Here is a 116,628-nt window from a genome sequence, read left to right as displayed (position 1 = left end):
TTCTATTAAAAATGAGCCATTTTGTGTGTTTTTTTTTCAATTTTCAGCACCACCCCTTATAAAATTGGTGATTAAAGGGTTAAAATCCTGGGGGAAAATGATTTTTTCACTACTGTTGATTAGAACTGAAGTTAATTAAAAGGGCTATGCAAAAAATTTCAAAAAAATATTTATCTAATATATTTTTAAAACCGTTAAAGTTAGGGGACGTTTTTGTCCCCGAACAACACATTAGGGGGTAAAATTTGCCCACAGTGTACCGTTGACCTATGAAAAATTTTAAAATCATATTAACAAAATTTATGTAAAATTAAGCTTATTGAGGAAAAATGATTCAATTTGTCCACATATTGACAAAGTTATGCATTTTTGCAGTGTTGGGTTGCACTATATTTTACGTGAGTACAAATGAATGTATATAAAATGGGCCATTCTTCATGTGGATTTTAAAATTCCTTTCAAATTTTTAAGGTAAAGATTCATTCATTTTGATTTCATGCAATACATTGAAACCATTAAAAACACTGTGAGGCTTTGTTACCGTCCCTTACCCTTATCTCTCATGCTTGCTTCCTCTTTCTGAAAAGTGGAATTACAGCATCTGTAAAAAAAAAAAAAAAACAAAAAAACAGGAAATATCAGCAACTTCCTTTCTTATTCATAGCATAGACTGAACCCTTCTCCATAAGGTGGAGGCTCTAAAGGTATGTGGAAACGGTACACACCTCATAGTTTGAAGCCACTCAACAAATGACAGAGGAAAGCACAGCTAAGAGGCTTATGGAAATAATGGAAATAGTGTAGCTCCGGCAGTGATATGGTTGCTGTAACAGAGAGGAGAGGAGACTGGTATTTACCAAGATATCTGCTGGAGTTGTGTTCAGCAGAGCTGTCTGTCCTGAGCCAGGCTGGAGGGGAGGGGAGCAGAGATGCTGTCACAAAAGCAAGCTCTGATAATCTCCTACAGGGTGAAGACAGAAAGGCATCAAGTGAGCATATTCTTTTAGCCTTCTGATGCTCCTCCTGTGCCACTGAATTTTGATTGTGTGGTGGATTAATTAGAGGGAGACAAAGCAGATTGTAACAAGTCACATGCACATGTGATCTTTCTTCAACTCTTCAGAGGATCAGATTGAATTTGATGAATTTTTTTGTCAAACAAGTGATATGGATTCAAGGGAAAGGAGACGAAACTCAAAACCCCAGTGCTGCACTCTTGTATCTTATCCTCAAGCTTGACTGTGAATTTATGCCAATCATCATCCGTGTGGAGTTGATCAAAAACCCTGCAGAAGCACCTAACTGCAGTACTGGAAACATCCACAAGAGATCAGCATAATGCTGCTTTTTAGCTTATACACATTCTCAGTTAAACAGTTCAAAATTGTAACTATATGTCTGTAACATACCATGGATACAGGAGAGCTAAGCATGCTAGCTATCAACTTAGCAGCAAAAGCCTTTAAATCCACAACAAAAAGTGAGGGCTCGTCCGGGATTTGAACCCGGGACCTCTCGCACCCAAAGCGAGAATCATACCCCTAGACCAACGAGCCACATACATAAATCGCTTCCACTTGTATTTATAAAAACACATCTATCTGAGCTCTTAATAAAATTGAAATGAGCTCTCTTTTTCTAAAGAAAAAAAGATACTACCGTTCTTGTGATTTTTTACCCGTTTATACCAATTATCAATATGATAATCACTAACTACATTATGTTCTACCACAAACTAACATAATCTACCTTTGGTCGATGTCAATGGTCAACTAGCATATAGAGGGAGGTCAGAGGTTATTTACAGTCATCATGCATATTCAAAATCTTTGCAACATGTCAGTCAGTAAAAAATATTTCGATTCAAGATGTAAAAATGCTTTATAAGGAGACTAATGTCACCCTCTGTTGGCCAGCTACCATCTCTGCAAGTTCAGTTTTCTGGACACCAGAAGTGTGTTGATAATGACAAACAAGTGAAGATGTGATTTCATTGTAGTGGTATAGCCACAGAAAATCAATATTGACACAAGTCCTTGTGGTGGGTTGCGAGCTAACTGAGGTTTAAGCATCTATTTAAAATAACTTTGGTGGCGGACTACAGCAGGGATAAGCCCCTGCTCTCCCCAGTCTGTATCAGTGGGAAAGATGTGGACATCTCATCTTACAAGTTCCTGGGGGTCCAACTGGACAATAAACTGGAGTTGTCCACAAACACTGAGGCTGTGTACAAGAAGGGCATGAGCAGAGTGTACATCCTGAGGAGACTCAGGTCCTTCAATGTCTGCAGCAGGATGCTCCACATGTTCTACCAGTCTGTCATGGCGAGCACCATCTTCTTTGCTGTGGTGTGCTGGGGATCAGGCATTAAAGCAAGGGACGCCAACAGACTGGACAAACTCATCAAAAAGGCGGGGTCTGTTGTTGGCTTTACACTTGCCAACCTGGAGGAGGTGGTGAGGGAAAGAGTGCCGGCTAAACTGCTGTCAATCATGAACAATCCCTCCCACCCTCTCCACAACACTGTGGACAGACTGAGCAGCAGCTTCAGCAGCAGACTCCTGCTGCCCCGCTGCTCTAAGGAACGGTACAGGAAGTCATTCCATCAGACTGAGAGTTTGGAATAAAGTTGACAATGATGTAAACATGATGATAAAAAGTAATTTCTTCAAACCACTTAGTCTATCAGGGTCATGGTAGCACCAGGAGGACCAGAGATGGATGCTAAGGCCTCCTCTGCCTCCCTGATTTAGGGAGGCGCCCAGGTGCTCTCTTTACAGCTTCAAACTGTTAGTAACAAAATTAGCTCAACTTAATCCTGCCCCAAAGCCCATTTTGTAACTGCACTGGAGTGGATTTAATTCAACAGATTAGGATGAAAATGTGCAATATTCTACAATGTATTTGTCATGTTTATTTACTCTGATTGTGTGAAAGGGAGGGAATGATGCTCCATTTTAAGTTGTTGAACACTATAGGGTAGTTTATCAATAAATTACATTCGTGCCTTTGTTAAGACCACCAGCCCACTTCCACAATCTTAGTGACAGAAAAGTGTAATAATATCTGGTGTTGTCCATGGTTATCTCTGAGCAGTGCTGGCTGTGCTGGGAGCTCAGCCCTGCTGCTGCTGCTGCTGCTGCTCTCGCCCAGTGCATTGTGGTCTGTGTGCTAAAGGAAGCTGCTGCACCGGAATCTGAAGAATTTGAGGTGTCCGCCAAGTCTACTGTTCATCGGCAGCTAGTCTCTCTGTACCTCCATCTACACTGAACTCTCTGCGGGCAGACTGTAAGGTAACGTTGCGCTTTTCATTAGCTCCTCACTTATTTATCACGAAGTGTCTCGATGATCTGCTAATCGCGGTAACACCGTTAAACCGACGACGCTAACATTAGCTCTTCAAGTTAACATCCTGCATGAGAAGCTACTCGGCTAGTTAATTGTCCCTAACGCGATGCTAACCTCACTTTACTGAGATGTTAGCATCGTTTGTTAGCTTAGACATTTGTGCGTTGCTGTTATAAATATAGTCGTAGCTAATCAACCAGCTAATATCATTTCTATTGGTGGTACGTTAGAAACTTAGCTAGCTAGTAGTGGCTGTAGTTAACGTGTTTCTGAGCTCAGTCCTGCTTATTACCACTCCATATATGGGCTCAAACTAGCTTCTAAACGAAGTTCTACACATATTTGATTCAATATATGGACAAAATGAACACGTTTATAAGGCTGTGTGCTACACAGAGAGACGTAGGCTCGTTTTTCGTTGCTGTGGGTGTGTTTTTTTGTCAGTTTCACTTCATTTAGGGTTTTTGAAATGAAGACAGCAGCCCATACAACAACAACAGGCAGGAAGACATAATGTAATCCAAGTTATAGAGACGAGCATTAGGCGTAATCAGCTTACTTTCTATCCTCAAATCATAGTGTTGTAGTGGGATGCAGCTGCAGGGTAGCCACCTAAGCAGGAAGGAGTTTTTCTGTGGTGAGATACAGCACTCTCACAAACCCCTCTGAGCACAAAGCAGACTTCCTGTCTCTCACACTGTGACTAGACTAACCTCCATATCAGAAGAGCTTAAAAGTGCAGGGAAATGAATTAACAGTGCGGGTTGTTGATACAGTCTTATCTTTTTCAGGTTTAATAAGGAGAAAACATGTCTCAGGCCGACAAAATGAAGGTAAGCCGTTTTAAAAAGTAAGGTATGCGGTAATACTAGATTACAGCACTGGCTCCAGTGAAGGGCTGTAGACACTGTGTCTGTAGTGACTAAAAACATAGAACCTTGCTATTCTGGATTTGATAAAAATGTAGAATAGATTATCACACAATATAATTATGACTTTGTCGTTGTTAATGTGCTTTGCACATTCTCAGCATGCTGTTCACCATCCTCGTGACTGATGCAGCTTTGTTCGACTTGAAAGTGCCAAAGGCACAATCAAGTTTATCAGTGTTGACCTCTGTTGAATAGAAAGGGAATGGAGGATTTATACAACAACACAGTAAAAAGCAAACTAAGTAAAGAATGTGCACCTTTATATTTCATTTGAACCTTTATATTTTCTGCTGTCAAGCATAGTCACAGAGCAGTTGGGCTGTAAACAGTGGATTAATAGAGTGGTGGAGGGTTTTTGGCAAACAGACTGCAGAGATGCTACCCCTGCTCTCCTTAAATACCCTGTTTGTTCATGAACAGATGTGACAGCCTCCCACTCACAAACGGGTCATTTTTAAACCAGCTGCTCAAACCATGCTTGTTCCAAACATTTTTGTAACAATATGACTTCTGTACAAAGCCAATGTTACGTAGTTTTTATTTCTTTAAAGGTCACAACTCTGTCTTCTCTTTTTACAGCAGGGCCAGTTCACCAACCCTGAGACCCCAGGGTATGTTGGATTTGCCAATCTGCCAAATCAGGTTCATCGCAAGTCTGTAAAAAAAGGTTTTGAGTTCACCCTAATGGTTGTAGGTGAGTGTTTTATCATATTTCCACACTATTTTCTTCTTGCTATAATTTAATGCTGGTTTTGCATAGTTTGGAAAATGGGAGGGAAATAGTGTAATTCTAGCTACACCGCTACAGTAAACATGGATTATTGAGGAATGCCTCTTGCTGTCTGGCTCATATTATTGGGACACATTCATGGTGGGATATTGGCCATTTGGCTGAACCACATCCAGTTATTCATGTCTTTTTTTATTTTATTCAGCTGTTTTACAACTCCATTACTCGTGTAGCTCAGTTTGTATATGTGTGGGGAATGAGCATGCTGTCTTCTGTAATTCATAGGTGTAGAGAAATCACATCAGTGTAGCTGCTCAGCTGGCGTCAGCAGCAGCGTGAACCCTTGGTGTGACTGCTGTGGCCTGTTGGGAAGGGGGGGGAGGGTAGAAGCTCCCCTGAACTGTGCTCATCCTTCTGCTTTAAAATAAACCAGAGAGGAATGTAACTTGTGTGCCTCGAGGGACTGATTCACACAGTGGACAGCGAGGCTTGCCTGACTTTGTACTGCAAGAATACTCATCCAGTGCTTATTTAACCCTCTGTGTGACCCCGATTCAGAAATAAATCAGCGTTTTCCTGTATGACTAGAAAGCTCAGTGCAAATGTTTTGTCACCGACTTGATGGGAGCAGCATCGTCCCTGTGTAAATCTATGTGTCTATGTAGTTTTATTCTGTAGTGTTAAGGCTTTTCCAGGTGGACAACAGACGTAGAGCTGGACTGAATATTGGTTAAAGACAATAGTTTGGTCGCAGTTAAATCAAAGTACGGTATGTTTTAATGTGCTTGTTCAAACTTATACTGCAATGTTTTTTTTATCTCAAAGCACCTAAATACTGTAGAATACATGCAAAATTGTCCTGAAGTAACATCTACCGGTAGTCTGCGTCGCAGGCCTCATTTCCTGCAGCACAACATCTTTGTTCCATTTTGTTGAAACCCAGTTCTGCTACATTTCTGCAGCAACCAGCTCATGAAGCTTTATGTAATGATTATCTCCATTTCCTTTCAGTTTGATGTTGTCTGCTTATAGTTGCATAATGATTGTATTACTTTCTTCTTTTTTTCTCAAGGTGAGTCTGGACTTGGAAAATCCACCTTGATAAACAGCCTCTTCCTCACTGACCTTTATCCAGAGAGGGTCATCCCAGGAGCAGCAGGTAAAACACACTATTATCCATGTTTGAAGTGTTTTTTTAAAGTGACTTACACACCCTGTCAGAGACCTACAGTTAAAATCATGCACCAAGTGGTTCCTCACATTTTGTTTTTGGTCTTTTCTTCTAATAGAGAAGATAGAAAGGACTGTTCAGATCGAGGCATCGACAGTAGAAATTGAGGAACGAGGTGTGAAACTTCGTCTCACTGTGGTGGACACGCCAGGATACGGAGATGCCATCAACAGCCAAGACTGGTATGACACTGTAGGGTGTAGGCAGATGAGTTATTTTTTAAAACTTATTGCTTCAATCTGAGCATTTAGTCGGTGTTTTGATGTAGTATACTGTATGTTTTAACGTAATTTTCCTCTATCCAGTTTTAGCACCATTATCAGCTATATTGATGACCAGTTTGAGCGCTACCTCCATGACGAGAGCGGTCTCAACCGTAGACACATTGTGGACAACAGAGTTCACTGTTGCTTCTATTTCATCTCTCCACTCGGCCATGGGTGTGTACTGCTATACACACATGCACCGTTGTTTACCATTTTACATGCCCTCATTTCACATGTTCTCACTTAAATTTTTTTTCTGTTTCCTTTCCATGCCAGGCTCAAGCCTCTTGATGTCCAGTTCATGAAGGCTATTCACAATAAGGTCAACGTGGTTCCTGTCATTGCTAAGGCTGACACTCTCACCCTTAGGGAGAGGGAGCGGCTCAAGCGCAGGGTGAGGATGACAGTTACCCATTGTTTCGGCGAGTTTCTAAACTCCTGACGTGAACAGCAGTTACAGTGTCACGTGGTCGCTGCTTCAACTGCAACTGCAGTGTACTTGTAGTAAACTGGACGTGATAATGAAGTGATTGTTTGTATGATTTTGATGATTGGATTCTTTTTGTCACCTTGATATTGTTAAGATTCTGGATGAGATCGACGAGCATGGTATCAAGATCTATCACCTTCCTGATGCTGAGTCGGATGAAGATGAAGACTTCAAAGAGCAGACCAGGATCCTCAAGGTAACCTCACCATTCTCTATCAAGCGTTTATTCCCAGAATAAATATTTGACACAAGGACACTTTTATGTCTTTCTGATCTAATTCTTTTCATTTGAAGCCATTATCAGAGGTCTTTTACAGTACAGGATTTCAATGTAGCAGCTAGGCTTTGATGAGAAGACTGTATTTGTATAAAAAATCTCCAGAGAAGTCTTGAAAATGTGAAGGTTAGGGTTGTTTATGTTCAGTGGTTGATCCGTGACAACAAAAATATGAACTCCTCTTGTCCAGGCAAGCATCCCTTTTGCAGTGGTAGGTTCCAACCAGCAGATCGAGGCCAAAGGAAAGAAGGTCAGGGGCCGCCTGTACCCTTGGGGAGTGGTGGAGGTGGAGAACCCAGAACACAATGACTTCCTCAAGCTGCGCACCATGCTGATGTGAGTTCTTTAAAATGTTTAGGATAAGGGAAAATCCTTACAGGGAGAATATATTAGCCCTAACGTTCTTGGAAACCTTTTGCAATTGTATTTATTGTTTTCAACTTTTTTCCCCGCAGTACCCACATGCAGGATCTGCAGGAAGTAACCCAGGACCTGCACTATGAGAACTTCCGCTCGGAACGCCTCAAACGGGGTGGCAGGTTGTCCTCCCATGGTTACATTCTGCCTCTGTCTCCTGCGTACGTACTTGTCTGTCAGCTTGCTTTTCGGCACCTCCCCCACCTCAAACAGCAAAACCTTTTAATGAAGATATATCAAGAAATGTTAGTGCACAGATAAGCCTTTGTTTAACACATACACACATGACACATGGCTGAAACTGGAAACCAGCTACAACAACCAGAGCTGTGTATATGGAGTTGTTCCTGTTTGATGGACCTTCCGTCATTCATTTCCTTTTATTGTCAATTCGTGGTGTTGTTGTTGAACTAGTGTCAGTTCTGTATTACAGTAGCTCTAACTCAGTGGTTTGCATGTAAAGTCAACCAGTAGCAGTAGGTAGAATTAAATGCAGTGCTGTGGGTAGTAGTTTTATATGGTTCGCTCATGAATAAATAGCATGTGTAGTTTGTACAGTTAGGAAACCGATTTACTGTGTGTGTCATTTAACATAGTGTGACTATATCATCATTTAACCTTAAATGTAGACCTGGAAGTCTTTCTTAGACTTTCTTCTAAAGCCAGCCCAGTGTAAGGGAGTGGTTTTACTGTCTTCTCATTGCGTCGCCATCTGACCAGTGATGGCTGTCTGGTCTTGATTTGTCCAATCTCATAAGTGGACTGTTGGAGGTACAGTTTTTTTTTATCTATATATATATATATATATATATATTTGGGGGAGGTAACGCTGTTCCCGACTTTCACCTCTCACTTGAACCTTCCTGCTTTTATCTCTTTGTAGTAATTTGTTCTAGATGCCTGCTTTTCCCTCTGAGCACTCTCTGCAAAGACAAACTAACCCACTGACCCCTCTTTCACTTTCTCAGTGTGGCTTTAGTCGTGTTTGCCTAATGCTGCCTAAACCAGCACAACATGCACTCTGTGATTCATAGACATACACATTGTTATTTTGCTTTATAAATCACCACACAGAGTGATTGCACTTTTATAACCTCTCTGACTGTGGTTACCATAATAATTTAATTGGCATACATTCTCAATAATATCAAAGTTACAGTTTCCTGAAGAGTAAATGTAGTAACTGTAAGTTGTGTCACTATAGCAGGAAGGGGCCGGAGCCAGAGGAAATGGACAAGGATATGATCCTACAGGAGAAGGAGGCTGAGGTGGGATATTTCAACATGGTCATATAGTCACTACAGATGTGTATGACAGTTTTGGAGAGTCGGAGAAGATGGATTTATAAATCATTACCGGACTGGATGTTATTAGAAGAATTTCACTGTCTTACATGTTGGTGTTCTGTCATACAGTTGAGGCGAATGCAGGAGATGATTGCCAAGATGCAGGCCCAGATGCAGAAGCAAGGAGATGGAGAGGGAGACATGTGAAAAGTCTAAGGTGAGGTACACTTAACACCCACTCGTTTGCAGACACACTTCATGTTACTGTATCCACTTAGGCCCCGTTCACACTGGGGAAAAAATGTGGCTTAAGCAGGATTTGGCCGCATCCAGATCAATCCAGATGTGTTTTTTTCCGAGTGTGAACACCTCCAATCCGGCTGAATCCAGTTTGATTTCAAGCCGGCTAGATCCACCCTCGAGAGGTGGAAACGCGCTGGATGAAGCCGGATTGAGTGCGGACACAACTGTGTGCTAGCCAGATATGAAAATAGGTCTGAACGCATCCAGCTTAAAGGCTGTCTGGGCTCAATCCTACTCTAGCTGGAATGACTTTCTCCAGTGTGAACAGGGCCTTATTTACTCAGATATCCTGATAAGACTTTAATGTCTAAATGTTTTTGGTATTCATAAACATTTTTTTTACTTTAAATCTGAAGTTAATTTAGTTTCAAATATTAAAATAAAAGATATTTTTGGTCTTTGCAGGTTTTTTGAGCCACTGCTTGAGTTTGGCCAGAGAGCTGGAGAAGGTGTAAAAGCTGTCAGGTTATTGACTCCTGCTTGCCACTATCTTTATTTCAGCTCCCCTTGGGGCCTGGGAGCATTTTTATACATACAGTGAAGTATATTCAAACAGTGTTACATTTATGTATCTACACACAGCTCTATTTCTGTTTTTGTTTATTATATGTTACACAAATGATGTCATGTGACCCATCTGTTAAAATGGTGGCATATTTCTATTGGGATGTCCTGTTACTCTTTTTTTTTTCTTCCCTACTTCTTGTGCTATTCAGAAAACCAAAGAATAGCTGCTTTTGTTCAATAGTTTCAGTCCTGAAACATCTCAAGAGCACTTGCCATTTGCTCTGTGAAAGAGCTTCTTTGGGAGAGCCGACTGTGCTAAACACCAGAAATAGCTTTTTATATTCCACTGTTACACACTTTAGCCAATGTTTCTTGTCAAAGGTAAACATGATTTCAGATATTGTGACCATACAAGCTAACCATATAATAGGGTCAGTGTTGTTCTGATGCCCCTGCATGTAACCTTCCATCGTGTCCAGTGAAAAAGAAAAAAGAAAAGAAAAATCAGGTGAATTTTTAGCAGCATTCAGGTTCTCCCTTTCTGTGTCTCATCCATTAGTGCTGGTCTGACGTCAGTGTCACCATGTACAACTGCCTTTAAGTGTGATAAAGCTCCCTAAGAGTTTGATGAAAATAAACTGTGACCCATAACCTCTGTACAGTCTTCCTGTACATCTGACAAACGAAGGACAGACAAGCAAGGCTTGATGCCTGTTTGGTGCTTTTAAATTGCATTCGCTCTGTGCATCCTCTCTTCTTTTCTTTGATGTGAAGTCACGTGACAGGAGCAGTGACTGTTTAGTATTTCGGTGATGCAGTGAGGTTTAAGGGTTATGAACTTCTTCCTGTCCCACCTGCTGAGTACTTGTGGTTTCTCTGACCACAGAAATGAAAAGTGACTCAATGAGGTCAATGTAGCCAACGTTCCCCTCACCAGCCAAGATGTGAGATCTTGACATTCCTCTTTGTGCTGTTTTTACCCAACATTTAATTACCAAATATATTGTAATAAAAATGTTTTATTAAACTTTAATCTCTTCTCTTTTCGCTTCGTACAATTTTTTTGTATTTTATGAAGCTATGCACCTAATCAAACATCATTCTGTGCATTGTTCACTCAGATCCCTCACACACATATCAGCTGATGTGACAATGTATGACAACTACATGTTCATTATTAACTATGTATATGTTTTTTATACACTAATGCAACATCATTAAATAGGACATTTTACCAATAATACATGCTAAATAAAATACGAGCATGAACATGAGTCAGACAGTATTCTTATAAGTCAACAACAAAAGACACTGAAGACAAATGATCATTTTCCATAGACTTTATTATAGTTGTTTTGTTCTCACTCTAACAGGTATACACAACGCTCTAACTGTCATGGCTTTTTTTGTCTTAAATACTCTCCGCTCTTAAAGAAAAACTGTAAAAATATTTAATTATAACTAATTAAAAGATCTCTTTAGGGATAGGACTGGGAAGGTTGCAAAGGTCTGAGGAGTACAGGGGGGTTCATCTGTGGTCCTTATCTGAGAAGCTGGGTGGGTCTGGGAGACAAAGGAAAAGTGGGCGGGGGGGCCGGGTTAAGTTACATCCAGCTGGAGTTTCACCGTGAAGACGGGGTGGTGTTACCGTTTAAAGAAAACCTAAAAGCACAGCATGGAGACGTAGGTTAGGATCAATGAAATGTAAGTTATTTAGTTCAGTGGTTCCCAACCTTTTTTCCTTATAGCCCCCATTGCCTGTGTCCAAGACAAGCCAGGTCCCCCCCCCCCAACCCCTACTCACAACCAAACAGAATAGGTCTACCTCATTACAACAGATTTCAGAGGTCATGTAATTGGGCCTTAAAAGTTAGGTCGCCCCAACAGAACTCGACCTGAATTTTGATTGACAGCTTTTAAAAACCTGAACCTGTTCAGCCCGACATTATTCAAATGTTCATACGTAAGCCTGAGCCCAAGCCCTTGTAATATGATAGAAATTAAGCCTCAACTGTCAGGTCCCGTTGGGTTCAAGTGAAGATCTTCAGCTCTAGTCAGAGGTAATAAATAGCATAATGAATTTAGGTGTCATCCTAAAAAATATGTTTTAATTTGGATGATACAGTTTTGTATCATGTGCACAAATATAATTTTGGTGACCTTACAACCCTAGCGCAGACAAAATTTTGTGCACTGACCCCAGTTTGGGAACCACTGAGCTAGTTACCACCCTGCCGGCTGGTGTATGATTACCTGCACACTCGCTCCATCATGTGTGTGACAAGACGGTCAGAGATACCCGGACAGGACTCCTCTGCAAGGTTGAAGGCATTCTCCAGTTCCTCAATAGCACCGACTCCACCACCACTCGCCCGCCTCTTCTCCTTCAACTGGTGAAAAAGCAAATTAGAAAAAAAGTGTTCAGTACCTTGACAAAAGTTGTGATTCCATCTTACATCTTCTACCCTGATGCCTCAGGTAGGGCACAGATTCAGATAAAATGTATGTTATGAGGACATGGTCTTGAAACTATGCTGTGACAAGTAATCCCTCGTGATAGAATTTAGCCATAATTGTCTAAATTTACAATCTTGACATGCAAACCTGCTTCCACAAAGTCTGTACCATTGACATTAAAGATTAGTGCTTGAATGAACAGATCAGAAGGAAGAATGTTTGGATGTAGCCCAAATCAAAAGTTCCTACCTCTCTGAAGATGGGTGTTACCAAAGCCGACAAGCACTGAGACTTGGGCTGCCTTTTCACAGAATCTCCTGACTGCAAACAGGAAAAATTCTGTTAGGGGGGAATTAAGAGACCCGACTCTGTTTCAGTCTGTGTGTGATTTACCTCTGAATCTGTGTGTGTGTAGCCCTTCTGTAACTTGTTCATGGAGTTGGGTCGAACTGTGGGGAAGGTCCACATGGGACACTGGTCCACATCACCATCAGCATCCCTGAAGTATGAACAAAGAGAGGGTGGAGAAAATAAATACTCTTTTGCCGAACAAATACAAAGACACATGACAAACAAGGCAATATCATGACACTTTGGTTAATAGTGTAAATGTGTCTTTTTGGGACTAACATATCTGAGTCGTCAGAGCTGGATTCCTCCCCGTGTCCCTCTGATTTCCAACGTCGGTAGCGGTCAATTAGTTCAGTCAGATAGGCAGTCTTCTTGGTGTAACGTGTGATGAATTTGTGCTTCAGCAGCTCTTTGGCGGTTGGCCTCTGCCCAGACAGAATAAAGACAGAAGCAGCATAGAAATGAACGTTCAAAAACAAGATCATAGTCAGGAGCTACAGAGTAACCAGTTCCAATTAATAAGTAGACATGCTAATCCATTCACCAAATATTTGGTAGGATAAAGGACTTATTATTGTTGTTAATCAGATCAGCAGCGTCAGTCTGGGATGTCTGATCCCATTTTAGTTCTGGATGCAGGTGTACTCACAAAGCGAGGGTCTTTATTTAGACAGGCCTCGACAAACTCTTTAAATGGTTTGCTATAAGGGCCTTCCAGTGTGGGTGGAGTGTTTTTGGGGATGAGGAAGAGGACCCTCATTGGGTGTAGATCAGAGTTGGGAGGTTCCCCTTTGGCCAGCTCAATTGCAGTGATTCCCAAGGACCAGATATCAGCCTGAGAGAAAAAAGAAAAAGTATTAGAATTCATTCAAAGCAGCTACACGAGTTGTTGTCTCACAGACTAACGTACACACAGACTTCGGGCCTCACCTTAAAGTCATACGCTGACTGCTTGATGACTTCTGGAGCCATCCAGAAAGGCGTGCCGACAAATGTGTTCCTCTTTATCTGAGTGTCTGTCAGCTGTCCTGCCACCCCGAAATCTGCCAGCTTCACATCGCCCTGTTCTGACAAGAGCACGTTGGCAGCTACAGAGAGGGAACACTTTGTGTTTAACATGCAAAAATATGGCACAAATACACATTTAGCTAGCATGTATGATGGAGATGACAAAGTGCTGTTGTACAAAATTTAGGTCAAACTTTTGAAAAAGTGAAATAAATTATTAATCATTTTTTTTTGCAAAAAGAGAAAAAAAAAAGATCAGCAGATGGAGAAACAGATGGACTATGGGCACGTGACTGTGCTTTCTCCAGTTTCATTGTGACATGCGACAGTACAGACTCTACAGAATCCACCAAAGACAAAAACAACCTGGATTTCTTTTGTTACATTGATTTAAGGGGCTATGATCACCTACACGGAGCAGTAAAACTAAGCTACACATATAAATGAGTGTAGTGTATAAATTTAACACCTACACTATGCTGTGAGATTTCAAGCTCACAGATGGTGTAAATAAATGTGTATAGCTTGTTAGCATATTTCAGTGTGTGGACTTATTCTGCTCAGCATCTGGATGAGCACATGTTACACTGCAGCTCATCACTGCACACAAGATCAGTGGTTATCAGTGCATAAAGAGACTACCTATTACCTTTGATATCTCTGTGAATCTTCCTCTCAGAGTGCAGATACTCCAGCCCCTTAAGTATTTCCCTCAGTATGGTAGCAATGTACGTCTCTTCAAGAGGCCCTGGGCGAAGCTAGGGTGATAAAACATACAACAAATATATCAGGAAATGTTCTGCTTCTCAAGTATATGAAAGTAGTGGTCTTCTTACTAGATCCAGAGCAGATCCTCCACCTAAATACTCCATAATAATCCACAGCTTGGTCCCCTGTGAAGAAAAAAAAAAAGTCGATTAAATGTAAAACCGCTTCACTGCTATGTGTCTGCTGCATGTGGAAAAACGTCTTATCTCACCTTCAGGTATGATCCATAATACTTTGTAACAAAAGGACTGTCACACTGACTCAGCACCGTGATCTCCTGTTGAATATCTTCTATTTCATCCTCCGCCTCCTCCAGGTCTATGATTTTAATGGCCACCACCTCTTTGGTGCGGTTATTGATGCCTTTATAGACCTCTCCAAAGGAGCCCTTCCCGATCCTCTCCTGCTTTGTGAAGTATTCCTCAGGGTCCAATCGGGTATTCTGTTTGAAGGACAGCAATGGATCTACATTACTATTCAGTACGTCAGGATTATAATGATTGGAATGTGTGTCTTTTGCCCTATCACATAAACAACACAGACAATATTCTCCTTATTCTCCATGTCTGATTAACATGACAGTACCTGTTACATTCACTGCTCAGATGAAAAAAATGTGTTAAAATTTAAACTTTTCTTTTCTATTCTGCTCATGTAATAACCAAGATTCTAGACTGATTTTTGAGCCAGGATGTGCATGAAGTAGCATGACACTTGAAAGTTCAGTGGTTTTTTTCTTCACTCCATAACAGCAGGAAATGAGTGATGATTTCACAAGAAGGAAGAGGCGCTCAGAGAAGCTAAAATAAACAGAATGATGTTTTATCCACTATACGTGACAACCACAATTCTGAAACAATTGATACAAATATTGATACATATAGATTCTAATTATATCATATCAATGGCTTCATTAGTGTTGAACCTGGTGTAGCCAACAGAAAGAACAGGAAACAAAAATGACTCATACAGTATGTTTTATCATTAGACTCCCACCCAGGCTGCTCATGGAAACCCTGACAGACAGTCATGGGGGTTCGGCTCGTCTTGGACAAGAAGAAGAAGAGATGTGACAGTTGGTGAAGAGAGGTTTTCTTTACCTGGTTTTGCATGTCTCGAAGGTGTGCCATCCTTTCTGCAGGTTAGACGGGACAAGAACAGCCACAGTCCCTTCTCTCCAAAGTTATCGAATTGTCCTTTCGGGGTTTTTCCTCCCCTCGTAGCTGTCTAGGAAGCTAGCTAGGTGGCTAGCCAACAAGATAAACACCCAATCTGCTGGCTTTAACGGGGCTGTCACTCCGCGCACTGTTTTCGGCCTCCAAGTCCAACAGAGGACCGAACAGCCCGGTAAGACAACGAGCTCTTACCCGAGAGACTCCATGTATGTCGGCGATGATGAAACGGAGGGGGGAAATGCTCTTTCCGTGAATTAATATTTAATTCATTTCAAGAAGCGCTTAGCCTGTTGTTCATTTGAAGCTTGAGGAGGACAAAATAATGGCCCAGACCGACAACGCATGCGCAATATTGTCAAGTCCAGGCGAATTGTGGGAAATGTATTTCCTAACTCCAAACTGTCGCTGACGAATAGGGAACAGCGAATAGGGAGACTGACAAAAACACGAGTAAGAAAATAAATGCCTCAAATTAAATAATTAATTAATAATTAATACATTTATTTATTTAATATTTGGTATACTTTTTTCTATCAAAATTTACTTTTCTATTTGTGCTTCTCTTAAATTCCAAGTATTTATGTATTGATTAAGGCATTAATTCCTGTTTCCTGCATTTTCCCAAATTCAAATTAATTGAAATGGGAATACTGTAGCTAGGTAACCGCAGTTTATCATTTAAGTAATCTTTAATGTTTTATATCTTTTGTTTTATAAATACCATTACAGCTAAAGCAAAAAAAAAAAAACTCCTTCTCTGTCTTCGTGACAACAAAGCTTTGCGTGTTTGGGTAATTACATCCTACTTACGTAAACATTACTTAAACAGCTAATTTGAGGTAAGTAATTGTGTACGCTCGTTTTTTTATCTAGTTCCCCCCGCTAGGCGGCTCGGGGGGGACGGGTTCTGTATTCCATAAGGTCCGCCACAGCGGTGACACGATGCATTTATTTACAGCTACACACACTGTAGCTTGAAGCGCTGTCGGTGGGTCTTTCGGTTTCAGTCGTTGCTCGTCCCGGTTGATGCTGTTTATATCACAGAACGAGCAGCGTTCTGACAAATGACATTTTAAACCCCGGTGCCAAAACCAAAACGGTAAGTATAGCTAAGTAGCTAAAGCTAAGCAGCTAACGCTGTGGTTACCTCGCATGTTAGCCCTTGTTATTGTAGTGTTTAGTTAGCAACCGTGCTGTTATTAAGATATCAGCCACTAATACACGGCAGACTTGTTTAGCATACTGTTCACATTAGCTAGGTACTTGTAGCTAACACGCAGGCTAGACAGACATGGCGTCTTACATGGGTTTTCATTCAGTGACATTGAAACCCTATGTCAGCAACAGCCTCACTGCATGTCAGTGTTCTGTAATTTTATGCAACTCAACCTAAAATGCCACGGTATTTCTTATACGTTAGTTATTAGCCTTCGCTGCTAACACCACACACACACACACCCACACCTTCCACCCTGTGTGCCAGAGATTCCTTTACAGGACGTGCCATCTTACATGAGCTCTTTTAGTTAGTGCTATTTACCACTGACGACGACGGCTAAAACCCACGTGTCAGTTTTAATTCGGTTTAATGTCAATGCTTCCTGCTATTATCAGAGAGGCAGACAGAATGTAAGCGATGGCAAACATTTCTCACACATGCACCTGCCTCTATGTGAGTGCCATCAAACATCAAAGTGGAGCAGCAGCTGGTGTAGTGGACAGTCCAACTGTGTTAGCATCTGCATATTGTGCTCATTTTTAAAATCATTTTATGTCTGCAGGCTGGATGAGTGGCCCTACTTACACCTCCCCCTCTGCAAACGTTGCCGAGATGAACCGGATCCACTTTGAGTTGGAGTACACAGAGGGCATCAGCCAGAGAATGAGGATCCCTGAGACCCTAAAAGTGGCTGAAGAGAGCCAAACGGGGCCCATACCACTTCAGCAACCCCTGCCCACTCACACAGCTCTGATGCAGGTTCCTGAAAGGATTGTTGTTGCAGGTGAGGACAATAGATACTAGTATGGTAAAGGTTTGCATGGTCAGGTGGTTGCCGTGCCACTGATGGGGTATGGTGGTTGCATTAGCCCACCATGAAACCTCCCAGTCTTAAACTTTTGCAGGATAGAACAAAAGTAGACACCGGGGAAACAACTGTACTAACACTATGACCCATGGACAGCTGAAACCAAGTGTACTGTGATCAACCTGCTGTGTGTTTAAACTTTTATGATCCCTCTCCTGCTCACTTTGTCTGCAGGTGATGAAGAGGACCCTCGATTTGCCCGTCCCAGAGACTTGGATCTGATTCAGTCTGTGCCTCCTGTAGACCTTCTGAGCATGAAGGCTCCACCACGTGTTCTCACTCTTTCAGAGCAGCCTCTGGACTCTTTGGAAACAGATCCAGCTGCCAACTCGCAGAGCAATACAAGCCAGGTGGTGAGTGAAATTAAGAGCTCCATTTTGTCTCCTTGTTCTTCTCATCCCAGCAGCTGGTGTCATGCACAAAAAAGGATGAAAAAAGCAGCGTAGACAAGTGTGTAATGTATCAGGTGAAAATTAAAAACCAATCTGGAAATCTGATTACAGAATAAATTGATCCATCAAAAAATATTGCAGCTGTACTGAATGTTCAGGGATACATGCATTGTTCATATGAATTCCTGGCATGTAATATTATGTTGACAATATTTCAAACCTCTGTATTAACAACAGGCCAACCTCCACGCTCGATCTCGACGAGAACGCAGTGCAAGTGCGAACATATCTGTCCGACACAGCAGCCAGATGAGCAGAGGAGATTTAAGGTAAGGACGTTTAAATGTGTCCTTTGGTTTTACTGCCTTTCCATTCTGAAATGTTGATTTCACCGATGTTTTTAAAAACAACTGTTTCTCTTCTCTCTGCCAGTGTAACCCCTTCCCCTTCTGCACCCCCAGTCCGCTTGTGCCCTCCCCTCTGTTCCCCTGAGGATGCGAACATCAACCTGTTTACAGCTGCAGGGTTCCTCTCTTACGTCCAGTCAACAACACGCCGGGCTTACCAGCAGGTCCTTGACATGCTGGATGATAGCCACCGCAGGTGATGTCTTTTCTTGTACTCGACTTTTCCAGAAAACACTTCATTCAGGAAGTTCTGAGAATCAAATGCTGATTCTTGTGATGATATAAGAACATAAAATTAAGGCTCACTCGTAGATAGCTGGGATAGGCTCCAAGACCCTGCACTGCAGAACAAAGTGGGTTCGGATGATGGATGGATAAAATTAAGGCATATTCTACACTCTATATGTTCACTTTACAGGACACATCTGGACCTGGCTTTGGATGTAAACCCTGATGAATCTGGTTTAGTGGATGCCTCCTCACTGCGGCGACAGGTAATATGTCACATGCTGAAATGATCACTAGTAAGGGATAAAATAAATAAGCTTCCTGATTCGCTCCTGTGGTTACATGTAGGCTATTGTTAGCATGTCTGTGGCTGTGTTTAGCCTGATTAGCAGCGCAGCAGCTCAATTATTTATATTTTAAATAGCAAGCATTTGATTTTTATGTTTGTGTTGTGTGCTTCAAAACTAAAATCAAATAGCCCCAATTAACAAAAACGTATTTTTCTTAATTTCAGATCGTGAAGCTGAACCGGCGTCTACAGCTGCTGGAGGAGGAAAACAAGGAGCGCTCCAAGCGAGAGGTGATCCTGTACTCTGCCACAGTGGCATTCTGGCTTATTAACACCTGGATCTGGTTCCGTCGCTAAAGTGGGATCAGACTGAGTCTCCCAAAACACTGGAAGCCAAAGAAATTCCTTGTTAAAGGTGTGATCATTGAAATACTTCACTAACATATAAAGGCAACCATGGAAATACTGTGAATAGTCCTTACCTACAAACCACCATGGGGGTTTTCCACTAAATTCTATATTAGGATTTGACTAATAGATTTGAATATTTAAGGCAGAAAAATGTAATATTGTTTAGTATGTAACGGGTAGTTTACACTGGCGACTGCAGGCCTAACTACAAAGTAAATTTTAGTGAGCTTCCGCCACAGGAATTCATCTGGAAGTAAAACTACTGTTAGCCATTAAACCATCGTCTAGGGTCTCTAAAGGACCATAGGCTTCAGTCGCTAACCTGATGGTGTACCTTTCAAATACTGCATTTGTTTTCACTTGCAATAAAAAGCAACTCAACATGAATCTCATACAGAATACTGTTTAAAGGAACAAAAATGTGTGTGGGAACAATCAGCCCCAACATAATTTATATATCGTGAGTGTTGTACCTAAATATCTGTTTACATTGTTACTGGTTGCCCCTTCACGCTTGGGGGCATTACTTGCACCACATTAACAGATGTTACAGTAGTGCTTATCACTATTTATCTTTTTGATGGGAAACAAAATGACACAAAAATCTTATTCGATGGTAAACAAGGATTTACTTAAGTGAAAAATGTTTTGGGAACTCAGTCCAAAGCTGTAGTTACAGGACCAAACCTCAGACCTGACGTGTCTTGTCTGTTGGAAGGTTCAACAGTTTGATCATAAGCTACCATTTTTTTAAAGTGTCAAAAACACATGAATAAATCTAGAGATGCCATAATATTTATCCCAAATGCCCTCTGAGTCCTTCATTACCCAAAATATTTGTGTACCCTACTTGAATAAACTAAATGTTTTGTCTGTAATGGGTTTTTTGTTTTTACCGATTCGGGTATCAACAGTCCTGACATTTATTTTATGTTCTTGATGAAGTGGTAACAAAAAAGCTAAAGAGGGGGCACTAAGGATATTTTGTGTGAAATGAATGTACTCCATGCTGTTCCTTCAGCCTGAGCTGGTTTTTCCAGAGAATCTGACCTTCCTGTTTTTCCACCAGGATTTAAAGCATGGATTCTGTGGTTTTGTACATTATACAGTGTGTTTTACATCTCCTAGGAAATGTGTGTATGAATATGTATTAATGGCTGGTTACATAAATGAGAATATGAATATTGAATCATCATGCAGGTTTATTGTCACATGAAATTGTTGCCGTGACCATTTTTTTTTCTGTTAAGCACTACCCACAGGTGTCACTTTAAAGTTTATTTTAAGTTCTTTGTAAAATATGAACACAGTCGTTTGTAAATATTTTTGCTGTAATAAATGATGTATGATCATGCATCCGTTCAGAGCCTGTGTGCTGCATGTAGCAGCAGTGCTGACCCATGCTGGCTGCATCTGGTGCCGTCAACACCAGGAAGCTCCGATTGTGTCTTTAAGTAAAGATTATTGTATAGTGTACATCGTGTAAATCCTCTGCCAAGAGTTCATACGAAACAACAGATTAACCATTTCATTTCTGCTATTCACCCGGAAGTGCAAACAGTAAGGAGTGGAGCTGAGCAATGGGAATAACCAAATTAGCAGATTTAGTTCGATTCGATGCTCCCGATGCTATTTCATATAAAGACATCAGCGAATACACAGGTGAGGAGGGCTCGATTCATGTTTTTTGTGTAACATTAATTAATGTTCGCCACGTTAATCATCAAATCATCAGAGCTAGCAGCTGTTAGCATCCAGTCACCTAGCTACAAGCTAAGTAAACAAAAGCTTTGATGCCACCCGAAGTAACAAAACCTCTTTAAATGTGTTACTAAATATGTTGATGTTATTTAAGATTTAACAGCAACATGTTGCCACTACAGTAATATTTAGTAAATCAGTAACTAGAGTGTTTTCATTTGCTGTTTCAATACACTTTTAAAGAGAATGTGATCATGAGCTCTCCAGTATCAAAGTGCATATTATTGTCACTTCTTTGAGTTATGCTGCTGCTTCTGCTACACCTAATTCTTCTAGGGGATTAATAAAGTAAATCTCTGATTTCAAGACAACTGATTAATACTTATGGAAATGTTTAGGAAGAGCTCTTAGAATTGATGCAGTTTGCACAGCCTTTAATAAACTGCTGCACAGCAGATGTGTAGATTTTGTTGTATATTTATGGACAAGTAAACATAAACATGTACTTTTTGAAGTTGGAAGAAAGACTGTTGACATGCACCAGAATTAATATAGTCAATATTATTATTATTTAATTTGACCTTTGGGTAAGAGTGGATTTGACAGGAGTGCATTTTTCCACAGGTAAAGTAATCGCACTGGATACATCTATTGTTGTTAACCAATTTCGTGCCGTCACGCCGTCGCTGAGGTGAGCTTATTTGTGTCCGATCATTCAGTCTGCCTCCCTAACAAAGTTTTTACATGCTTGTAAAGTTTGTACATTCTTTCTTTGCACAAATCTATGGACACTCTTCATTTTGTGACATTTATTTCTCTCCAGCCCACTGATAGGTCTCTTCTTTCGCACACTCACCTTCCTGGAACATGACATAAAGCCAGTCTATGTCTTTGATGGAAAGCCACCTGTGGAAAAGACAGCTGTTGTAAGAGCCACTCTATGTCACCTTTACACCTTTATACTAAACGTTTTTTATACTAAACCAATGTTTTTGGTTAGACTAGAACAAATACTTCCCTTGTATGCCTATATAATGGTGGAACTGGTGTCTTTACATCTGTCTCTAATTCACTCTTGTGCAGCTTGAGAAGCGAGCTGAGGCAGCTGGTTGGAATTCGTCTAGACGGACAGGATCAGGTATCCACACAGAGAACATTAAAAACACTGATATTTCAATACACACTGCTCAAAAATATAAAGGGAACACCTCCTCGATCTCAATGAATGAAATATTCCAGTTGAAAATCTTCATTCATTACATGGCGGAACATGGTGGAACATGGAGAACAAAATAACATAAAAATGATCAATGTAAATCAAAATTATTAACCCATGGAGGTCTGGATTTGGAACCAGACTCAAAGTGGAAATACAGGCCGATCCAACTTGAGTGGCAGTTCCTCAAGACAAGTCAAAATGAGGCTCAGTAGTGTGTGTGGCCTCCACGTGCCTGTGTGACCTCCCTACAATGCGGGGGCATGTTCCTGAGGAGGTGGCGGCGGATGTTCTCTAGATGGATGTGGGAGACGTGGCAATGGTGCATGAATCCAGTCCCAGATGTGCTGGATTGGATTCAGGTCTAGGGAACGGGCAGGCCAATCCATAGCATCAACGCCTTCATCATGCAGGAACTGCTGACTGGGCTGTGTGACCCTCCAAAGAAATGCCTCCGCACACCATTACTGACCCTCCGTGGTTATGCTGGAGGATGTTACAGGCAGCAGAACATTCTCCACAGCACCTCCAAACTAGTCCATTTCCACCTGTTGTCTGTTCCATTTGCACAACAGCAGCTGAAATTGATTCACAAAAAATGGACAGACTGATTTCACAGAAGTGTGATTGACCTACTACAGAATCAGAATTATATATTATATATTATTATATAAAATACTTCAATAATCCCAGGGGTAAAAAAACTCAAACAAATGACCCCGATGTGATTTGAACACACAACCTTCTGATCTGGAGTCAGACGCGCTACCATTGCGCCACGAGGTCTATCACATTGTGTTTTTAAGGTATTCCCTTCATGTTTTTGAGCATTTGTGTATTTCCATCAATTGTACAATACTATTTTATTGTTCCTAACGGAACCTCTGGGTGTCCTGTGTTCACTGCAGCATCGTCGCTGACCAAAGACTGTGCTCAGCTCCTGGCTCATCTGGGCGTGCCTGTTATCCAGGTTCAACCTGCAAAACACTGAATACACTGTGTTCATCAATTTTTCTCCTTTTCCTTCATTTACTACATGTGTTCATTTTTTTTATCTGGCAGGCTCCAGGGGATGCTGAGGCACTATGTGCCCAGCTAGTGAGAAATGGGACTGTGTATGCTGTGGCATCAGAGGACATGGACACACTGCCGTTTGGAGCCAATGTTGTTATTCGCCAGCTGAATGCCAAGACAGACAGGTAGGAAGGTGTGCAGCTCTTGTGTAGCTCAGAGGATGGTACAGAGGGATTATTTATATGAATGCTAGCTAATATTTTATTGCTTGCAGAAATTCATGTCACATGAATATGTCCTAGAGAGAGACGTTTGTGTACAGACATTTGGCGTGGTTAAAAGGGGTTTTCAAGAAAGCATCCTTAATAACTGCATTGTCAGTTACATTGTGTAATTTCCGATCTTAAATTGAAATTGAAGAGGATCAGTGAAGAAAATGGTTAGCAGATAGTTTATCAGTAATATGTTATGTAGAGGCAGCTTGACATGCATACAGGCTCCCCTGTGGCTGCTCAGGTGTAAGTACAAGGGTACAAATGGCTGACTTATCTCTTATGTGAGGACTTAATTTAATTCCTACTTTATTAATAGAAGTCTTATGTATGATTCTTTGAAGAAGGTTCCTGCTTTGATCTAATGTTGATTCTGCTCTTCTTGTTTTTCTTTTCTTTGTTTTTTTTTACAGTGAAATCACTGAGTATTCTTTACCCAAACTGTTAGAGAAACTCCAAATTAGTCATGAGGAGGTATGATTTAAAGATTCATTCAAAATACTCTTCAAATGCATATATTATATACAGTAAATATATTTAGTCATATTCTCTTTTTTGTATGTTTCTGCCAGCTTGTTGACCTGTGTATTTTACTTGGTTGTGACTACTGTGACAAGATCCCTGGTTTGGGCCCTAAGAGAGCTCTGACACTCATCCAGAAGCACCGCACTATTGAGAATGTGGTTTTGCATATCAACAGAAAGGTATCAGTCTGACAACCAGTGGTTTTGTTTTGTTGTCTTTATTCTATATAACATGATGTATATATTCCTCTCAATCTGTTGCCTTTCAGACCCATCCTGTGCCTCAATTCTGGAAGTACAGAGAAGCAAGAAAGGTATTCTTGGAAGCACCACAAACATCAGCTCCTGAACTCATCTGGACTGAGCCTGATGAAGAGGCCCTGGTTGGGTTTCTCTGTGGTGTCACACATGTTAAGTACGTACTCTAAATGGATGTGTTTTACTTCAAGCCCATCTGCCTCTTTAAAGACATTCAAACTCATCTGTGTGTTTTTAGGGAGGAGAGGGTTCGCCGGCGATTGGAGAGGTTCCATGAGACGCAGGCGAATAAGCGAGAGAACAGGGAAAAGGAAAAGGCAGCGGGATGCAGCAAGCAGACTCGGATAGTGGACTTCTTTAAAGTTACCAGAAAGAGAGAGCAGGTGAGCACTAAACCTTCAATAAACATTCATGATCATAATGCAGAGAAAACGGCATGTTTGTTTATGACATGAATAAAGATCTGCTGTTCTTGTTTTTTTATGAATATTTCCTCTCTCTCTTCTCCTTCAGCCCATGGAAGGTGCTGATACTTTAAACAGCAAGAGAAAGAAACCAAAGTCAAAATAAGGCTGCCACGGCTGTCGCCTCTTGTGACAAATGAGAGGAGTTGATTTCATCTGACTTGATCTCAAAAACACTTCCATTCCAGCCTGACAGGCAGGTTTTCTCTCCGGCCTGTGACCCCATTCTATTTTTGTGCTTTTATATTTATGTTGACATTTTTTATTAATCTTTTAAATGTTATCTTTGATCATGTCCGCATTCTCAGGGACAGCGTTTCTTTTCACCATTTAGAAGATGCCTTGCGTCAGTGTCGCGGCAAAAATAAGGAAAGGATTTTGAAATGATCGTTGAAAAGTTATATTTTATTACAAGCAATTGCATGGAGAGAAACACATGAACAGGTGGTTACATCTTACATCTTATATAACATTTGTACACATCACAAAACAAACAAGAGTTTAGCCCTGTACTCATGTGCCTTGAAACGTTGTTTCCTTTAAATTGTCATTAAACCTTCAGCTGTTCTTCTTTATCTGCCACATGCATTTTCAGTCATTTTAGCTCAAATAAGGCTCTACAAGGACAAGTGAAATGATTCAGTATTTTTCCATTACACCGGACACCGACTTGGAGTCCACTTCTGACAGTACAATAATTTCATCTCGTCTAAAAACAGCGGGATGGCATGCACAACAATGCTTTTCACTGAGCAGTTCTTCGGCGCATCCTGCAAAGCCACCAAGAAAAGCAGAGCAGGAGGTGGACAGCTATGAAAGAGAACAGTGTGATCACTGTCAGGAAGGCTTTTCCTCAAGCCAAAACTGGAGACAGGGGACGTCTCATCTCTGGATATTCAATGAGCACCTGTGGTGTAAAGGGTGCCAAGGCAGAGGCTAAAGACTTGAATTTTAAAATAGCGGTATAATGTCTAAAAGAGACATTGGGGTGTTTACATATGTCCACACTGCAATATGCAGAAAATGTTAATTTGTTTTGAAAAAAAACTTTGTATACAGTTTACACATTTTAAAAATATTTTAATTAGTGCAGTTTTTGTTTTAAATTAAAAACACGTTTGAGTGTAGTTCTTTGTGTGGTATTTATAAATTGATGTGCCTTTTGTTTTAAATGGTATTTCGAAGCGTCATTCCTAGCCAACAGGTGGCGCCCGTGCTGGTGAAGCTAATGGTGTTTTCATTTTTTCGGTGTAGAAGAAGAAGTTTGTCAGTCGCCCAGTCTCCGCGCTAGACCTCTCAGCAAGGTGTCTCCCTTGGCTACCGCCGTTGTACGCGGCAAGTCTGCCCTGAAGACACCCGCCCTGCCCCGGGTCTCTGGACCAAACTTTAGTTTTCCTGGTGATAGCAGCTGCTCTTTTCTGCCATGGCGACGAGTGCGAAGCGAAAGCAGGAGGAGACTCATCTAAAGATGCTCCGGGAAATGACTAGCCTACCCGCGAATAGGAAATGCTTCGACTGCGACCAACGCGGCCCGACCTATGTCAACATGACAGTGGGCTCTTTCGTCTGTACCACCTGCTCCGGGATCTTGTGAGTTGCCTTTTGGGTCAAAGTATTATATTTGTCGTTTACAGCGCCCACCGGGCGGCGACTGGGCGCCGCTGTCGGTCATGGATCTGTGTGGTCCAGCAGCTGCCTCGGCGGTACCGTTAGCTCGTTAGCTAGTGTTGAAGTCAGGACAGGTAACGTTGACGTTGCTTTTGGTTCAGTCCCAGGGCGCTGGGCTGGGCTGGGCTGGGCTGGGCTGGCGGATTGGTTTGTTTACAGCGTCTCTACAGTGTGATAAGATGTGGTGTGTTAGGTACTTGTTGGCTGACTCTTGGAGCTTCTCTTTGTGGCTCATTGTCTGTGTGGTCAAGGTTAGCAACGTTTGGTTCACAAGCTACGACAGTCAAATATTTGTGTTTAGAAACAGCACGTCACAAGGGAACCTGCTCTAGTTGAACTTTAGCTGGACCTCTGACACACACAGAGACACACAGAGACAGACACACACCTCTAGATAACAGGGGCAGGGTGGGTCTCTCCACTTGGCAAGTAGTTAAAAGATGAACTGGGCCAGTGGGTCGTCCATAGCTGCTGTGTGATGAAATCACTTCTTCCTCAGGAAGTCAAACTATTATGAAGTCACTACCAGGGTTTAGAAGTGAACTCCATCTACGCAACAAGCTGCCTGCCCACGCCCTTTTAGTTAGTTGGCAAACATGTTTGGCCCTATGTTAAATGTGTTTTCCTAAGGCACAGTATTGTGTATGTGGTTACACTGTTAGTGTTGACACATTGGATTGTATTCTGTATTAATATGCATACACATATGCACATACATATGCACACACTTTTTTGGGTTACATTTCATTAAAGTCTGTCCATATCATGAATAAACTGTACAATTTAAAGACACAGAAGATTTTGTGACATCACTGGAGGTCAAATGTTTTCAATAATGACAAATCTGGATCCAGTTTAGCAGCCACAGTGTAGTCTGGCAATGTCTTAGCCAGATCTTTGTTGAAAAGGAGATTGCTGGATGGCAGCATGATTTGTAAGTTATTCATATCATGTATCCTCTAACCTCACCATAATGGATGGTTAGTTTTGATGAGAAAAGAAAACTAATATTTTTGACTAATAATATCTATTTCTCTTCAATTGAATGCATCCATGTAGCTTTTTTCATAATAATAGGAATAACGTTTGCTGACCTGGTCTACATTGTGTAGCAGGTTTTGAAATTAATTGCCAACTTGATGCATATTTACAAGCATTTTATCATTATTTTATAGTTAACTTTACTCTCCTTTTATCTCCTTTAGGATGATATTATCAGTAATATTTTGATTGAAAACTCACGCCTTTCAGTTTGTGTATTTAACCAGCCACTTGTCACACTTTGTTTACTCACAGTTGAATTGAAAGTATGTCATTAATCACTTCTTTTGAACCTTAATCTACCACACTTTCCATTATCAATTATTACAAATCATCAAAGTGTTGTTGGACAAATATTTAAATTAACTACATTCGAACTACATTCTCCTTATCTGCTAAATATCCTTATTAACAGTCTTGGCCATTTCTCATCAATGCTGTGATCACAGATGTTCTTTATTAGCTTGAGCCTCTAGTTTAATGCACAGTTTATGTCGTTTAAAATGAAGAAGTAAAAATGACTTTTTAGATGTGAGACCTGAGGCAGGGCATGGCTTATTTTTTTTCTGTGTGCCTGTGTGGTGTTACATGAACAGCATTGGGTTGCACCCTGCTCCTCTTGTTCTTTAGCTAACGTATACCTTCTCCACCCGCAGGCGAGGACTGAATCCCCCTCACAGAGTAAAGTCCATCTCTATGACCACATTCACACAGCAGGAAATTGAGTTCCTACAGAAACACAGCAATGAGGTATCATGCACACTTCACAACAAAGGGCTTAGCACTGTATTTCACATTGTTAGGTTTTCATAGTCATGCCTGTGGCTTGATTTACAAGTAGCATCTGGGTGTCTTTTGAGCTCTGCTTAGTCAACTTATTGGCATTCCTTTCTCCTGTTTCTCGCCATCCCTTCCCTTCCCTTCCTCCCTCCCTTTCCCTTTACTTTCTCTCACCTCTCTCCCGGCTGTGCCACTACCCCCACTCCAATCCTCTCCTTACCTCCCACTCTCCTCATTCCTGTGCCCCCTGTAGGTCTGTAAACACATCTGGTTGGGCCTCTATGACGACAGGACATCAGTTGTTCCAGATTTCCGAGAACCACAGAAAGTAAAAGAGTTCCTTCAGGAAAAATACGAAAAGAAAAGATGGTAATATGTTCTGTGAATTACTTTGATAAGATTGAAATGAGTAAAGCCCAGTGTCAAGTGAATTGTATAGCTACATTGTGTGTAGACCTTGTATAAACTAATTATCCTTGTACATTTGCTTTGTACTCTCTTCTGAATGCTTAGGTATGTTCCTCCAGACCAGGCAAGGGCAGTAGCAAGTGTCCAGGCCTCTGTGTCTGGCTCCTCAGCCAGCAGCACTGGCAGCACCCCAGAAGTCCAACCGCTCAAAACCCTCCAGCTCAACAAGACCCCACTGCGCCAAGTAAGAGAAAATCTCTCCGAGGCTCACATAAAACATTACCTTTGACTTTTTGGTTGGGATTTATGTGGTAAAAGTTTAGGAGCTTTTTCTTTTTGCTTCCACCCCCAGTCTCCGGGGCTCAGCCGTTCACAGGCTCACAGTGCTGCTCAGGAGAAGAAGTTTGACTTGCTCTCAGACCTGGGAGGAGACATCTTTGCTGCGCCGCCCACTCAAACTGCCAGCTCTGCCAACTTTGCCAACTTTGCACATTTTCCAAGCCAGTCAGGTAAAACAGATAAAAATGTATTCCTCTTTGTCCCACACATTTCCCCTGCCATTGTTTTTACTTTCACATTCATCATCTGTGTTCATTTGTGCTTGTGTATGGCTGCAGCACCTCAGGGTAATACAAACACCAACTTTGCCAACTTTGAGGCATTTGGAAACACTGCAATTCCATCCCATGTGAGCACGTCACCTCCCTCAAACTCCTTTTCATCAGGTACCACCTGCCACTACCATCATTGTCTTCATCCTCTCCACACATACTAACCCTTCCCTGGGTATGTCTCTTAATTATTTCTTACCCTCTGTGTCCACTGGGCACCCCCTTGTGTGTCAAGTAATGATCCAGGTATGGTATGAGCTTAGTTATAGCTATAGATATAGCTAGCCTTGTGTCCTGATGTCCCATTACAAATATAATGGCAGCTGTTCTGTCCCTCTCCTGACGATTCTCTTCCACCTCCAGCTTGTCCACACTTGGATTTGTCCACACTGCAATTCGAGCATAGGTGATGTGCACGTTCATGAAACGTGTGCTTGCAGCTGAGCCTCAGACCTCACCTGGCAACAAGGAATTCTATTTTTTGATTGGTCGATAGGTCGCTAATTCCAGACAGCTATGAGCGCACAGTAGTCTGCCTTTGACTCATTTACAGGATGTTTATAGGAGTTTCTGTGCAGTGAAGCGAATCATTTCTCCGTGTGAGGACTTGTTGAAATGCTTTTGTCTCACGCTCAATGCCCTGCAGCCACTTAAGTTAAGAGGAATTCAGGAGGCAACGTTACGCTAAAAACATAGTGATTTACGCTGGCCCGCTGGTGCGCCTTATAGTGCGGTGCGACCTATAGTCCGGAAAATAGGGTATATTTCTCTTTGATTATCATCATTATGACAGTTTTCTTCACTGGGTCATCTGTCTACTCTAAGCATTACACTAGGCATTTAATACAGTCAAACATGAATGTCTCCCATAATAGGTCCCCTTTACTTTCAACAAGACAGCTGAGGAGGTATATTAAGGGGGGGCACCCAGTGGACATTTTCCTCTAAAACATCTGAATTATTTGAGTGTGCCCATGTATACATTTAGCATTTGATTTCAAATGTTTTTCAAAAGGGGGAGGAGTGCCAATTCCTTCAATGTCTAGCGCTGTTGCTGCCCATTCCCAGTCAGGAAGCTGCACACAGGACCGCTACGCTGCTCTGGCTGAGCTGGACAATGAGCTGAGCTCCTCCATAGGCAGCAATGTACAGGGGTGAGACACTGCTGGATTCTCTCATTCTCTCTCTCACACAAACACACTTACACACACAGGTTTACCAGAACCAGCTAATTTCCTACAAACTGAATTGCGTTACTTCAGTAATGTTCTCATAGTGTAGCTGATAAGCACATGATAGTGTTACTGGCACTGCATGTTGGACAGCTCAAGTCATTTTATCTTTACAGAAACCTATTTGGACCAGTGCTTGGTTCATCACCAGCCCAGAATCCACCCGTGTTACCCAGCATGCAGCCTGGCTTTGGAGGTGGACTTAGTGATTTCTACAATGATGCAATCAGTATAAAAAAAAAAACATGTCTACATAACTTGCATGTAGCTCACAGACTGGTTTTCTGCCCATTCCTCTAGCCGTCCCTTCTACAAATCCTTTTGTTGCATCAGCCATTCCTCCAGAGATGGCCACCAATCCTTTCCAGACGAACGGCAGAGCTCCGGCTGCAGGTGTGTGGTCAATTAAAGTTTTATGTACTTGAATATTACACGTCTTTAGTGATTTTTGTTAATTTGATGTAACCCAGTTACATTGCCTAGTAGTAGGTTTGTGATTTGGCAAATTGTTTAGAATTTACTCCTCCTTGTATGTGTGTTGTGGGTATGTGTGTGCACTCACTGTACACACATGCTGTGTGTGTGTCTCGTAGCCACGTTTGGTACAGGCTCTATGAGCATGCCCGCCGGCTTTGGGAATGCGTCTTCCTTCTGCCTCCCGACCAGTTTCAGCGGAAACTTCCAGCAGCAATTCCCTGGCCAGGCCCCCATCCCTTACTCTCAACCTGGGGCCTATCACCCTCAGTCTAATGGTCAGTGGCTCCCACATCCCTCTGTCCTCTCACCCTGTGGCACCTGTGCAGTACCTGCCTGTATTTAAGGACATGTGCTGCCTTTTTTCTGGCATGGATTATTTTATAATTTTTATTATCTTTATAACCGTATGCATTGAGAATTGAGTTGAAGTCTTGCTGCCCCAAATTGGAGTCTGACTTTTCAGTGGCATCTACTGCACAGTGATAAAAGGTTGCATTCAGGGCACATAGCTTTAGAGTTTACACATAAACAGATCCGACAGTAATAAGGCTTTGTTTCTGAATGCAATCTGATATGCTGGGGCTTGGCTCTTTTGTTCCCCCTCTTTGTAGTCTTTAATACTTTTTACAAATCTTTATTGTAAAATGTCTGTTTATGTTTGAAGTTTTCACACCTTCATGACATGTTGATATTAAAGTTGCACTGTAAAAAAACCTCTATAGAGATCAGACTGGACCTGTTGTAAATCCCTTTCCCTCTGTCATCCCCCAGGCCCTGCATTCCCAGTCTACAGTCAGAACAAGCCCTCGATTACGCCCTTTGGGCAGCCCATGGCTGGCCCTGGCATGTCCAATAACCCATTCATGGTGAGCATGCATTGTCTTTTGTTCTCCCAACTTGTTGTTTGAAGATTGGCTGGGTAATGATGAACTGATTGAAATGAGTTAAACTTTTCTGCTTGCAATGTACAATTTTAAGAGTACTTCTCTCATAGCAGTGGATCTTTTTAATTTTAACTCTCTCCTATTCCAGGCAGGAGCACCAGCAGGGCCGTTCCCCTCTGGAGGTTCATCCACAAACCCTTTCCTGTAGCACAGCTCCCGGTCCTCACCAGTAGAGGGCAGCATGCAGCACATTTTCAACGCACCCGTTCCGTCACGCAATTAGTGGCATTGCATTTCTTAAAAAAAAAAAAAAAGACTATTTTTTTCATAAAAACGTTTACAACACTATGAAGGAGTACAAAGGACTATATGAAGACTAAGGGACTGTTATGGGGGGGAATGTACTGTTTGGACTATATACAATACAATATATGCTTTTTATTTTTTGTTTGACTGTAAGCGCTGTGCATATCACCATTTGTAATCACAGTTAAGTACATGTTATGTATAATGAGGACTGAATTAACAAGGGTGAGTATACACACACACCTTGATAAGAAAAACCACTACAAACTATCTATATAGGTAAAGGTGTACGTTTTAAGGTTAGTCGATCCAAATCCATCATCTGTGATCTGCCACAATGATGCAGGTGTTTCATTCTCTAAAGGGACTTTGTTTTGTTATTTTGTCTAGGGCTTACTGCTTGAATACTGGCTCTAAGGTCTTTTCTTCGTTAACATACAGATCCAGAGTGATATTTTAAGAGAGAAAAAAAAGTTGCCTATAACTCAAAGCAACCAAATCTTGAATTCACTTACATCCTAAACAAGTGAATAGGACGCAGTGAATGGGATTCTAGGCTTATTAGTTTCTCATTTAAATATTGCCAATGTCTGCCAGTATGTGAAACTGTGAGATAATAGCTTTTTAAACCAAGTGCAGCTGAATATGAGGCCAGCAGAGACTTCAGATGTTTTTAATGCAGCAGGTTAAGAGACATGTCTGAGCACAAATGCAAGAAAGGCGTTAAGCATTTCATCATCCCATTACTTTACCCAATCTATAAAACGTTTGGTAAAATTGTTTAGTATACTCTAATAACTTCACTTATACTGTTTGATGTCATATGTTTTATGAATGCGGTAAAGACAAAAGGACTGACTGTTAATGAAAGCTTCAGGGGTTGTGGGTGTGATCCAAATTCTTTTACCTCAAAACAAGTTTAAGTAGTTACACATGTGTGTGACACGACCTTTTGACAGGGAATGACAGGTCAACCAGACCCTGCCTCTGTAATAACAAAAAAAAAACACTACGAGGTGTTACTGATGTTGAATTCGCCCTTGAGGTCTGTCCTCTTCTTTGCCTTGTCGTGGAAACATTTTCTAAAGAGATGAACAGGAATATTCAGGCAAAGGAAACAAATCGAGGGATAACTGAATCCACCTGTGACTCTGAATTGTGCCACCCATGACTAACAATGAATTTGACAATGTGTTTATTGTCTTTACAAGAATAGGTAAGTAAATGTGTACATATATAAATATATGTATAAATAAATTAAAAGATTTTTAACTACAGGTCTGGGTTTGTAACTTATTTAGGCACATCTGGAGTTACTTGGGACAACAGCTTTCTACATTATCACTGAGTTTCATGTTTAGTAACTGTCTTCCTGATTGTCATCATCATGTACTGTGTTTACATGAAAACCTAGGAAACGTGATCACCGAACTGGACACGTCAAAACACATTATTTGGGAGCCGTTACCGTGACAACACAGCACAAACAACACAAATATGGCGTCTCTTCTGACAGACCCGTTGTTTGAAATCTCTGGACAAGCTCCTCCACCCAATAAGAACTTTTACTATTACGCTGTCACTAAGGAAGAAGTAAGTAATGATAACATTTTCTATAAAACGTCACACTTTACACTGCAAACTTGCTGCTCTGCCAGGTGGCCTCACAGCAACTTCTCCTAGCTAGCGAGGGTTAGCATTGTTAGCTGGGCAGCTTACAAATGTAACTAGGTTACATGTATGCGCTATAAACCATCTTATTTTGTTCTGTGTACTGTTTGTGTTGCTGTTAACTGAGGCGGAATGTTAAAAAAATACCTGTATTTACTAAAGATTGTAGCCAACTTTAGAGCTACTATAAAACTACAGCTAACTTAGTGGTTATTTATTTATAGCTAGCTAGCTATCAGTTCCCTTTTACTATTTTGTTTCACAGATGCACTCACCGTTGACAGTTTTTTTTATTTCTAGTAAGTGAATAAATAATAAGAAGAGCGCTGTTTTCTCAGCTAGTACCACCTATATTGTGACTGCCCATGTCTGCAGGTGATATGGAGATGGTGGAAGATATCTCCCAGAGCTGTTGACAGGAACGCCAAGCCCGGGGAGCTGAGGGAGTCTCATGAATACTTCTTGGATGACTCCTGGCTCAAAAGTAAGACCTAGAGACATCCAGGCCTGTGTCTAAAACACACCACACATCATCCTAACTCTCAGATGTTTGGTTTTCCATTGGCTTAAAAAAGGTTTTATGAGTATAGAACAGGTCTTTGAGCATCACTACTAAAAAGCTGTTAATAGTGGTGCCTCCTGGATGATTACATTGTGTATCGTTTTAGCTCATGATCCATGATTGTGGTAGAGAAAATAACAGATTTCTTCCTCAGCTGAAGTCAAAATGGTTTTTGGCCAGCGAATCCTGCAGTACACCGAGGATTTATGCAACGGAAATTATGATTATCTGGAACGCCTGTCTGATTCCTTACTGCTGAAGATTTTAAATTATCTAGAGCTGGAGGATGTGGGTCAGCTTGGACAAACATCACACAGGTTCAGGCAGGTGAGATCCAGAGAAAGAGAATTGCAACCAAAAAGAGATTAGAATTAGGTTTTTACAGTTGTCATTGCTGTTTATTTAATGGAAAGCTGTGACATACTTGATCTCTGACCATTCATTACCAATATTCCCCTTTTCCCCCTTTTGTTCTTCAGCTGTGTGGGTCAGAGCAGTTTTGGGAGCAGGCAGTGCGCCGTCGCTGCTACACAGTTTCAGATGAGGAGGCAGAACTTGCGAAGGAGTTGGGCTGGCGCAGCATTTTTTTCACCAGCAAGTTACAGCAGCGGAAGCTGATCAACCGCAGGAGGCTGAGGGGCGAGGGTCAGCAGGAAGGGCACCTGTCTGATCCTGATTCAAATGCAGAGGAATCTCCAGATGACAGCTCAGAGTAAGTCTGAATGGCCTTAGCCTCTGTGCTTACTTGGAACATTGATCTACGCGTGCCGTGTAGTGCAGAAAATAAATTCAGTGTCTATAACGTTTTTGTTGCTTTGTTTCCAAGGGTGCTGACACAAACAAAGTAGCACGGCCAAAGTAACTAAACTGTTAAGGAAAACGAAACTTCTGCAGGTGCGACGATGACGGTAGAAAAACTGTATGCCTTCCTACCAACTAAGACAAGGAAGACCAGAAAAGGTATGACTTAAAAGGTAAAACAAGGGGTGCCATTCACTGGCAGGATAACAAAAACATAGGCCACAAACCATTTAAACCAAACTGTGAAAAACACAAAATTCTTCTTGCCTTTTAAGTTTTGTGTTATGCCATTTAATACACATGTCCTTAGGCCTGGCTGTGTATTATAACCTGAAGTATTTGTTAAATGTTAAACTGTTTTTATTTGTTTGTCTTCAGTTTTTAATATGGAACAGATGGTGCCATAAGCTTTCTTACACACACATTGTAATGTGAAATGTGAAATGTGAAATAAATGTAATAAAAAACATATACAGTTCTGGTGCCTGGCTTATGTTATTCATTTACTGTGTAAAAGCCAAGTATCTACTTGAGATTGAGACACAAACATGGCAGATAATGGTAATAATAGTATATGATGATGCTTGGTAACAAATCAAAACACTTGTTTTCATAGAGCAAGGGAAAGGGCTGTAATGAGTGTTGCATCATTATTTGGCCATTTTGTGGCCGAGTCAGTGTCATTACCAGTGTGGTCAGTGTGCATGTGTGCTGATATCCAAGAAGATAATCAATACATTCTGAGTCGTTAGTGTCCAGCAGTCTTCTCAAATGACACTGTCTCCATTCCGAGGTATTCATTTGTTTAACACTTTATTCCATTGCTGGACTTTCTGTGAGATTACACAGCCAGGAAATGTATTCACCCTGCTCCCACATTAGTCAGATCTCACTGCTGACAGGAAGCACCATGATATCTTTGTCAGGTACTCAAGCATTCATTAAGCATTGTCACATGATAATGATTTAGTTTTTTTTTTTCTCAAGTAAAACTATTTTCTTTAAAAGGTAAAAGACAATAAGTCTAAATCTGTCATATATTTACTTAACTGTAGTCCAAATCAAGTGAATTAAGCATGGTTATCAACATTTTGTATTCCACTCTATATTTAACCTGTGGTTTATTTTTACATCATGATTTGTATTCCTGGAAGACTCAGATAACGTCTGTGAGTTTTGATTGGATTATGTTTGCAGTGCAAACAGAAGTAAGGCCCCTAGGGGGCACAAGCTGCTGATGTGCTGTGGTCAGTTCAGTGTTGCTTACCCCAGGTATGCACTGGGTGTGTGCAAATATGTTAAGTGGATGAGATTTTCTCTCCTGATCTTGATGGGATGGCACATTTCTGCTAGTTTGAAAACAAAGCCAGCATACTGGTATTTCCTGCGCTGGACTGACTATTCAGATGAAACTGTGCCTTTGAGCACGGAGCCATGAATGTGTCAGAATCAGATGGGAACCTGCACTTGTAACTGAAACTGTGATGGTTTTAGGTAGGACACTATGAGCTTGAGACAGCTTGACTAGGGATTAGCCAGAAGTGAGTAGCTGCCACCTGTGCTACTGGCCTGCAATGTGTCTTCTTAAAGGGACAATATGCACCACCCGTTGTATATTATCTATGCTGGTAAATGATGGAGTTCTGTCAGCCTTTCCATGTTCACAGAGGGATTCAGTACAGTCTGAATGCATATGATCTGTATATTATCCTCCATCACTTCATTTTTGAAATTTTCAAAAACATCTGCACTGTTTTGACGTTCATGTCCTCCTTGCTGAGTCTTCTGTGTTCCTGATGCCAATTAAATATGGACATCTGTGACGTTTCTCCTAGAGGAAGCGAAGACTTTCAACCACAGTAAAGGTTTTAAACAAGATCCACAACTGGCACTCATTTTTCGGGCATAAATTCTAGGAACACATGGCAATATCCTTTCTTTACTCCTGCACATTGGACTTTAGATCTGCAGTGTCAGACACTGACCGTTCACTGTCCACACCTCTATCCATGTCCAACTGATGTGAGCACCTGACTTGCCTTTCTCTTTTTGTAGAAAGGTGAAGAGAGGACATAAGAGGATTGAGACAGACCACGTAAAGACCACATAATGGACCATGTGGGAGACAGGATGAGAATGCGCTTCTCATCTTAACCTTTACTACTTCCCCAGGCCAGGCTAATCGTCCCAAGGTTAAAGGAGCAGGCTGTTCAAAGATCAGCTGTAAATCAGTAAAAATCAGACATATAAAACACAATAATTCAAATTTCTCTTATGTACTATATCCATGTGCTGCATATGTTTACCTCTAATTAATGTCTCAATAACTATCTTATACTCACTCTTACCATTTTCCCTCCATGATTGTTAGATGGATCGGCAGAGAGCCTCCATAAGGTGAAAGGGAAACCTCTAGAGAGTGACGTGTAAGCTCTCAGCCTATGTCTCTGCCCCCCCTGACCCTGTAAAAGATGAAACCTTCGGCCCTTTTTTAACCTCTCAGGAGGCTTAAGTGCTTCACTGAATCTATGATCCATTTACAACTTGATTGACATTTGACATGTTTGATATTTATGGTGCCTCTTTTTCCTGGAAAGATGCCTCTTTCTGTGTAAACTGCAGTTTACACAGTTGCGAATGTGATGTAAGATAAATTCAACTTTTACTCCTCTTTGCTTCATTCTCAATGTATGATTTCCTTACAGTTATAAACATTGTGGGAAATTATGATATAATTTAAGTGAATACTGTTGGACAGTGGATGTTTTTCTAGCCATTTGTAAGTCAGAAGTTCTGAGACTGGAGCTCTCTGACGGCAAGCAAAGCCCTTGATCTTCTGCAAGGCCCTGACAGCTTGAGACCATTTGAGGCAGGATTAGCTAATATTATCCAAGGTTTATCATACTGAATTAGCCTACATCATCACAGCTGTGGTGTGGGGTTACTGCCAAAGGCAACAAAGGAAGAAAAATCCATTCTAATTCATCAAATTAAAATGTACAAATAATTAAGATTACAATTAAACTGAATATGTAAATGTTGACTTGATAAATATAGACTATATTTAGCTCAATTAGGATAATGCCAGTCTGTGTGTGTGGCCTTTCTGTAAGGTATCAGGCATATCACAAGCCCTCAGGTTAACTTTAGCCAGTCACGTGATTGAGGTTATACCCCTCAAGCTTTTTTTAAATGAACCAGCAAAAAGAGGCTCTGCTACACTGATCCGATCCTCTTGAGAGCCTGCGTTTGGCTCTGGACTTGGTACAATGCCACACTTGGCATCCGAAAGATGGCAACATTTTTGACATGTGCATGTCTGTGTGAGTGTCTCTGTGTGTGCGTGTGTGTGTGTGTGTTACACACATTTTCAAAACAAGTTCAATCTTTGGAAAAAGAATCTTTTTGCTCAACAACTGACGTGGTGTAAAATGCTTTGCTTTAAATGAGCAAAACAGAGCAAACATCTTCTCATGCTCCATCTCAGTTTACAAAGGTCTAATCCCCATGTCTATTAAACATTCAGCATGAAACTACTTAAATCAGTCAGAGTTAAAATGTACTTTTCACTCACTGTCATCTAAATATAAAAATGTTTGCTTCTACATGCTGACTTTAAGTAAGCCAAACTGCCCCTTGTACTGTTTACTGTCAAAATAGCTCACTGTAGAGTGGTGACCATTGATAAATGAGAGTGAATCAGAGTGAGAGGGCAGAGAAAGAAGCATAGATAGATTAGGAGTAAGCTCTAGTAGCAGCAGCTCTGCTCAAAATGTGATATTCTGTCATACCTTCACTGCTGTAATAAGACTATTTCATCAGTATTCTGCTCAAGGCCTAAAATACTGTGCATAAGTTACAATATCATATGTAAACTCATAACATCTGCGTGAGATTGAGAAGACTTTCTATAAATGAGGGATTACTTTCTCAGTGGGGTCTTCCTCTCCTCATTTTTTCCCACCATGCCTCACTGTTAAATGTATAGCACCCACTGGTCTGCCTTTACCGAACACCATGAACAAATATAGAGGGCTACAAAGCCTCTTAGAACAGAGCCCGCTTACGATTCCCTTTCCGTGCACAGCATCCTTGAATAGACCACACAAAGATCCTTAAGCCAAAATCCCTCCCTGGTATTTAATTCTAAATGAGTAATTACTGGGTGTGTCAGTGTGTCTTAGGTTTGCAGGTAGGCTGGGTGAAGGAGCTCATTTGCACACTGGCTTTGGAGCGAATTGCACTCTCTTACAGGCACCCACATTCTGAAAGTAAGAGGGGCAGCCTCTGAAGAACCCAGTCACTTAGGGGGTACAGGCCACATAAAGCTGCCAAGATGTGTGACATGGGAGGACTGGATAACCTGGTGGCCAACACGGCCTACCTGAAAGCCCAGGGTGGTGATGACAAGGAGATGAAAAAGCGCCGTCGAAGCTTGTCTCTTCCCAAGCCTGATCAATGTAATGCAGTACGAGCATCGGTTGAGAAGGATTTTACATCTCTGTGTGAAAGGCAGCCTATTGGCAAAAAGTTCTTCCGTGACTTCCTGGCAAATAACGCTGAGTTCAAGCTTGCTGCTGATTTCCTGGATGAGCTGTATGACTGGGATCTGGCTGAAGGTGCAACGAAAGACAAGGCACGCCAAAACATCATCAACAAGTACTGCAAGGCCGACTCTAAGAACTTCCTGTCCTTCCTCACCGGGGAAGCTGCTGAAAAATGCAAGTCTGTCACAGATGCCAACTTTGATGAGGTCATGAAAAACAAGGTCCAGGACGGCGTGCGAGAGTTTCTGCAGGGCAAACCATTCACAGACTACCAGGCCAGCCCATTCTTTGATAAATTCCTCCAGTGGAAAGAGTATGAGAGACAGCCCATCAGCGACAAATACTTCTATGAGTTCAGAACTCTGGGAAAAGGAGGCTTTGGAGAGGTGAGCATGTTATATGCTTTTACATGTTGTAGTGTTTCCATCTGCATAAAATGTACATACTGCACACAGAAAGGCTGTAATTATCAACTTATTACAAGAATGATGTGCCTTGATTTCACCAGAAGATTGTTCAAGGTCATGAGGCACAGCGTCATTGGCTCAGGGTGATTATCTTGAGAGATGAGGTCACAGAGATCTGTCACAGTAGCAAGGTTAAGTAGGCAAATGTAATTATATAACTAAATATCATTTTTCCTTTTAAATCAGCATATAGTGGAGGCGGGTTAAGCAATGTCTTTAAACTGCTTATTTACCCATATGTATTAAGTGAATAACATTTACTGAAATAATGAATAATGAACTAAAAGTAAATGTTTAGTTAAAGATGCCCGGGCGGCATTTTGCAAACTGGATGCCAAGACACAGCTGGAAAGGATCATGTTTGGTTGACTTCTTGAACCAATTTTCCTCCTCTAAGTCCGACCAAGTCACCTTAACTCTGAACTTTCAGGAGTAAGAATATTTTATTAAGGCAATATTTTTCTTAGTTACAGCAATCAGTCAGCAGTACTGACTACAGGTCAGACGCTAGAAGGCCATACATTGTTTCTGGGGAATTCAAACGAATTGAAAAAGTACTGTCTTTCCTTCTCCAGGTATGTGCTGTTCAGGTCAAGAACACAGGCCAGATGTATGCCTGCAAGAAGCTGTGTAAAAGGCGGCTGAAGAAGAAGAAAGGTGAGAAGATGGCCCTGTTAGAGAAGCAGATCTTAGAGAAGGTCAACAGCCTGTTTCTGGTCAACTTGGCCTACGCTTATGACAACAAGACCCACCTGTGCCTTGTCATGACCCTGATGAATGGAGGAGACCTCAAGTACCACATTTACAACATAGGCTATGATGGCAAGGGTGTGGATAAGGGCATCGAAATGAAGCGCATCATCCACTACACAGCACAGATCGCCACTGGCATTCTGCATCTGCATGCCATGGATATTGTGTATCGTGATATGAAGCCAGAGAACGTGTTGCTGGACAGCAAAGGCCAGTGCCGACTTTCAGATTTGGGTCTGGCCATCGAGATTGCTGAAGGAAAGACTGTCACCCAGATGGTGAGTGGATGTTTGTACTACAGTGATATTCTGGTTGCAAAGCGAATGATTACTACAGAAATCAGCCATTGATTCTGTTATGTTCAGTCAATTGAAACCGATTTATCATCTCACCACTTGTTGGGTGACACCTCTATCTCCACCCTTTTGAAGACAGAGGTGAGAGCTAAAAACTGATCTCTGATTCTGGGCAGACTGTCAGTTTGGGGGAGATTTTATCCGGACAGGGATTACTAGGTTCCTTAAAGATCCCTGAGACGAGAGTCTTTCAATCCATTATATAACTCATTTGATCCTTTAGCAGTCAGAGAATAGCTCAGCCATTTATAGGCCACCATTTTGTGCAGGGGCTTTGTTGGAGGCCTTAGAGGACCAATACTCAGCAGCAGTCACTAAGACTTTGACTGTAGTTTTTTGTCTTGGTGATCCACATTGTTACAGCATCCATGATGCTAAACCATGCTGGCTGCACTCACCTGATGAACTTGCAGAAGAATCAGTGTTTACAAATAGCATAATTTCCTGTCAGATTAGTACTTATATATAATATAATAGTAACAGTAGGCTTAGTCAGAATCTGACAAAACTATAACCTGATAAAAGTGTCAATGTAAGAATGTTTTACTTCCTGAATCAAAACACCTACAGTACATTCCTCCCCACCTATACTACCTACGGACCTGGAAATACATGAAGAATTTTATAACAGGGTTGCTTCAGGACTTACTTGCAGGAGCAAAGAGTAAGCTCTCGGCTCTATGAAAGTCCAGTAAGCTTATTATCCTGTACTCTGATGCTCCTCAGCCAGCCAAAGTGACTGGACTAACCTCTATAGGCAAGGCTGGCTTTGGTCCCCTAATCCTCTTAGTGGGCATTACACAAGTCTGTCCCTGATTAGATTGACAGATCCAGGTAAAAATGACCCTGCATATGTTTAGTGGTGATAGTTTGCAAACAAGGTATTACTCAATTCTTCACATAAAGTAAAATCAGGTTGATGGTCAGTGTGTAGCCTGAATGATCTAACAGGAAGGAGGTGCCTAGAGGTACATGATAACAGTTTAGTATGCACGAGCGGAGCTGTACTATTACTTTTAAGGAGGATCTAAACACAATAAAAAGATAGTGATTGAAATACACATTAAAACAATTCACCAACAGAATTTCTAAAGCCAATTAATCAGGTAGTTTTGGGCATGCTGCCTGTCAGTCACTAGGGCTGACACGTAACAGGGAACATGCATGTCTTCCGCCTGTGGGTGAAGCATCCGGAGGTAGAGGGAACACATGCCAACTCCACACACTGATACCTTCTTCAGTTCAGGCTTATAGTAAATACGTAGACTAGATGCTAGCATTTTTACTTCACTCGTTTGCTGTTGCAAACCCAGGCCTGCTGTCTTGTTTTATATAGTATGAGTGCATTTGTTGGCATGGCTCTGTGGCATCCACACCTATGACTGTTGGTGGCCATAGAAATGGCCAGCCTTTATGTAGGAGTCGGGACAACTCTGTCAATGTGTTGACACACACAACTCCTGACAGATAGTAGGCTTAGCATTAGGATTAAGCTCCTGGTCTGAGGCTACAGGTGAAGTCATAGAGGGAAAAGGAAGGAGAGAAGGTGGTGGCGGTGGTAGTGGAGCAGGAGATCAGGAGGGAAGTGGAGAAGATGAATGTTAAAGAGAGAACGAATCATTTGTCTATGGGTCATCATGATCACTTGTCCCTCTGCTCTTCTTTGCCCCCTCTTTTTTCATCCAGGCTGGTACTGGAGCATACATGGCCCCTGAGATTCTTACCAAAACCCCATACAGGACATCAGTGGACTGGTGGGCCCTGGGCTGCAGTATCTATGAGATGGTGGCTGGCTACACTCCTTTTAAAGGCCCAGATAGCAAAAAGGAGAAGGTGGAGAAGGAGGAGGTGCAGCGCCGCATTCAGAATGAGGAGCCAAAGTGGGAGCACAAGTGCTTTGATGCATCCACCAAAGACGTCATCCAGCAGTTCCTCAAGAAGAAAATTGAAGAACGCCTGGGCATGAAGTAAGTGGTTCTTCTCTTTGTGATGAACAGTGGATAACTTATGCATTGAATACACTTCTTATCGAGTCACTGCAGTTTTGACACATTTTCCTTCTTTTCCTTTAATTAGGAATAACATGGAGGATCCTAGGAAGCATGAGTGGTTCAAGAAGATCAACTTCCCCCGCCTGGAGGCAGGGCTTGTGGATCCCCCATGGGTCCCCAGCCCCAACGTCGTCTACGCCAAGGACACCGGCGACATTGCTGAGTTCTCTGACGTCAAAGGCATTGAGTTTGACGCCAAAGACGATAAATTCTTTAAGGAGTTCAGCACAGGTGCTGTGCCCATTCAGTGGCAACAGGAGATGATTGAGACTGGACTGTTTGATGAGCTCAATGATCCCAACAGGAAAGAGGGTGGAGGAGGAGGAGATGGCGATGGGAAGTCTGGCACGTGCATATTGCTGTGAGCAGCCCACATGTTTGATATCATGTAACAGTAATAACAATCAATAATCTGTCTTTTCAGTCATCTGCACGATAACACTAATGTACAAAAATGGAATGATGTTTTACAAGAGGCGAGTACGAGCGTCTGTGATGAGAAAGGTAGAGCATCCCTCTCCTGTGAGGATGCTCATGGTTCGGAGATCAGCTGGCCTTGAGGCACAGTTCTGTAAAATATGGAGGATGAGATGATGTGTTTTCATCATCACTTTAGTTTTACAGCTTATCTTGAAGATATGTGTTTCTAATGTTGTAGACTTGCAACCACATTAATGACTGCTAGCAGTAGGTCTGTAGTGTTAGGGGAGTTTGAATCAAAAATACTGTATTATGATATATTTCGGACTTAAGATCATAATTCCAACAAACTGAAAAAAACCTACATGGTAAAAATGGTTGTAATAAAAAATATTAAATTTCTTAGCCCTTTCATGCCACAGTTTCTAAATGAAAAGTGTTTTTTAACCTCACAGCATCCATAATAATAATGATCATAATTTAAAGGGAGTATTTTACTTTGCTCCCACAAATGAAGTGTGGTCATCCACCAACACAACATATTTAGTTCTATGAAAACTCAACTGTTGCAATTGTATATAAAAAATGTATCTGTATCTATGCACAGAGGGAACAGGAAAGATGTCAGTTAACAGGTAGGATTAATGTAAAGAAAATGAACAACACCTCTTCACTGAGTCCCTCTGCTGTCGGTGCTACGAGGCTCGGCTTAGTGAGAAATGGCACCTCTAGCCCTGGGATGTCGGGGGAGAGATAAGAGCAGAGACAGCAGCTCAGTGCTGCACATGAATGAAGAAATATTAGAGGAGTTGGGCAATAAATTCCTGCACCAGGAATGTGCAGGTTACTCTGTCCACTGCCCTAAAAACACTGTGATAATTCAGGGCTCTTTTCATAGTGTGAGATAATGCTGGAGAAGATGAATTTAGAGGCTTGGATTAGGTCAAAGAAAATGCTTGTAATTATTGTTTACTTGTCTCAGGGTAATTATTTGCTTAACGTTTTGAAATTTCCAGGTCTTGGGCAGAGTTGAGTTTTTACAGGTAACGTTAATATAATATAATATAATATAATATAATATAAATATACTTGTGCTTGTAAATATAATGTGAGAGGACTAGAAATCTCAGATGTAAATCAGACATTTCCTTGAATCTCAAATTCTTTGAATAAATTAAAAAATATATGTCTTTTAAAATGTGTGTTTCTGTGATTGTATAGCCACTGAGACAGCTGGGGACTCTGGAGTAAAACCTAAATATATCATCTGCATTAATCCCTTTCCGGACGCTGACTGCAGCAAGGCTGTGCTGTAACCCGCCACAAATTGGCAAGTTCAATTCTTAGCTGATAAGGCGATAACCAGGGTTATCCTCACGCCTTCTTTGCTTAAAGCAGCTTCAGATCCCCTCAGGTTTTAAAGCATGTTAGGGTCAAGTGAATGAGTATTTTGTGTGTCATTGTGACTTTAAATTGGCTGATGGCCTTTCTGCTTAAGTCTTCAAATAATAATGTAATCCCTCTTACACATAAAACACAGGGGCACTCATAGTGTGTTCAGCTTAGACTTTCAGATGTAAGTAATTCCTACATTTTCCACTGCATTTCCCCCACTGTATCTACAGGAAATATATATGGTGAGTAAGTTCTTTCTTTTGTCTCTGACGCCGCTTGTTTACAGTGGTCTAACTCAAGGACGACATAAGCTTAGCAGACATTAGGGTGGATCCTTGCTCCAGCTAAACCCTGACAGATAATCTCACATAAAGCAGGACTCTGGTACAGACTGCTGTTGACAGTGAAGGACAGAGCTGCTGTGGCCTCGGGGCATTGTGGGACAGATGGAGCTGCTGTGAAATGAGAGCAGACAGGTGTGATCAGACCTTTACTACTGACTCATATATTGTCTACCTGCTTCATTCTCCGTTGGCGCAGTTTCAAGTCCAATAAAAAACCCTATCAATGGGCCATAAACACACGGTCATAAAATGATTATAAATAAATATAATAAAGGAGCTAATAGGTATTCCCCTAATACTCTTTTATAGTTATTAGTCTCTTCTCAAGATTTTTTTCTCTGATGTTGAATCATTTGAAAATTCATGTTCATGTTAATTTAAAAAAAACACACACACTCTGCTCAGACTGGCTCCCTCCTGTGGCTGCAGGTTTGAGCTGCAGGGATAATAAACTCAAAACATGCTCAAAACAAGTTTTACATTCAGTTTCATTATACAGCCATATCTTAAAGGTTGTTTTTTTAATTAAATCTGGTGCACGGACACAGCATTCCCTCATAAATAAACAGCTCCATGTACACAAAGACATACACAATAATCCTGAAAAAAACAAGAGACAAAGTCAGGATATAATCTGAATTTAAATACACAACAGATAAAATACAGACAGAGAGGAGAAAATATCTTTTTTTTTTCTTCAAAATCACTTTTATTCCACAATTTGTTTCATCAGGTCTTAAGGCACCCTGAAGAGATGTTACAAGTTGGTCTTTCAAATGCGGGTTCCTTTTAAGACTGTGTAAACATAGCTTTGAATAAGATAATTTCCTGTAAATCTTTGCTTAAATTATTTCTTTACAGTGCACAGACATTGTGTTTTGTGACAAAAATACAGTGTGAATTAAGTAAATATGGTAGATAGTGTATATATATATACATTGAAGAGTAATAGATTGGCAGACAATCAGATCAACAGGCTGAAGAAGAGAGAAAAACTAACAAACAATCTTTGAGACCCAGATAGATATACAGATCACGTAAAGATATACAGTACATAGTTACAGTGAAGTATTTTTTTCTTTTTGCGACACTTTGTCAGCGTCTCTCTCCACCGTAAAAGCATTTTTTTTTACACTGTACCTTCTGCGAGTGTGTGTGTATGTATGTGTGTGTGTGTGTGTGGCATCTGCCACCATCATTACGCAGCGCCCCGCGCGATGGAGCAGAGACCACTTATCTAGTCCTGGAGGGGGCTCACCCACATGTTGGCTATATGGCAGTAGAGGTGAGTAAACAGGAAGACGGGCAGACAGACGGACGGACATGCAGACAGACAGACAGACAGACAGCACAAGACTGGGTTGTGGCTCTCACGCAGACCACAACACAAAAGATCTATCTATAATTCCCTAAATATGGTAAGGACCACAATGTATTTATAGTAGAAAGGGACTTTGTAATTGGCATTTCATATACAGGGATACAGTGGCTATACTTGATTATCAAGGTAACGTTCCTATGAAGTCTCTGTGATGTGCGATGATGAGTAGTACTCTGGAGATGTGTCGGAAATGTTCTACTTTCTCAATTATACTACACAGCAAGATAAAAATCCTCTCCACACCGGTGATAATACTGTCCTTCATACAGCTTTAAAGAGATGAAAAATCTAAAAATAAAACATTAAAAAAAGTCGTATCAGCAATTACACAACAGCTCCAAATGGCTTGGTTGCAATGGCTATAAGTTATCTAATCACATCAATACTAAAAAAAACTGAGTAGAGAATAAACAGTGCAACAGGTGGATGTAGGATGGATGGATGGATGGATGGGGTCAGGAGCAGAGCCTGTGTTTTGTTCTAGGAATCTTTGAGGAGGTCAGCAAGGAATCATGAAGGAAGGAAAGGTCATAGATGTCAGCAGAGCAGCAGCAGCGGCAGCATCTCCTCAGCTGCTGCCGTCTTTGTGACATATGTGACGCTTCCTTCCTTTTAGTTTTTAGCCTTAGCAAACGTGGGCAGCTTCATCTGGTTTTACTCCACCACTTTGACCCTGAAGTTGACGCGACCCAGGAACTTATCCCTCTCATCATTGTTGCGGAGGTTGGAGCCCTCTACCCTGCACTCCACCGAGAGCTCCTTGTTGTAGTCCTCCTTGGTGAGCAGCAGCTTCACGGCCACCAGGGGCTGTGCGTAAGTCGCCTACATCAGGGCAGAGACAGCCATGTTGTTAATAATACAACAAGGTGAGCATGTTAGTGGACATACGCAGATACTTACATGGGCTTTCTTGCCGTAGTAAGGGAAATACATTTTATCAATGCGCCCCCCACTGGGGAAATAGTGCATTTGGATTGGGTGGTCTTTCTGTAAAGAAAAGCGTGTGTGAGTGTAAATCATACATTTGTTTAACATTAAATGAACACAACATGAAACAGGACAGGAAGAAAATGAAAAGCAATGTCACAGTGTCAGTGGGGAGATTTGAATGGAGTGGGGGGTGGGGGAAAAAACTGACATTTCTGGCAAGAAAATTACCCTCATTAGATTAAAATGAGCTTTCAAATGGCGGTAGGATGGGTTTAGTGCAACCTGGTTACATAACAGAGAATGTGTTAACACCCCTACTGGCCTTATCCTGAAAATTTACATATTTATCTTACCCTAAAGCCGTCAGTGACAGCATGCAGAAAGATAATCACACACAAAAACAAAAAAGAAGGAAGAAATGAAAGATCAACGGAAAGAAAACATCATGGTCATCGTCATGTTTGTTTGTCATGAGGGAAATGAAAAGAAAAAAGAACACATACAGGCAAGTAGAACGTGTGGTGAGAAAAAAATAATGTTTACTTTTACTGTGCAGTTGATATAGGGCTCCCCGGGAGGTTTCAGACCGATGATCTATGACAGAAACAGGAAATAGTGTGTAAGGACTGCATACCAAACGTAGACATTAATCATTTATTTTTGGGAGAGGTCAGGAACGAGTGATTAGAAGTTAGAAAAGGCAGGAGAAGCTTCAAAAAGTGAAGCCTCAGTATGAGAGGAAGAGTGTCTATTACCCTGTTCAGCTTTAGCAGCACGCAGGGTTTTCCCTCATGATAACCAAAGTTGGTGTCAGAGAGGCCGGAGCACAGACTCAGGGACGCCCTCTTGAAGCGGCAAGCTTTCTTCATCATGTCGTCCGAATCGTCCTGAAGGAAATACTCTCCGGCTAGGCATTCTTCGTTCCTCTCCTGCTCCGAATCGTTATATCCTGACACAGTAAGTCAATGGAAAAAAGATCAGGGAGAGAGAGGGAGTGGTATCCATTTTATTACAGCTAGCTTTCAATCGCTCATTCGTCTAAAGTATTAGAGTAAAGTGCACTTACTTTGCAGGAAGGTCTCCAGATGCTGGACATACTGTGCGTACTTGGGCGGGTCGGATTTGTTGAATGAGATATCCAATGAATTTGGACGAATCACCAGACCTGGAACAACACAGAAACACGAAAGTGCGCACACACATAAATCATCCCAGCTACAGAAACTAATGCACAGCCGGATGGAAAACATCACCACTGCTGATATCACACAGGAAGAGACTTCAAAACAGGTCGATACAAAGCAGCTGTAATGTAGTGCATTATTGTGACAGCATCTCATTGGTGTGAGTATGAATACTGGATGCACCAAAGAGGTATGCTAGCAGTCCCCTCCCATTCCTGTTGTTTGAGAGACACTAACCTGGGGTGGGGACGCGGTCTCTGTACCTCGGCACATAGTCATCCAGTGTGAGCAGCATCACCCACATGGTCAGGGCGAACATACCGGCCAGGAAACAGTAGAAGACCAAGTAGAAGAGCAGGATGAGGGCTGAAGGAGGTTAATAGGACAGAAAGAGTAATAATGAGGGGAAGGAGACTGAGACAGTTTCATGTATAATTAACATCTTTAGCAGCACACAGGCTTGGACTAAAGCACCCTGATTGAGGCTGAAGAACACTGAGTGAACTACCCCTTTTAGAGAAACCATTTTGAATCAGGGAGGAAATGCTATCCACTGCTAACAAACGTGAGGCCATTTTTCTCTGAGACCCACACTCCTCACATCAGACAACATCCAAAGATTGAACTGCAGTGCTCAGAGCATCTGCTGCCTCCTTTTTGTTCAGCGCAGGAGGGGAGAAGAAACTGCATTTATTGGAAACATCAAAATGGTTTACCAACACAGCATAGACACCCTCTAAGTTGACCAGAAAAAAGGGATGGACCCCTCAGCTTCCTGCTGTACACCCCCCTTTTCTCTCATTCCTCTCCAACAGTATCCCACAATGCACCTGCCTAGTGCGTGAAAGAGAGAGAAAGAGGAGAGAGGGAATCCCATTTGACCTTGACAGGCATGCTAATGTGGGCGGCCATGCAACTGCAATGGAGCATCCCACTGCACAGCAGCACAGGGGCCCAGGCAGCCTGACAGCCTGCGCTAGCCTATAGGAGCTGGCTGCTGGAGGGAGGGTGGTGTGTCACTGCCTCATACCAGGAATAAATGGAGAATCATTACATAAAAATGTATGGCCTGATCAGCTATAGATTGAGCTGTGGAATGTTATAAGCACACTCCTCTGTGCTGATTAGGTAATGAGCAGCTGGGCTCTGCTCTGTGAATGTAAAATCTGTCTGTTAATGCTGATATTAATAATAATACTCTGCTGTGATTAATCAGCATATGCTTGGCTATTTCTGCCTATGCAGCAAAGAGAAAGCAGTGCACACCTTTGATAGCATCATACATCTTGGTGAGGCTCATGGTACAGGCTTCTCCTCTACACCTTCATGTAGGCCTATGATGGCTCCTCAGCTAATTCTCCATCTACACAGCAGTCATTTTAATCCATCCACACAAAGAAATACATCGCAGGCTATATTGTCAAGAGACGCATGCCTATTAATTGGTTGGAAATGAGATGAGGAAGACGCCAGATTAGGTATAAGCCCCGTGAATGTCAAAGCAGAGCCACTAATTGACTGCTGTGTGACGGGGATCCTTACCCCAGCTGCTGGCCGTGCGACCCAGCACCTCCCCGGTCCTCGGGTTGTAGATGGAGTCCTTCCAGCTGGACGTGTTCTCCTTGTTGGCCGCCGGTTTATCCTCGGTGCTCGCCATGGTGATGATTTTTTTTTGTGTGTGTGTGTTTTTTTTAGGTCCAAAATGTGCGGTTTCTCCTCCCTAAAAAAATGCAGAAAAGCGCAGCGGGCGATGTAATGAGGCGAAGAAGCCGGCGAGGCGGCGGTGAGTGGTTGGATCAATGGTTGGGAAGGAGTGGGCGGTGTAGAAAGAGGGAGAGCAGAAGGAGAGAGATGCTCTGGTGGAACACACACACAAAAAGAGAAGGAGAAGGTGAGGAAAGAGGAAGAAAGAAAAAAAAATCAGTGACGTCCACAACAGCCCTGTCGTGGCAGCTGATGCAGTGCGACCAGATGGATGTACATTGGCTAATGACGGAGAGACGCATGGAGACGCTCCGTTACGCGCACATATTATAAATAGAGCGCACACTATTTTTCCCGTTTTATTAAAACGGGACAGAGGAAGAGGACGGGAGATCTGTTTTATAGTGCAGGCTCTGGGATATTTTAGGCAACACATGAAAACATGCGATCCTATGAAGGATTAGATGTCTGTTACCGTGCCTACCAAAATAAGTTATTATAGATTTTATTCTGCATACACATCGTCATAAACGATGAGTCACCAAACCAATAACTGATCACACACGCGTATATATATATCTTTTGTGTGTGTGTGAACATGGATGTCAGTCACCAGCATGTTGGAACGATGCTATTTGAGACCGACTGGTTGAGCATAGATATTTGGGGCATTTGCCAATCCTTGTTGCTATGGCAATTGAGCACTACTGAAACTAGTATGTGTGTGTGTGTGTGTATGAAAAAGAGAGGATGTCTTCCTCCTAGAGTGCATAAACATGTGTAAAAGTTGATACCCTGTTCAACATCAGTAAATTAGTGACACATTTCTCAAGTGTCAGAAGACTCCTCACTCATCCTGAGGATGTGAGTGAGATCAACTGAAGGGAAAGAGGAGTGTGATGTCTCTGCGCAGGAGGGGAAGACAGGAGAAAAATAAAAAGAAAGAAAAAAAAAGCTTAACTTCCAACCCCCTGACACTCCACAGAACAATGACAGTGTGTGACAGAGAGAGAGAGAGAAAGAAAGGAGAAGAGGGAGTTATATAATGACCCTTGTTGCAGGGTTCAGTTCCTATGGGGGAGGGGGACTGGAGTAGTGGTCGCACTGCTTTCACTTCCTGCTGTCAGATTGAATTTGTTGCAAGGCAGCGTCCACCGCAACTCATACAATGCAGCACTAGGCACAATACACACCCATTTTACTGATTAGTGTGAGAGCCACCAGCACTGATTCATGGGCTAGTCCCGTCCGTCTCACACACTCCAGTGCATTTTTCTTCTGGAAGGCACTGCAAGCTGAGTATACACACACACACACACAAAATAAATAAATAAATCTGCCTGCGTTTGAGTGAGAAAGCTTGGTAGATTGACACCAGAGGAAACGTTGAAGCGGGTGCGGGGGTTACACTGAGCAGATACACTGTATGGATCTGTGTGATATACACAAAACTCACTCCTGCTGTTCCCCTGCACACACACAATCCTCCCATTGTTTGGGAAAACCCCCTTTCGTGCACTCAATTAGCGCCCCCTTCACCATACCAGCACCATGAGCAGGAATACACACCCCATTTGTTCTCAGTCACTCCATCAGCAGGCTGCCATAGCAACCCTCACAGCAAGGCTGGTCACATCAATGGGACTCAATCCCTAGACTCATCTAACAGCCAGTGCTTCTGATAATTCCCCAGGCACAAGGAGACAAGCATTTCCCCAGAGTCCATGTGGAGGTGAAACACTCCTAGCAGCGTCTGCCCACACATCATGTCAGTGGCACCTGTACAGCTGTAAGCATGGAACACCCAAATCCCAAACACATCATACAATCAACATACAAAGCACTTCATATTCCCAGGCAGATATATTTGTGTTATTTTTCCAGAAGCTTGGAATGACATTTGACAATTTCAAAAAACTAATGACAGTGTTATGTCATACAGGATGATATCAAATGTTATTTTGATTTAAGGCTCTCATGAATTATATGCATAGTATCACTTTGAACAAAACAAGACAGAGATTCACATTTTACAATAATGTAAGTTCAGACCAAAGTAATCATAACAGCATAATCATCATAGCATCATTGGAGTTCATCAGATCGCACAAAAGACCCAAGTCAAAACCCTATCACATGACATCAACATGGCATTCTCCAAACATGGCAGGAAATCTAAACAATAAATAACTAAACACAACACAAGACAATTAAGTTTCAGTTGTAAGGCCAATCCACCCAGAGCAAAAAGGAATTCTGTTTATACACAAAAGCTTTTTGTGTAATATAACACTTATTCCAGTCTGTTGCCAGTTGAGATGTACATATAACAGTATAAAAGATGCGAGAGGCAACAGTGACGCCTCACTGATGCACAATTAATGGCAAATATTTACTTCAAAATTCATTGTACAGAGAATAACACAATTAGTCTTTGTCACAACAAGTGCATTTAGGTGACTGACAAAACCAAAACCAGATGCTCAGGAACTCCAAAGAGCATCATGTAAGGTCAAAGTAAAAACACTTCAACAAAAAGGATGAAGCAGCAACATAAAAATATAAATGTTAACATAATATACTTCATCTAATAAACCGTGTTTCCTTTGTTGAGCCCTTTGAATTGAACCGTGTCATGAACAGATGAGTATATTGTTTTTTTTCCACAGATGAACATGTGTGAATCTGACATAAATGATTTTTGTCTGAGGCTCCTGATCAACATTTGGCATGTTGTTGCTATGGTGAGCTCAAGAGTTAGCTGTAAAGTCAGCCATCAGCGCCCCCATGTGGAAAAATGTCAAGTATTATTTTAGCTGGAACAAAATACTGAAATTTGAAGAAGCACCATGGAGGTTTGGAATGTGATGAAGGCTGTAACGATGGCTTGTGTCACTTTGGGTTGGATCTGACCTGTAGCTGCTTTAAACTGTGATGTATGTCAGTGCACTTCCTCTGGCTGTTATGTGTTTTAAAGTCTGCCACACCAAGAAATAAGTGGTCTATGATTCAATTTCGATTCACAAAAACATTTGTTCACTTATTTCTTATACTTCTTATAATCAGAATACTACATTCATTCAGAAGGTTAAAGCAAGGCAACTGGACATGTAGAACTGCCTTCACCCTTTGCTGCTCCTTCAAGCAGTGAAAAGTCTTTAAGAAAATTAATTTGCCTTGCTTCAACCTTCTGAATGAAAATGACCTGGATGAGTGAGAATCTTCATTAACTATCGTACTTTCACATCTTTTGTTCCTTTTGGTCAAACCTAGGATCTCCCTGTGTACACCCAGTGTCAAGGCTTGCTGTACCAGTTCATGGAGCGGCGCAGAGCTCTCTCCCAGCACTGGAGGACATGGACGTAGTCCCGGCTCAAGCTTGCAGCACCCTCTTTGGCTGCCCCTCGGGGTAAGAACACCTCATCAGTACTCTGGAGCTTTTTCAGCTCTTCACGGCTCCTCCAGAAGCCTGCAGTCACAGCCAGAGACAGACAGAGAAATTAATTTCAACATAGACAACACGGGCAGTTGTACCAAGGTGTGTTTACACATACAGTATACCATATGTCAAAAAAACTGCTTATTCAGGTATATATACATAGATGTAAATGTCAGTGTGGACAGAAAGCCGTCAGCCATCAGGTAGATCACTGTCTGCCTTCTAAGAACAAATCGTTCCTTTTGTCTGACTAATGTACAACAATCTAATTACATCATGTGAATAATTAAATGCAAAACACGTTACATAACAACAGCAGCTCCTCCTTCTGCTTCTTCTGTCAGCAAGAACAAAAATAGGACTTCTGATCAGAGCCTTTCAAATAAAACTTTGTCATTTGTTGTAATATTTTTAGAGAAAACCTAAAAGTGACTCAAAAATGTGTGAGTCTCATCTCGTTTCCATATTATTCAATTGGTGTTAAGCAGCCGTAGAAGGCATGAAGAACTGCCCCTCTCTAAACACCCTGCCCTCCCGCTTAATGCGGACCTTGATGTCATGTACAAGCATCTGTCTGCATACCCACTCCGAGTCCAGCGACAAAGGCAGCACCTAGACATGACATCTCTTGGTGTTGTGGTCTGGCTATCTTCCTACCAAACAGGTCTGCAGTCAGCTGCATGACAAAGTTGTTAGAGGAAACACCACCGTCCACCCTGAGACAGAAAGGAAGAGAACACTCAATTATAGCTCAATTCACCTTACTGTAACATTATCAGACATATATTATGCAACATCAGTATCTAACTGAACTGCATTAGTCGAGGCGAAGTACACTAGAGTCCAATCTCTTACACCCAGTTTGCTGGCCTAAAGCCAGACTGTAAGATAAGATACCACAGTGAGGAAACGCCTCTCCTGATCAGCTGTGACACATGTGGACGAGCAAACACTGTACCTGATGTTTGTGATAGGAATGCGAGTCTCCCTCAGCATTGTCTCATACAGTTGCCTGTTTCTGGAGAGAGTACAATAAAGGGTATCAGAGAATGAACAAGAAAAATACTGATGTCTCTTTTACGTGACTCACCTGAAGGCAACAGACTCCAGAATGGCACGGACCAGATGGCTTTTGGTGGTGGAAGGTTTGAGGCCCATGAGTGAAGCACAAGCTTTGGGATCATTCAGAGGAGCCTTCAATAAAGCGCACACACACAAAAAAATGTTAAATGTCTGTAAGTAACACACTGACCTGATGAAAATGCTAAAGTTGTGTTTTGGATACATTTCCATCTCAACAGTCTCTGGTCAGTGTGGGTGCAGCTTTACAGTTCTGCATGGTACAGTGTACCATGGTACCTTTTCATGAAATCTGTACATATCAGCTATAAACATTCAGGACAAACACTTACAAGGGCCAGTTCACAATGGAGTGCAGAGAAAAAAAGAGACAACTATGTTACAGAGAGACAAAATCAAGTGGCTAAAAAACATGTGCTACAACAAATACAATGTTTGTGAATACGAGTGTGTAAACACATTATATCTTCATCAACTGTACATAAAAATAAAAGCATTGCGCACTCATCTACCTGCAGGCCACTAAAAGAAGGGACAAAACACACTCCATCTGCATCACTGACACTGTAAGCCATGTCGCTGGTGTCTTGGACATCTGAGAAGAGCTCTGCAACAACACACACACACGACCTTTGAATTTGTCAATGTGTATAGAAGACTATAAAAAATATGAAAAAAGTTGTTAGTCTAAAAAAGTTTAAAAAGCTAAAATAATAAATATAATATAAATATAAATAGCAGCTATGGCACCAAAGAGAAATGTGTTTCAGAGATATTTACTGAGGTTAGCATGCTAACCAGCTAGTCTAGTCTTGAATCCAGACAGAAACTGCACAGACCCCTGACGCACCTTCAAGCATGATGTTAAATGTCAACAACCAGCCACAATGAAGTCAGCGCAGCTTTCACATGCACCTCACCACTCACCTAGCTCCTGTGCCCATTTGATGGCAGTGCCTGTGTCTGCTGCATTGCCCTCTGCCAGGTACACCACCTCTGAGCCGATCTTCCATCCCACAAGAGGATACAGACCTACAGCATATACACATAATATGCCTGTCTGTATGGATACACTTGGATGGGTTTTAAGGTGTGTGTAGCTCATTTACCTGCAACTGATGTATGTGGCTTGTTCCCAGTGTTGATGTCCATAAAGGTCCCTGTTCCCATGGTGATCTTCACATCACCAACATTGAAGCAGCATTCTCCAAACATGGCTGCCTGCTGATCTGCCATCTACAGCAGAATGAACAAGATAGAATAATGTTTACATCTCAAACCATTATACTTAAAATGTCTCAAACTCACAGTGCACACCAGCTAGAAATGTCTACGGTTATAATTTATTTCTTGTTGCCTGCCTTTATTTTGATCAATGGCCTGTTCCAGCTGATTGACACCTTTACAATTGGAAACACATTTCCTGCTGATTAGCTGAATAAAGTCCTTTTTACGACATAATGGTAGCACCACGCTGGCATAAATGAGTCAGAAGGTTGCCATGAATGCTTCCCTTAAATCATAATTACGCATGTAACAGATGGCGTAAAGCAGAGCCGACGACTTACCACTGACATGATGGGAATGGATAATCCGAAGATGGATGGATCTGTGGAACCAAAGTCATGGCTGTCGGAAAATGTGAGAGAAACAAGAGAAAAAATAAAATCATCTCACACACAGTCTCCATACAAAGTACAGTGCTTAGAGGTGCTGCCTGTCTGTATTTCTGCCTGCCACTCTGTTAACCACACTACTCTGTCAGATTATACTTAAAGTCGTTTTATAAGAACACTTCTTGCAGCAATATATAACAATTCAAAGGTAAAAACACATGACATAAAAATTATTACATTGCTGATGTTTTTTAAACAGTAATATAACACTTGAAGTGAATTTGAGCTTTGAATGAATCATGACTCAAGTTTGAAGCAAATGGTTGACTCACCCTGTATTTTCTACTTTGGGAAAAATAGAGAGAGGCAGAGACACAAGAGAGCAGAGAAAGCCACTCCAACACATCTGTGAAACAAGTCACATGACAGAAATATGAAACAAACACACACACACAAACAAACAGAAAAACTCACACCAAACACAGAAACACAGTGACTGACTAGGACATACACCACACCTGATAGGTGTCAAAAATCCCAGTTGAACTGGCATTAGAGTAGTCTGTGGCATGGACGCGTCCTGAAACAGATCAGAAGAGAAATACTTCACTGTCTGCTTTTTTAGAAAAGGCGGGATTTTTTTCTTTGCATGTGCAAAAATCAACTATTAACTGACACTTTTTTGACAAAAAAAGTCCCTCTTGTTTAAGCTCAGATTCAGCTTTCCAACTCCGCCTCTTCCACAGGAGCTGGAACATTCCCGAGAAGTTTCAGCCAATCAGTGATGCAATAGGATTGGAAGGACAAAGAACATTCTGTCTGGATCCTAAAAGCTGTTCATGGCAAAATCATATATTCTGCATTTGCAAAACAGCCACAGTGTGCTCAGAGTGGGGTGACTAATCATCAAACGTACCTTTTGTTAGTCTGAACAGGAGCCAGGTGTCTATTGTACCAAAGCAGCAGTTTCCTTCATCTATTGCTTGACGAACCTAGACGGCAAAAGAAAGGTTATAAGGCTGACATGAAGTGAGTAATACGCTGTCTCATAAAGCAGCCGCACCCTGATGTAATATAATCCTTGTTTTCTTTCTTTTTTGTGTGCGATCATCACACATTTACAATGGATAAATCTCACTGGGTTTTTGTTGACAGAATCAGTATGATGCTTACTTAGGGGGTGGCCTACAAAACAAATTGCTGCTGCAATACCGAATACAATTATTTGTTTTTGGTATTTGTAGTGCACAAACATACAGCCAGACTACTGTGACTTCTGTTTATAAAGTAGCTCTTCAGTGCTCTGTGGTCCTGAATTCACTGAAATCCTATATTTAAACAACAGTACAATGTCCAGTGTACTTTTGGAGGAGGCCCATAACATGCATCACACACCTGCTTGTAATGTTTTAGGGCCCAGACGAGGCGAAAAGTTATGTGTTGGGTGGAGAAGACAATAAGACTTGCTGCAAGGGACCGCTTCTGCCTGGTCAGGAAGTAAACCACCTTCATCACGCCATGGATTGCCTGAGATTGTTGTAAAAACAAGAAGCCACACTGTATAAAAAGACACCCAATCCAGCTCTGGGACCAGCACGTTCACCGGCGCAAAAGTTTTACCAAAGTTACATTTATTCTCATTCAACAAACTTGAATACATGAAGGACAGGACTCTTGCCTTCATGGTGCAGGATCTGTTCCAGGACTTCACAAGCTCTGCAGCCCTCTGATCCTGCCAGCTGATGAAGTTATGGAAGGGAACTGCAGTTCTCCTGTTAAGGAAGAAGAGGGGAAGTGAGGAGAAGGATCCAAGGCAGGAAAGAAGGAGAAATGTAATCATGAGGATTATTTACCTGTCCCATGTTGTGAAGGTGCCTCTTTGAGTCGAGATGCCAAGAGCCTCTATCTGGTGCATTTGTATCCCTGCATCTTTATAATTAAAAATGGAGAGAAAAGAAGATCAACAAAATCAACAGTGAGCACAACACAGACATAATGTTAATAAAAACATTCATATTTTAGTACACTGTAATTCGGTACACAGCATCCAAAATATACATAGAGCAGAGGGCTGTTGTATTGGATTACACTCAGTGTAACATGCACCCAGAGACCCCCGTTTCACTTGCTCTTTGAAAACAAACACCATATACAGGGATGTGCAGAGACCTTTGGATGGGCAGGTGCACAAAGTGAAAAAGGGGCACATGAAGCATGAATTTGAAACACCATACAGAAACACCCCGTACAATGTAACTGGTTGAATCGAACCAACCCGTATTCATAGAGGGGATAAAGGAGGGGTGGAGGTGCAGACTATATCCTGGTGGATATTCTGGTGGATTTCATCACCTATATTACCTACAGAAGTGAAGGCTTAACTCAATAACTATTACTGAGAGAGTCAATAATAACTCCTTATTTATTTTAAGCAATAAGCACTTTGGGCATCAAAGGTAAAGCCCCCCCCCCTTCTGCACGTGCCTGATCATATAGACCATGCATTCTAGCTTATTGCAGTTAGTGGTTATTGCAAATGGAAAATTAATCCCATTCAGTCAGATGTGACAGCAGGGACTGTTGCAGCTGTACCTTGTACAGCTCCCTTGACTACAGTGATAAATCCAGTCCATATAGCATCTGGGTCCATCTCCACATGCCCCTCCTCCGGATACAGGAGAACAACCTGAAGAGACATTAAAACATAATCACACATTAAATGTGTGCAGCATAAAGTGTGTGGCTGTTTATATCACAGGGATAAATCAGAAGGCATGAATACCTTTGTGGTGCATGATCCTCTTATGTTTGCTTCCTTGTCATAAACGTGACATCTGATTGATGATGTACCGATGTCAACCGACAGAATGAAGCGTTCCTTCTTATAACCGTTCCGTTGACTGCCCATCGTAGAAAAGCGTGTGCTGTGCCTCCCCGTCGTCACAGTCAGCTCATATTAGCCCTGTTGCGCTGAAATCTGACCTTTGGAATGCTGTTTGTTTGCAGCCTTGTTCCCGTTCAACCTGTTTATAAAAGCACGGTCTGTTTTTCATACTGGACTAATACTCCCACTTTGTGGGCAGCAATACAAAGTTCGCCTAGTCTGCGAGTCGGAGTGTTTGCCAAATTCAATAAAAAGTCGGTTTCTGTAAACCTTAGCTTGGTCGATAGCTGAAATACAAAGTAAAAGTAGGGGCTGGTCAACTAATGAGTTAGGCTAATGCTAATTGGCTATGTGGCTAGATGTCAGAAAAACAAGTATTAGCTGAAACTAATCATCGAATCATCTATCGAATTAATGACTTCCTATCTAAAAGAACATGATCCAATATTGGCGTAAAAAGTGCGCATAGCAGTAAGTGAGGTAGATGTATATGAGGAAGCCGCAATCTGGCGCGTATGTGGGTAAAAAGCGTAGACCTACTGAACATTTTGCCCTTCTCGGTATCCGTAGTACACAAATCGCATGCGCAGTACGTACTTTAAAAGAGTCGCATGTGGATGTTTTGAGCTCAGCACGCGTGTAAATTACACGGGCTACGAATCCGTACTGCAGTCCGTGTGCTGATTTAACACACATCATGGTAAAGACAGACGTATCGATTATGTTACATTGCGTTTAAAATAGCTAGACTTTAAGACATTTGCATTACGTCAAGCTAACTGTTGTTAGTGGTTATTTGGAGCCAACCAACAAGCTAACAGTTGGTTAGCCGGTGGAAGAGAAAGCAGAATGTATACAGGCGCAATTTAAAGTTATTTACTGTGCAGTCTGCCAGCATGACATAGCATTACATTTAACACGAAGTTCTGGATTACTTTCTAAACTGCTAGTTAACTGACAAGTCGATTGCTGCTTTGATTTACTTACAAAGTCGTAATGTTATACATGTGTCTGTTTTAGGCTACAAGACGTAGTAAAAGACAAAGCAAAGTGGGCAAAGCTGAAGAAGAGGAGGACACTGTTAAAACAAGCAAGTCATGTTCTATGCACAACTACAATTATTTCAGTAAATAATGGCTATAACCCAGCATCATTCAATCAATAATCATTGCAGGAGAAAACACTGAGACCGTCTCTTCAAGGGAACAAACAGTCAACATCACATCCACTAAAAGCGCAGAATTGGAGATGAAACAAGAGGAAGAGGAGGGCTGTGAGGAGCAAGGTACTGAAAGCGCATTACACATGATGAAAATCTGAGCAGTGTAATAATCATGACATCTTTTTAGCTTCTCAGATGAACATAGAAGTAAAGGGAAACACCTGCACGGTGACTGTGTCCTGGGAGAAGAAGAATGAAGAAAGAAACGGTGAGGACACCGAACAGATGACCAGTGCAGGTGAAGCTTTTTACTTCTTGCATGATGTAAATTATTTACTTTATTATACATGTAATTGTAAAGCATGTTTATATGTCACCAGAAAAAGAAGAAAAGACTCTGAAAAGCTCTCCAGCTGATGCAGTTGACTACACTGAAGAAACTCCCAACCAGGCTGCAGACATAGACATGGAAAAAGCTGAAGAAGAAGGTACTGAAACATACAACACCAGATACAACAACACTCAGTGTCTGAGGGAATATCTGACCAGTGCCGCTATGATGTTTTTTTTCTCAGAATGCCAAAAGGACAGTGTCACTAAAGACACTGAAACTGTACCCTGTGAGAAGACTAGGAAAAAGACAAGGGGTAAGCATGTCACAGACAGCTTTAGTACTTTGTAATATCTAACCTCTTCAGTTCCTTGTTTGTTCTTTTTTGGAGAAGTTCTTGTGACTTTTCAGGTCACAAGTCTGACTTGTTGGGGCTTTCCAGTTGAAAACTCCTGCTGTGATATTCTGACCTCTTGGAGTAAACATTGCAGTGTATTAACTGTAATAAGTGATAACTAACTAACTTTTATGTTTCTTGCAGTAACAACTAAAAGGAAGACAGACCCTGCACCAGAGACCTCTCCATCAAAGAAAACAAAGCTTATTAATGATGGTATGAAGTCATAATACAGCCAACAGCGGAATGATTTGTCTTGTAGGATGCCTCATATTCCTGAAAAGGCTTTCCCATCACTCATTTCACACCTTTGTTATGTTGCAGGTCTTTCCCTTTTCGTTGGCAATCTGAACAACTCTAAAACACAAGAGGAAGTCAAAAGTTCGTTACAAAATTACTTCATAGAGCAGGGTGTCCTGTTTCAAGACATCCGTTTAGGCCGGACCAGGCGAGTACTTTGTGTTTGCATAATTTCTGCTGTACAATAACAACAAGACTGAAGTTAATTTATGCTGCTGTAGGAAACACGCTTTGATAGATGTGGTCTCAGAGATGGACATGACCAAAGCCTTGAAGCTGAATGGAGAGGTGATCCTTGAAAAGCCAGTGTTGATCACCAGAGCAAGAGTCAGGAGTACAGACAAAGTAAAAGCAAAGGCTCCTCCACTGGACAAAAAAGGTAGACAATACTGCGCAGTGTTACTTGATCACTCACTTTTCTGTGTTTTATTTCACTTTTGGTGCCATTGCACAAGATGCCATTCATTTGAAAAACATTGCAAAGTCCAAGATGATGATGATGATGATGATGAAGGTGTGACCTGAGGAATGTCTGTTGTTGGCAGTCAAAGATGGCAGATGCTTGTTTCTGAAGAACGTGCCGTACAACGCAACAAAGAAAGACATTCTGAAAGTCTTCCGAAAGGCTGTTGCTGTCAGGTTTCCTGGTGGAACTGAGGGCCCGAGCCAAGGGTGAGAGTTTATAAAATTCTGCATCACTTTCACGCATACGCATAGTTGTGTCGGAAGACAACCATGCACCGCTGGTTTATTTGTTTGTATGATCATGTGTTCAAACATCTTACTTTACACCAGCATTGCCTTTGTGGAGTTCAAAAATAAAATAACTGCTCAGAAAGTCCGGCAGAGAAAACAAGGAGTGAAGATCCAAGGCCGGGTTTTGATCGTGAGCGGTGTAGGAGAAGCAAATATGTCTGCAGTCACCAAATCTAAGGCTGATGACAACAAGGGAAAAGGTAAATCATTGAGTTTTTTTAAAAAGTGAACAAACATTGCTCAATTTAATAATCCCTGTATTGACAAAACTAATCCCTGTATTGACAAAACGTTATTCTCACAGCTGCAGCTCCAAGTAACATCTTATTTGTGAGAAATCTGCCTCATACTGTGAGAGAAAAGGACCTGAAGAATGCCTTTCAGAAAGCAGTCGGTATCAGCATACCTCGAAGCAATGGCAAACGAAGAGGGTATGTACATGTAATCTGGCTTGTCTACTTCTTGTTAAGTTTTTTTAAGTTTTACAGGAAGTATCTGTGTCTCTTGGCAGATTTGCATTTGTGGAGTTTGCCTCCGTGGCAGATGCTGAAAAGGCCCTGCAGGCATCCCAGAATATTAAAGTCTGCCAAAAAGAAGTCAAAGTAGAATTCAGTGAAAATGCAAAGCCAGACAAAGAAAAAGGTAGTGCTGAATGTTTGTTTCATATTATTCATGTGTTCTCTAACTGTGGCACTAAACATTTTCAACTCCCCTCTTCAGTCTCTAAAACACTGATTGTGATGGGCCTCGCCGAGAGGACGACCGCAGACACACTCAAATGTGCCTTCGAAGGAGCCCTCAGTGCACGAGTCGCTGTAGATAGAGAGACAGGAGTTTCAAAGAGGTTGGTAGCATTAGAGAGGCTCGTCAGCAGTAAAGGAGTGAATGTCTTTTTAATGTATTTTCCTGTTAAAACTGTTTCCTGTCGCATTTTTACCAGGTTTGGCTTTGTGGAATTTGAGAATGAGGAAACTTCCAAAGCTGTCAAAGAAGACATGGAGGACTGTGAGATAGACGGCAGCAAAGTGATGGTGGCTTATGCAAAAGCCAAAGGGGAAAAAGGTCAAGGCGCCAAAAGACAATCTGCAGGTCCAACAGCTGGCAGAGGAGGTAACAGTAAAATACAAGGGCACATAAACAGGGATTTAGACCAACTGTTTTTTAGAGTTTGCAAATAAAGTTAATTTGGAAACGTATTGATTGGATCCCAGTAAGAACACGAATGTTACTCTGCTATCATAAGAAATTCAGTTTTTGTCACTGTGGTGAAGCCTAGTTTTATGCAGCTCACTGGTTTCACACGCCAAAACTCTAAAACCCACTATAGCACATCTTCTCAACACCAAATTAGTGACCACACAGTCACTCTCTACTGCAGGGGTCTCAATCTCAACTTACCTGGGGGGCCGCTGGCGGTAGAGTCTGGGTGAGGCTGGGCTGCATCAAGTATTCCACAAAAAAAGGGGTTTCAAAAAAAAGTACAACTGGTCCAATTGTCTCAATCTTTATAACAGGTCAGAACATTAACTGTTCTTCAGAACATAGAACCTCAGAACCTCTTAGTTGATCATGTTCCAACCATGTGACCAAGTTGGCTAACTTGTCAACAAACACCACCAGAAGCTGTCACGTACCTGAGCTATGGTAGCCCATAAGTGATAAAACAATATAAAACGCTCTGGGCAAGCCTCAGCAAATAAGTGTGTGTGAGAAAAATGTGCAGGCCGCACTAACACTAAACCTTGATGTCAAGTGGGGGGGCCACAAAATATCAACAACAAGTTTGAGACCCCTGCTCTTCTGATTTACTAGACAACGGAACAAGGTGATAGTGTAGATGGTGATTTTCAACTCCTTTTACGGGACTTTAGTATCAAGAGAAATGATTCTGTGATTGCATTGGAACTGTGCCCCCAACACATGTGAATCAAATCCTGATAAAAAGTGATAACATGTAATTAGAAAGACGGATGTAATCATGAACCTGTAACCTTGCTGCCACTACATGAGTGTGTGGGATTCATCGCAGATCAATACATATATATGACATTGTATTGTTAGCAAAATTAAGAAAGATCCTAATTTGAGCCTTTAGATTAAAGCTTTGATCAAATCCTGAATTCAGCACTTTTCTGTGTTTTGAGAATATTTCACCTCACCTGGTTTGTGATTAAAATAAATTAATAGATTGCTTATATTTCTTTTAGGAAGACGACTTGGAGCTGTCACACTGCAGGCTGCTGTTAAAGAAGTGAACCGCAAAAACTAACTGGACCTGGGAAAACCTCTTTATGTAACCTGACACATGTATGTGCTGTCATGCACAGCTATTGGTATAAAATGTATTTTCTGCCATCGGTTTCTAAATAATATGAAATTTGTTTTTTGTAAAATGAATGATAGAGTTTTCTGTGTGAACACGCATTTCTTTTTAAAACCAAACCAGATGTGCTGTGGTGTTTCGTTAAAACATCTGGTAAAGCAGCAGAGGGTTAACCCAGAACTGTGTGCAACTTCCGCCAAGTCACAGACTTATTTCTTCTCTGCCACCGACCTGAACTAACTCCAGTTTTACAGCTGAACACGCCACATCCTCCCACCGGCGGGTCGATAATGATTTGATGCGCTATAACTGCGTAAAAAAGAGAGAGAGGCGGCTGCTGAGTGTGCAGTGGCGCAGGCTGAGCGCGCCGCACACACACGCCTCCGCACAGCTACGATTTGTCGCAACTTGAAGAAATTCAGCCCGAACGTGGGTCTCCTCTGATGACCTCACATCCTGTTTTCCCCACTTCCTTCTGAATGGACCGGTTTGGGATGGTCCGGCCGCCGCGCAGCGTGGGTTTCTGTTGTGTCCGCGCGGTAATTCAGACGCGTGCTGTGGGATCGGCGGTGTGAACAGGCTGCAGAGGGCATCCGAGCCAACTTTTACTGCGACCATTTACTTGCACAACTATGCAACGTGTGACTTGTTGATACAGAAGAGAAGAGGCTTCGGTAAGTTATTAACTCGCAGCTTATTTACACGATGATTCTGACGTTTGGGGGAAGTTGGAGTAAATGCGAGCTGTGTGAGTTCATCAGCAGCTTTAAGGACTTTGTATCATGCTGCTAAAAGTGACAGAAAACGGCTCCACGTAAAGTAGTTTGACCCACAGTGAAACATCGGAGTTTCTTTTATACTATTCTAGACATTTTTTCATCATTTTGAACGAGTTACCATCGAACACACGCACACAGTGCAGCAGGGTGTGACTCCTGCACTGTATAGTTTAATAGAGTTATGAGGGGTTAAAGTGGCTGCTCTGTGAGGCACCTTGCACCCTTTGGCTCCGCTCAGCACATCTGGACACTGCTTTCATTCTTACACAGTAGTCCTTAAAGCTCTGTCCTGCTGCACATGGATGCAGCTCGCCTGAATTCCTGCCTCACTTTGCGGCTCAACCCACCTCCGAGAGGTGGATCTAGCCGGATTGGAATCAAACCTGCTTTAACTGGATTTGTGCTGTTCAGATTGAGAAAAAAAATCACTTTGGAGTAGTTTTTTTTTAGTCTCTTCCAGGACCTGTTGCAGAGAAGCATCCTCACAGCACCATGTTCATGGGGACATGATGTGCTTTATCCTCAGTTATGATGTAAACATGTGTCTCTTCTAACCAGAGATGTATGAAGTAGCAGATACTGTACCAAAAAATGACTTCAGTAGAAGTAGAAGTATTCTTTAAGCACCATGCTCAAGTAGAAGTATTAAAGTATTCCATGTTTAAAGATGTACTCAAGTACAAGTATGCAGTTTTAATATGTTATACAGTTAATAAAGAAAGCAGTCTTCTGTTCATATAGTTCTGAGAGGCAGGGCGGAGCAAACTGAACCACATGTTGTGAGACAGCTTGATCGTCCAATGACAAGCCAGCTCCACCGAACCTGCTTGCAGTCAGTTGCAGAGCCATGCTGCTCTGGCAGTGATACTGTCATTGTAATGGAGGCTCTGCTCCAGTGGTCACTGGTGGAGGGTTTGTCACTTGTTCATGTCACACAACCTAAAGCCACAACATGAAAAAGAGGATACAGGGATGGATTCTCAGCCTTTTTACTTAAGGAGCTTAGATGGGAGGGAGTGGTGTTGAATAACAGAACAAACCTAAACAAATTATAATAATAGTAATAATATTATTACTTAATTATCATTTAATAACAACCACCAGGCAAACTCTAATATTTATAAAAGAACAACAAACATTAGTAACAAACTGTTCCCAAGCTGTACTGGAAATACAACCTCACATACAGCACATAGAGCGGAGCAGTCATTCTGATTACTATATTATTAATCTATCTCATATTTATCACTATAGAATAAACATAAATCAACAATATAGCATGAACTGAACTAACACATTATCCAAAGAGTATAGAAGCACACAGGATGAAGAGGAACAATGTCACTGAGGCATCTGTTCCACTGAAAAACAACACAAACCCTGCTGCTTTGGTCAGCAGTGCACTCTGCTGAGAAGCCTCCTCTCGGTCTCTGCCTCCTCTTAGGCAGGTATGTGCTGATCAAGCCTCTGTGATGCTCGGGTGTGTCGGAGTAAAAGTATTCTTATCAAAAATATGTAGTGAAAGTAGAAGTAGGAGAAAAGTACAGTAGTGAAGTAGTGGTACTGACATGTACTCTGTGCTCTTAACGATTTTCTGTGGATAAACAGAGTCAGTGTGATGTGGAGACGGAGGAGTCTGCATGAGTTGCACACATGTTATTGAACATGTGTGCAAGGTTTCTGTGTATCATAACCTATATCCTGCACAGGCTCATTGCTTCACACCATGCATGGTCCCATTTATTGTGAGGAATTGCACAAGCGTGCATCAATAAAGTTGTCAATCAGTAAATCAGATAAGGGTCATATGGAGGGTCAGTCTGGTGTGATGCTCATGTGATTGTGATCAAACCTGCTATTGTGCTTCAAAACATTGACTTCTTTAATGATCAGAATATCAATTCAGTGAGCTTGCGTTCCAGGAAACACATGAAACGCCCAGTGAAGGTAGATGTTTTCCTTCAATGTCATCGTTCTTTTCAGTCATGTTGTTACTTGCTGGAGAGCTTTCATCTTTTCATGCTGTGCAGCTCATTATTCATCATGTAAAGATTTCTGCTGGCTGTACAGGTTACACATTAAGGTTTCTTCTATGTTTGGACTCTTCCTGGTTTGTCTACATGATGACAATGAACTCATATAACAGAAAGGTAAATGAGTGACTGCCATCCTCTTCCCTGTTTGGGCTGATTTCAGTCAAGAAGTCATAAAGTCGAGTCCTTACGAGCCCTTGACCCAGATTGTAACATTTTAGAGCCAAACACTTCCTCCTGTGATCAAACACCTGCTGCACAGGCCTTTATATTTGTAGTAAATAACACGATGTCTTTTTATTGTTCCTTCGAGCTGTGGCACATCTGACAGAATGAAGACGAAAGAAGTAGAAATCATCAACCAGGGCCTGGAGGATGAAATGGTAAATGTTTCCTTATTTTATCTTTTAATCATATAGAACTTTTTATGGTTTGGATTTTATACTACTAATTAGAGGCCGTCAAACACAAGTGTCAAGAACTGTAGTGCTTTGGTCCCTTTAAGCAGACATACTGTGTGTGGTTAATCATCACTCTGGATTTAAATATGAAGCTTGGTGTAGATTTGACTCTTGTGGAAAGTAAGATCTGCTCACAGCTCACCAGTTTGGACTACACAGAGTCCCCTTTAGAGTCACACTAGCTATTTCCAAAATGTAAGCTAAGCTAAGCTCAACTTTGTTGTTAGTGTAGATGTTAGTTAGCTAAACTATTTTCCACATAGAGGGAATTGTCTTATCGGCCCATTACTAATATGGCCATGTGTTTGCTCTCACCTGTGTGTAGGAGGTGTGGGGTTACCAGCCCTGTCTGTGGAAGATGATCCTGGTGTGTGTGGGTGCTGTCTGCTCCGGTGGTCTCTTGCTGCTGCTTCTCTATTGGCTGCCTGAGTGGGCTGTCAAAGGCACCTGCACACACACCTCTCTAAAGAACGCACACACGCTCCTGCTTAGGACCACGGTAGGAACTTTAATTAATTTAAATCTCACTCCTGTGCATTGTTCTTAAGTTTCTCTATTACACTGCAAATGATACATTCAGTGTAACAGGCACAAAAACATGTAGGTCTTCGTATTGTGTCACAGGATGAGTTTAAGCAGTGGTTTCGAGCAAAAGTACACGTGATTTCGGCTCCGGGTAAGAAACCCTTCAATGATTTGGACCTGCAGTCCGAAACTCAGCTGCCAAACAGAGACCACAGTGTCGGTGAGGATCATGGGAAGTGTTGCCAGAGGCAGCCTGCACAGGTTTGAATTTTCTTGTCACAGTGATCAGCTGCTTTTAGATGACTGTCTGTAAAGCTGTGACAGAGCCAATATCTTCTTTGCTCTCTTAGATCCAGTACTTCACCCACCACAGCACTAAATACTACTGGAATGATGTGATACATAACTTTGAGTCATACAAGTAAGAGTCCCCCAGAAACATCAGAGTGTGTTGTGTGTCTCTGCTGCTCTGCACACTAGAAGTGAATGTGTGTGACTTTTCTAGAGGCCTAGAGGATGTGAATGTGAGCTGCGCAAGCATCCACTCTGAGCACAGCTCCGGGCTTTCTAAAGCGCTGCAGGACTACAGGTACATGCTAATAATTTAATAATTTATTCATTAATAAATGGTGGAAGAATATCAATGACATGACAAATGGACAAATTATTGTTGTTGTTTTTGTTGTTGTTTTTGATCAGGAGGTCATTTTTTGGGGAGAATGAGATTGCTGTGAGAGTGCCGTCTCTGTTCAAGCTCCTCATAAAGGAGGTGAGTTTCGAGTGTGGCAGCTCTTCTTTCAGCTAACCCTAAATAATCATCAATATTTCTTCTTCTTGTGCTTTTTTGTCTCTCTCTGGCAGGTCTTGAACCCTTTTTACATCTTCCAGCTCTTCAGTGTGATACTGTGGAGTGTTGAGGACTACTATTATTATGCTTCAGCCATAGTTTTAATGTCTGCCATTTCAATAGCTACCTCATTGTATACCATTAAAAAGGTGAGTCAAAGCAGAGCCTCAGAATACGATTCATTCTTTTGTTCTGGTCTTGACTTTGGTGTTGTTCTTTGATCTGAATCAGCGTTCTGTTTTTTTTTCCAGCAATATGTGATGCTCCATGACATGGTGGCAGCACACAGCGTGGTCCGTGTTTCAGTGTGCAGAGGAAATAAAGGCATGTTTGCTACAGTGATGAGGCTCATAAAATCAGATAACACATTTTGTTATGACGAATTACTATGTTTATGCACTGAACTACCCCTGTTTTATTATTTTGTAAAGTATGAATCACATTATTGCCTCATGAGTGACTGCAGAGAGTGTGTATAATATAGATCTTCTCTCTTAATTCTGATCACAGACATTGAACAGGCCATGTCCACTGAGCTTGTGCCTGGTGATGTCATCATTATTCCACCAAATGGGTTGATAATGCCCTGCGACGCCGTGCTCTTCCATGGAACCTGCATAGTGAACGAAAGCATGCTAACAGGTGGGATACATTTAAAATACATGATCCAGTTTGATCATCGTCATGAATAATTATCCAAAACCTCTTTTGAAAGTTATTATAAGCCATTAATGTCTCATTAATACAATATTAGTAGGATGAAACAAAATAATTTAAACCCATTAAGATGAAGCTGTCATAGAGTGCTAGTGTTTTTACATAATGTTACAGTAGTGGTTCTGTTCATGACTGTTTGTCCTTCCAGGTGAGAGTGTACCAGTCACCAAAACTAGTCTGCCCAGCTCAGGAGAGGAGGCCGCCATGAGCTACAGCCTGGAGGAACATAAGAAGCACACCCTGTTCTGTGGCACCCACGTCATCCAGACCCGCTTCTATGCCGGTGAAATGGTGAAGGCTGTTGTAGTCAGAACAGGTGAGACAATCAGGGGACAACACCATGTAATGATGGAGAGTACACACTGATCAGAACTGAAGGGATTTGGCCTCTAAATGTGACTACAACATCCACAGGTTTTAGTACAGAGAAGGGCCAGCTGGTGCGCTCCATCCTCTACCCTAAACCCACAGATTTCAAGCTGTACCGCGATGCCTACCTGTTCCTGCTGTGTCTGGTGGGGGTGGCAGGCATCGGCTTCATCTACACCATCGTCCTCAGTATCATGAACAAGGTATTGGTGCTGTTTAAGAGGAGACACCTTAAATGTGCTAAGCGTCAGCAGCTGATGGTTGTCTCTTGAACTGACCCAGGTCCCGGCTAAAACCATCATCACCGAGTCGCTGGACATTATCACCATCACCGTGCCACCAGCCTTACCAGCAGCCATGACAGCCGGTATTGTGTACGCACAGCGGCGTCTGAAGCGTGCTGGCATCTTCTGCATCAGCCCCCAGAGGATCAACATGTGTGGGCAGCTGAACGTGGTTTGTTTTGACAAGGTGATCCTCAACTGTCATTGTGTAAAAGGTTCCTCAGATGTTACATCAGAATGAATTCTAGGAACTTTACATGACTCATTCGATGCAGTTAATCTCGCCTTCAGAATGCATGAAGATGATGATTCTAAGCATCAAAACCCACTCGCTGTCCTGATGTCTTGAGGCAGAGCTGTGGTCGTGTAATAATGCTTTTTGTTTCCATCTCATATTATGTTAACACAGCAGTGGATTAATGTAAAAAAGCATCTTCAAGGACATAAATCTGACAAGCAAGAATGTAGATTTGATTACAGACAATCAGCAACAATTTTGCAACAGTTTTACTGCTTCTGGAATTTTATTATTTTGTGATGTGGACCCATTTAGCAACAGGAATTTGACAACTGTGGGCTCTTCAGGCTGATTTCCTGTCCTGAGGTGTGAAGCCTTATATAAGTTATTGCTAACCGTCTGTTTCCATCCCTCAGACTGGCACTCTGACAGAGGACGGTCTGGACCTGTGGGGTATTCAGAGGGCTGAAGATGGCAGGTAGGAGGTGATGTTTTTTTGATGATATGATTTGTTTTTTATCAGGATTGGTTAATAGAATCTTATATTTCCTTGAACATTTTCTGCACATGTAGAATAGGTGCTCCGAAAGCCAAAGGATAGACAGCATATAGAATATGACTTTATGTCCATGATTATGTCTCTGTGTCTGGATTTATTCAGGCATCATATCCAGTCTGGATAAATAGTGAACAGATGGATTTCATTTCCTGCTTATATATTCAGATTGTTAGTGAATTCCAAATGTTGCACAGAAATCATATTACTGTTGTGTTTTCACATGAACTGTTCATAGTACAGCATCAGAAATATTCTGTGGTTTTGTCATTGTCATTGAGTCAAGTGTTCCCTCCTTATTGCAGCTTTTCTGCACCAGAGTCTGAGGCCGCTAAAGAGAGTCTGGTGAACACTCCATTTGTGGCCTGCATGGCAACCTGCCACTCACTCACCAAGATAGAAGGAGAGCTCTCTGGTGACCCTTTAGACCTCAAGATGTTCAACGCCACAGGCTGGGTAGGCAAAGGTTTCCAGACCAGTCTGTTAAAGCTAGACCTCACCATGATGACATTAAGATATTATTCTGTTTCAGATCCTGGAAGAGCCCACAGAGGAAGAGACTGCACTCCACAATCCAATAATGCCCACAGTGGTACGACCTCCAAAGCACACCGGCCCCGAAGCCAATCAGAACAATCTAATGACTCAGAACATGGTACAGTGATCAGCATCTTTGTTTAGCAATAAATGTATGTAAGTCCATGTAAGAAAAGTAACGTTATTAATCCTTTTTTTCTAGGAGCTTTTGGAATTATCAGTAAGTTTTCCTTTTTTCCATTAAAAGATGATTCTTTTAGTAATTAGTAATTAGTTTACATTGTGTTCATGAATATGAATATGATTGTCATTAAAATTGGATTGTGAAAAGTGAAGAAGTTGAAGGTAGTGAAAATGTTTTATTTGTGTCCCTCAGTCCTGTGAGATTGGTATTGTGCGTCAGTTCCCCTTCTCCTCAGCACTGCAGAGAATGAGTGTGGTCGTGAGGAGGCTAGGGGAAAAACACATGGTCACCTTCCTCAAAGGGGCGCCTGAGGTCGTGGCCAGCCTCTGCAAACAGCACACAGGTCAGACACTTGATGTGTTAAAGGTGTAGGATGAATATTTCATTTATCCTTTAGCATCTCAATGCATCTCAGACTCAATGCATCTCAGACTGACTCCGTCCTTTACTTCAGTCCCACAGAGTTTCACAGAGACTCTGGAGACCTACACTAGGCAGGGCTTCAGGGTTATTGCCCTGGCACATCGACAGCTGGAGTCCAAACTCTCCTGGCACAAAGTCCAGAGCCTCAGCAGGTACGTCTCTACCCACAGATAACACCGTCCACAGTGCAGGCGGCTTCACCCACGCTTAAAATACTGCTACCCTGTGTGTGTGTAATGAGTGCGAAAATATGGTGCATTAACAAAACAGTTGAGAATTAATTGATTTAAAAGCTCACGGGAAGACATAATTAAAAAGGACAAATTACTGCTTGTTGTGGATGTTTACCGTCATGTAAATGTAGGAAATCATTAACTAAAGTAAACAGTTTAGAAAACTGAATTGCAGCTCCTGGACTGATGTGGCAGCTTTATGAGGTCTAATAATGACACAAGCAAATGTTGTGTTTGAAGACATGAAATCTATTAAATGTCAGTATTTGGAGCTGTGTGATTTTTGTGCTTTAGAGACCTGATCGAGACCAACATGGAGTTCCTTGGTCTGATCATCATGCAGAACAAAATTAAACAGGAGACAGCTGGTGTTTTGCGTGAATTACGAGAAGCTAACATCCGCACTTTGATGGTCACAGGTAAACCCAGCACAGCGAGTTGTGTCACTTACTTTATGTTGTCATGAATGTCCATGTGAGCACTTTCTCTCCTCTGTCAGGAGACAACATGTTGACGGCGATATCGGTGGCTAGAGACTGTGGGATGGTCCGTCCGTATGAGAAGGTCATTATAGCAGATGCTGTACCTCCCAGAGATTTCCAGCCTGCCAGTATTACCTGGACTTACACTGAAAACCCTGCTCAGACTGTCAACAACCAGGTAAGGTTTACAGTCACAAAGCCAGAAGCAGCTCTGCATAGGTGGTGTTAAGTTAAGCCATTTTGTTATAGCTTTAATATAGCGGCATGTTCAGGCATGTGTGTGTCAGATCAAAAGAACTGAATACCTTAAAACACACTAGTCACTGCCACAGAGCAGAAAGACGTCCACAAATAGAAAGAAAAGGAATATTAAATCTGTGTTTGTCAGTTTTCTGTTTCAGTAATGTGTGACTCATCTTCTTCTCCAGACTGTGGAGATAAACCTGGATGAGGGCATGTATCACTTTGCTGTGAGTGGCAGAGCCTTCGCTGTTATCACTGAGCACTTCCCTCAGCTGGTCCAGAAGGTACAAGCTTTGGACATATAAACACAGTCAGATTCAAGTCACACATACACAAATCTAACTTTTACTGATGTCTTTATGTCACTGTTGGTACTTTCTGTAACCACACGGGGGCGCTGCAGCTTGTGCTGAGAGCCACTGTGTTTGCTCGCATGGCTCCGGACCAGAAGACTCAGCTGGTGGAAGTCCTGCAGAGCATCGAGTGAGTCTCTCTTTTACTTTGAGGCACTGGTTCCACACTGCTGTTCATCTTCGTTTCCATGTGTTAGCAATCATTTATAGCATCCATGTGAATAAACAGCCTTCACACATTTTTCTTCATCTTCCAGTTACACTGTTGGGATGTGTGGTGATGGTGCTAATGACTGTGGAGTAAGTTTATTTTTGTTTTTGTCAAAATGTGTCATCTATTACAGCAGAGATGCTGCTGCTGATGCTGCTTTTATAATCTAGCTTACATGCTTATCTGTCATGGTAAAAGTAGAGGTTATACTTTGTGTTTGTTGGGTTTAAAGTTGTAAATATAATGTTTGACTAAAGGACAGAAAATCTGGATGTGCATTTATAAATGAAAGATTTTTTTGCACTGTGTGTTTTGATGTTTTTGGTGCTTTTTTTGACACAGCAACCACTGACTAAAAAAAAGTGGATTGAATTTCATTAAAAATTGCTCCAACTGAGGTGCCACACGATAAAACTGAACTTTCCACCTCTGGGATTGAGTAAGAGCAAAGTGAGTTATACTAATTAAGTTTTCTCTCTCCCTCAGGCTCTAAAGAGAGCTCACAGTGGGATTTCTCTGTCAGAGCTGGAGGCCTCGGTGGCTTCACCCTTCACATCCTCCACCTCAAACATCTCCTGTGTCCCAAACCTCATCAGGTATACAGTTATTATTCAAAGACAGGACATGTGGACAGGTTACAGCACTGTTTCCCATGTTGACTGCTGTTTTATTGATTATTATTAGAAGTGATGCTGCTAACATGAAACATTAAATTGCTCTGTTTTTGTTGTCCAAAGGGAGGGGCGGGCTGCCCTCATCACATCATTCTGTGTGTTCAAGTTCATGGCTCTCTACAGCATCATCCAGTACCTCAGTGTCACTCTGCTCTACTCTGTAAATACGATGCCCACCCTCACTACTTTACATTGTTTCCAGAAGTGGGTAGATCCAGCCTGATCTGTGACTGATTATCTTCTCTGGTATTTTAGATCCTAAGCAACTTGGGAGACTTTCAGTTTCTCTTCATTGACGTCGCCATCATTCTCATCATTGCCTTTACAAGTGAGCAGACAAGCATCTGAAACATTTGAGTTCACGGTGTCAGGCAAAGTTTTAACCTCGCAACTGTCTGTTTTTGTCCTCAGTGAGTCTGAACCCAGCGTGGAAGGAGCTGGTGTGGCGTCGCCCACCGTCCAGTCTGATCTCCGGTCCACTGCTCTGCTCAGTTCTAACCCAGATCCTCACCTGCCTGGTGTTCCAGGTCCTGGCTTTTCTCTTGGTACGGCAGCAAAGCTGGTACGAGATATGGACGCCTCAGTCAGAGTGAGTAATGTCTGTGTTTTTACGTCATCTAGAGTCTGTGTGAAAATCTGAATAACACAATGGCATGTATGCAAAGCTGCTCTCTGAAGGGGTTGTTAGGATCAAACCTCCTGCTTTCAGAGTTGACCTTCATTCATTTTCTGCATCTTCTCTTCTGCTGCAGTGCCTGTAATGTTTCCAGGTCCAGTGTCTCACACAGCTTCAATGTAACAAGCCCACACGACCATAAAAACATCAGGAACTATGAAAACACCACCCTCTTCTACGTCTCCTCCTTCCAGTATTTGGCTGTCGCCATTGTGTTCTCCAAGGGAAAACCGTTCAGACAGCCAAGCTACAAGAACTGTAAGATCTCACCCATCAAAGACACTGATAGAAAGAAAGAGAGATAATAGACTGATAATTTTGTAACTATATAAAAATATGTACATTTTTCTTCCATGAGGGCCGTTCATGCTGTCCTGCATGGGGCTGTACTCTTTTCTCCTCTTCATCATGTTGTATCCTGTTTCTGCCATCGACAACTTCCTGGAGGTAAACGTCTCATTTTCTCTCACTGCAGCTTGATCTCAACAATAACTAAGGCCCTGCTTTAAGATCAAGAGAAGCCCAGGAGCCCGGTGAGGAAGTGTAAATATGTGTTACATTAACTTGTCCTCTGCCTCCCCTCAGATTGTGTGCGTTCCCCATGACTGGCGTGTTACTCTGGTTGTCATTGTGATAGTGAATGCGGCTGTGTCGTTCTTGTTGGAGGTACACCCACCCTAAATGCTTTCTGTGACTGATCTCCTGCTTTTCTATGGAAAAACGGTGATTTGCATGCATTGATCTCTCTCTCACTGTATCAGTGCTCAGTACACCAAAGAATCAATCAGTCTAATGTATTTTGCTTTCAGTCCGAGTTGTTGTTGTCTTTCCGTGGCTCAGCTGATTCTCAGGTTCCCACTGAAATCTCTTGTAGATGTTGATCCTTGACATCATCTTGTGGAAGCTAGTTTTCAAAGGCAATCAAGGGGCAAAGCGCCCCACTGAGTCATCTTCTGTTGACGCCTCACAGGTTGGGAAGCTTTTGACTACATTTTGTCTGATTTTTATAGTTTCATTGTCACTGAACTCCTGTTTCCTCTGCTTCTCCACGTAGTTTCCTCTGATCTGTTTCATATTTTACATAGTTATACTTTCTTCAGTACACCTCAAAAATCAAACATCTTCCTCTTTAAAATGTCAAACATTTTTTTAAATAAAATTTAAATAATGACGCACTTTGCAGAACTTATTTCCAGTATACTTCTGCACGTGGCTCACTAACTTTTATGCATTTTCTCAGTTGGCCAATGAACGCTTGGGCTCGTCCTTCCTCTCCTGGTTGTTCTGTCGCAGAAACAAGCCCCCGAGGACCCTCTACAGGCTTCTGGCTCTAGAGATGCAGGAAGACGCCACCTGGCCTCCCAAACCCTCCACTGTCACCTACGCCAGTGATCCACAGTCTCACATCTCAGCACCTCCCTGACCCTGACGTGTCTCTCAACCCAAACACACAGACTGCACCTGAATCTCTCAGTTAAGCTGTACGTTGGGTTAGGATGCAACATGGTGTGTTGTACTCCACTGAGCAAAATGTCAAAGAAGAGGCCTCTCACTGTACTGACTGACACTGTGAAGTGATGTAAAGTCCTTTATATTTTGACTCACCTCAACACCCTGCGCTTGGATTTTAGCTGTACTGTGATGCCACACTGCTGAAACTTGAGCCAGAGGATTGGTAAAGGAAACATTCCGTCTTTTAGGAAATTCAGTTATTGGCTTTCTTGCTGGTTTATATATGCATAAGATAGTTGTTCAGTGTAGAAGCAGGAATCGCAGCAGTGGGAACCAGCTCACCAGGTGCAAAGGGAGAAACAAAACTAACATGCACATGTCATTGCCTGGCAGCATAATGAACATTCCAGATTACAGCCATGACTCAAAGTGCATTCCTCTGTCCTCACACTTGCTAATAAGAGAACATAAACAAATGCTGCAATGTGACTTGCACTATGTATGTATGAAATAATTAACACAATATGCAAACATGCACTGAACAAGGCTCACAAAGTGCTTGTAGCTAGCTTTTAATCTACTTTTTCCCCATTTTTACCAGACGGCTCTTAACACAATACAAATCTATAAGGACCAATCCATTGTTTCCAGTTTGGCGGTGCTCTGTCTTGTTGGTTGTCTTTTGGAGGCATAGTGTAAAGACAGGGGTCACCAACACACAGCTCCAATCAAATACACACAGGCACATACACGTCTGTATTAAGGATTGTGCATCATGTACAACATGTAGCTGTTAGCCACATGTTGTCAGTCCTGCAGAAAGTACTGAGTGCTCTACAGCAGGTGTAGCTTCATAAATAAACAATAAACTACAGACATGAGGACGGTATCAATCGTCTCATCTAACTCTCAGCAAGGAATCAGAAAAGTTGTTTTCTTATAATGTCTTCAACAAAATGCAACTACTACACCAGGCACTGTACGATGGTCTTTCCATTGTTTAAAGTTTTGATCATGTCTGTTTTGAATATTTGAATTGAGTGAGGCGCTTTCTGATTCGTTTCACAGACTTGCCAGCTATCAGTCAGACATTAGCTGCTGCTATATGTAAAACAAACAGGTTGTATGAATTCGAGGAAACACGTTCATAAAATGTTCCACTTCTGCTTCAGCTGAAATTCTTCCTGTGGAAGAGAGAAGCAGGGAATACTGTCCCTTTCCTTTTAAAATGATCAGAGCCACCATCCTCTCTCTCTCTCTCTCTGTGTGTGTGTGTGTGATTTTACATTCATTCATTTGATGATTCCATTCAGAAATAAATTTCTGCTCCAGTTCCCTACATACGACTATGAAATAAAACGTGTAAATGTTTGCATTGATTACATCATTAACAACACAAAGGTACTGTACATTACTGACGTTTTGATTAATTAATTAAGACATGTTAAATTAATCAAGATGAATCATTGACACTTGCTGCTGTGACGATTTTATATAACCGCTGAGGGGATGTTTATGTAACTTTGTTATTTTTCTAGTTCGTTTGACAAAGTTAAATCTATGTAAATATGAAAATGTTTATTGTTGCAAAATAGAGCAATATTTTTAACATTGTAATACAATGTACTTATTTTTTTATCTCTACAATAATAATAATAATGTTCCAGTGTATCCACAGATATGCCAGTGTTTGCTCTGCAGAGCTTCTATCACATTTCCCAATAAATCTGTATATCGAGCCACTCTTGCGTGCTTCGTGGGGGGCTGACCTTGGTCACACTTTTTCAGCCAAGACTTACTGATCAATTATGGGCTTTCCCAGCCTCCTCGCTGCCTGGCATATGGGCGCTTAAAGGCGCGAGAGTGGAGGAGAAAGAAGGGTATCATTTCATGTGGAGATCAGGGCCTATAGGCAGTGAATGGGTGGATTTAGGGGGGACTGTGAATAAGGGACGGGGGTCCTCTCTTGTACCAAAAAGAAAAGAATCTCCCACAGATCAGGGGAAGAGCCTTTTTGGGAATATTCATGATGAGGATGAGGAGGCATCATGAATTCATGTGTGTCTCTGTGACTTGCACGGATCATCTTTTCGGTAAACACCGCTGTGTGCAGAGCCAGGATGTCTTGCTTTGCAGTGGTGTTTGCCATGTAGTTTTGTGGATAGTGTTGCCTCTCCACAAAGCAATATGGGTTTTTGTGTACTCTGCTGTATTCCCTTTGTATCAGTAGAGCAACAGATGGGGAGTGGTAGAAAGACATAAAGAAGCTAAAACACACAGTCTTTCTTCCTCACAGCTAGCTACTCGCTCCAAAAGGTTTTCTCAAGCTTGTGCTCAGACGTGTGTGTTTTCAAGCATTTTAGACTTTTTCTCCTTTCTCTGCGACACATACGTTTTTTTGTCTGAGTTGTGTACTTTCAAGATTTGGGGCCGTGCACACAGTCTGTTTACTGCTTACAGACGGGTCTGCTCAGAATAATTAGCCTTGTAACAGAGACTTTGAGCGGTTCTTTTGGACACACTCATTTTCAAATGTCCTTAGTCTGCAGGAGACAGAAGTCGGCCTGCTGCAGTTCCAACAAAGCTCGTTGGACACTCATAAGGCCCTTGTCTTGATTAATAGTCCGGACACAAGGCCAACCTGATGCTCACTTATGGCTGGTCTCATTTTACAGATGACACAAAGGCATCCACATCTTTTAAAAGGTCTGTGACCCACCAGACAGTCACAAAGCCCTTCTCCTCCCTCCTGTCCCCTAAGCATGGGCTTCTTCCCTCGGTCTTCATGGCGTCCCTGTCCCCCTTCCTTTATCAGTCCTTCCAGGCCTGAATGGGCTCTGTGGTTGGTCAATAAATTCAGTGATTCAGGGGGTGGACAGTTGCAGCCGTGTTAACGTTTGTTCACAGGCTTGTCGGAGGGACGGGCCCCGCCCCGCGGCTCTTTGTCTCCTGTGGTCTCTCATCAGGTTAGAAGTCAATGGAGGGCCTTGTGCGGAGGTGGCAGGGGCATGGATGGAGCCGCCTCTCACATGGCGTTCACACAGGGGGAGGACTGGTTCGGATCACTGTGACACTTGTTAGTGTGGGGCCACACAACATAGCCGGCTTCTATCGCTCTCCCCTGAGGGCCCTGTGATATTCAGCGCTTTAAACAAACTAATGGTCGAGGCTGCAGGGTTGCATCGGTGTAAGATGATCTGCACTCAGAAGCCTGCGGTTAACACAGCAAAAAGAAGTGCACAAGAGTATCTTAAAATCTCACCTTACAGATCAGACTCACAATTAAATGAGGTCAGGCCTTTATTTGCACTGATGGTGAATCCAGTCTTTAGGTTTGGACCAGAATAGAACCTATGCACTTTTGTGGACCCTGTAGATGCCATGTAGATGTTATGACCGCTTTCTCAGGCTCAGCTGAGCTAAAGCATGGGAACAGCCAAAATGGGAGAAAGGAGAGGCAGAGAGCTATAGATGGGACAACACGCAAACAGTGGACGGCTTTAGGAGATAGAAAACAGTGGACAGAAAAAGACGCACTGTGACTGAAGAGGGACTTAGAGCCATGACTGAAGCCTAACTGTCATGAGAAGATGAGAGTTGCCATGGCCACCCAGGAGCCACCCAGCAAGCATGTGTGGTGGGGAGGCACGGGGGCCAGGGTCCCGGGCCCGGGCTGGTGGATCACATGCACTAACCAGGGATTATGTGCATAAGTGATGAGTGCTAAGCCGGCAGGTGAAGAAGGGAGGCCCTGGGACGAGGAGCGCGCCATCCCTCTGGATATCCCTCTCTGTAAAGAGCAGGGACTTTTTTTCCCAAGTGAGGCTGATCTGCTGTGTGAAGGAGACTCAGCCAGAGGTCCTCGAGTGCTGAAAGGGCATCCCCCAGGCTGCTTTCACAGCATAAGTGGCCAAAATGCTGGTCTGGTGAGTCATCTTGAGAGACAAGAATGGGGCATCTTCACTTTCATAAATCCCACTGCAAACACACTCATGGATATGGAGTCTGCTTGGATGAGGATAAGCTCCAAGTAGCGGGACACCAGCCGGGCTTGCTGGAAACGTACTGCTGATAAAGAGGAGCAGATCTACTGAGAAAAAAAAGATCGAATTTAACTTGAGATAACTTTGGTGTATATTTATAGACAAGACTCAGGATCAACAGGTTCCCAGGTTTTATTTTGTGTGTGTCAGGGAATCAGTGCTCATAATATGCATGGCCTTACAGGAATGTGTTTGAACCTTGATGGTACAAAGAAATCACATTGCCATGGTGCAGTGAGAGAAAACACGCAGTTCACCAACCTACCCCCAACACCTTTTCAAGGCGATGGCATCCCTGAACATATTAACATGTAAATACACGTAGATACTTTGACAATGCGCTGAAATGCATATAATCTACATGCTAACTAGTGCTTTAAAGACTTTCCACTTCTGAATGTGGTTTAGGCAACACTTTCATGTCTGGGTTTTAAAAATTAAATGTGAGGCCTCTCTTAGAATCCCTGAAAGCGTTTCTCAATTTGATGAGGGATAAGGCGATGACTGGGTTCCCTTTTCAAAGGGGGAGACCCAGAGTTCAATAAGACTTCGGTCTCATTGCCTTTGCCTCCAAGTTGAAGATCTAAATGCTGGCATTTTTAAAGACTGAACCAACCACATTAGGTGACAGATGGCAGGTTGTTATGCTGAAATACCAGTTTCTATGGTCCCCCTTCTCCTCCGCAGCTTCTCCTGCCCCTGTTAAGCATCCCCTCCGAGCCCGGTGTACTGACTTGGAATAAGCTGACTTGAAACTGCTCAGGTTGTTGTTGACAAACATGAGTCTCCTAATCTCCCGCTTCTTTATCCGCTCTTTATTGCCGTATAAACAGGCCTGAATACTCAAAAAAAAAAACCCAAACCTCTGTTTTCAGACTTCTCTTATCTCGCACAGGGTTTAATCTAATGCCCTCTACCCTTTTTACATCTCTGCCTCTGCTAAATTCGTCCATATTTTTGATTCAGCGCATCACCATGACAACCAGTTATTTCCCATCCTCGTGCCCCCCCCCACCACCCCAGCTCCTCTTCTCCATTGATACTGCTAGCTCCCCCTACCCCTTCTTTTTTGTCCAAATAAAACAAAGCACAGAGTGAATGCGCTCTGAGGTAGGTAAATGTATTCAGTGACATCAGCCAGGACGAGTCTATTCTGCCGGATTCCTGTACCACTTGTTTCCAGCCTTGTCTGGGGGCCGGACATTCTGTTGGGCCCATTGTCCCGTGTGTATTCCACACAGGCCCGCAATTAATGGAGGCCTTGTCTAAGGCTTCTGGAGCAGAAACTGCTGTTGGGGAGGGGGACAAAAGGCGGGCAGAACCGGGGGCTGGGAGTTGCTAAGGGAGGCCCCCACCCCTTCCCTCTTAAAGGGTGGAATTCAAAGGAAGAAGGAGGGACTGAGAGTGAGCGGAGCGCTGGATGAGATGTTTAAGTGATCCCTTCTGTCTGTGCCCTCCCCTCCTGGCCTGAGATGTTTTCATACCAGCAGTTGAAAGGGAATCTTTGCAGTATTTGATGATGAGGATGATCATTTCACTGCCAACATGGCAGTGGTGGAGAAGAGAGCAGCAGGTGAGGATGAAGAGGAGTGATGAAGAGGAGTGATGCAGACACCAAAATCATCAAAAAATCGATTTTTACTTGAAAACTTTCACAGCTGTTTTAATGCAGCTGTGGAATATGTAGCTAATAAACACCTCTACAGCAGATTCTAATGATTTTTTTCATTTCATGACATGAATCGAGTGATAGGTGTGATAAGATGTGTTCCACAGCTCACTGATAACACAGACAGTCTGAGGTCAATAACTCATGTGGTGTGTTTTTGTTGTTTCGTCAGAATTCATCCATCTAACAGCATGGTGATATACCTGATACTGTCAAAGACACTGCTGACAGAAGCACTACAAATAAATACAGACCTAAAATGTTCCCACTCACCTATATGTATTAGATGAGAAAAACATGAAGGTCTCTCTTCCAGGCCTTTATTGTTCAGTCAGACATGTTGTATTTATTTGTACATGTATTAGAATTAAAACTGGAATTGATCATGCCTCTTTTGGCTCTGTAACATTCTAACAGTGTCTCTGCCCTCAGGAGCCTCTCGGCCTAAAGTTCCCACACTGATACAGATCAGGATTGTACTATAAACCTCATCTCTACATCACCATCTGTACAATAAGGGGCTGTTTGTGGCAGAGCAGCAGGCTCACTGAAAACACAACTGATAGGACGTAATTTATTGTTGCATGGCCTCTCGTCTGCTGCGTGCACAACCTCAGGCTGATTTAAGTGGGATTTTTTTTTCCAGTTACAGGATTAACTGAACAGATTTTAAGATTCATCTCATTTCACAACTTGTCATTTTTGTTCTTGTTTTGTATGTTTATCCTGAAACATTCAACGACATATAATAAATCCTCATATCCATAATTTTAGTAAAGAACTAAACAGTTTATTTTCTTATTTACAGAAAATAATTATAATCCGTTACATAACAGGTCAATCTCATTTTGTCTGGAAGTTTGACTTGATTTCATTTGGCTTAATTTAATATTGACTCAGGTCAAGAAGGCAGCGGTGCTTGAAGTTTGTCGTGCTCACACACAGACGAAGTCTTGGATGCAAACACTGACCTGCTTCTGGGGTCATTTCACCTCTGAGGGTTTAAGAAGCTTTACAAAGACTGTTTGAAGTCTATCAGGGAGGAGAGAGATGTCTGATGATAAACCTGGACCAGACAGAGACATCTCTCAGCAAACACATCAGTGAAGCTCTGCTACAAGCTGCAGAAAACAGGAGATTCATTTAAAAAATAAAGAATTAAGAAAGTTTTATAACATGAAAATCAGAATCTAAAAAAAAATATCTATTTTTTTCAGAGCTTTCTAATTAAAAATAACAATTAATAGGAATTAATGAGTTAGAAATACGTTTTATTTATTTATTTATTTATAACTTTTTTTAAAAATAGAATTTATATTTATGCTTTCTAATCATTTCATTATTCTATGGATTGTACAGAAATAATTAGATTTGTCTCAGTTTCTTCCTGTGAACAGATTTTTTGGGAAAAGAATTTTATGTTTAATTTATAAAAAATCCAGAGCTGATTCATTGGAACAAACACATCAAAGTTTCAATATGAGATAGACAGGGCTGAAACTAATTAAACTACATTATAAATACATAGTAAAATGGCCTTTTATCTTTAGAAACAAGGCTCTGAGCAGCATCTCTCTCATATCCTTAAATATTTGTATTAAAATGATTTTGCAGATTATAAATAACCACGCAGACAGGAGATGTGAGACCTCAGCGCTGAGTGTGTCAGAGATTTTCTTCTTCACTGGACATCAAGCCTGAAGTGTGTCAGAGGAGCCCAGCTTCAGCTCACACTCAGAAGCACTCAGTGATCCCCCTGAAATAGTTGTGCACAGCCCTTGTGCAAGTGTAGCACTTTTTGTTTTAATGATGTTTTTTACCGAGATAAGACACATGCATCATACGTGCCTTTCCCCTGTTCATACACTCTCATGTGTGTTTAAAATGAGTGGTGGAAGAATTTAACTTAACTAAGCTGTTATTAATGTTATTTCACAGTTTATAAACCTGACTTTGTTTTACCTTTCAGAGACTGATTATCAAACATGGTCAAATATCAACAAATAATCAGTACCTCAATAATGTATGTATTTACAAAACATTATTTTTTCAGTGTCATTTTTTTACTTTTTGCAATCAATCAATAATCAATACTCCAATAAAGCCACTCATAAGAGCCTGATTGATCAAGGAGAAGTGACATCTTCATATTAACATTTATCATGTGAAATGAAAAAAACAAATTAGTTTTTAAACTTTTAATGAAAACAACTAATAACTAATATGCTTCTGCAGCTTTAGGGAAGATGCTGCATGTTTTCAAACATCCGAGCTCCGCACTCGCTGCTCTGTTAAACAGTCCCTCAGCATCCTGACAGGGAGCCAATGGGAGCGCCGTGTCGCACGCGCCCGCTGCCTCCTCAGCACCGTGTCCCGCGAGCTCATTGGCCAGACTGAGGGAACCCGGAGGAGTCACACACGAGCCGCTCGCGTGCAGGCAGGAGCTCTATAAATACAAGCCGCGGCGCTGGAAACAGGAGCGCACTGTGCGTCAGCCTGGCGACGGGACAGGAGTCACCTCACACATATCTGTCAGCGGGAGGCTGCTCCGAGGTCTGCCAGGAGAAGGCGGACTCTCTGCTCTGGACTTGTTATCTGCTTCTTACATCGCTCGTATTAACAAATTAACCGAAGATGCCAGCCGGTACTTTAGGACGGACATCTCCCTCTGCTGTGGCTGCTACTCCTGCAAGTGGAGACTCCACGCCCGACAAACCCCGCAGTCTGACAGAGAATAGAAAGGTGAGCTGGACCCGCTTCTAAATCAGATCTTATAAGTTTGCTTGGTGCTATTTCATAATGTAATCTTAGAAAATGTTTTTTTTTCTCTTTCAAGTCCTCCAAACCGATTATGGAAAAACGGAGACGTGCGCGCATCAACGAGAGCCTGAGCCAGCTGAAGACTCTCATCCTGGACGCGCTCAAGAAAGATGTAAGGACACGCACATTGCGCAATAATCCAGACACACTTTGGGAAAATGTAAATCTGAAAAGTCACTTTTCTTCTTATTAGACATCCAGACATTCTAAACTGGAGAAGGCAGACATCCTTGAGATGACAGTGAAGCACCTCAGGAACCTGCAGCGACTTCAGATGACTGGTATGTAACCATGTCTGGATTATGTTGATGTGCTGCAGTGACTCTAACTTTAGATGGTAGACATGTTTCCACACACTCCAAGATTTATTGCCCACTCACAGCTGTGCATTTTCTCTCAAGTATGGATTTCATGACCCCGAATATGAGGATGAGATGAGTCGTCTATCTATCTATCTATCTATCTATCTATCTATCTATCTATCTATCTATCTATCTATCTATCTATCTATCTATCTATCTATGTATATTAGTGTATTGATGTGTTTTCCTTTCTCCTCCAGCTGCTGTAAACACAGACCCGTCTGTCCTGGGTAAATACAGAGCCGGCTTCAGTGAGTGTGTAGGAGAGGTCACCCGCTTCCTGTCCACGTGTGAGGGGGTAAACACAGAGGTGCGGACTCGTCTCCTCAGCCACCTGGCATCCTGTGTGACTCAGATCAATGCTGTCAACTTCTATGGAGCTCATGTAGGTGCACTAGGACTCGGACAGACCGGCACACAGATCCCAGCTGCAGCGGCCCTGCAGATGCCCTGCAAAAGTAGCTCTCCTCAAGAAGCCATGAAATTGTACGGCGGCTTCCAGGTCGTCCCCACGCATGACGGACAGTTTGCGTTTCTTGTTCCCAGCACAGCCCTGGCTCCTCTGACCGCACCAAACAGCCACCATGTTTCACCTGGAGCACCTGTTGTCACCTCAGACTCTGTGTGGAGGCCGTGGTAGGAACCCTGCTGACTGGACCGTGAGGAGAAAAAAGGAGACACGATGCACAACACAATTTTGTACATTTTGTAAATGATTCACTTGAGAAGGATGTTTAGACACCTTTGTGTTTTTTATATGGACTCTATATAAGATTATACTGGCCTCCTTGCTTGTTGTAATTTCCTTTTTTTTGATATGAAACTGTTTGCCTCAGTGAGCCAAGAAAATCGCTGAAAAGCTCTTGAAAAGCACTGTATTTTCTCAGATTAATAAAATGTTTTTTAAATTGTGTTTACAACAATAACTGTCATTTCTTTTACCCTTTTTACACAACAAAAGAATCCTATAGCATGCTGATATTTTGATGGAAAGCAGCCCCCCCTCCTTGTGCCTTTAGCTTTGCTTATTCTGCAGCGTTATGGAAATAAATGAGAGAAGAAACTTGAGAGGTCATGTTGATCCCTAAAAGGCATGTAGCCAGCATGGAGAGGGTGGTGGTACATTAGGGTGCGTGCTGTTGACACGCGCAACTCCGCCTGAGCTGCTGCCAGATGGGAAATCATGCTGAAATCGATAGGACATGATGATGGGGCTACATGAGGACGAGTTTAAAGAAGTCCATGCTGCTTTCCGTCTGAGGCATCATCCCCGCAATAACTGTCACCACAGTAAAAGATCATTGATTCAACCCTCTGACAAATCTGACCATGAATGGGATTTAAAGTGACGTGACGTGATTTAAGTGTGAAATCAGCAGTGGAGACCGTCCACTCGCTGTCTATTTAGTGGACAGTTGAAGGGCTGGCGGCCCCAGCATGTTTCCTGAGCGTGGTGCCCACACAGCAGGCCACTGGCTGAGGTCACAGGTGCCCCTCATTCACACTGCCAAGACAACGTGGCTCCAACAGCATGTTGTCCTAAATCTGGTAACCCATCAACAGACCTGGCAGCCCATCACCAAAAGACAGGGCCTCTCTTTGACAGCATCAAACAGAGGCACCTCCAGAGCCAAATGTTCACCCAGCTCACTGACTTTTAGTTGTTTCTGACTTAATATTCATAGAATATGAAATCTGACACATGCAGCAGTAACTTCATGTACATATTCTGCACTAGTACATATCATTTCACCCTACCAAGAAGTAAAACCAGATTTAACTCATAGTTTCTGCATGAAAAAATGTGCTCTGTCACTTTAAAACATGTTAAAACTTCTCTCTTTGTGAAAACGATACACTCAATTAAGTTTACATCTCTGTTTTGGCACAGCTGAGAGAAGACTGGCAGTAAAGAGGACTAAAAGACAAAAATAGTGCTCCCCCTCCGATCGGAGCATCCTTTGAGAAGACCCTCTGAAAGACAAAAACAAAGATGGGCCCCTCAGTGGCTCAATGGCTCCTCTCTTTGTGACCCTCTCCATCTTCATAAAGGGCCTTCCCCTTGTTTATCCAGGAAGAGGTTTAATGGCTGGGAGGGGGGAGGACCATGCTGTCACTTTCACTGTGCTAAAGAAGGCTTATTGTTGGCCGCTCCCAAAGGTCCCAGTCTTAAAGACCTTTTGGGAAACTCTTCATGCCAGTTCAGATAAGGAGAGCTGTGAAGTGACAGGTTACTGACAGGTTACCTACAGATGTGATGGAGAAGCTGGAGCAGCTTTCAGCTCTAAAAGATGGCGGCTGCTCTTGTTGAAATCTGGTCTGTTTACTGCTGTTTCTTACCTTTCTCTCGCCGGCCCTCCCTCGCCCCACTTTGGTGCAGTGTTTTCCCAAACTTTGTAAAGCAGATCATGGTAAACATGAGGCAGTAACCGGCCCGCCCCCTTTTTGCTGAGCTCCATGATTGATGGGCTCCCCGCACAGTCACAGAAGCAACAGTGACAGGTTCCCTGCTTGTAGAGACTGACACAGACCGGAAGCCTCCACCGCCTCCACCTCCGTGCCTCAATCTCCTCAGTATTGTTCTTATAGGGTTGTTATGGAGCTTGATGGGGGTCGAAGTAGTCAGCAGTGGTTCACATCAAGGCTAATGAATTGATTATGCACTCGATATCAATGGTGAATGAACAATACTCTTTGTCCAGTCACTCATTCACAATTCATCCCTTTTTGATTTAGCAACTTGTTTTTTTGAAAAACTCAACAACACAGCGCTGGAAGTGCAGCTTCCGGGGGAGAATTTAGGATCAGCATGACACCATAACAGTGGAAGTAGGAAATTTATCACTTTGGACCCACACAGAGTGATGATGGTGTTGACTGTTAAAGCATAGTAACAACTAGAACACAAGTCACCGCATCTTCAAAGAGCATGTTGTGCTGAATGTTGAATGGGGTGGGGGTCTTGTTTTCTCTCCGCAGCTCTTGGCCATATGCCCATACGAAGAAGGACCATAAAGATACACTTTCACTGCAGGTCTCCCTTCAAGTGAAAAATGCCAGAAATGTGGATGCTCCAATTATCCTAGTAAGAATAAAAACACACATAGCAGGCATCCTGTTTTAGGTTTCTTAGGCTGTAGTCAGCAAATTATTGGTTGGGATCAATGATGTGCTCACTGCAGATGAGAGTGGTTTCAAAATATTCTGGATCATCTGAAGCTCTGTGGGATGACATTGCTCAGTGATCACTTTGGTACGATCCTTATCAGAGCCAGAAAACTTAAGGACAAGGTATTTATAATAACAGGCTCAGTAAAGGCTCTGCTGGCTGAAGGAGCACTCAGTAAATCCAAGCTGTTAACAAATGATCAATGACCATACGTCTTTGAACAGTAATCTTACTGTTCCTGTAAAAATATGACTACTTTAAATCAATAAAAGAATAGTTTATAGTCTGTTTGTTGCAATTTGCATTGGATCCTGATCATTGTTGACACAGAAGAACTGTGTGTGCAACAAGAAACTGGGATCTCTTGGAAGGTGTATGAAGCTGTAGAGAAGCACATTTCATAGAGGTCTACACTGAACGGCAGCTTTTAAATGGCTGATGTGTTCATTACTGATAAACACAGAGAACTTTACAGCTTACAGCCGATTAAAGATGACAGTCTGGTGGAATTTAAGTTCATATGTGGAACCATAACCTGATGTAAGGATGGTCTTACTAAATTCAGGAAATATCTTGGTTGTGTTCCACAACGAGACACACTCAAGCATGTTTTTGTAGTGTGAGACAATGACCTCTTCATAGAGTACTTCTGCTTCAGCTGAAAGTTGGAGGGTAGGAGGTATCTTGATTGTTTGGCAGCAACAAACTGCTGCTTGGTTAGAAGGACCAGAAATATACAATGAAGGGCTGCATGCATGCATAATAAAACCTCTCCATCTGTGGAGCTGCACACAAAACAAGGATAGCTTTTAGAGAGCAGGGTCCCGAGGGCCACAGTTCCTGATTCATCCTCCATAATTGTAATGTGATGATAAGGAGCTTATAGCCTCTTGTTATCCTCCAATAGGGATGGACAAAACAAAGGGCAGTGTACCGGTATGCTAAAAGATTACCATTCTGGTGACATCCACTTAACACCCACGGCAGGTCAGCTGTTCTTAATTTGGTCAGCAACACCAATTTAGCTTCCATCCAGGGGTCTGCGTGCACTGAGGGGTAAATATTGACCCTTGTTTGTAAGCAAGGTTCACAATTTGAGTGTGTAAAATGGCCTATTTGTGTTCTTGAGATGTTTGGGTCATTGTATCATGGAGGATGTGTGTCACCCTCTCACAGGCGGAGCGAGTCGAGCTAATAGACGACAACCTACACAACAGTTATCATTTCATGACTGACTGAACTCATTTCACTCGGTCATGACATGAAAAAAAGCAAAAAGAATTATGGGTAAAGAAGAAATAAATGTTCCTGAGTCACATCACTATGTTGTAAATGCAGTATGTCAATGATAAAAGTTGTGATAACAGATATACATGACAACTAGATGTTCTGATCAAAAAGTCTCCTATTGAAATGTTGCCCCAGGCCCCAAGGTTCAGATGACCTCTACTCTTTGTCCGGAGGACCTTGCCCTGCCCTCAACACCTCCCTCCTCACCGGGCCGGTCTAAACTCTGTGGGAAACCCCCCAGTGCTTTGTGTTGTTTTGGACATTGTGTGTCTCAGCAGATAATGTCTCCTCCCCTCTGTTTCTGTCCTCATCTATCCGAAGAGCTGCTGATGCAGCGTGGTGTACAGCGCTAACTGCCCACTGAGCGGGATGAAGAGAAGAGGTCTGACTGGTGGGGGGTTAGGAGCAGCCATTCATCCAGCCTCACAGGACGCTGCTGATGCTGTAAACTTTTTAGGGCACAATGAGAATGAGTGATGGATGGTGATATGAAAGATACAGTTTGAAAGGATGCTAATGTTGTGTAATGATTTGGATAAATGGCATAAAATGACTGAAATATTTTATAATTCATAACCAGGGTGAGTTTACATTACAACAAACTGTACTACAATCTGCATTGATTGCATTGAAGCCTCCCTTTATCTCATCTGTGTTTTTCATACAGTGGTAGCACTGTGACTTCTTATTGCGCGATAAGTTATTCATATGAAGCCCGACATGCTCACTGAACAAAGATATGTATTTAACGACTTCCACATGCTCATCAGCTAACAAGCCTGCACTTTAAGTGCTAAATGTCCTGTTTTTTTCTCCATAGTTTTGGTCAAGTGAGGATTACCTCCAGCTTAAGGCTCCCAGACTTTGGAAAGAAGGCTGCCACCACTTTTTTGTGGTGTGAATTGTCATGTCATTCAAATTGAAACGAGGACCCAATTGACCCCCTGGCATTTGACCCTTGTTAACCATGGGTTAGAGTGCTGTATTCAAGGTGTAGCCATCTGTGTGCCGTGTTGTGTCCAGGCTTTCCTCCTCCTTCAGTCTTTATCATCCTACCATGTGTCCAGGAGCAGCGGGGTGATCAGAGGTTTGGTCATAGATAAAGAAATACACGTGTTTGACACAAGATGTGAAGAAAAAATTTCTATTCTAAGAAAATCCTTTTTTTGTTTGTATGAACTGTATTAAACTATCATTTTTAGCCCACTGTATTTTTTAATGTCCGTTTGATTCTAATGCATAGCTGTTGCTGATTTTCTCCTGTTTTGTAGCTTGAATGTGACTCCTTTGTGTAGGTGTTATAGAATCATATAATCATAGCAAAGCCTTTAACCAGTGATGTAATTACATGACCTAAGCTCCATAATGACTTGCTGTTAGAACTCGGAAATTGATTTTGTTTGTTGTTCTGCCACAAAAATAGGTAAAAAAATACCAAAACAAAAGTAACATCTCACTGGAATCTCCAAAGAAAAACCCTTCCAAAAGTAAAAAGTGCACAGTGGGATAACATTTAACTACCTACTCTGCACTTCTGTTCAGTCAAAAACAGATTAGCAGATTAACATATTGCTCATTATGATTTTATTGATGACTGGACCTTTAAAACTAATAAAAGTGAACTTTGAACCTTCGAAGGAAGAGTTCATCCACCCCTCTTATCATTCAGCATTTGTGGTTATCAGCCAGTGAGTTAGAGGTTTGTTTACAGTCCTGACAGCACACACAGTGTCTGAACTACTGGAGGGGGCTCTCAATCATTGTCACGTTGCTACACTGAGAATTCTCAGGCTCATTTTTTAAGATGTGCTCCTTAATACTGCCGTCATCCACCTGAAACTGCACATTCACTGTCAGTGGTGAACACTTATCCACTTTGCACTTTATGGTCATGCTGTCGCTGGATGCTTGTAGGCTGCAGGAGCGGAGATCAGGCATGTCATCTTTAGACATGTGACACACCAGCTGGTCCCTGCTGACGGAAGCAACTGTCTGTTTTCTTAAAAAGTCTGGGCTTTCGCACAGCATCCTGTCCAGCATCTCTATGTCATTGCTGTTTCTCAGCACCCAGTCGTGCAGGTACCACATGTGGCAGTCACACTTCCAGGGGTTTCCGTGCAGCCTCACTGTGTGCTGTATAAGAAAGGAGTCCCAAAAACCCATTGGCAGAGTTTCCAGCTGGTTGTCAGACAGATAGAGCTGCTGAATGTACACCTGGTCCTCGAACAGTTTGGCGTCCACCTCGGTCAGGTTGTTCTTGTGGAGGTGGATCGCCTTAATGCTGACTAGATCTTTAAAAATTGTTCCAGGCAGTATGGTGAGCTGGTTTTCAGACAGGTCCAGGTTCTCCAGTTCTGTAACATTTTTAAAAACATCTTCAGGAAGGTTGGAGAGCTGGTTGGAGGACAGGATGAGGTCAGTGAGTGAGGTCAGACTGCAGAGAGCAGACAGCCCAGTCAGCCTGTTGCCTTTTAGGTTCAGCTCCTTTAAGTTTGAGGGCTCAAATCCAAACACTTTCCCACTGAATGTTGTAAGAAGGTTTCCACGGAGGTTCAGCACCTTTAACTTAGTCAACACAGAGAAGACGCCCTCCTCGAGCTGTGCTATCTGGTTCCCCTCCAAGTGAAGCTCTGTCAGCTGAGAAATATTGTGGAATGTTTCAGATGTAAAATTGTTAATAAGGTTGTTGTTCAGCTTCAGGATCTCCAGCCTAGACAGACCACAAAATGTCTCTCTTTTCACATCTTCAAGCTTGTTCTGGGACAAATCCAGGCTGTGCAGATTGTGAAGGTTCAGAAAAAGGAATGCAGGCAAGTCTGATATAATGTTGCTCTTCATCTGCAGAGTTTCTAACTGTTTCAGGGAGTCAAACATACCAGGAGGAACCACCTTAAACCTATTGAAGTTCAGCAACAGTTTAACCAACTGCCCCTGCTTCGAAAGTGTCCCCGGAAACAACTGTTCTAACAAAGGGTTCCCGCTGATCTCCAGCTCCTGCAGCTCAGTCAGAGGCTCAAATGCCTCAGAGTGAATGCTTCGCAGCACATTGTTCAGGAAGACCAGCTTGGTGAGCTGGGGGCTCGCCTCTAAAGAGTGAGAGAACAGGTACGACACAGCTGATGTCATGACGATAAATTCCTTGACCTGCCTGGACATATTCTTTGGTAAATGAGACATCCTCTCATCAGCACACAGCACCTGGACTGGAGTGAAACACTGGCATTTGTATGGACACAAGCTTTGTGACTCTGCAGTGCCTCTGTGACAGAGAAGCAGCACTAGGACCACAGCCAGACTCAATCCTTTCCCCATGTTTACTGTCAAAACAAATGAAAACAAACAGGACATTTTGATCAAAGCGTTAAATTGTGTGGAAAGAAATTGATGCATGTTCCACTTAAACAAATATAATACAACATACCTCAGGCTTACTGAGATCCCACAGCATTGAAATAAATGTCCCTATGGATCTGCAGTCCAGTTGACACAGAGTGCAAATGACAACAAGCCTGAGTTAGGCAAGACAAAACCTTTGGTCTGTGGGCCAACATTTGCTCACAACAAAAAAGTAGCTCCTGAGATAAGTGGACATTCCTGTAATTCTGCCAATCAACATACAATGTAATAATGTCACCGTTTCTATTGGTTAAACAACTACACACCATGAGATGATTTTTGTGTCTTTGTATGTTTCAAGAAAAGTCTGTTAAAGTTGAGATAGAGTTTACCAAATCACAAACACAGATTATTGTTGTTGCTGCCGAGTGTACAGTCAATGAGTCTTTGTTATGTCAGTGGTTTTATCCATAAAGTTAGATTAGTTAGATCTAAAGACACTGCTGAGTTCCAGGTTACTCTACTTCTGGAGGTTTTGTTGCAGCAGACATCCACAAGGTGTCATCCTGCTCCTCCTGACCTGAGCCCTGAGGTGATGGATTCCTGGATCCTCCCTGTCCTCCAGGGCCATCCTCCGTGATGCACACACACACCTTCATTTAGGAGCAGAGCCACAAAGCAAAACTCAACAGGAAGCAAGTTCACCTCTTCATCTGTTCACAGCATTCATCAGTTTTTATCTGGAGATATGGCAAATGCAGGAATACAGCTTCTCGGCTTCACGTTGGCCTTCCTCGGCTTCATTGGCACGATAGCGTCCACAGTCATGGTGGAGTGGAAAGCTTCATCTTATGCTGGGGACAACATCATCACGGCTCAGGCGTTGTATGAGGGGCTGTGGAAGAGCTGTGTGTCACAGAGCACAGGACAAGTTCAGTGTAAAGTCTATGACTCACTCCTCCAACTACCAGGTAAACTTCTCTACACTGTGCTGTTATTAAAAGTTTTATTTACACCAAAATGATCATAACAGATCAGCACAGACAGAACTTAACGAGCCTGTTGTTATGTCAATGATGTAAAGCTACTTTAATGTGTGGGCGAAAACAGGACAAAATCATTTGTAATTTAATCAGCTGTGAGTGTATGAAATATCTGTTCTTATAGAAATGTTTATGTTAAGCTTTCCTCCCATTCAAACTCTGAGATGTTTGTCCTTTTCTTCTTGTAAGACCACCTGCATGCAGAGACATGTCAGGCAAATACCAGCAGTCTGATCAAAGACAGATTCATTCACAGGGCAGAAAGCTGAGACTGCTCTACACCATTCATAGTGGTGTAAATCAGTGACTCAAATGTAAAATTATTTTACCCTATTTCTCTAATATCAGAGTCACCAGATTAAAAAAGTACAAAAAAATACCACACACACACACACACATACACACACACACACACACACACACACACTTTCTAGGCAGGTCTAAGGCTCTGACTCATGCTGTTTGCAGTCCCGCCTGTTTTGTGCCTACAGTGAAAATAGACAGAGGACTAACACTGGCTTTTTTCAGGCTTTGTTACAGTTAAAAACATAAAATTAAGTTGGATTTTCTTAAGCTCGGGGTAGGCTATTTTATAAGATGTCTCCAGATAGAACTGCAGTACTATCTGGACAATTATTGGTACAATTATTGGTATTTATAAGTTTAAAAAAGTGAAGAGAAAAACATCAAAGATGAAAAGGGAGAGTTTCTTATAGAATGTCAATGTATAATGTATAATGACGTATAAAGTATAATGTCAGAATTAATAAAATAAAAATAGAAAAGGAAAATAGATTCGCATTTCAAACTCTGGAGTCTGCAGTTAGTCTTTCCTGATTTTGATTATTTATTGAAACTCAAGACCATTGATGTTGAAGCTCTTAATGTTTTTACAGTGTCATATTTTATAAAAGCTACGGCCAAAAACAAAACAAAAACAACACAAAACACAATGGTGGATGAAAGCTGCTCTAAACTTTGCATTCTGTGTCCTGTCTGTGTCTCCAGGGATTGTACAGGGCACTCGAGGGCTGATGTTGGCCTCCGTCCTGCTATGTTTTATTTCCATAATGATGGCATCGGTGGGCATGAAGTGCACAACCTGCCTGTCAGATCAGCCAGCCCAGAAGGACAAAGTGGCTCTGATTGGGGGGGTTATCTTCATTATTGCAGGTAAGCATTAGTTCACTTCAGACATTGCTGCTCCCTGAGCATCACTGCAACTCTCAGAGATGTTTGTTTGTCTTTGGCCTGTAGTGAATGTGTGTTTTTGCCTCCACAAAGATGTAAGATGGTGGAGGGCATATAAGATGACTCACTTTTAAATATAAAGCCTCAAAGTAATAATGTTTTTCTGCTGATGGTCTTCCAGGTCTGCTCGCTCTGGTTGGAGCATCCTGGTATGGCCACAGAATAGCACAGGAATTCTACAACCCCTTCACACCGACTAATGCAAGGTGAGGTCTCCTCTGTCACTGAGTCTGAAACAGCAGGACTCTCTGAAGAACGTGTTTGATGGGTGTAATGACGGGCCATGTTGTGCTTCTCTTGATCCAAAAGTGTGTGATGTAGCATCAAAGTGCACAAATCAATAGTTTGATATTTTAGAAAGTACACTGTAAACAATGGAGAAACAGGTAGCATGAGCTCCTAAAGAAAAGGCCCCATGTAAACCCACATGTGGAGTCACAATCAGACTCACATGAAACGGGGTCCTCAGGTCATTATCATCAGCTGTAATTTATGTTTATATATATATTTCTTAAAATAAGTAAATGCAGTATACTCCCACATGTGTTGTCACTAATAACGGCCTGAATTCAAACACTGCTTTGTTGTGCTGTGAACTGGATGCCACTTACCCTTCTGTCCTCCTTTAAAGCCCACATATGTGTCTTCTGTGACTCATTCACAGGTATGAGTTTGGGAGTGCCCTGTACGTTGGATGGGGAGCTGCCTGTCTCATTATCATAGGAGGGAGCTTCCTCTGCTGCAACTGCTCCAGCAAAGGTTCAGGGAAACAACCAAGCTACCCACAGTCCGCTGGGCAGCAGGGCAGGGGCTACGTGTAGTCAGAGTGAGGGTGCTGCCTTTTGTTGTTTATTGTGTGCAGCAGTTTTTATTAGCCAATGTTTTTTTTTAGTGCTGTAATCAATACATAAAGGGAAAACAAGCTTTACATGCTTTACAGTTTAACCATACAAACATAAATGATACTTGAAATTGAACATTACAAGTGATAACAATAACAAATGCATAAAACCATTTTTTAAACAATTTCACAAACTAAAATCAATTTCAGTAAAATTCTGTTTTGTTTTGTTTGCCTTTTTTTGAATGGTGTGAAAATAAAATTCTTGTCACTTTTCTATGAAGGTGTGATCTTGTGTGTGTGTGTGTGTGTGTGTCAGAGAGACACAGGTCTTTCTCTCAAACACAGGTGTGGTGCATAAAAAGGGGAGAAAAGTTTATACTGTGTGTAAAAGTCACAATAACATGGAAAAGAAAAACATTGCCTAAGGCTAGACAAATCCAAACAGAGACTGGAGAACAGCTCCTGACAGGCATTCCTCAGACCACCAGCTCCTGTCACAACATGCCTTTTCACAGAAAGACTGCCATCAGAGAGTTTTACAGAACGTATACACCACAAGCATCAGGGTGCATGTGTCTGAACATGGCAGAATTACAGAGAAGCCACTCACTTCAACCCACATATTCAAACGCGATTTTATCTACTCTGAAAATGCACTTTGTCCTTATGTTCCCAAAACACACTGTGGAGTGATCCTGCAAGAGAGGGCGCCACCTTGTGGTAATCATGCTGCTCTAACACTGTTTACTGGTACATAAATAGAAATAACACACTAAGTGAGAGAAAATATAAAAGTAACACAGACATCGCCCCCTGCCTAAGGTTGTTGCTTCTATTATCTGCAGGGACACAGTGGTTACATATTTATAAGATAAGACAAGACTGCACATCACTCCAGCAAGGCAAACATACAATGATGATAAAAACTCATGTTTCCACGGAGACCCCCAAAAAATAACTGTCTGTGTGGAGGTGAACTGTGATAATGCCTGAAAGTAGCCTATATAAGAGTGGCAAAAAACATTATTTAAACACAATATATAATTTAAAAAACAACAAAAAACAATACAGCATGAGAATGAAAAAGAGTGCTGGTGTTTGGCCACCAGAGGGAAATGAAGTCCATGTTATTAATTATGTTTTCCTACCACCACCACAACTCCAAGAATCACAGCTCTATAAATTATCCTTTGACTGGAACACAGCTGTTGATTTGAGAGCTGCAGCATAGCTTGAAAAAAAGATTTGTTTATGATTTAATCACAGTGATGAATTCTAATCAATTTTAAACATGAAAAATGTATTTGAACAATTTAAAGTTAACATTCAGCATTGATTTAAATGAGAAAAGCTGCCCAAAGGGAGGGGCATCTGGTAGCCTTAGCTCAGTGACAACCTTAATTCCATAATAGGGTTATCTCCGTTAGTGGGCAAACTCGCCTCTTGTACTCACTTATACTTGTACACTGATGAGATGATTAAATCCTTATATGTTACTAGAAACCATCTTCATCTATTATTTCAACAACTTGCTGTAAGAAGTCTCCTGCTGTGTTCTTATTCTGTTACTGTACAAAATAAACACATTATTACAGGTTAGTTCAAAGAGGAGAATCAATGCATATTAGATCTTGTCCAAGGCAGCCATAGGGTAACAGATTATGCAAAAAACTAAAACACTGTGACCTATAATATGTACTTGAACCTTTGACCTTCTACAGCTGTAAGAGCCATCACCAGATCCAAATCCTGTTTCCACAATGTTACTATATGGACAGCAGCATGCAGAACCACTGAAGGCACTGACACATAATACATTTTAGTCATAGTTTATTAGAGCACGCTTCAATGAAAGCCCATTTAGAAAGACATTTGAAATGGGAGGGCTTCCCCCCTCTTTAGTCCAGTATTGGATCTGGAGTGGATCCAAGCTCACACTGCTGCAATCAGCCGAGTGCCACTGCCAGACGTTTGAGAAAAATCAATGAGAACCAAAACTGAAAAATAAACTCAATTCATTTCAATTCTTTTGTTTTATTTATTTATATAGCACCTTTTACAATCAACATTGTCTCTAGGTGCCTCACAGAAACCCAGAACCTGAGACTCCGAGCAAGCAGACAGTGTCAGGAAAAACTCCCTTTTAACAGGAAGAAACTTAGAGCAGGACCCGGCTCATAAGGAGAAGCTTCCTGCTGACAGTCGGCCGGGTAGAGGAGGAGAAGAAGAGGGAGACAGGACAGAGAGGATGAAGGAGAGAGAGAGGGGAACAAACATCATACATTACAAAGGACAAACATGATGACAGGCTGTATGTATAATGTTGATTTTGTTCATTACAAACTCATTGCTCTTTGTTGGTATTGTCCTGAATATGGAGGATCATGAACATGATGATCAGGCAGAATCTTTACATCGTCCATATTGTGTCTGATTGTGTTTGAAGCTCTTTCTGGCAGGATTTCTGTAAACATGGAGTAAAGGAGCACTGACTTGTTTACTGTGATAACTAGAGCAACACAGCTGTGTGAACAGATCCCATGACAGTTTTAGAAAAGAATCTCATGACTTCCTGAAAATGTGAAAATATGCATTCATTAGATTTAGCATGCACACTGACTGTGATTAAAAAGTATTGAAAAGTCATCACTGCTTTCTAGCTATGGAATATTGTATATATACATATTGCAAACATTATACAGTTAATACATTTTCTACAAACAGGGTTAACCAGCTGGCTTGACACAGATATTAAATGTTCATACAAATATGTTATTTTAGTTATTTTAAGTTCAATGAGGAAGACTCTATTCTCTTCATCACTGATTAAAGCACATGCAGCATTTGTGTCTTCTCTCTATCTGCCTTTCTGACCGTCTCCTCTTCACTGCCTTTCATTCACTCTACCTCTCTCTCTTGCTCTCTCACTCTCCTCTCTCTATCCTCCCACCTCAGTCAGGTGTTTAATAGAGAGCCCCTCCCTCACCAATCAGCTGTTTCCTCGTTGCTCTCTTAGCCAATCATGGCTTAGCGGCAAATTTAAAAACCTTTTTTTTGTACCACTTTAACTGAATACTTTTCTTACTTCCTATAACAAGCAGGTGTCCTCTGGTTTTAAACTCCCAGCTGTCTGTGTAACATCCTGATCCTCAGTCTGAGCAGAGCTCCTCCAATGGAGGCCGTTCCTCTCAGATCAAAATAACCTGATCTGTTAATCCACTCTGCACCCATGAGCCAGTGAGACTGCCTGCGCACCTGCAGACCAGCAGTAACAGAGTGGCACCATCAAGTCTACTTCCAGTACCACATTCTGCACACACACAAACACACCTGGTTTCAGGTTGAACTTTTGTTGCTCTCCAGCAGTGGATGGGTTAATTTGTTAATTTTAACAATTGAGTCTCTCCTCCCTTCCTCTGTAGCAGAGGTGTTTGTGAGACGGACCATCAGAGTAGTCCCCTCCACCAGGATGGCATCTCCACTGATCCAGTTATGTGACAGATGGTGGAATGACCTGGACTAGAAGGAGGTTTTGTTGCAGGAATACTGAGGTGACTTTAGAAAACTGATTTAATGACTCTGAGTCAAAATATGAGGACACAAGCAGCACTTTTATTGGGTCACAGTGAGACTGTTGGTGAGATATGTCCTCTAGGCACAAGTCCAGGAAGTCCAGAAGACCAGGAAGATTAACTTTTTCACAGACTTTCCCAGCAGGATCTGTTTGAAAAGATTTACCCCTGCTGCAGATTAGGTTTTGATTTACATTTTGTACATAAACCTTTGTTGAAGGTAATGGTCTAAATGTCTCCTGACTTATTTGGATGTCAACAGACCTCCATGAAAACTGAGTAAACTTAAAAAATGTAATGAAGACTAATGAGAAACGATATTCTCAAATGGCTGTCTGACTCTCGTCCATGCAGGTCAGGTTATTTCCAAGACGTTAAAATCAAGCCAACTGAGGGATAGAAGGATAAATTCTTAGATAATTTAAGTTCCAGATAAGTTTCAGTCTGGTTTACCTCCACTTCACTATTCAGAGACTGCTCTTGTAAAAACAAACAATGACCTCAGCTGACTCTGGACTCTTAACTATAGTCAATCTCCTTAATCTTACTACAACCTTCAACATTATTTCACACACAATCCCTCTAGACCACCTTGCTTCTTGGAATCACTAACACAGCTCTCACTGGGATTTATTCATACCTCTCTGCTTGTCTTCATCTTAAAAATTTAACTCACTGCCTTCGAATGTTCCCCAGGCTCTGACCTGGGGCCCCTCTCCGTTATTATGTAGGCCACTTACTTCCCCTTGGTTACATCTTTAGGAAACATAACGTTTAATCCCACAGCTACACAGATGACAGCCAAACAAAAGTTTTTAATTCACACATCTGCCGTTAATAATGTTGTGTGTTTTTGTGGCTGGCTCAAATCCTGGAGCCGCCTGACTCCCAGGCACTGCACAGGTGCACCAAAACCTGCTGCACCACCACGGCTCCTGGTGTGGGGATCCAGCAGGTACAAAGTGGCACCGGTGGGTTTGGAGGACACTTTCCTCCCTTTGACATGAACAGGTTTGGAGAGTGTTTGGTGTTTTGGTGCAGAAGGAGTTACTTTGGTTATTTATTTTTTTTACACTTTAACGGAATTGCCAGTGTTGGCTCTCTTCATTCATTCTCCTGCTGCAAATGTCTCCCCACCCTCTACACACACACACACAGCAAGTGCATGTAGGGACACAGATATACGCTCGTTTGCAGGCCAGATGATCCTTGAAGCTTAACTAATGAGCTCAGCTTGACTTGGAGATTTTTCATTCTTGGCAGGAAGTCTAAATCTTTAATGTGTGTTCTAGTGGTTGCAGCCATGCTTTCCTATCCACCATGTGTGTGTGTGTGATTGGCTCAATATGCATGTTTGTGTGTTATATCGACTTAATTAACCCTCTTTGCGACTTGCTGCTTGCCTCTGACAGTGCAGCTCCATCACTATCACTTATTCAGACTCTGATGACCTCCTCCAGCACCTGGATTGCGTTCTGTACACAACAGATGAGTGTTTCCATGTGAACAATGTCACCCCTTCCATATTTGTCAGTGTGAAACACTATGTTCTCAATCCTGAACAACACCACATGGACAATATGTGGGACGCGTTTGATGTCAGATTTATGATGCAGTTACAACTATGTAACAAACAAACAGTTTTGAATGCCACAGTGTTATGCGAAGCAGACACGATAAACCTCAAAGGACTCACATGTACAAAACTCAATATAAAGCCTGGGATAATATACACATATTCAGAGTGCAGGTTTCTTTGTAGTTCCTAGAATTCATAAAAGTAGAATGGGAGGATGAGCCTGGGTCCAAGAGGCAGACACCACCTCCACCTTTAACACCAGACTAAAACCTTTCTGTTTAGTTAGCCTCAAACAAAGTGTGTATGGCTGATAGGTATAGTTACAGCCACTTCTTGACATGCAACCACAGGTAGAATAGTAGACTGACTGCTAGCCACTGAGCGGTTCCCCCACCTCCTCAACACCACCACCATCATTATTCCCCCGCCTCCTCTCCTCTTCTTCCACCTGCCTACGTTGTTTTCTATGTAGTTTTTCACCATTACAATTACATACAACAACCTTTCATGTTTGTCCTCTGTAATGTATGATGTCTGTGCATGTTTGTTCCTCTCTCTCTCTCTCTCTCTCTCTCTCTCTCTCCTTCATCCTCTCTGTCCTGTCTCCTTCTTCTTCTCCTCCTTCACCCGGCCGACTGTCAGCAGGAAGGTTCTCCCTTATGAGCCGGATCCTGCTCTAAGTTTCTTCCTGTTAAAATAGAGTTTTTCCTTGTCACTGTTAAGGCACCTTGTTGCACATTGTTGTTTGTAAAAGGTGCTATATAAATAACATTGAACTGAAATTGAATTAAATAATGTCCTGCTGTACGTCATCCGCTCACAACTTCACACAGCATCAATAAGCTCAAGGCTCTTCTAGTTGGAGTTCCACTGGAGTAGTCACCACACACACACACACACACACACACACACAGACACACACACCCTCCCTCAACTTTTAACTCCATTATAAAACATTTTGGAAGCTTTCATTTTCTCTTTTGAGTGTTTCCAAAACCTCTCTCACACTGACAGATGTGGATGGTGAATGCTTGACAGAAGTCTTCAAGACATCCAAAACAGCTCCACCAGCATGTGGATATAAGTGATTTAAAACATTTGCAGAGACACGGCCAAACATTGCTGCTCTGGCTTCCTGGCTCCTCCGATCTGAAGGAGAGAGGGAGCTACTTTGTTTTCTGTTTTCTGGAGGGATGCCACACCCCACCTGAGCATCCATAATGTTTGATGTTGGCCAACGAGGTTCAGATGCTGTCTTGGTCTTTTAATTCATGAACATTTTAGGTCCAAAGGGTTTCTGAAGTGCTTTGCAACAACTTTATGTTGCATGGCTTTGATTTTAAAACTTATTTTATAATGTTAAAAATTAAAGGACCCATATTATCCTCTTTTTTTCAGCTTTTAGCAGCTACTGACCTCACCCCTTTTGAGAAAATAGCTTTTTTTCCTGCTGGGGCTTATCTCTCTTGATGTCACATGGGGCTGAAAACTTCCACTCATTCTGATTAATGGTGGAAAAAAAAAACACGTAACTAACAATGAGGTGAAATCTGGAACAGAAGGTTTGGACGAGGCTCTTGCTTATTTTTAATACTAAAAATGACCTAAATGCTAAAAGTCTTCCATGTGTGACCCTCATTCTTTTCAAATCTGTGCAAGCAAAAGTGTCGCACCTTTCACCATTCGCTTTTAATGGAATGCAGACATGAGCGGCACATGGTTAGTTCCTAGACAAGCAGCATGGTATTTCCTGGACCTCATCTCATTCCTTCACCTTTGTGTCCTCAGAGAACCCTTGAGTTTTTTTTTTTTTACTTGATCCTCAAACAAATACAGTGAACTCTCCACGTGGCAGACACATGGTTGTGATCATGAGACATGGAAAGTCAGAGGTCCCAATGCACACACACACACAGATTTCCCACTCTCATAATAAGAAGAATAAAAGCAGGTATTATAAATATTATCTCAGTAAGGTCTCAGTATCTCAGTACGGTTAGAGTTGCTGTGTGTATTGTATTATAATGACACCAGAATCCTGTTTCTGCACTATGAACAGGCAGTTTCAAAGGGCCTCAGATTAACAATGTGAAACTAAACATTTACCCATGGAACCCGTCAGTTACATTTTCTGCACATGTTTCCTGTTACTTCTCCTCTTCTCTTGGGTTTACTTTGCTGACAGTTGTATAATTTGTCCTGCCCAAACAGGTGCTGAAAGAAGAAAGGTGTTTGCACATGAAGCCGGCCCGCCAGGCAGCGCTGCGACATGCATCATAGTTTTCTACATGTTGAAGTGTAAGCTCACACGTGAGGCAGAGCAGAAGAAGAATGGCTTATGAATGGAGTGACCTTTAGCAGCAGGCTGCACTGAGTGTTCCTCAATCAATATGTTTGGTGTTTTGACCAAATCACACAACTACGTGTAGCTCGATATAAAAGAGAAGAAATGCTGGCAAAAAATAGTAAATTCTTACTAAATCTGTTGTTTTTAATTGTGCTATATACATAAGGTTGTCATTTATGAATGTTGGCATGTATATTAGAATCATATGTGAACCTTTAATCAGATCCTGCATTGTTTCTGATTAACAAAATAACAGCTATCCTGTTAAGCAGCCAGGCCCTGAGGCTCTGAGTGAATTTTATTCCCCCAAAACAGATTTCACTGCACAGATAGTTGCAACATCAGTGCAGCTGGAGGTGAGCATTTAAACGTCAGATCTGAGTTCTTCACATGAAAATCGTTTCACAGGATTTCAAAGTTTTCTTACAACCTTTAAAATGCGAGTACAAACAGAGATTAATGAGTGTGTCTGAGCTGTTACTTAACACTGTTTTTTGTTTCTTTTAGCATTTTCTGGTTTCCATCACATTAGCATTACACTGGCTGCTTTAAAATATTACCATTGTAAATCTCAGCCCCACAAAACTGGCCCATAATTAAATTGGATTTTTGTTTAGTCATAGTCATCTGAAATTCATTCATTCATTTGGTCTGCTGCCCATACCTGGCAACAGTATGGGTGGAAATTAGTTTAGTATGTTATTCAATTACTTTTCTTTGTAAAAAAAAAAAAGAATTCCTTTTATTCGGAGTGTACTTTATTGAGGCCTACTCATTATTTGATTAGATAAACATGCCAAACATTCGGTCAATTAGTAATTCTTCATGGTTTATAACTCTCAGGGATGGATGTGGATGGAAGGACTGGCTCTCAGGGGCAAGTGGGTAAAATCGCAGTCAGCTGATGGGAGTTATCAGCTGATGGTGTAAGTACCAAGATAGTGATCCTGAATGAACTTTTGCAGTCAGGGCATTACATAATAAACTCGGACATAAAAGACTTGTTTGTGTCTGAGGTCTAAATCAGATTAATTCATTTCTGTCAAAGAGCTGCATTTTCACCACTGGATTGGTTTTTTTAAATCGTCCACAATGAACATTATCCTGATGAAGTCATTACGTTGTGAAATATGAAGAGGCAGTTAGCTGTTCCTTCACCAAGACGGTACACTCTGCTCAGTCAGCTGTGGTAGTGGTCTTTCCTGTCTGATGTGACAAATTGTTTTTGTGCAGCGAATCTCAAATTTACTTCATATCTGAGGAAAAACACTGTTCTGCATGTTCATCTGGCAGGAATACTGTTTAATACTTAAAGACGGTAAAACTCTACAAAACATTTAAACATAACCACTGACAGTACGTCTGCTTTTTACTACAATTTGAGATGTTTGCTTGCACTTAATTCTGAAAATTAAGCAGTTGCTCACACTCTTCTGCTGCCAGTGAAACAATACAGTGCACTATGATTATATGTATGTTGCAGGGCAACAGAAAAGAATGTTACCATAAATACAAATGTAATTAAAAAGTTTTACCAAAGAAATAACATTTCATTCTTGTCAGTAACAGGCAGATAGTTGACTTTAGTAACTTTATGAGTCACAAACCATGGCAACAACAAGCATGTTCCAGCTGTGTCCGAGCGTGATGATTAGTTTCCCTGGATACCGCTGCTTCAAACCTTTTTCTTGACATGTCTGTTATTCATTTGTGTGTTTTTCCTTTTTTTCCCCTTTTTTATCCTTCAATACATCTGCAGAAGTGTTGTGGGAACCTCACAGTATCTAGATTCAGCTGATTCAATTTACACGGAACATGTGAGTGTCACTCAGAGGACAAAGAGACATGTACAGGAACATGATAACAGCGGGAGGCTGTGAGTACTTGTGCTGTTATTTCTGTCTGAAATGTGTCAGAAGCTTAGATATGACCCCCTGCACCCTTAGTAGGAAGACAATGTGTGATAAATGTGTTTATTAAGCTCAGTCAGATTAAAAAAAACACAAACAAATCACGGAATATGTATCTGAACAATGTGTGTAAGATTTTCTTTCTGTGCCTCTCTGACGCTCCAACGTGTTGCTTCCTACCTGCTGGGACTCAGATAGGACGACCAGTGGAGAGAGCTTGGGTAAACAGCAGGGTGTTCAGCCCTCAACATCGATTATTGACCCCAGAGAGCCTCGGTTGCTAAGGCTAATCTTGGCCTTTAAGCCATGGGTCACTAAGTGTTCACTCGAGAGTGATTCATCCTTCTATGGAAAATCAAAGTGGCTGCTGCTGTGCTGGCAGCCTGTAGTGCTGGTTCTGCAGAGCTGGTGGAGACATCACATTATGAGACCACACACACAGCATGACAGGTCAGAGATGGAACAACCATTTGGGGATACTGGCTTTGAGGGGCGATTAATAAACCTCTGTGAGCCTGTTGAGATGTAATGGTGTCAGAGAGATTTGGCTGTCCCACACCAAAATACTAGCAGCCATCCATCCACAGGTCCTCTTACATCCAACAGCAGTCTGGATGTCTCTCTGGAAGCACATGGACTAGGGCGTCTTTGATAAATGCTCGGGTTGTGGAGCCTGTCTCTTCTAAATTACTAATGTTTGTTATAAATGTTGCAGAATCTTTTTTTTGTTTCTGTTAATTAACCCTGAGATAATGACAATATGTAATGTGGGCGGGACATCACAAGCAGTGTGTGAGGAAGTGAAAGTGTGGTGTTGAGAAAAACACACACACACACACCTATATATACCAATATATACATATATATGCGTGCTATGATTTGTCTAACTTCTATCTTTTAAAGTACTTACTGTTAATACAAAGGTCTCAGAGGGCCTATAGATTTATAAGGGCACATCAACCAAACACGTGATCCCACACTACTGTACATTTTCTATTTGACAGGGGTGACCTTAAGTTGACATGACAATGTAGGTCACTGAAAAGTCATCACAGGAAACACACAGGCAGCTGCTGCTCCTGTGTCGTGATAATAATTAATCTATTTTAATTACCTTGTCATATTTATTCTGTGCTCACTGTTCTCTGGTGGTGATGACAATGTGAACTAAAATAAAAAGGGTTTTGTTTCTGTTGTTCCTGTGGTGATCCTGTGAAACACACATGAAGCTAGCTTCAATGCCAGCATAATTCAAACCATGTTTTCACCCTCTCTTGTGCCCTGACAGAGGAATGTGAGCTCTCAATCCACCCGGATCTCCTGTGGACTGTGACTGTAAACTGTGCATGAACTGCCTGACCTGGACGAGGATCATCAGCTCCCTCAGGTTAAAAATGAGCAAGCACAACTGGTCCAGGTGAATGACTTTCTAGTCATGAAGTAAAAAAGCCTAAAGAATGGGTTGTATAGAAATGTTATATTCACCTGAACATATATGAGATTTCTTTTCATCAGTAATTGAAGTTGTGGAAAATGTCATCATCTGTGCAGCCTTTGTTCATTTTAATTAATTAATTAACCACCGGATACAGTAGTGAATTGTATGGATTACAGCCAGTGTCTGCTGCAGACGTGCCGTGTTATTATGTTTCTCCCTGCTTGTCTTTTTGTCCATGTTACCGCCCCTCGGGGCAAACTGATCCGAGCAGCGGACACTGAGTTGTCCTGGACGTCTGTCACCTGCAGGTGTCAAATGCAGAGCGAGCCAAATAACCTTGTTGGTGTGTCTCATGTAGAGCACTGCCCCCTTTCACACCTCCCTGCTGCTCTGTATGGAGCTGCTGTTTACCTCTAGCTCAGGTTACACTTGTGGTTGTGCCTTGGTGAGTCTTGTGAAACCAAAGAGATGACCTGGAATTCTATTCTTTGACCCCTGTGTGAAGGAGGCAGGACTCACATGATTGTTGCCCCTCTTTCTTTCTTTAACAATATAAAAGTATAAACTCTACAATATAATAAACATCTCTGTCATTTTAACAGAAAACCTGTGTAGCATGACTTTTAATGGTGGGGATGTGAGCCAGAGGTGACACGGCGCATATGAGGGTTATTAAGCTTGTTTACAACATAACACGCAATCGGCTAGAGAGCACATAATGGCATTAGATAACAGGTTCATCACAACAGTAAAAGTGAGACTGTGCAGTCACTTCACAGGGTCGTGGCTTTGTTTGTATGTCAGTGTGTGCAGAGCATAAACATAACATAAAAGCAAATTATTTAAAATGGAGGCTTTTAAACTGCAGGTCACTTTCAGACTGAACATGGGGCATGCCTCCAAATCAACAGCGATGGACCACAGCTGCACAACATGAATTCTTTTGGTAAAGTTTAGCTTCGATGAGGGTTTTGGTTGCATGGATCCAATTCCTCCAAGTGCTGTGATTTTTCCGGGAGCTTCTGGACCTCATTTAGATTTTCTGAAGTGATGCAAATCATGCTGACATGATTGTTATTTTGGCTTTTCGAAATTTTGGACTCATAAATAATAAAACTGCTTCCTGGCTGAACCTCTGAGGATGGATGTGTGAATGTAATGACACACACACACAGTTTGTGCCTCAAAATAGGCTACATAGTGTTTAAATGAACGAATAAAAGCTCACTATCTTGCACAGATTTTCTGCCTCTGTCTAAATTGTTGTGTTGACTGTAGCGCTGTTAGCTGACCTGAGAAGCTGGCTGCTGACAAATAATCAGGAGGACGGATAATGCAAAAAGAAAAACGAAAAACAACAAACCTAATTCAGATCATCTCCTCTCAAATGGCAGTTAGCAACATACTATGCTGCAATCTTACTCTCAAACTTTCATTAATTTCCTAAAAATAGAAATACAAGACGACTCACTGGATTTCACTTTACTACCATGCACACTTAATATTTTATAAGCAGCCTGAAAAGAGAGCACCCGTGTCTTTCAAATGCTGTTTCCTCAAAGGAAATCACAATGGCATTTTACATGTAGGAATCCGAGTGCTAAATCATCAAAAGCAATAGTATAATTAAAAGCATGACATCTACTATGAGTGAATGGCACTCCCTTTTTTTCCATGTTACACCAGCATTCCTGAATCTAAAAGCACTATATATTTTAGTCGTCAGAGTCAAACTGGGCCACGTGAATCTTCCACTCAACCCTGCGGTGCGTGCCTGCCCTGCACTGCGGGGGGATATCATTTTCTGTGCAGCAGTTAAAACATTTAAAATACCCATCTGTGTGAAATTAGCAGGAGTTACACATTAACCTGCTTTTCAAATACCTCTGCTGCACAACCAGTGCTGCACAGATGTTTCACTTTTATAACATGTAATAAATCATAAGTTGGAGAGACAAAAAGTTTACAAACTGAAGTTGCTTTTATGAGTCTGAGACTGCGAGCTCTTCTCTCAGGTGCTACAGGCTAAACTGGAGAAACAAGAAATGTGTGAACTCACAGGGAAAACATGGAACTCTGTTTATTATGTTTATGTATACATTCACCCCATTACAAACACAGTGGGGCATTTACCTCAACTGGTCTCTGATTACACAGTACAGATATCAACAGGGGTTACTAAGAGAGAGCACTAATGATGTACTTGTCCACCATTAGCACGCTGCTGCGCTCATCTCCTGGAGACATCCAACGACAGTGACTTAATAGCTGTCATACTCCCAGCATGCAGTGGTGTTGTATGATTTGTATTCCTGCTGTGTGCAGGGAATGTCTGTGGCTCCAACATGCATTGAATGCTTTCCTTGTGGTTACCAGTCATTTTCACAGAGAGGAAAATAAGGGGAATGGACGTCAGTGAGGTAACACAAGAGTGGAAATGTCCGCCATATTTGTCCCTCATGAAGGGAAAGCACAGGGAGATCAATTACTATGGTTACACCAGAGGTGACTCACATCAACCTCCATTATAAGAGAAGCTGATTGTTACTGTGATAACAATAATTATGCTACAATCACTGGAATATTACATTTGTCAGCATTTTGTCATTATTCAGCAAGCTATGTAGACATAATATATGTCTAATATGATAAATATATATATATATATATATATATATATATATATATATATATATATATATATATATATATATATATATATATATATATATATATATATATATATATGATTCAAATTAAAGTTTTAATAAATATAATTTCTCCACCAGTGGCAGTAATCAAGATTGATATGTCTCCTCACACACAGATGGAGATCTTATGTGACATGTAAGCTACCAGCATGTATTCACTGTAAATATGTTGTAGCCGATGCTACAGTGTGCCTCAGATTTTTCTCACTCTGAGACTCCTCAACCTGCAGTCCTGTGCAGTGCACAGGCTGCATTTTGAAACCCTGAAAATCAGTGTCAAGCCAGGAAACCTGAGCAAGAACAGTGACAGAGCCAAGGACCATGAATTAGAACCTCCAGCAATTTTCACATGCAGACAGAGCCAGCTCCAGCCATTTTAGTGCCCTAGGCAAGACTACGGTGTGACGACCCCCGACCCCCCCAGTCTCACTTATTAAATTTATGCAATCTAGATAATATTTAGGCTATAACAGTTATGAGATTTGAAATGAAAAAGACAATAGAATACAAAGCTGTTATTAATGTAACATTCTCCTCCCTCTCCTGATTAGTTCGATAAAATACAGCAACAACAGCTTTTGCAGTAAACAAAATCCATCCCTCTGCCTTATAACTTATCAGTTATTATTTGGAATCGGGTCCAAATGTCAGACTTCCACTTTTTGGCATGGACTTTGTATTGATCATCTTCAATCATTTTTTGCTGTAGCTATTGACTCCTTACCACTTTCCATGCTCTGCTTCGACATACACTTGCAGGACCCAGTATTTTTTTTTTTTTTTTGCATGACCGTCCGCAAATGCACTCAAAAGCCCTAACCTGTCAGAGTGGCAAATCTTAGCTGCATCTTGGCTGCTCATGCACGCTCAGTCAGGAAATCCAGGTGGGAACACAAAGCACAGCATATATGAATGATGCTGGTGTTTTATATTTAACATAAAGACAGCACAATGTCATCAGCAGACATAACTATAGTTACATAATGCTAACCACAGAGAGTTCACGTAAACACAAATGTAAAATTTGATCTGAGGCGTCTGTTGTCTGAATGATCTAGAGCTACTGTTTATATTTTAATGACGTTAACACTGCTGCCCACTTTGGAGTGTGTTGTGTTTTGGTTCTTGCCATTTCAAAGCTCATAACAGCAGATTGTTGGCTAAACAGGGGAAAAGAGAAACATGTGCTTGCAACATGAAGAGATGGTCGCTGTAGCAAATAGAAGGAGTGCTGATGTTCTCTTCACAGTAAAATGTCTTTCCAGATCAAACAAGATGGTATGCATTTCTCTGATTGGTTGGATGACTGCTGGCATTTCCTTGTTGCTGCACTATGCACCAAGCAGATAAGGACAGTGTAAAAAGGTGCGCTATGTACTGTATACAAGGAAGAATGCAAACTCGTAGCAGTGCAAGTGCTTTCATTTCTTGTATAGAATTTTTTTTAAAAAAACAACTTATTATTTATTAAAGCAAATTCTTCAGCTGCAGATAGGGCAGCTCTTTTGTGTGCCATTGATCGGGGGGGCTGCTGAACTTGTCAGTAAACTGAGGTACTTGTTTAAGTTTGGTGCTCTATTATCAAAGTGAATTTCCAAAGCCAAACGACTGGAAAGGCACTCAGATCAGAGTCAATAACTTCCCTTTACTCTCTCAAAGACGCACACACAAACACATACACACACCACCTCTTGTTCCTGTGCAGCCCTCCCCCTCACACACTATCCTCCTCCTCCTCCTCCTCCTCCTCCCCGAGGCTTTGCTGTAAAACAACAGGGGAATCCGCCATGGTGACACCACGTACCCTGGTACTTTTCCACAGATAACATGCAACGAGAGGCTGAATGTTGCAATATGTGTTTATATTGACTCTGCAAATTTATTGCTTCACATTCCATATAGTCAAGGTAGACTGTGCTCAACTCTTCCTCCTTCAGAGAAGTTGTTTTGTTCTGTTCCTGAGTATGAGTTGGCCACTAGGCAATGTCTCAGATTTTCCACCAATATAATTTTCAGAACAGGGTTACGAAAGGTTTGTGGGATGACATAAAAACAAAAACAATTACACAAATAAATAAAAGCACAGAACAAATGTAAAACAGAATGACAGCTCTAATGCAGTTGTCTGTCCTAGTGTGTTATCTGCACCCGTCCCCAGACAGCGACCCATCATTCTGCATATAACTTTATTCAGAGAGGAAGAAAAAGTAATCTTCTGCATGTACCATCCACTTACAACCACTTACAACTCTGGATGTGTTTTCGGTTTGAAACAAAGCCACCATTCATGCATCCCCTCTAAGCATTTTATTTGAGGTTGGACCACGAGGACACAAAGTCCTCAAACGACCTCAGTCCAATGAGATGATCCAAATAATGTGATTTATATTTTCACTCATTGTTGAGGAACATTGCAAACTTGGCTTTTTTTCTCTCTCCAGTAAATGCTGTAAGAGAACAGATTGTGCAATGTGGAATCTAAATGCATTTAGACGTAAATGATTTGTTGCACTTACTTAACTTGTGTGATGTAACATATGCTGTGCTGTTTGATCCTGTGCTTAGCTGAGCCAGGCTGGAGGAGCAGCGCTCTGAATTCCTCTCTCAGATTCTCTGTGCACCTGTAACAACAAGAACAACCTCCAGCTTTTCACCAAAATAATAAAAAAAAGACTTGACACAAAGGACAGGATATGTAAAATTCATGTCAGAAGCGGTGTGAGGAAAATCAAGAGACTAAATGAAAGTGTTGCTGAAGAAACACGTCTCCTTCTTCTTCTCTGGTGCTGAGCCAGGCCAGAGAAACCACAGATATGAGAGTCATGAAGAGCAGAGTTAGGGTCTGAGGAGCTTTCTTCTAATAGAAAACTTATAAAAACCAAACACTCATTAAAAATAAAATACAAAATGCTGGTGTCTGATTTGAGACATGTATAGTTTGTTATAGTTATTTGTATCCTCTCATTGAAATCTGAGAGTCAGTCCAAAGGTAAAATATAATCTGCTATCTGTACAGGATGATGCATTATTGGCATATTTGATGCATCAGGGTCACGTTAAGTTCAGTAGTCATTATGCATACCACGTGCAGTTTAAATATATACTTCTCAGTAAGTTCCAGACAGCATGAAAGGGGTTCATAGTTCACCGCTCTAAGCGCACATGGACTTTCCATTTTCAGTTTTGTTTATATTGCATGTATACTTCATCAACAGCTGCTGAAAAATAAGCCGCAGCTATTAATAAGTCAGGTATCTTATATTTAGCATGCCTGACCTTACACATTTTGATCAACATGCTTCAGCATTGCTGAGCTTTTTTTTGGCAGTGTTTGTGGTCTCAGCATGTTGCACACACACACACAGATCTTGCAAGATTTTTCTTCTCTCATGCATGTGGCTCCGCAAATTCAAGTGCATTGGTTTAACGGAAAAGTCAACTTCTCTCTTTTTTTCTTCCCCGTTAGGCTACGCGCCTGTGACGACTGAGCTAATTTCAGAGTCATATTTTACTGACCTTTGATCCCTGTCAGACAACCATGTGCCTGGATCATGTTTTGGGACAGGCACGTTGATATCCGTCTGCATGTAGGCCCCTAGGTCAGAGGAGTTCATGAGAGGGGGTTGGGACTTTTTAACACGTTGCAAAGTCTCTTTAACAAGCTGTGCTGCGGGAGAGAAGAACAGCAGCATATGTTTTCCAGTGTTGTCTGGATAAAACCTATGAAGACTTGTTTTTATGACATGCATGCCACTCTTTCAACAGACGCTGTAGAAAACATGAAAGAGCATGTGTTTGATGAATGGGAGACAAAATACTACAGGCGCACATAGTAATGGGAACAGAAGCATAATCCTTTTGTTGAGGTTTTGGTGACCGCAGATATAACTCAAAGAATATTTGTAGGAAACTTGTTTTGCGTGGAGTTGTACATGTCACCATTTACTGGAGATAAGGGTCAAGCTAGTGTTAACCTGGCAGCTGAATATGGACCGCAAATCAGATATAACACATATTATTATAGATTGATATATTACATATATATTATCAGCACCACTCACGCTCCATCTCTTCATCCATAGTGTTAACTGTCAGTGGTGTATCCGTGCAAAAATCTGCATTTCTGTGAATGGCCACTTGAGCCTATAGCTCCAAACGTGAGAATGTACTTATTTTACAGCTGAAATAAATGTGTTTCTAGCCTGGTACAAACCAATGTCTGTTGTCTGTAATAGCCCCGTTCATAAGTGCAATAATGTCAATTATGCTATATAAATATATGCTCATAAATGACTTGTCTAGTTTGTCAGCGTGTTTGCATTACTTGTGCAGCTCTTGAGGAAATCTATGGGTGACGTCAGGTAATAGTGGGAAAGCTAATTGTGCAAAGATTAAAGTTAGTGATGAGCCTACTAAAGAGAGATAATGACCAACATTAGCTGCTGATGTCACATGATTTTCTGGCAACTGCAGTGGTGCACAGGTAGGAGGAGTATCTGCAGAGAAGATGTTAGAGAAAATGACTTTAACTTATCACAGAGACAACCCTTGATATTGAAGTTGACGTGAACAAACAGACATTTGCAGACACCTTCATTTGTTGTAGATTTATTGAGATATAGTTTGTATTTTTGACCCACATAGAGACTTCCACTCAGTTAGATCATGGAATAGCAAATACGGCTCATTTAACTGCTTAAAACCACATTTTCCAAGAGCAATATATCTTTTAGCTCTCAGCAAATCCTTCTCAAAACATCCTTTAAAAAATGATTTTTTCCCCCCTGCAAAAACAGCCCTATGTTTGTGTGATTATGCTGATCTGATTTTTCTACATATATCTACAGAATTTAGTTTCACCACTGCTCTGTCTTATCTGCTCTTGCACTGCAGCAAAGCCCTAATGTGAAGTTAAGGATGCTGCACTGATACAAGCAAGGAAATGGCTGACTAATCAAATCTATGCATCCTCTTGAATGTGAATAAACAACCAAACCAGGAAATCAGACGGTTGTTTTCTGTCAAGGCTTTAGCACTTACTGACAGAACAAGCTTCATCTCTTCCAATTCAGACCTAAGTATACTGCGTCTTCCACAGGATGTGAAGATGAACAACCCACAGAAACTTGGGCCACTAAAGATAACCACAGGGAGAAAAACATCAAGTGAAAACATTAACTACAAATAGATCTCTTTGTTGCCATAGCCACCTGAACACCTGTAATTTATGTTGAGCTGCATGCACATTTATTTGAAAGGAAAAGATTCAGTTTATTATTTTTGCCATTTATAAAAAAAATAATGATAAAAAATGTCATCCTGAGTGCCATCTCTGCCCTGTCTTACAGTATGTGTGGGCGAGTGCTAGATGTAGCATGATTTACATTGTTATTCATGTCTTAATAACTGTGGTCTATGATAATGCTTATTCCCAGACACAACTTTTTCTCAAAACAGTGCAGATACTAGTATGTTAATGCTGCTTGCTGGCATTTTAATAGTGATTTTAAAGCTATATCCATAGTGGGACTACATGTCATGTCCAAGTTTTCAGTTAAATCACAACAACCAGCTGAAGTTCTTCTGCCTCTGAGTGAACAGTGAATACGCTGCATGAATGTTTGTTCAGTTAATCCTCACTGCAGTGAGCTGGAGAGAGTGAAAAGTGCAGCAAAGAGATGGTGACGCCAAGAGGGGTGCTTTTTAAAGGAGGTTTGTCTGACTGGTTTTTTTTGGCTTTATGTTGACATTTACAGCTTTTTTTTTACATAATTACTAAAACATCAGGTCTGTCGTGTAGTGGAATTTACATGTTAAATAATGATAATGACCTCAACAACAAAATCCTGAGAACATACTAAGAAGTACAAAGAAACTTCACTTTAAGTAATAATGAT

General features: G+C 41.7%; 14 protein-coding genes and 2 non-coding genes across 19 annotated transcripts; 10 read left to right on the top strand and 6 right to left on the bottom strand.

Annotated features, from left to right (window-relative positions):
* Positions 1-1,484: 1,484 nt before the first annotated feature.
* On the bottom strand, positions 1,485-1,556 carry trnap-ugg (transfer RNA proline (anticodon UGG)). Its single transcript has one exon. It is a non-coding gene; the product is annotated as a tRNA-Pro (tRNA).
* Positions 1,557-3,141: 1,585 nt separating this feature from the next.
* septin2 (septin 2) lies at positions 3,142-10,833 on the top strand. Of its 2 annotated transcripts, none has more exons than XM_028428625.1 (13): positions 3,142-3,293; positions 4,140-4,181; positions 4,860-4,974; positions 6,083-6,169; positions 6,300-6,423; positions 6,547-6,681; positions 6,784-6,901; positions 7,092-7,193; positions 7,465-7,610; positions 7,730-7,813; positions 8,899-8,959; positions 9,107-9,194; positions 9,686-10,833. In XM_028428625.1, exons 2-12 carry the CDS (start codon positions 4,158-4,160, stop codon positions 9,182-9,184), a joined length of 1,074 nt encoding a protein of 357 aa, XP_028284426.1. In that variant the 5' UTR covers positions 3,142-3,293; positions 4,140-4,157; the 3' UTR covers positions 9,185-9,194; positions 9,686-10,833. The 2 variants fall into 2 exon arrangements, with proteins under 2 accessions (XP_028284426.1, XP_028284425.1); XM_028428624.1 differs by having other exon boundaries at positions 8,896-8,959.
* Positions 10,834-11,269: 436 nt separating this feature from the next.
* Positions 11,270-15,891, bottom strand: stk25b (serine/threonine kinase 25b). Its single transcript, XM_028428604.1, has 11 exons — positions 15,472-15,891; positions 14,583-14,813; positions 14,440-14,496; positions 14,253-14,361; positions 13,526-13,683; positions 13,245-13,430; positions 12,875-13,020; positions 12,638-12,743; positions 12,494-12,565; positions 12,041-12,177; positions 11,270-11,449 (listed from the first exon to the last, which is right to left on the bottom strand). Exons 1-11 carry the CDS (start codon positions 15,499-15,501, stop codon positions 11,410-11,412), a joined length of 1,272 nt encoding a protein of 423 aa, XP_028284405.1. The 5' UTR covers positions 15,502-15,891; the 3' UTR covers positions 11,270-11,409.
* Positions 15,892-16,437: 546 nt separating this feature from the next.
* On the top strand, positions 16,438-20,238 carry mffb (mitochondrial fission factor b). Its single transcript, XM_028428635.1, has 7 exons — positions 16,438-16,645; positions 17,328-17,549; positions 17,808-17,986; positions 18,263-18,354; positions 18,458-18,628; positions 18,851-18,926; positions 19,175-20,238. The coding sequence occupies exons 2-7, from the start codon at positions 17,333-17,335 to the stop codon at positions 19,304-19,306; spliced, it is 867 nt and encodes a 288-aa protein (XP_028284436.1). The 5' UTR covers positions 16,438-16,645; positions 17,328-17,332; the 3' UTR covers positions 19,307-20,238.
* Positions 20,239-20,848: 610 nt separating this feature from the next.
* LOC114450478 (probable flap endonuclease 1 homolog) lies at positions 20,849-25,866 on the top strand. The gene is made up of 11 exons (XM_028428627.1): positions 20,849-21,022; positions 21,686-21,752; positions 21,885-21,987; positions 22,145-22,199; positions 23,186-23,247; positions 23,340-23,476; positions 23,977-24,037; positions 24,136-24,267; positions 24,357-24,502; positions 24,584-24,728; positions 24,859-25,866. Exons 1-11 carry the CDS (start codon positions 20,941-20,943, stop codon positions 24,913-24,915), a joined length of 1,047 nt encoding a protein of 348 aa, XP_028284428.1. The 5' UTR covers positions 20,849-20,940; the 3' UTR covers positions 24,916-25,866.
* Positions 22,992-23,063, bottom strand: trnaw-cca (transfer RNA tryptophan (anticodon CCA)). The gene has a single exon. It is a non-coding gene; the product is annotated as a tRNA-Trp (tRNA).
* A 203-nt stretch (positions 25,867-26,069) lies between the features above and the next one.
* On the top strand, positions 26,070-33,214 carry agfg1b (ArfGAP with FG repeats 1b). 2 transcript variants are annotated; one of them, XM_028428593.1, is made up of 12 exons: positions 26,070-26,399; positions 28,175-28,268; positions 28,552-28,667; positions 28,812-28,950; positions 29,059-29,215; positions 29,324-29,431; positions 30,333-30,471; positions 30,666-30,745; positions 30,850-30,942; positions 31,143-31,301; positions 31,798-31,892; positions 32,059-33,214. In XM_028428593.1, exons 1-12 carry the CDS (start codon positions 26,233-26,235, stop codon positions 32,116-32,118), a joined length of 1,407 nt encoding a protein of 468 aa, XP_028284394.1. In that variant the 5' UTR covers positions 26,070-26,232; the 3' UTR covers positions 32,119-33,214. The 2 variants fall into 2 exon arrangements, with proteins under 2 accessions (XP_028284394.1, XP_028284395.1); XM_028428594.1 differs by lacking the exon at positions 29,324-29,431.
* A 461-nt stretch (positions 33,215-33,675) lies between these two features.
* On the top strand, positions 33,676-35,556 carry fbxo36b (F-box protein 36b). The gene is made up of 5 exons (XM_028428648.1): positions 33,676-33,809; positions 34,263-34,371; positions 34,604-34,776; positions 34,929-35,161; positions 35,276-35,556. Exons 1-5 carry the CDS (start codon positions 33,714-33,716, stop codon positions 35,295-35,297), a joined length of 633 nt encoding a protein of 210 aa, XP_028284449.1. The 5' UTR covers positions 33,676-33,713; the 3' UTR covers positions 35,298-35,556.
* A 4,030-nt stretch (positions 35,557-39,586) lies between these two features.
* On the top strand, positions 39,587-43,789 carry grk7a (G protein-coupled receptor kinase 7a). Its single transcript, XM_028428578.1, has 4 exons — positions 39,587-40,183; positions 40,840-41,295; positions 43,060-43,340; positions 43,450-43,789. The coding sequence occupies exons 1-4, from the start codon at positions 39,587-39,589 to the stop codon at positions 43,787-43,789; spliced, it is 1,674 nt and encodes a 557-aa protein (XP_028284379.1).
* Positions 43,790-46,356: 2,567 nt separating this feature from the next.
* Positions 46,357-50,985, bottom strand: atp1b3a (ATPase Na+/K+ transporting subunit beta 3a). The gene is made up of 7 exons (XM_028428636.1): positions 50,621-50,985; positions 49,316-49,444; positions 48,961-49,059; positions 48,650-48,843; positions 48,438-48,488; positions 47,865-47,951; positions 46,357-47,786 (listed from the first exon to the last, which is right to left on the bottom strand). The coding sequence occupies exons 1-7, from the start codon at positions 50,733-50,735 to the stop codon at positions 47,619-47,621; spliced, it is 843 nt and encodes a 280-aa protein (XP_028284437.1). The 5' UTR covers positions 50,736-50,985; the 3' UTR covers positions 46,357-47,618.
* Positions 50,986-52,626: 1,641 nt separating this feature from the next.
* Positions 52,627-60,008, bottom strand: gk5 (glycerol kinase 5). Its single transcript, XM_028428580.1, has 16 exons — positions 59,700-60,008; positions 59,510-59,603; positions 58,771-58,846; positions 58,596-58,689; positions 58,313-58,444; positions 57,834-57,909; positions 57,436-57,497; positions 57,250-57,323; positions 56,870-56,930; positions 56,411-56,537; positions 56,229-56,333; positions 55,814-55,908; positions 55,312-55,415; positions 55,180-55,239; positions 54,804-54,937; positions 52,627-54,251 (listed from the first exon to the last, which is right to left on the bottom strand). The coding sequence occupies exons 1-16, from the start codon at positions 59,823-59,825 to the stop codon at positions 54,079-54,081; spliced, it is 1,593 nt and encodes a 530-aa protein (XP_028284381.1). The 5' UTR covers positions 59,826-60,008; the 3' UTR covers positions 52,627-54,078.
* A 317-nt stretch (positions 60,009-60,325) lies between these two features.
* On the top strand, positions 60,326-65,155 carry LOC114450443 (nucleolin-like). Its single transcript, XM_028428569.1, has 16 exons — positions 60,326-60,501; positions 60,822-60,891; positions 60,976-61,086; positions 61,151-61,261; positions 61,344-61,451; positions 61,539-61,610; positions 61,836-61,907; positions 62,016-62,139; positions 62,213-62,370; positions 62,537-62,663; positions 62,787-62,947; positions 63,052-63,178; positions 63,259-63,389; positions 63,468-63,591; positions 63,688-63,857; positions 64,955-65,155. The coding sequence occupies exons 1-16, from the start codon at positions 60,499-60,501 to the stop codon at positions 65,014-65,016; spliced, it is 1,731 nt and encodes a 576-aa protein (XP_028284370.1). The 5' UTR covers positions 60,326-60,498; the 3' UTR covers positions 65,017-65,155.
* Positions 65,156-65,262: 107 nt separating this feature from the next.
* Positions 65,263-79,082, top strand: LOC114450414 (probable cation-transporting ATPase 13A3). 2 transcript variants are annotated; one of them, XM_028428493.1, is made up of 33 exons: positions 65,263-65,744; positions 68,196-68,265; positions 68,669-68,842; positions 68,968-69,129; positions 69,219-69,289; positions 69,374-69,457; positions 69,568-69,637; positions 69,730-69,864; positions 69,967-70,039; positions 70,226-70,357; positions 70,581-70,748; positions 70,847-71,004; positions 71,084-71,272; positions 71,740-71,801; positions 72,185-72,335; positions 72,412-72,534; positions 72,619-72,636; positions 72,793-72,943; positions 73,055-73,175; positions 73,551-73,675; positions 73,756-73,916; positions 74,167-74,265; positions 74,385-74,464; positions 74,592-74,634; positions 75,032-75,141; positions 75,283-75,379; positions 75,475-75,547; positions 75,631-75,808; positions 75,972-76,153; positions 76,254-76,342; positions 76,481-76,561; positions 76,770-76,865; positions 77,136-79,082. In XM_028428493.1, exons 2-33 carry the CDS (start codon positions 68,215-68,217, stop codon positions 77,316-77,318), a joined length of 3,690 nt encoding a protein of 1,229 aa, XP_028284294.1. In that variant the 5' UTR covers positions 65,263-65,744; positions 68,196-68,214; the 3' UTR covers positions 77,319-79,082. The 2 variants fall into 2 exon arrangements, with proteins under 2 accessions (XP_028284294.1, XP_028284295.1); XM_028428494.1 differs by lacking the exon at positions 76,770-76,865.
* A 6,438-nt stretch (positions 79,083-85,520) lies between these two features.
* LOC114450490 (transcription factor HES-1-like) lies at positions 85,521-87,167 on the top strand. The gene is made up of 4 exons (XM_028428643.1): positions 85,521-85,801; positions 85,896-85,991; positions 86,073-86,160; positions 86,442-87,167. The coding sequence occupies exons 1-4, from the start codon at positions 85,694-85,696 to the stop codon at positions 86,879-86,881; spliced, it is 732 nt and encodes a 243-aa protein (XP_028284444.1). The 5' UTR covers positions 85,521-85,693; the 3' UTR covers positions 86,882-87,167.
* A 5,094-nt stretch (positions 87,168-92,261) lies between these two features.
* Positions 92,262-94,254, bottom strand: LOC114450452 (carboxypeptidase N subunit 2). The gene is made up of 2 exons (XM_028428582.1): positions 94,122-94,254; positions 92,262-94,017 (listed from the first exon to the last, which is right to left on the bottom strand). Exon 2 carries the CDS (start codon positions 94,010-94,012, stop codon positions 92,438-92,440), a length of 1,575 nt encoding a protein of 524 aa, XP_028284383.1. The 5' UTR covers positions 94,013-94,017; positions 94,122-94,254; the 3' UTR covers positions 92,262-92,437.
* Positions 94,255-94,684: 430 nt separating this feature from the next.
* cldn1 (claudin 1) lies at positions 94,685-97,446 on the top strand. Its single transcript, XM_028427714.1, has 4 exons — positions 94,685-95,007; positions 96,088-96,252; positions 96,452-96,536; positions 96,995-97,446. The coding sequence occupies exons 1-4, from the start codon at positions 94,785-94,787 to the stop codon at positions 97,149-97,151; spliced, it is 630 nt and encodes a 209-aa protein (XP_028283515.1). The 5' UTR covers positions 94,685-94,784; the 3' UTR covers positions 97,152-97,446.
* The last annotated feature ends 19,182 nt before the right edge of the window (positions 97,447-116,628 follow it).

Source organism: Parambassis ranga, chromosome 17 (genome assembly GCF_900634625.1).
Source record: "Parambassis ranga chromosome 17, fParRan2.1, whole genome shotgun sequence".
Classification (NCBI taxonomy): Eukaryota; Metazoa; Chordata; class Actinopteri; family Ambassidae; genus Parambassis; species Parambassis ranga.
This window is presented reverse-complemented; position numbering and strand designations above follow the sequence as displayed.

Excerpts from the sequence above, each read along its gene's own strand:
- septin2 (XM_028428624.1), top strand. The coding sequence starts at position 4,158 with ATGTCTCAGGCCGACAAAATGAAG. Across the intron at positions 4,975-6,082 it reads GTTCACCCTAATGGTTGTAG|GTGAGTCTGGACTTGGAAAA; the intron begins GTGAGTGTTTTA and ends TTTTTTCTCAAG. Across the intron at positions 8,960-9,106 it reads TACAGGAGAAGGAGGCTGAG|TTGAGGCGAATGCAGGAGAT; the intron begins GTGGGATATTTC and ends TCTGTCATACAG.
- stk25b (XM_028428604.1), bottom strand. The coding sequence starts at position 15,501 with ATGGCACACCTTCGAGACATGCAAAACCAG. Across the intron at positions 14,497-14,582 it reads ATTATGGATCATACCTGAAG|GGGACCAAGCTGTGGATTAT; the intron begins GTGAGATAAGAC and ends TTTTCTTCACAG. Across the intron at positions 13,431-13,525 it reads AGTCAGCGTATGACTTTAAG|GCTGATATCTGGTCCTTGGG; the intron begins GTGAGGCCCGAA and ends TTTTTCTCTCAG.
- mffb (XM_028428635.1), top strand. The coding sequence starts at position 17,333 with ATGAGTGGCCCTACTTACACCTCCCCCTCTGCAAACGTTGCCGAGATG. Across the intron at positions 17,987-18,262 it reads AGAGCAATACAAGCCAGGTG|GCCAACCTCCACGCTCGATC; the intron begins GTGAGTGAAATT and ends TATTAACAACAG. Across the intron at positions 18,629-18,850 it reads CTGGATGATAGCCACCGCAG|GACACATCTGGACCTGGCTT; the intron begins GTGATGTCTTTT and ends TTCACTTTACAG.
- LOC114450478 (XM_028428627.1), top strand. The coding sequence starts at position 20,941 with ATGGGAATAACCAAATTAGCAGATTTAGTTCGATTCGATGCTCCCGAT. Across the intron at positions 24,503-24,583 it reads TGTGGTGTCACACATGTTAA|GGAGGAGAGGGTTCGCCGGC; the intron begins GTACGTACTCTA and ends GTGTGTTTTTAG. Across the intron at positions 24,729-24,858 it reads TTACCAGAAAGAGAGAGCAG|CCCATGGAAGGTGCTGATAC; the intron begins GTGAGCACTAAA and ends CTTCTCCTTCAG.
- agfg1b (XM_028428593.1), top strand. The coding sequence starts at position 26,233 with ATGGCGACGAGTGCGAAGCGAAAGCAGGAGGAGACTCATCTAAAGATG. Across the intron at positions 30,472-30,665 it reads ATAGGCAGCAATGTACAGGG|AAACCTATTTGGACCAGTGC; the intron begins GTGAGACACTGC and ends TTATCTTTACAG. Across the intron at positions 30,943-31,142 it reads CGGCAGAGCTCCGGCTGCAG|CCACGTTTGGTACAGGCTCT; the intron begins GTGTGTGGTCAA and ends TGTGTCTCGTAG.
- fbxo36b (XM_028428648.1), top strand. The coding sequence starts at position 33,714 with ATGGCGTCTCTTCTGACAGACCCGTTGTTTGAAATCTCTGGACAAGCT. Across the intron at positions 34,372-34,603 it reads GGATGACTCCTGGCTCAAAA|CTGAAGTCAAAATGGTTTTT; the intron begins GTAAGACCTAGA and ends TTTCTTCCTCAG. Across the intron at positions 35,162-35,275 it reads TCTCCAGATGACAGCTCAGA|GGTGCTGACACAAACAAAGT; the intron begins GTAAGTCTGAAT and ends TTTGTTTCCAAG.
- grk7a (XM_028428578.1), top strand. The coding sequence starts at position 39,587 with ATGTGTGACATGGGAGGACTGGATAACCTGGTGGCCAACACGGCCTAC. Across the intron at positions 40,184-40,839 it reads GAAAAGGAGGCTTTGGAGAG|GTATGTGCTGTTCAGGTCAA; the intron begins GTGAGCATGTTA and ends TTCCTTCTCCAG. Across the intron at positions 41,296-43,059 it reads GAAAGACTGTCACCCAGATG|GCTGGTACTGGAGCATACAT; the intron begins GTGAGTGGATGT and ends TTTTTCATCCAG.
- atp1b3a (XM_028428636.1), bottom strand. The coding sequence starts at position 50,735 with ATGGCGAGCACCGAGGATAAACCGGCGGCCAACAAGGAGAACACGTCC. Across the intron at positions 48,489-48,649 it reads TGCTGCTAAAGCTGAACAGG|ATCATCGGTCTGAAACCTCC; the intron begins GTAATAGACACT and ends TTTCTGTCATAG. Across the intron at positions 47,787-47,864 it reads ACTACGGCAAGAAAGCCCAT|GCGACTTACGCACAGCCCCT; the intron begins GTAAGTATCTGC and ends GCCCTGATGTAG.
- gk5 (XM_028428580.1), bottom strand. The coding sequence starts at position 59,825 with ATGGGCAGTCAACGGAACGGTTATAAGAAGGAACGCTTCATTCTGTCG. Across the intron at positions 57,324-57,435 it reads GGATTTTTGACACCTATCAG|ATGTGTTGGAGTGGCTTTCT; the intron begins GTGTGGTGTATG and ends CTTGTTTCACAG. Across the intron at positions 55,909-56,228 it reads CAAATGGGCACAGGAGCTAG|AGCTCTTCTCAGATGTCCAA; the intron begins GTGAGTGGTGAG and ends GTGTTGTTGCAG.
- LOC114450443 (XM_028428569.1), top strand. Across the intron at positions 60,892-60,975 it reads GGAGGACACTGTTAAAACAA|GAGAAAACACTGAGACCGTC; the intron begins GCAAGTCATGTT and ends TAATCATTGCAG. Across the intron at positions 61,262-61,343 it reads CGAACAGATGACCAGTGCAG|AAAAAGAAGAAAAGACTCTG; the intron begins GTGAAGCTTTTT and ends ATATGTCACCAG.
- LOC114450414 (XM_028428493.1), top strand. The coding sequence starts at position 68,215 with ATGAAGACGAAAGAAGTAGAAATCATCAACCAGGGCCTGGAGGATGAA. Across the intron at positions 69,290-69,373 it reads CATAACTTTGAGTCATACAA|AGGCCTAGAGGATGTGAATG; the intron begins GTAAGAGTCCCC and ends TGACTTTTCTAG. Across the intron at positions 75,142-75,282 it reads TGTGTCCCAAACCTCATCAG|GGAGGGGCGGGCTGCCCTCA; the intron begins GTATACAGTTAT and ends TGTTGTCCAAAG.
- LOC114450490 (XM_028428643.1), top strand. The coding sequence starts at position 85,694 with ATGCCAGCCGGTACTTTAGGACGGACATCTCCCTCTGCTGTGGCTGCT. Across the intron at positions 85,992-86,072 it reads TGGACGCGCTCAAGAAAGAT|ACATCCAGACATTCTAAACT; the intron begins GTAAGGACACGC and ends TCTTCTTATTAG. Across the intron at positions 86,161-86,441 it reads GCAGCGACTTCAGATGACTG|CTGCTGTAAACACAGACCCG; the intron begins GTATGTAACCAT and ends TTTCTCCTCCAG.
- LOC114450452 (XM_028428582.1), bottom strand. The coding sequence starts at position 94,012 with ATGGGGAAAGGATTGAGTCTGGCTGTGGTCCTAGTGCTGCTTCTCTGT.
- cldn1 (XM_028427714.1), top strand. The coding sequence starts at position 94,785 with ATGGCAAATGCAGGAATACAGCTTCTCGGCTTCACGTTGGCCTTCCTC. Across the intron at positions 95,008-96,087 it reads CTCACTCCTCCAACTACCAG|GGATTGTACAGGGCACTCGA; the intron begins GTAAACTTCTCT and ends CTGTGTCTCCAG. Across the intron at positions 96,253-96,451 it reads GGTTATCTTCATTATTGCAG|GTCTGCTCGCTCTGGTTGGA; the intron begins GTAAGCATTAGT and ends ATGGTCTTCCAG.